Below are 132,839 nucleotides of genomic sequence, written 5' to 3'. Positions count from 1 at the left end.
AAATAAAATATGAATATATTTTGTTTTTATGTTCAAATAAATGTTCAAAAATAAATAAAAATATTGAATAAATAGAAAATAAATTGTGGTCACCCACAATATACAGTATATAGTTATAATTTCCCGTTCTGGGTTATGTGTGTTGTTGTAGCCGTTGGTAAGGTGTTGTTGTTTCCCTTGTTAAGTGGAGAGTAAAAGGAAAACGTATTTGTATTGGCAATTGATTTGTGAATTAATTGCGTAACTCATGCTTTGTCACAATCAACAGAGAGCCATGGCTGTTTGGTACAAACAGTATTTTCATATTATTAGATTTGTACCTCTGTAACATTGTCAATAACCACAGCATCTTATCTTCGTGAAGGCAGCATGTTTTTCCTGAAATGGTGGCCTCTGCTCCAACAGCAAGAGCCGCTTGGAGGAGGGTCAGTGGTCCCACTGACTCCAACCAGCCAGCTGGAACACAAAGCAACTGGACCTTAGAAATCCATGAAGCTGGAACTGGGGGTGTCTTGACCTCAGCCTGGTGTGGAACAGGAGCAGGACGCCTGTGAATATTTTCATTCACCCAAGTCATTGTATTCTCAGGGCAGTCTGACCAGACCTCTGACAAGAGCTGTCCTATCTAGTCAGACTAGACCGCTTCTAGTCTTTGAGCATGAACTGATGAAGCCTGCTTGGAAGAGAGGCGAAACTGTCAAATTAAATTCAGATGAGGACAGTAAGACCAACAAACAAGCATCAAGGAAGGTGGCTTCTCAGGTTAGCTTGGCAATACTGAAAAATTTTGATACTGATACATTAACAAATAATACAGCGCTATGCATCCATCTATTTTCTATGCCGCTTATCCTCACTAGGGTCGCGGGTATGCTGGAGCTTATCCCAGCTGACTTTGGGCGGGAGGCGGGCTACACCCTGGTTTGGTCGCCAGCCAATCTAATGCAGCACTAGTATTGCCAATTCCGATAATTTTGAAATGAAAGTTATTGATTTAATGTTTTTGTGATTCTGCTGTTGTTTGTTTATCATGGTTATAGTGAGAATGCAACACGAGACAAAGATTTTAGGCAAATAAATACATTTTAAAAAATTAAACATACTTATTTATTAACCATATCAATAAAATAATATAAACATTCCTTTTATTACATCCAGTTGTCTTGGCCTTCTTTCCCGTTTCAATATTTTCCTGTATTTTAACTTTTAACTTAAAAAAAAACAAAACTCGGCAGCCTGGGTAGCACAGCTTCCGGTCCGCTCGGCAACACTCGGGCAACATCGGCGCAGGTTAACAGGTAAAGTTTGGCTTTCAAAGTAAAAGACGCACGCCTGTAAAATAACATGGTTGCACCACAGTAGGGTCGCAGAAATGCTTGTGGAAGATCATTTATTTACCTTATTTTTCAAGACAATGTCCCCTTTTTTGTAAAGCAAATGTTGACAGGTATGACCAAGGCTCAGAAAGTCTACTTTAGCTATCGGTAATTATTATCTCTACCAATGTGCTTATTTTTCCTTGGAACAGTGAAGGCAACATGAAACGCGCCACACTCAACTTCCATTTAAAAAAAACGTTTGGGCGTTATTGACAGAACGATTAGAACTGGAATAACCCACCGTCACGTTGTTCTCCTGCTTTCTTGGGAAACTCTGAACCCGGCTCGAATTGTAAGCAAGTACGAACTATGTGGGGAAAAAGTGTGCTAGCTCAAATGCAGCACCATATTTATCAGTTTAACATCATCATGTGTTACCTTTAGCTTAAACTTGGCAATTGTGTGTGTGTTTGCTGACCCGCTGTTGACGGTAGGATATATAAGTGTCCAAATAATAAGTAATTATCTTGCATTAATCTTATATTTGACCATGTAAAAGTAGGTGTGTCCAAAGTGCGGCCCGTGGGCCATTTTCGGACAGCAGGTCGTTTTTAATTGGGCCTCAACATTTCTAAAAACAGATTGAATTTATGATTAGGATGGATTATGACACTAACTTGCTTTGTCTCCAATAACACAAAGGTAAAATGTGGGTGCTTTGTTCCAATAGCTTTAGATTAGTTTTATATGGCTTCATTTTAGTAGCAATGTTACAAAATTATGTAATATGTAAAACCAAGTCTGCGATGAAGCCTGAGATGAACTTTAATTTGATACCTCAGCCACTTCTCTGTCCCAAATATTAAAGAAGTTAGAGCAGATTTTATCCCGGCAAATAGTGCCTTTGGTCCCCATTGCTTTAACACTGAGTCAAGATCTTTTATTTATTTTTTTTTAATAATAAGATTTTGTTACAAACATGAATTTCTGGAATCGAATATGGTTATGAAAATATCTCTTCAAAGAATTAAAAATAATGCAACCAAAGTATTGCTGAATTGACTTTTTTATCAAACAGCATGACCAACAATATTGTTTGGCTTTTGTAACAAACCTCTGTGAGTCAGGTCCTTAATCCATTAAAAGAACAAATAATGTGCGAGTTTCTCGTGTGACGTAGACGCTGCATTGAGCGCTGAGTCATACGTCGATGTCACCGCCATATTGGATGTGGCAAGAGAGAATGGGGTAAATGCCTAATTAATGTTCTGCGTGGAATTGTACCAACCGGTTTACAGTCCAAACAAGATCACTTGGAATTACCTTTCACAGGTAGCTTCTGATAGTATTTGGCCATTACAACATCATTTTACGAACAGAATTTGTTGACTTTGTGGCATAATGCTGTGGCACAATACCGTGGATTCCTGCGGTGAAAGCAGCCTCCTTTGTAGAAAGGCGCTTTATTAACTTTGGTCCATTTTCTTGCATTTCTTGAAGGGGCAGATCTGCCATATCCAAACATATCACTGAGGTGTTTGCTTAGTGTGCATATATACAGGTATGTCTATGGGAGTCTCCGTGCGATTTATCTGTTTATTTTTGTTGTGCATGTGCGCTGTGACACCTGACTCACACCTGAATTGAGTACTCGATTCATTTCAGTGAGTGACACATAAAAACTTGTCAGTAAAAGGAGTCGAGTTTTCCATCAAGAGTCGCAGTGTTTGAGCAGCTCAGACCGGGCATGTAGCCAACATTGATCGGCGATTCTTCCCATTCTCCGCTTTTTTTCTTTTACAATGTCTAATTTCACTTCACTTTTTTTTGACACATTGCAATTAGAAGAGTACCTCACCGTTGGGAGACAAAATGAAGGGAAAAACTTAACTGAAAAGAACAAAAGTGATGTCCTTCCTCAGCGTAGCGACACTTGACTATGTCCGTATTCTTCCGCAGCTCGCACATATCTAGTGCTGTTTTTCTTTTTGCAAATGTTCTTTCCTGTATGCTGCCCTCAGTCGGAAAAAAATTGGACATCCCTGATCAAAACTAATAAATGCACTATGTTACTTTTATCACTTGCTGGTCTACTTACAAATCAAGATGATGGAATGTGGTTTAACTACCTGTCGATCGATGTGCTCAGTGTTTGCCTCAAGGAAGTCAATCCTGTATGTTTATTCTTCTTCATTTACAGTAACATTGTGCAACAATGCAGCACGTACCACTAAAGGCAACAAAAAACAATCCAGGACCCAAGCAGACAACATCCCTGGAGGTAGGAGGAGATGCTTGGGTGGATGATTGATGGATGTATTGAAGTCTTGTTTAAAAATCAGCCTTTGTTCTTACATCAATCAGATGGAAACTTGGGGAAACCAAGACAAATGTCCACCAAAAAAAAAGAAACATTTTCAAAAAAGATCAACTTCATTTGATTCATTGGAGACCACTACTGCAGGTAAGTAAGTGCATACAAAAGTGGTATTGGACCTGAGGACAATGACATTTTCTTTATATAGGAGCATAACATGTAAAACACTGCAATCATGTGACCCCCAATGTTATTTTGTTATGCGCTATTGAGTCTTAAATAATACTAATCACCAACAAAATGACAACAGAATGCAAAAATATGGTAGAGATAATAAGGACGCTAGCAAATTTATTCTTTTAAGTTCCTTTTAATGAACACTGTCCATTATTTCTAGAATGCACGGTTTCCGCCCACGAATGAATACATTTTATTGCATGTATATGAATTGCACATGACAGTTCAGCATGAGACTATAAACAACTACAGTTCAAGCAACATGTGTGTACAATACCATTTATTCTCTCACAAAATGCATTTATATTACTGTATATAAGTTAAAATGAATAAGATGTACCGGTATCTTCATATCTGAACTTGGGCTTTGGATATTAATGTGAGATCTTTATTGTTTTTGTTATTTTGCCGTTTTCAACGGTCAGAACATTTAGTTGGTGGTTTCACCTGGGCGAATTTCGGTGATTTCTCGTAATATGCTGTACACAGACTCAAAGCAGAAATTTAGTCAGATTGTCTCAGATAGAATGATGAATCGCACTTTTATCGTCTGGTCAGCGGTGGTTTTGTTTTTGTAGGTTCAAGTGCAGAGCTCAGCATGCTTTTTTCAAAGTTTGCCGATATGTTAAGGTAGGTCACATTTAAACTAGTCTTTTTTGACTGTCCCTTGGTGAATAATTGCTAGATCTACATTTAATAGCTCTATGGAAAAATGTAGGTGTCTACATTTTTTTTTAACAAGCCATTGTTTGTATGCACAGATTTGTTTATATGGTTTTTAAAACATTCAGTTGAACTCAAGTGTAGTCTGAGTGTTCTAATTCTTTTGTTCACATGTAAGTATGCTATACTCTACTGAACAAGAGCCAAAGACCGGAGGACAATATTCAGCTGTAAATATTATATATTATAATATATGTGAATACAAATATTCACATCTTGTGCCAGTGTATTGTAACAGAAACAGGCAATAGCATCAAGAGGCCTACAAATACAGAGTTGGCAATTGATTAAAAACCACATTTAAACTCAAACAGGCTGATCAAAAGTTTAGCCTTTTAAAATTGCCTGACCCCAGTGGAGGGGGTGAGGGTGGTTGCATGTGTGATACTCATGTCAGAGCTGCCAACTCTCCTGGATTCTGCGGGAGACTTCTGGAAAGTGCCCTTGTCTCCTGACATGCCGACTGAAGTTAAAAATCTCCTGGATTGTGATGTTTATATGTGGAAAGACCATACTTAAGTTTGTCAATCAAAAAAATTGTGAAAAGAAGAACAAAATATTGTGTGAATGTGTTCTGTTAATAGGCATGGGCAGATATGATATTCTGACGGTATGACAACCTTCGGCCAAAATAACATCTTCCCGGTATTATAATTAAAAAGACAGTTTCGAGTTCAGTCTGTACAGTACAGATAAATAAATAGATCTTCTCAGCTTCTCAATAGTATTTAAAATCGGGGGGGACACGAAAACATTTCTGTCCCCCAGTGGTGGCATGACAAAAAATAATTGACAGCCACTGCACTAACAGACCAGCAGAAGGCTGTCTATGCAGAGGTGACAAAAGCCTTCCACATATAGACAAAACACGTACATGAACGTGCCAAGTTTAATAGCAGACTGCAACAGCAAGGAGAGCTTGCAGAGAATTTTATTACACAGGTGTATAAACTGGCAGAACACTGCAAATTTGGTCCATTAACGGAAGAAATGATGAGACTGCATAGTGGTCGGCATAAGAGACTCCAGGCTGTATGAGAGGCTTCAGTTAGACCCTAACATGATGCTGGCTAAAACAGAAATGAAAGGTGTGGATGCCATAAACACAAATGCAATATAAACAAGTTGCCCGACTCCGGCTGGAGCAGTCAACATTCAAACCACCAGCAAACAAGACACCATGTGCTGAGAAATGCAAGAGGTGTGGTAAAATGCCACTGCCAAAGAGGCCAAGTGTCACAAATGTAAGAAAAAGGGGCATTTCGCTGCAGTTTGCAGATCGACCTCAAAGGCTTCATTGGGGCAGTAGACACAGAAGGAACACATGGTGTATGAGTAAAAGAAATCAGCATGAACAGATAAGATAAGATTTAAATTAGACTCAGGAGCCTCACTTACTGCCATTCTGGTCTCCATGCACTCCACAGCACGAGATGGGGTAATAATGAAACTACCTACCTAAACTGCTACTACCTAAGATTAAAGGCCAAGATAACAGTCCATTAACATTTTTGAGAATAGTGAGTGCACACATCAAAATTAAAAGGAAGAATACAAAACAGAATGTGTATGTGGTAGAAAACCTAGTGATACCACTAATGTGACTCCTGGCTTTAATAAAGCTGGACCTGATTCAATGGTTAGCATCAGTTCAAGAGGTAAAAAGTAAAAGAAAGAGTCAGAGTAAAAAGAGTCATCACTAGTCATCACACAGCTATGTTCCCAGAAGAGTTTTCAGGGCTTGGAGAGCTACAAGGGAACTACAAGATAATGCTGAAAGATGGAGCAGTTCCTTAAGCACTCTCAGCCCCACGCAGAGTCCCGTTACCCATGAAGACCAAGTTAAAGGACAGTTGGACAGGATGGAAGCGTTAGGAGTAATTAGAAGAATGATGGAGCCAACTGAATGGTGCGTTGGTGGTTCCCAAACCAAATTACAAAAAAAAAAACCCAACTCAAAGACAGTGTCAGAGAGACATACTACATACTATACATACTAGACATACTACAGGCAGTATACTGTATACCAGTGGTCCCCAACCCCTGGGCCATGGGTCATTTGATACCGGGCCGCACAGAAAGAAAAAATAATTTTCATTATTTCATTTTTTCATGTTTTATTTTGAAAAGTGGCCGGATTCTCTGTTACATCCGTCTCTCTTGACACATGTCCATTATGCGTGTGCTAACTTTATCTCATGCCGCACAGATAGGCTACTACTGTATTTTTACCATTTTTCTTTCACCTCATATTTGGTGTCAAATGCTGATACTATGTGGGAATGCATAAAGGTAAGTTTTGATGACTTATTGAGAGCTAATGTGCACATTTGTCTCAAGTTAATTCATGCTAGCACACTGCCTTTTCCCACACACGTCAAACAGCGATGTGATCATCTCTCTGGAAAAACTTGGCTGGAACTTGAACTGGTGGATGTTGGGTCGGCATTCATTTTGTGCTTTTAATTTGATGGTATTCATGTCTTAGTTATACACAATACATAATAAGTAAGATAAATTAGATCGCTATAATGTACGAACCCACTCCGGTCCGCGGGAGATTTGTGGGAACACAAGCCGGTCCGTGGGTCTAAAAAGGTTGGGGACCACTGCTGTATACTGCCTGTTGTTATATACAGTATACACGATGACACGCTGGCGCAGCTAGAGGGAGCCAAAGTCTTTTCCAAATTAGATGCGACGTCAGCGTTTTGGCAGGTTCCTCTTCATGAAGAAACACGACCCATTTGGAAGATATTGCTTTCAGAGAGTCTATTTTGTTATTCCATCTGCGTCAGCACATTTTCAGTTGAGACTCTCGTAAATTACTGCAGGGACCGAGGGCATGTAGCAACACATTATGTAATACATTTTCACCTCATTATGGTATAAAGCCACATTTTGTAATAATTGCCGTATTTTGTCATACAATTCTTGAACACATTTTGTCATAAGCTTGTCACATATTGCAAAAGTTATTACCGAATGCGGATGCTGCACATTTTGGAATAAAATGTAACAATTTGGTGCATTAGATAGAAATTGAAATGACATCCATCCACCCTTCCATCTTCTATGCCACTTATCCTCTTAGCCTTAAATAGAATAAACATCACAACAACATTGAGCATTTGAACTTAATTAGAATTCAAATAGTATAATTTTTCATTGATCAAACCTAAATGAAATGTGATTGCATTGATTATACTGTAATGTGTTTGCAAGCTAGAAACAAAAGCTACACTTATTAAGTATTATTCACATGAAAATGACCAGTGCACTGACATTTTGGAAGACATACAGCACATACGTGCAATATGGATTATGTTATGCAAACATTTATACATGATGTAAAGCACAAAAAACACAAATACAAATGACCAATTGCATATTGTTTTTGTTTTTCAACAATAAAATATAACCGTATCATGCATTATGTAATAAACAACTTTTGACCTTTATTTGTATAAATTGATTTATGTTTAATAATATAGAAAAAAATCAAATTCCTTACTTGGACTAGCATTATACACTCTAGATCAAAACTTTAAGATCAGTTGAAAAATTGTTGGATCATAAGGAGGGTCTCAGTAGAGCTTCAAAATAGAAAAATAATGCACAAATAACTATTCTGCAGCCAGCTTGACAGCTCAAGCTGCCACAATTCACACCTGTCATTGACAAAACAGTCGAAGAGATCATCTGCAGTCCATCAATGATGAGTTACCCACTAGATTTCTAAAGTCTGTGCTGAGCAGTTTGCTACCACAACTGACACATCTAGTTAATGTCTCACTTCAGACTAGAGCAGGGGTCTCAAACTCAGTTTACCTGGGGGCCACTGGAGGTAGAGTCTGGGTGAGGCTGGGCCTCATCAAGTATTTGAATAAGGCTCACGATAACGATAATATTTATAACGATATCGGATATGCTGCAGGAAACACGTCTAACATGTTAGCGAACTTAAAGCGGTATCATCCGGCAGTGAACGTTACATCTACAAGAAAGAAAACCAGCTTAGTGCAAACACCGATAACGTCAGCATATAAACAACCTCTAGCAAACAACTCAGTTGCAGTTTGCAGCGGGGTGAGATGAAACTCATCGGCTTTGACAAGCATAAGGACATCGGAAAAGCCTGAGGCGATATGAAGGGGAACTTTTCCAGGTACGTTCATGTACTAGAGCGTGCTATTCAATTGTCAGACTGCAGGCTAAATCCCTGAATGACATCAGACCACGAGTGTGGTTCAAAACTTACTAACATTTTTGGAGCAGATTCCTTTTTTTTTTTTTTTTTTTTTTTTTTTTGAAGTATCAGCATAGTGCTCCTGTCCCCCAGAGGATCTTTCAAGGTATCCGCAGGGTCTTAAAAGCCTAAAATACAATAATTTAAATTTAAGGCCTTAGAGAATTTGACATTTTAAAATCTAATGAAATGTTTTAAATACGATTTTGAAAGGTCTTAAAAATTGAATGTTACTTTTAAACAAATGCAAAAAGTTCAGTCTTGCTTTGAAATGTTTTGATTTTGGGGACGCTGTAACATAACTATCAACTGGATTGCAAACACCAAAAGTTGCCAGCTCTGTTGTATCAACAATAATATACATGCTCTACATCTATATAAGGGGAAGAATGGCAGCTAAAAGCTCAGCCAAACCAGAAACAGACGACAATTCAAACCACAAACACTAACATGGGCAAAGGTTTGGCGTGAGCCGGTGTGGATCCCAAAATGCAGAGACACAGGTTCCGTATAACAAAGTATTTATTAACAAAAGTCTCCTCCAGGAACGGAGGGAAAGGAGTACTAATACAAAAGTAGGCAGTACAAATGTCCAAAAAAGGCCTGAGCCGCAAAAAGGTGAAACACAAAGCCATTACTAAAAAAGGTTACGGGGGGAATTAAGGTGCAAGACTAGAAAATAAAGGCGCTGCTGGAAAAAGCCAAGCAGGAAATAGTTACCTGTACCTGAACTAAGGACGCCGCTGAAATACCATGCGGCAACAGGTACTCGCAATATATCACAGATAAAAGCCAGAAAGCAAGGGCATGAGGCGAAGGCAAAAAACACAAATCTGGGCTGTTCGGAGGACGTGGCAAGCATGAGGGTACAATCAGGCAAACGACCATAGCCTCGTAAGAGTCAAAACTGGTCTTTCATGTCATTTCATTTTCTGTCAGACAGTCACACTGCCATGACCTCCCAATGGCAAAAGCAAAAATGCTTTCTGTCTGTGACGACCTCCCGATGGCAAAGGCAAAAAAGCTTTCTGACATTGTGAATGTCTGACAGAAAATGCCACGAAAGAGATATTTTAGCACAGACTTGGACTTGGTTGTCTTAATTACAATCTGGTTACAGTCCACTGCCGCAAAATTGAAATAATTGTAATGTTGCCCAAGTCTTGAGGTTGTGTTCAGTATCTGATTCTTCATTATATTGAAATTTACTGTAGAAATTAAAACACAAGTGGAAACCTCAGGTGCACGTTATCAGATTAATACCAGCCCAGTTTTTACACAATGTACGAGGCCACCTGCGCTTTATTCCTTGTTCATGGCATGCTTGTCTATTTTAGGCTAAGAATGCTGCTGAATATTATTAGTATTATTATTATTATTTCTTTTTCACGATAACCTGCCTGCTGGCATTTTAACGTTACTCGAATAAACCATGAAACCCTTGTTTTTCATCATGTTATTTACGGCTTTAAAACTACATTATAGTCATTTTTATGGATTATTCCAGCGAGAGAGCAGCAGTGGATACATCTCAAAGGATGGATCTGGAGAGCCTTTTGGAAGAAGCTCAAAACATTGAATCCTTCCTAAAAGATAAGAAGAATCACTTGAAGCAAACATTGGAGCAGATTTCTGATAAACTGTCAGAATAATTTCACTGTATGGACTTTATTCTTGACATGTTTCTCATTTCACTGAGGAATATTCTCAGGTAAATCTAAGTTTGTGTTGTCTTGTGTTGAATTGTAAGCAGGATTTTAATGGAGTCTTGTAGTTCACATGTCATTATATTGTGTAAGATATTTGTGTGACTGTAGTTGAAACTAATACATCTTAACTATTTGTTGGTTGTGTTGCATTTATTTATTTCATTTGTTGGATAGTTCTCATAGAACAGGCTAGTTTACTTGCTTAAAATATTAGAAATAGCTAAAAAGTTCAAATTTGCACATGCTAGAGGACAATGGGACAAAATCCATATATTCATGTTTGAAGAGAATTCAATTATTTTTATCTTTGAATTTGCATGTGCAATATTGAACAATATAAAGTTGTAAACGTTTATTACAAGATATTACCTCAAGGTGGAGACTGTTTAAATTCGTATACATGTACCAAAGTTACCCCAACATCAGTACAGTACCCTTATGGTAATTTACTGTTTAAACCAGAAGTTTACATACACTGTGTAAAAAGACACTAACTTTGTTTTTCCTCACTATGTGAAATTAAATCAGACCAAACCTTTCCTGTTTTAGGTCGATAGGATTGCTAAATGCTACAATTTTGAGAGAGATAATATTTTAGAAAGTTTTTTTTAAGTTTACATACATTTCCTTTTTTGGTAGCATCGCCTTTAAACTGTTTGACTTGGGTCAAGCATTGTGGGTATCCTTGTGTAAGCTTCTCACAATAGTGTGCTGTAATTCTGGCCCATTCCTCCTGACAGAACTGGGAATTTAAGTAATATTTAATTTATAAGATAACATGTCACCCAATTTGCATGCTTAACAAATTTCAAATAAATACACAAAAATCTGAAAGGCAATATAAATACCCTTACCGCAAAACAAAAAAAACAATAAGTCAGTAAATAATAGTAAGTTATAGTAATCAATTATAAAGTTTATTCCCGAAGGGAATTTAAATTTACAGTCAAACTTGCGGCCACTATAGCGGCCATTAGAGGGAGACTGCAAAGGTGGCCGCTATAGACAGGTGGCCTCTATAGACAGGTTGGTGTCCAGTTTGAATGTTGACCAATAGAGGAAAAAAGGGGGGGGGGGGGGGGGGGGAATTAATGTTGACCAGTAGAGGGCACTATGGGACTGCGGATAAAAGTTGTAAAGCACTACTAGGCTTGTTATTATCCACGACCCACAGAACAAAGCTGTGCTTGTAATGTCTTACGCTTGTTTTTAATATTTTACTTTTTATACGGCAGAGTGTCATTACAGCTTTAGTTCATCAGGAAGTGACGGGAAGTGACGGTGGGCCTCCCGAGCAGGAGAGCTAGGCTCAGTGCTAGCTGTGAGTTTTGAGAGAGTTGGGAAGTGTGTTTATGTTGGCGTGGATGTAAAGTCCTGCAGTGTTCTCCGCTGTTATTAAAGCCATTAAAGTGCATCGGCGACGTGAGTCTCTCCTTCCCCACAACAAGCGGCATTACAGTATTGACCAGTGCACACCAGGAAATAAACGGTGTCATTTCTTACAGGCTGGCTGGACAGCTATGTAGTGGGGCTTATTTAACCTTTGCCTTGTGGGCAAGCAGGAAGGAGAGACGATGCTGAGAGATGTGTGTGTGTTCTGAGCTGCTGTCTGGTGGCCGTGTTCAATAAATAAAGTTGGCAGAAGCAACAGGAGAAGTTTCCTTCTTTGCTTCGGTTAACAGACTAGTAGCGAACGGAAAAGAAGACGGCTTTGTTTGTGTCGAATACAGAAGATGAGGACTTTGATGGATTTGTGGATGAGGATTGATGAAAAATAATGTGAGTACATTCTAAAATACTTCAATTAAGTACAACCGAACTCAGTTTTGCTCCCGCTGCCGCATGCATGCTCGCGTATGCCTTTTTTTATTGTAGCGTCGCTGGGAGCACGTCCTGTTCCCAGCCTACTTTGCGGTAATGTTTTGGTGCAAATGCTCTTAAAGTTACATGTTTGACCAGGAAATAGCAAATTCAAAAGAAGACGGCTTTTTTATGTGGAACAACTGAGAGTTTGTGTGGATCTTGTGAATGATTGTGACTGAGCTAGGACTCAGTAATTAAAGTCTACACACGACGGCTTCATTGATTGAAAAACTAAACTTTTTCGTGCATGAAGCTTCTACTTGAGTTGGTAATTTGGCCGCTATATGCAGTCAGATATTGACCAAGGGACACAAAATGGGTGGCCGCTGGCCGCGTTGGACAGGTGACTGCTATACACAGGGTCTATAACATGTAAATTTGCTGCGGGGGATTTTTCAGTGGCCGCTAAAGGCAGGTGGCCATTCTATAAAGGTGGCCGCTAAGACAGGTTTGACTGTATTTATTTATTTATTTATTTATTTATTGTATTTATTTATATACAATTTGTACACAACGCAATTCAAAGTGCTTTACAACAAGAGGGCAATTACAAACATGCCATAAAATAGTCATTCTAAAATCATTTCATCAAACAAAGTGATCATTAAATGAAAATGGAAGAGCGTAGATAAAATACTTCCAGTTGTTATTTGCACAGCTAAATAATTTCAATTATTTGCACAGCCAAATATCACACAATATCCTAATTACAAAATTAGAAAGATATGGAATCAGAGGATTAGCTTTGAACTGGGTTAAAACCTACTTAGCAGACAGGAGGCAATATGTGAAGCTAGGAGACTATACACTCAACAAAAATCTAAACGCAACACTTTTTTTTTGCTCCCATTTTTTATGAGATGAACTCAAAGATATAAAACTTTTTCCACATACACAATACCACCATTTCTCTCAAATATGGCTCACAAATCTGTCTAAATCTGTGATAGTGAGCACTTTTCCTTTGCTGAAATAATCCATCCCACCTCACAAGTGTGCCATATCAAGATGCTGATTAGTCACCATGATTAGTGCACAGGTGTGCCTTAGACTGCCCACAATAAAAAAGGGGGGGGGGGGGGGGGGGGGGCTATGGTCGGCTGTGTGTCCCCAGCTGCGCAGCTGCTTCTGGGACCGGCCGCAGCGACAACACTTCGCCCAACCGAGGTCAGGTCACCCCCGGCCACCGCTACCTGTCTAAGTTAGCTGCGGCTCCACCCACGGTCGAGAACAGGTCCGCACCTGCCGCAGTTCCACTCGTCGCAAAGGGCAAGTCTTCACCCAGACCGCCGCTCCAGGATGTGGCCAGGTCACCTCCTGCTCGGCGGTTCCGGCTCTACCATCTCTAGCTCCAGCTTTGTGGACCTGGCCGCTCCAGTCAACTCCCACTCCGCTGCCGCAAACCTGGCCGCGCCGGCCGTCCACGCCTCCTGCGGCAGAAGCGGCAATTCCTCTCCTGTCGCGGCCGCTGTGTGTGACTGGCCAATCACAGAGCGTGAAGAGTGAATAATAATGAGGATTTTCTTTCATCACGATTACGGATAATGACGAGATATACTCGTTTCATGATTATATTTGGCAAATATGCATTATCTGTAACGCATACTTGTTTATAACGAGTATCCGGCTCATTCCTAATAAAAAATATATTAATAAATGAAATGTAAAACAACAAGAAAATTGTTATTTATATATTTCATTTTTATATATGTAATTGTATAATACTATATACAGCATGTGTCCAGACTGTAGAAAAGAATAAAATAGAGATCAGTCCAGGGTGTGTCACACCTCTTGCCCAAAATCAGGTGGGACAAGTGGTATAGAAATGCATGGATAACATGATAGAATGGACTTATGCACTACCGGTCAAAATGTTTAAAACACCCTGATTTTTCCAGTTATTTATTGAAATTCAAGTCGTTGAAGTCCAATGAATAGCTTGAAATGGTGCAAAGGTAAGTGGTGAAGTGCCAGTGGTTTAAAAAAAAAAAAAAGTAAGGTTACCCAAAACTGAAAAATAATGTGTATTTCAGAATTATACAAAAAGAAAGTCCAGTGTCATGCAGGGATGTTGCTAGGATGTGGATCAGCCCCAAAGCACGTGAAGGAATGCGCATACCAGAAATTACATTCTTGAATGAATTCATTATTTTACAGCATTTATTGTGACTTGGGACTGTGGCTGGTTTGAAAATAACAGTGAATGACATTAGGTGACTGAATGATTTATTTGCCTATTTTCCCCCCATTTTTTGGTAATAATTAACAAATTAAAGGAAAAATCATTCATTGTCATCATCTGGAAAAAGTACTGGCCAGTATCGTTATACTGGTTGTGCATTTGTTGGCATTGCGATACCAAAATGTACATTATCGCCCACGTCAGTAAGAAGTATCCAGCAGCTCGGGTGCGGCCTCTTGTGGGAGAAAGCACAAAGCACTACTTTACCGTCAAGATAAAAAGGTACAAAAATATATATTTCAAAGTAAATGTATAACAACAAAAATAGAAATGACGGTACTGTAATACAAATACTGTCATGTAATGAGAGATGATACGAGTGGCTTTAATTCCTCGCAGACAAGTATAAATAATTAATATAATCGGAAGAATGAAAATCCTCTACTTCCGTGTAAAGCAACGCCGGGAAGCATTTCCTTCGACATCTTTCTCGACTTCACTTTCAGATTAGACAGAAGCAAGGTAAGGCCAAACGCTTCTCTAGTGTGTGTGTGTTTTGCAATCAAACGTGATTATTTTGTGTGCGTGTGTGTGTTTTGCAATCAAACGTGATTATTTTGTATGTTCTATTTTTGTCGTGTAGAAATCTGTGGCGAAAGAGGCGCCAAGACAAGCGTTAACAAGCATGGTATGCTAATTCTTCATCGTCTCCTCACTTCAAAGTAACAGACATTATTACACTTTATCATTACACACCTGAGACTTCACCTGTGGATTTACGTGCTTTCAAAACGCCCACAACAGCATAATAATGGATTTATGAGGTCAGTTTGAGGTTTCAGCCTTCGTTTTTTGTCTCCGCAGGTTCAAGTTGGTGTTCTTGTGTATTTGCGATTAGTTACAGCAGGGATTTTCACACCTAAGGGTCACATCTGTAAGATTAATTGACGCGAACCCCGTTTTGATATTTTGTAATTTTCTGAAATGTCCAGTGCAGCTATGCAAAAAAATTATGTATATAAAAAACAGCCTGCATCTCAGCTTTGTGGTACAGGTGACAAACCGTATTATTATCATGGTATAGTATGTGCAATGTAATTATGTAGTAGAATTATAATTCATGACATAAGCCTGTCGTTTTAGCCAAGATGTGAGATGATTATATAATATTCATAACATTACTGTCAAATTACATTACAATGTTTTGTTTATGTATTGCCAAGTCACAAGTAACCCCACAGGAGCAAGCACTTTGTCGACAGAGACGAGGAAAACCTCATGAGAAAACGTAACAATAACTTGATCAATAACAGAAATAGTGCTATGATGCAATGATGATGGAGGTTATTTGTAACATTACCAGTTATGGTATGACCAATAAGCTACTAAAAACAATTAGATGAAATTGAAGCAGGAGCAAATGACAAACAGGTGCTGCTTTGATCTGGATTTTTTTTTAAATAAACCCCCTACAACAAGTGTCATCCGTGTGCAGTGTTTCTTCACTTGTGAAGGCTTTCCTGCAAGCCTATTGACACTGCAAAAGTAGTCCATGCTTTTGTGACTTCTAGGTCAAGTCAAGGCAATTTTATTCATGCAAAACCAATTAACAAAAGTTATGTCAAGTCACTTTACACCTGGAGTAGGTCTCAAACCACGTTCCTCATATATCAAAGAAAACGGAACCACACATGAGCAAGCACTTGGCGATGGCGGCAAGGAAAAACTCTCTGAGGAAGAAGCTTTGAATGGAAAGCCAGGCTCCTTGGGGCAGCCATCTAGACTGATTATGGTAACTGTGAATAGGTTGCTCCAGCAAGTCTAACTATTGTGTTTTTATTTTATTTATTTATTTTTACTGGCCCTCTGCTTATTGTAAAAAAAAAAAAGAGATTTACACTCAACAAAAATATAAATGCAACACTTTTGTTTTTGCTCCCACCATTCATGAGCTGAATTCAAAGATGTAAAACTCTTTCTGTGTACACAAAAGGCCCATTTCTCTCGAATATTGTGCACAAATCACTTTCAGCCACCTCACAGCTGTGGCATATCAAGATACTGATTAGACAGCATGATTATTCCACAGGTGTGCCTTAGGCTGACAATAAAGGGCCACTTCAAAATTGACAGTTTACTGTATTGGGATAATAATCGTAACAAGTGGAGTGGGAGGCAGTGCTTCCACCCTACCAAGGGTAGACTTCCAAGGCGCTGTTCAGACCTGCTGTTTATAATCATCTAACTAAAGAGGAAACGTAGTGGTATCATAGGAGTTCAGACTCCCATTAGTTGCTATGTAAGAAACAACATTGATTAACTGATCCAGATCCAAATGCATTTCTGAGGATTCACCAGAATCACACACATATGGAACAAATCAGTAACTGCAATTAGATGAAAAATCCTGTGGTTGGTGGTTGGCTCTACAATCGTGTCACACCAGGGTCTCATGCAGGGAGTGGAGTAAACATGGAACCCAAAAGAACTAGAGCATGACAAAAAGATTGACAACAAAAATAACAGCAATTTTGCTAAAGGTATAATTATTTTTGTTTTTTTTGCCCACAGTTCAGCATGATGGATACCATTGGTTGTAGCCATGTTGAGTTCCTTGATCTAAATGATGGAGTCTTCTCCTTCCAAGGTGCCTTCCATTCTATATTTAGCCATTTGCTCATTCCTTTTCAGGTGTACAAAATATGAAAAGAACTGTGTGTTTACCTGCTGACATCTTTTTTCAAATCAAACATTTTATCCATTGTACAGCCCAATCCTTAACACACATACAGTATTATTGGTTAACAAAACTGCAAAAAGCCTGTATAGTAATAATCATAAATACATGACATACTAAGGCAGTCAAACGATGAAAAATTTACATTGTAATTAATCACAAGATTTTCATTATACTGTATATTTATGTACTGTTTCCTTAAAGATAGTCACATTATAATGATGAAAGAGCAGAAAATTCTGCTTGCTTGAAACAAATGTTTTTTGTATTATTTTTATTATTATTATTGTATTAAATGAAGCGGAGAAATAAAAAAAAAAAAATTCCCGGAATGTTCTCCACAAGACTTATTCCCAATCCTACTGCGGTAAACTATTGTTTAAAGATATCCCGACAGCCTAACAATGCAAACCTTGTCCCAACAAACAACTGATGTTGACCTGATTACAGGGTGATGAGCAAGTACACCACTATCTGTATATATTCACCCATCTAAATTATCTCTGTCCTTATTTGTACTCGGAGTGGGCAGGGCACAAACCAGAAGTGGGCGTGGTTTAACTGGAAATGGGTGAGACTTGCATCGGTACATTATTTTAAGTCTGAAATTGACATGGATTGATCAAAAGTTGCTGTATTTATTGTTTATTATTCGGCTGTATGTGTACTTTGTTTGTGTGTAAGTGATCTGTAAGTTAGTTTAATGATCTGTTTGAAGTTCGTGATTCATGCAAACATCCAGTGATGGCAAACATTGAAATAATCTGTCAGCCTTGTTCACTGTATTTTTCTCAAAAGCACCGCGTTCAGTACCAAGAGCAAAGTTTTCCGACTGACTTTATGTCACAAGCCAAATTAGCAAGCAGACGAAAAAAAAAAACACCGGAAGTGACTGCCGCACGAGCCTTATACCGCTGTCCTGTGAAATGCACCATATACGTTATGAAACAAGTTTAAGATTGCAATGTGCATATTGCAACATATTGAGAGGGGTGTAATATTTTACCACGCTTATGTATAAAATGTAGTATGATAGCCATACAGGCAGAATGTTTGATGCAGCTCTTGTATGGTGCAGGTGTACTAATGTTGTGACCAGTCAATGCAGGTTACTGTTACGACTGTCTGTGTACTGCCAACTGAAAATTCTTATATTGCAGGTAGCACGCCTGTTTTATGATGACTTCATGGATTAAGACAAAAATACATTTCAAGGAAAGCTACCCCAATTGAGTTATTGTATATGTGACTGACGCATCCCTAGTCCTCGGTCTGCATACGAGTTTTAGTGTAAGCCGGAATTTATGCCTAAATTTACACCTGAACACGGACGACGTACATAAAATACAGCAATAAAAATATTAAATACAGAAGTAATTCAAAAAAAGAGAACCATTCCTTACTTTTGTCCACACTGAAAGGGGTGTTGCAAGGGTGGGAGAGAGGCTTATTGGGAGGACAAAGACCACTATACTGCATAGTTCTCACTGTCCATTTCATAGGAGTAGATGCTTTCCTCACTGATACAGTATTTAAACAATTAGTAGTAGATCTGAAGTAAAGGAGATGTCACAAGTTTAGAACTTAGCCATAAATTAGCCGCAACGCTGTATAAACTGCAGGGTTTAAGCCAAAAGTAGCGGCTTACAGTATACATCGGAAATTACTGAACTTTTTCTTTTTGTACAGTATTTATGGGAGTGCGTTCATAACCACAAAATATCGTAACACGAAACATTGCAAAATGAGGGCCGCCAGTAATTCTAAAACAAATTATGTCCAAATAAGCATCCCCTGCAGCTCAACGCCAAACAATTGTACCGAAAGTGTCCCTCATCCTTCACACTTAATGCCAGAAATCTAAAAGTGGCATTTTGTCCAAGCTTGAGGGGGAAGAAAACATACTGTTGGCTGGGTTCACACTTGAAGTTCAGTCATCTGGTTTGGGCCAAAAATTAAAATGGAAAAAGATTTACCTTCAAAATAATTCATGATTCATTTTCTTTTGGTCAGACAGTGCTTAGCTTGTGTTTAAACTAATATTTTTAAATGAAATGTCTGAAATCGTGTCCTCTTGTGTTTGACTTTTTCTAGTTGACACCCATGAAACAGGTAAGGAAATTTATTAAGTGAAATAGATGCAGAGATTAATTCTTTTCATCCTTTTCTTTAATCATAGACTATGCAATGTTGCTCATGTTACTGGTGTTTACAATATAACATTTTCCTCTTTCAGATGGGCCAATGAGAGAGGATTCCTTCAGAAAGTCTTTACTGTGCTCAACCCATTTAATCCGAAATAAGGACAACAGATATTTGCTTTTAAGTGATGACAGCCAGTTTGAAGTCCTAAACTTAACTATCCAGCAGCTACGCCAGTCTGGTAAGATGTGTTGTTGCACTGTGAGTCTCTCATAACTGCCTTAAAGCTTGTACAATTTGGAATTCGGCCCAAAATTGGGAAGAATATGCCTTAATTGTTTTGGTTATCGCCAGTACTTGCCAGAGTTGAGATTGCGATTCTCTGGGACAATTTTATTCACACACGCAGACACACTATGTTCAAGGCCATGTGCCAAGAAATCACAGTTTTTTTTTTTAATTATTAGTCTCTTCATTGCCTTGTTCTGCCTGAAATTAATTGTGCAATAATAAATATTGTTTTGTAAAAATAACACAATTAACAGAATGAAATAACAGTTTAAATATCATAGAGATCTGGCCTGCTAAACAGTATAAAACAGTATAAACCGAGATTCCAGGTTTATGATAGCGCAGGTGTATCCAACTTCCAGCACTATTAAAGCTACTTTGACAAAAAGAAAGGAGAGGTGAGCTATTTGTATTTTATGTTACTGGCAACATTTCAATTGTACTTTATTGACAAAGCACATCTCCGCTCAAACAGTGTGCTCGTTCACTTTATGCTATTTTGTGGTCATTTGTCATTAAATACAGTTATCATGTCTGAATTGAAGAGTTATAAAAATACTAAGAGTTGAAGCCAGGGATACGCTGTACACGCATTATTGTGCCGGAGAGACAGAAGAAAGTAAGAGCCAGGCAAAATGTGTAAACAAAGATGGTAGAAAAGTTGATCGAATGCGATTGAAACCTGAGCCCTCACGCACGCAGACATCGATAGGCTTAGACTGTGACAAGCTGTCGTCAATTGACAGCACATTTTATAGACAAATTTTTATTCTCACGGAAATAAGGGGCAAAGTGTGTCCCTTGTCAACAGGCGTATTTTTATCTGGTCGATGAAAAATGTACTTGTGATGTCTCATATTTTAGTCGCAAAATGCGATCATTTAGTCGCAGTCTGTAGCCCTGTTGCAGCAGTTGAGCTAATAAGACCAACAGTGCTGCCAATATTGGTTGGTGTTTCTACTCTCTCAGGAGCTTTTGATGTTCATTTTCACTTGTTCCATGATGGCGTTTGTTTTCCTTGGCGGGCTTCCACTAGTAGAGCCTGCCTTACGCTTGGGAGACATTATACAGTATGTGTGCACAAGGTGTGACAGTGACGAAACGGATGTGAGGGGATACCCGGTTTGACAAGTGAGCAATGGGATTGCATCGGTAGCAGCCTCCTGAATCAATAAGAATCAGCCATAAATCCTTAGATTAATAAATTATAGAGACATGCACAGGGTATTGCATGCTCCATAGCTTAGCATGACTGAAGACAGAATGGATGTCAATAGCATAAGCAGCGCACTAGCTAGTCACTGGGAAAGATTTTCCCAACACTTACATACATTATAGCCATCTAATTTATCTTATTTATTATGTATTGTGTAAAACTAAGACAGGAACAACATCTAATTAAAAGCGCTAACCGAATACAGACTCACCATCCACCAGTACGAGCCTGGAGTTTGTTTTTCAGAGAGGTGCTTGGAACAAATATGCACACAGGAACAAGGTTGAGGTGAAAGGAAAAAGGAGAAAAATACAACATAGTAGTCTATTTGTGCAGCATGAGAAAATTACATGGTGCGTTCAAGGACCATCAAACAAAGTAGACAAGTCGCTGCTCGCATTAAAAATGCAAAAAATGTGAGCTTTCTAACTGTATATTATTTTTGATATAGATTATATTATAATCGATACCCCTTTGATGTAGTTATTTACAAATTATATATTTATTTATTTTTAAGTGTTTTGTTGTTGTTGTTGTTTTTTTATCATTGCGCCTGAATGTTTCTCGCGGCCCAGTGGTTGGGGATATGATGTGCTCTTTTACACATTTTCAAATACGGTAAGAATGTCACTTTTATAGAATTGGCTTATTTATTTTATAGTGTCAAATTAATCTGTACATCAACAAATGTAACCATCGAATCAAATCGTATCGTTTGTGCACCGTATCGAATCGCGTCGAATCGTTCTGTTTTTAAAATATAGCGTTATTTAATCGTATCGTAGCCCGTATATATAGCTGCATATCGAATCGTCTCTCACAAAGAGATTTACCTGTACATCCCTAGTGTGTGCAGTATTTCACAAAGGGTGTACACCCCTCACATTTCAGCAATCATTTTTATGACAGTATCACTTCACATGGGACAATCCTGCAGAAATGAAACTTTGCCATGCCTGAGAGCAGGGGTCCCCAACCACCGGGCCATGCGTGATCAAACATTCAGATGTAATAGAATAATCAGTAGACACACATGTTTTTTAATTGCATTATTTAAAAAAATTCTATTAATGAACTACATCAGATAGATAGATAGATAGATAGATACTTTATTCATCTCCATGAGAAATTCACATAAATGTACTGTAACTGTATAGTATATTTGAAAATAGTGTTGTCAGTTTACTTTACGCTGATGTCACCTTAGGGTCAAAGTTGGGAGTGCATGTGATCACTGCTTGTCAGTGCGTACAACTACGTTAACAATCTTTCTCACTGGGGCTGCTGAAAAAACTTCCCAGGTCTATGTGGATAATAGAGAGACAAGAAAGGATGAGAGCAGCTACCTAAAATACAGTATGGTTTAGTCACTTCCATGCGAATGCACCAAACCACTTGTGCATGGGGAGAAGATTGTCGGAACTATCCACAAGGCATTGTTGTCATTCCCATTTAATTACTTGTGTAAAACAGGATTTTCAGGACAAGACGGTAAAAATACGCTATGCCTATGCCTTTCACTCACACACTATAATCATTTCTCCGCAAAACCAACCCCCAGGCTTGTACCGATGGTGGGTCAGTACATTTTTTTGTACAGTGTTTTAATTTAGTATTGTGCTTTTCTTTGTATATACACTGGTACATGGCAGTAGCATTCGACTACTGCCAGAGGTTTGACGGAAACAAACTGGTCTGTGGGTGCAAAATGGTTGGGGAGTTGCTTTAGAGTAGTCAGTGCACAGCTACTGTATATACTGTATCAGTATACATTTACAGTGGCACCTCGTTTTCCGTTATGAATCTAAGATTGGTGCATAAACAAGGAATGCTATCAGCGCACCAGAGGGTAAAATATAACCAGTGGTTCCATACCTCATTGCATGGTAATCGAGACAGTGTACGAGAACCAAGGCAAAATCGAATAATCAGTCATCATCGAAAAATCGGGCGTTCGAAAACCGAGGTTTGACTTTACTATGCACCAGAGGTGTGGACTCGAGTCAGTCTCGAGTCACAATTTTGATGACTTTGGACTCAACTTGACGATATCACCCATGAGTTGCAACTCGACTTGGATTTTGACTTCAATGACTTGACTCAGACTTTAGTCTGATTACTTGAAATTTTAATTTGTATTCGGAAATTACAAGGTGTTGGTATTTTATTTTGTAAACGCTTAACAGTGCTCATAACTTGTGAGAACTGGAAAATTTCAAGCTTATGACTTCTGACCTGACTTGTCTTGGACTAGCACATTTTTACTTAAGATGTGACTTAAGACTTAGAATTAAAGACTGACATTCTCCCACCTCTGCTATACGCTAAAAAGCACTCAACACATGGCCATTGTTGTTTAAATTGTGTCCTTGGTATCATTATTTAGTATGACCACCATTGTTATCTAGCACCTTAATCCTCTTGGACATGGAATTGAGCAGAGCCGCACAGGTTGTTAATGGAATCCTCTTCCACTCCTCCATACTGACATCATGGAGGCTTTTAGTTTTGTTGGAGGAATTATATTTTGTTTGACCACTGGTGGCAGTATGGAGGCACACTATTTAAGTGCGGAAGTGACAGGGCACGGGTGGGGGTGACGGGAGGTCACACGGTTATTACCACTCGTACCATACAGACTCACCTGGACAATCAGCTCCACCCATGCTCGCTGCACCAGACCTCCACATTCGCCATACATACTCCCTGATGACATACACCACCACTGTACAAGCAACTGATTCATTCATTCATCATTGTGCAGTAAACAGGACTATACCTAATCATCTGTCCGGACTTTATTTGGAGCGTGTTATGACCTGGATCCCCCGCACCCAGGAGCGACTAGGACAAGGTAGTCGTATTATCTCCAAGGTTGTCACACAGGTGTGAACCATTAATGTGTAATAAACCATTCAGCCCTTGATAACAATCATCATGCATTTAGCATCTAGACAACCTACGCATAGCTAACTAGCAGCGAGCAGGTAATATTACAGGTGACCACACCGATCTAGACTCTCACAATTTCTTCAGCCACACAAACTTCACTCTTCTGTCTTTCGACTCCCAGCTCAACATTGCATCATCTCCGTCTGTCAGCGCACTGAGAAGTCTGGACACTCCCTTGAAACAATGTAACTTTCAGTGTAAATTCCTAACACCTACTTGTGCAGGCTGGCCTTTGCTTCCTCTGGATTAAATGTTAAAGTGGCAATAAACACACAATAAAGAAAGCAATAAACACACACACACAGGTAATGGTTTGGTGCGGGTTGACTGTCACATATGATAATGGACCTCCAAGTGACTTATGAGGCATACTTTTCCTAAATTTGTTGGTGGAATACCAAATTTATTTGGTGAAGTACCATTGTACTTTGATGTCTTTAGCGTTTCAAAGAATCATTAGTAATTGTCTTGCGTTTACTTTTTACACCAGGTGCCCTTTCTGACACTTTCTAGTGTTCAGGCACTGATCAGGAATCAGTATATCAGCAATATATGCGCCATCAGTGAGTCATCCACAGACTATGTGAAAATACGCCCAGCCCACTTCTGAATTGGTAAAACTATTCAAAGCCACGTCAATGACCACCAAGTATTACAGAAAATACCCTAACCAAAAACAGTGGATGAACTGTGATGTAAGGGCTAAGCTACGTGCTCGTTCGACTGCATTTGTCATGGGCACCGCTGATGACTACAAAAAGGCCAGATATGACCTGAGGAGGTCCATACAGGAGGCCAAAAGACAGTACAGACAGAAGCTGGAGGGCTACTATTCCACCTCAGACCCTCGGCGCATGTGGGCGGGGCTCCAGCACATCACAGACTATCGACAGCAGAGTAGCGTAGCCACGTCCAGCCAAACCACACTTCCAGATGAGCTGAACGAGTTCTATGCCCGCTTTGACACCCAAACTCCTGATGAGCAGAGAGGGTGGCTGAACCTGGGGAGCACACAGGACGCACCTCTCATGGTGACATCAGCTGATGTGCGCAGGGTTCTAAACAAAACAAACCCACAAAAAGCAGCAGGCCCAGACAACATCTCAGGACGTGCACTTCGGGTTTGCTCATCAGAGCTAGCTGATGTGCTTGCTGACATATTTAACCTGTCGCTTGCACAAGCATCTGTACCGACCTGCTTTAAGTCCACCACCATAGTGCCCGTACCCAAGAAGAGCAACGTGACCTGCTTGAATGACTATCGCCCTATAGCACTCACTCCTATTGTTATGAAGTGCTTTGAAAGAATAGTCATGACCCACATCAAAAAGAGCATCCCGGCGGCAACTGTGGACCCTCTACAGTTTGCATATCGCCAGAACCGGTCCACGGATGATGCAGTCAACACTGCCATCCACACAGCCCTTTCTCACCTACAGGGCCAGGACACATACGTCAGAATGCTATTTATAGACTATAGCTCTGCTTTAAATACAGTCTGCCCCCACAAACTCACAAATAAGCTCCTCACACTTGGCCTGTCTCCCTCCCTCTGTAACTGGGTGTTTAACTTTCTCACGGGCAGACCCCAGTCAGTCAGAGTCCACAACCGCACATCCAGCTCAAGAATTGTGAGCACTGGGACCCCACAGGGGTGTGTGCTGAGTCCACTCCTCTACACGCTCTTCACCTACGATTGCGTGGCCTCCCAGAACAACACCAGCATCATTAAATTTGCGGATGACACTACAGTCATCGGACTGATCACTGGTGGTGTTGAAACATCATACAGAAGAGAGGTGGCGGACCTCATAGCTTGGTGTCGTGATAACAATCTCCTTCTCAATACAGATAAGACTAAAGAGATGATCATCAACCCAAGAACAAGGGAAAAGGAGCCACATAGACCCCTGTTTATTGGTGAGACTGAGGTGGAGAGGGTGAAAACCTTCAAGTTCCTTGGCACACACATCAGCGAGGACCTCACCTGGTCTCACAACACCCAACAAATTCTGAAGAAGTCCCAAAGGAGACTGTACTTCCTGAGAAGACTGAGGAAATTTGGCATGTCCACCACAATCCTGAGTTGCTTCTACAGATGCATTATCGAAAGTGTTCTTACCGCCTCCATCACTGTTTGGTACGGTAACTGTACAACACGTGATAGGGAGGCACTCCAGCGGGTGATCAAGACCTCACAGAACATTGTTGGGGCAGCCCTCCCCTCACTGCAAGACATTTATAAATCTAGAGTCCTACGCAGAACACACAACCTCATCAAGGACAGCACACATCCACAACACTCATTATTCACACTCCTACCGTCAGGCAGACGCTACAGGAGTTTGAAGTCCAGGACCACAAGGCTGGCAAACAGCTTTTACCCACAGGCCATCAGGCTTCTCAATGAAGCACTCACACACGCCACACACACTCATAGCACTTTATTTATTTGTTTGTTTGTTTGTTTGTTTGTATTATTTACTTGTATTAATGTCTCTTCTGTTGTTGTTGCTTAATTTATTGGTATATATGTTTATGTGTTTATGTTTCTTATGTTCTTATTCTTTCTTGTGTTTTCTTTCTTTTCTTGGGAGAATGAACAGAATAAGATTTTCATTGCATGGTATAACTGCTGTTTTACCATGCACATGACAATAAAACTCTCTTGAATCTTGAATCTTGAAAGACCGCCAAAGGACTCCCTTGGCAGGAGTCATGCATACTTTGTCGAAAAGCAAATAAAAATGATTTCACTCTCCTAGAAATCAGGACAAGGGTGAGACAGTTTTAAGATGTAGACGAATATGACCTACCATGGTGTGGTTTAATTTATTTCGAACAGGCATAGAGTATACATTGAATGCTCCATCTTACAAGTCACAGTTCCACAAGTCCAAAAAGGAGGAGGAAGAAGCAGAGCTTATTTAATCCTGCCCCCTCTTCGTATCGTACCAATTGCTCATACATACATATGTATACATACAAACACACACACACACACATATACATACATATATACACACATTCACGTACATACATATATATTTATACATACACATATATACGTACATACTGTATATGTACTGTGTGTGTGTGTGTGTAAATATATTTATATTTATATTTTTATATATATATATATATATATATATATACACACACACACACATGTACAAACACACACTTCCACATACAGGTATACTGTGAAAGAGTGATTTTTGAAAATAACATTTACTTTTTCTGTAACACACCTTTCTACTATTATTTGTGTTTGTAGATTGCAAATTCAACATTCAACTTTACAATGAATCAGGCCAAAAGGCCAGGAACGGCTCTGCTGTCATGCTGTATGCCAACAAAAATGGTAATAAATTTGTGGTTTGCTGCAGTGACGAGCATGAAATTTACCCTGAGGCAATGGTGAGTGTTAACTTCTTTTTTTTTAGTCTTTGCAACAGAAATGACTTTCATGGATCCATTGAGCCAATCTGTTTTACTCTGTTTTCTTTTTCAGGATCCTCCAGAGAATATTAAGTCAACTCAACACAAGGCCGTGTTCTACATGACAAAACTCCCACAATCCAACAAATACATGTTAGAGTCCTCCTTGCACAGGTGTCAGTTTTTGGGTTTCGAGCCTGACAAGGATAATCCTCGTCAGGTCAACTTGGTCTTACATCATCGAGTTGATGAAGTGGATGAATGCTGCGAGATAACGTTGTTGTAAATATTTCACAACCTTATTTAGAAGTGGCCTCTGAAGGCTGCAACTCATCTGACATACTTGGCAGGCAGTGTGAGTTCAGCGTGGGTGTGAGTGTGAATGGTTGTTTGTCTCCATACATGCCCTGGCACGGACTGGTCCAGAGGGTAATCTGTCTTTTGTCACAAGAAATGGATGATGGTTTTTATCGAAATAAACTAAGCTTTTTTAAAAATATTTATGAAATGTACAGTGGAACCTGTTTAAGACCCTTGGATTGGCTGAGTCACGTCGGCATAAGTGGACATAGCCTTTGCTTGCACATGTACTTGTGACTTTTGCCAGAGACTTATGGAGAATGGTTGAGAAAGGATTTTTGAACCTACATACATCTTACAGTCTTTCCTTGTTTATTGCGGTTAATTGGTTCCAGACCCGACTGCGATAAGTGAATTTCTGCAAAGTAGGATTCGATAGTAATAAATGGAATATTGTCCTAGTTAGTGCTAGGGCAGGGTGATATGGACCAAAACTCATATCCTGATATATTTAGGTTGAATGTCAATATACGATATATACAATGTTCCCTTGTTTATCGCAGGGGATAGGTTCCCAAAATAGCCCTCAATAAGTGAAATCTGCAAATGTAAAACCCCGCACCATAATCAACACAAGACATTTTTAAGTCACTCACACGTATTGAGACTGAGCAGTGCACTGTTGCCAACTCTTCGGTAAGAAAAGTAGCTATTGGCTGTCAGAGAAGGTGCAAATAATATTTCCTAATTATTTGCATACGATGTTGTAAGAGATGCTGTAGGAAAAAAGCGTAACCTCATAGGAGAGACAAAAGTGACTAAAAACACCTTTGTTATGTGTAGCACTACGAGTAAACTTGATTCTTAGTTTGTTCATTTAAAATTGACCATCTCTTCATAAAAATAAAATAATAATTTAAATATTTTATCCCGGCCAGCGGCTCTCAAAATCTTGACAGCGTAATAATTACATCTAGACTCACCTCCAGCCTCCACCTCTTGTAGTTAAGGACTACTTGTTTAACTTATCACGCATTGTTCTTCCATCACACTTTATGAAACACTGACAGGTTAATGAACGAGTCAGAATGAGGCTTGAGTGTAATGATTAGTAATTTCATGAAGATTAACAAATATTTAAGTTTTGAATCCCGCTCTGTAAAACAGGGCGACATCCATCCTTGTGGCATCGTACCTCGTGCATGGGGGATTCACGGATGCGTAGAGCTCCACTATGCTCTCAGTGTGCGGTGGGAGCTGACAGTGCACTGACGGCTTGTGACTGCACCCTCTGCTGTTCAGAGAAAACAGAAAATGCAGATCAATATGTGCAATATGTGATCTATAGTCACCTTTTCACTTGTATTACCCAACATAGAAGACATAGTAACAGAAAATAAGCCATTTTAGACATTAATAAGAAGTGCTTGTGTGTGTTGCTGTAAATGTGCTACTGAGTGGGGGGAGGACAGGAAGTGATGGTGGGGGTTCAGAGTTGAATTTTAGCATACCGGCATATCAAGTCTGGTGAGATTTATTAGAAGCATAATACCTGAAATTAAGTTATAAAAATATCAGGGGTTTACAGATGGCAGACCAAATCCATTATTTTTACTAAGCTAATATTCTACTGGTTGGAGACCCCTGGTTTCGAGACGTTTCCCAACAGTTGTGAAGCTGAGGCACATGAGAAAAGTCTCAACAGGTGGATACACAATTTAATGGTGTGCCTTCTGCCATCTAGTGGAAGAGCTTGTAATTGTTCTGCCTGCCATTAAGTGACTGGCATAGATAGATAAAACAAAGGGAATGAATACAAATTTTCAGACCAATTAAGTGAAATTGGATAATTTCCTGTAGCACGCCTGACAATCTTCAAGACACACTCGTGCCACGACACAATGGTTGGGTGTCACTGGTTTAGAAAACATTTTGTGAAATTGTGACAAATGCTAGGAAACATATGGTTTGTGCGCTGATATTTGGCACCTCGACAAACTTCATGAACTGAGTAGCGGTGATAAGAACAAGGCTCCAAACAAACAGCAAGTGGTGAAAATAAAATGTTTATTTTCCAAAGCTTTGATGTTTGCTGACTTACAATGATTGAGTGACACACAGGCTCATTTGTTGGCAGAAGGCAGTATTCAACTTTCGTCAAACTGGACCCATCAGCATCACATGGACGTTCAGAGTTTCCCTACTTTACATTTGGGGTGCACTCATGCACGTGGGTTGGGTTGGTAATCAACACGCCGACACACATACATACATACATATGCGCGTTGTCGCCGACTGTATTGCAGTCAATTCTGCACAGTTACATTTCACAAACTTTCAGAATAGAAAGACTGCATGCAAATTAGTCCACAAAGTCAAAATAAAGACGTGACATTTATTTCATGTGATCACTCCTACCTTCATGGGGAGCCAGAGTGCCTCCCATTTATAATTGTAGGGGTAACACTGACGTTAAAATGTTACCTTGGATGGGTCAGGAAGCAAACATATGTACAAATTATAGTAAACCAGCAATACATTTGGAAAACAATGATTCAACAAATAGAACCCTAATGACAGAAATTATGAACTCGATGTCAGACAGGACTACTGTGACATAAGTTTTGTTGAAAATATGTCAGGATAGTCATATGGCATGGTACATAGTATAGAACTAGACAGTGACAGTAAAGAAGATACCTGCGCACAGGTAAAAAAATTGGCTGAACTTTGTAAGAAAACAGAGCAGAGATGAATATGACTTGCAATACACTTTGTCAAAATTATATATTCATTAGAATTTATATTAAATATGTTTGGGTCATTCTTCCAGAGCTTCCCAGTCCACAAACACTTTCATTTGCTCCAAAGCAGGGCGATGGCTTTGCAGATGCCCACGTCGTTGTAGTTGAAGTAACAAAGGCCAGCAAAAGTGACTGTGGACAGGAGGAAGAGACCCGCATGGGCGACCTTGACTTTGGTGTCTCCGTGGACATAATCTGTCAACACCTGCCCAAGACCCCTACAAGACAGAAGTGTGTGAAAAGGTAAAACTTCACCAGTTATATACAATTCATTGACATGGAATTGATTCATTGTTGTTAATCAATGGGTTGTAAATGTATTACCCTTTTGAACGCGTATTGTTTTGAGAAGCCAAACTCTTCAAGAGTTACTTAGTCGTGAAAAACCGCAAGTAATTGATATGTCCATAAACATGTCTATTTTTGACACTCTGTTCAGCTTGGCTCGGCTCACCAAATCTCCCGTTGGAGCAGTTACTTTTAATGTTTTGGTACATATCATAATGTATCAAAACAACTCAAGTGTCCAACTGCTTTCCACCTCCACCATCCACATTGACAAGCTTCACTGCATTCAAAAATATTTAATGCTTTTTAATCCTATCAGGCACAGACTCCATGCAAGAAATTTCCCAGTCGTCCAATGTTAACAGTTCATTGCACCACTGCCGCCACCATACTGCATTAAGCTAATTTGCTGACTGGCGCTGGTCAAAAGCGGACAAATCCGGTCTTCTAAAGACACCCACCTGGCCTGGAAGCCCTAGTTTCGGAGGACTTACCACTACTCATGACTGGGATTTGTGGCCTGCACCTGCCAGGTTGTCTAGTTCATGCTCTAAGTGACAGACGGGCACATTGTTCCGACACCAAGCTCAACCCTGCCTTCATGGGTCTGCGAGCAGACGAACTAGCTAAGACTTAGCTGATATCTGCTGACGGCAGTGGAGGGGGCCACCGGGTTTTCCATTCGTTTATGGAATACTTAGCAGCGCAGCCCAGAGGGTGCTGTCATCTCATTTTGTTTGCTGGCTGAAGAAGCAGAGACTTCAAACAAACACGAAAGGCTGTAGACACCCAAACAACTGCTATGGCAGTATTGCTGAAGAAGGCCCATCTAAAGTTTGCCAAGGCTTGGGAAAACGCGATGTGGTCACATGAGAGCAAAACTGAACTCTTTAGCATCAAATTGACTTCAAGTGTTTGGAGGCTGACAAAAATCACAGATGCACGTTGCAATCTCTTTCCATCATGGAAAAAGAAATGTTTAAATTCATTAAGGTCCAAGACTAATTAGTAGAGGTGTCACGAGATCTTGCGAGATTAAAACGTGACGATATTTCTCATTTAGAGAAAAGCTATGTTGCGGGAAGAGGGCAGCCAGAAGTCACATTAAATGTCTTACGCACACTATAATTTTTGCAATTCGACTTGCACTCAGCGTTCCCGGCGTCACTCTCTCGCGATGTGACTTTTTTTTTCTCCCCCCATCAGAGTGCAACAGCTGCCGGTGTCTTAATAATGTCCAAATGTAACCTGCCCTGTTTCGCACCGTCTGCACCGGGGCGGACCTTCGGAATGGGAGGCGAGAGCGCTGACCACACGGTCAAAAGCCTGGACTGTCGACCGCGTGTTCAGCGCAGCTCTTAAGGCAGAGGGAGTGAGGTCTTACCAACGTACACTTGCACAGCCTCACAGGCTGGCATCCGTTACACAAGCAGAAGCTGTAGTAACAGTACATGTGATCCAAGTTACTTAAAATTTCTAATTTGGACCTACTTCAGCACATCATGGGAACCGTAGTTCTTTCAGCATAAACATAAAGCTAACCGACTGCAATTTGCAATCTACTTTACAACTACACATCAACATAAATGATGAGTAGTCGCAGCTGCAACTGCTGTCATTATTTTAACTAATGTTTAGTTTTTGTTTCAATTTGTGGAAAGCAGTTCATCATGCTTATGTCATGCATGCAAAATTACAAAACATTTCAAAATATACCTGCATCAGCTGAGTGTATCATGACACCCCTAATATACAGTAGATATGCAATTATTATGATGATACCTTATCATAATTCGTGGTTAATTTGGTCTCAAATAATGTTGACAGTAATAGTTTATATACTAATTTGGGGGACAATAAAGATTTCAAAATTAACCTGCATTGTTTGGTGACGCAGTTCAACTAAAAAGTCTGTCCAGTCATATATTTTTTGTGGTATTTTTCTTCAAGGTAATGTTAGAAGCTCATCTTGTCCTTGTAGACCGAATCTTGTGTATCGTCTCGTCAGAGTGTCTCGTGACACCCCTACTAAAAAGACATTCAAACCCAAACAATGAGTGTACAGGGCATCTGATAAGTATTTTTAGTGCGTCACTTTTTCCCACATTTCGTTATGTGATAGCCTTTTTCCAAAATGTATTTTTTCCCTCAAAAGTCTACACACAACACCCGATAATGACAACATGAAAAACATTTCTGGAATGTTTGCAAATGTACTAAAAACAAATAACTATGAACTCACGTGTACAACGTATTCAAGCCTTTGCTCAATACTTCGTTGATGCACCTTTGGCAGCACTTAGTCTCAAGTCTTTTTGATTATGATGCCACAAGCTTGGAACACTTTATCTTTGGACAGTTTCATCCATTCTTCTTTGCAGCACCTCTCGAGCTCCATCGGGTTGGATGGGAAGCGTCACTCTCCAGGGATGTTCATTGTGATTCAAGTCTGGGGTGTCCTGAAGCCACTCCATTGATATCTTGCCTGTGTGCTCAGGATTGGAACCATTTCCCCAGTCTAAGGTCAAGAGCGCTCTGGAGCAGGTTTTCATCCAGGATGTGTCTGTACATTGCTGCATTCTTCTTACCCTCTATCCTGACTTCTAGTTCCCGTCGCTGAGAATTATCCCCACATTGTGACGCGGCCACCAGCATGCTTCACTGTAGGGGTGCTATTGGTCTGGTGAGGAGCTGTGCATGGTTTCCTCCAAACAGGACACCAGAGTTCAAGCTTTGTCTTATCAGATCAGAGAATTTAGTTTCTCATAGGTGCCTTTTGGCAAACTCCAGGTGGGTTGCCATGTGTCTTTTACTAAAGGAGTGCCTTCTGTCTGGACACTTTATCATAGGCCTAATTGATGGGTTCCTGCACAGAAGACTGTCCTTCTGACTCTCCTGGAAAGGCTCATGGTGGTTCAAAACCTTTTCCATTTATGGATAATAGAGGCCACTTTCAATGCAGCATCATTTTTTTGTACTTCTGTATTTGCTCAAATTTTTCCCTGGAGACAATCCTGCCTCTGAGGTCTACAGACAATTCCTTTGACTTTATGCCTGCTTGTGTACTGTCCTGCTTTTGTGTCCTTTCCAAATCATGTCCAATCAACTGAATTTAAAAGAGGTAGTCTCCAATGAAGCTGTAGAAAAATCTAAAAAATGATCAGTGGAAACAGGATGTACCTGAGCTCAATTTTCAGCTACATGGCAATACTTACGTACATTCTATTTCTTAGTATTTTATTTTTAATACATTTGCAAACATTTCCCCCCCAGAATTCATGTCATTATGGGGCGAAGTATGAAGAGAAAATTAATTTATTCTATTCTAGAATAAGGCTGTAACATAAAATGTGAAAAAAGGTGAAGCGTTGAGAACACTTTCCGGATGTACTGTACGTGAACTTCTGACCAAACCGTCTCATTGCTGTTTACTTCATGGGACATCTACTGGAGTTGTAACATTTTACCTAATGCTCAGTACTGACTGACACTCAGTTTTCTTCTCCATATTTAATTACACTTTTTATTTGTTTTACAAAACCTGATGTGTCATATCACTTTTATCCATGTAGTATATGCAAGTATGCAAGACGGAAAGATATTGCCTCTTGGCTTCCAACATAACTGTAATAAATGTGACCCAAACACATCTCTTAGACAAAAATAAGAGCTTTCATGAAAGGTGTATATAAAGTGACGGTGTTTCAGCCTAGGTAGAACACACTCTACTTTCCACTTCCTGTGGTGAATGTGTAGTCATATTTGTGGTATGCAATTGCAGAGTACAGGAAGTCAAATTCTTATTGAAAATCAGTGGGTTTGAGATCATGGGTAAAGGGATTTTTTTCATAATGTTGTACAATTTAAGACTGACATTAAGTGGCGGGGAAGGGGGGTATCTAGATGACATCATTGTTTAATTTGCAGAACTTGACATGACGCAGGCGCATGTCATTTTTTTAGACTACGTATATTTAAAGACATTTTTTGTGTTATTAGTATCAGCATTTCAGCAAAAAAAAAAAAGAGCAGTGGGCTACAGATGGCCCCGGATTGCACTTTGGACACCCCTTGTTTATGTATTTCACCTTCCCGGTGAGGGAAAAGTGAAGCGTTACCACACGATGGAAAGGCCCATCTCCTTCGCTAGTCATGACTCCTGCTTGACAAAGGCTGGGCTGCACGCTTGTGGAGGTCTTCCGCACGCTTTCACACCTCGCCTCACCATTGTGGTGGTGATGATGTGCACACACACACACATCAAGCTTGTGGAGGTGTGCTCCCGCAGCAAATACTTTGCCTTTTGTGACCACTTGTATTTGATTACAGAGTAAATCCATGACGCAAAAAACACTTCCTGTTTTTCACATTTAACGCGTAACTCGTGGGATTTCGGAGCGGACGTATGAAGGATATAGCCACCTAACCGGTTCCACCAAATCCATTTGTTGTGGCTCAAATTAATTAGTGGCATGTCGCCACAAATAAATGACTGTATGGGAAACACTGAGGTTCGATTGTCCACGCTTATTTGATACATATACTATTATTGCAATTTCAATGTACTACCCAAGGTCTATTACACAGAAATAAAAATTTACGTTAGGTAATACGAGAGTAAAGCCATTTAAAGCCGCCATTAATACATTGATGAGACAATAGCCACTGCAGGAAGTACGCTGTCCAGAAAAAAACAAGGAACTGCTAACGTGTGAGTCTATGTTATCTTATTCATGTCTGTCTCATTTTCTGTGATTATATCTACTATATTAGGTAATACAAATATAAAGGTGGCTATATGGGTGTTTGATACATTTCTACACACTAGGATGCATCCAGGCGTCATGTCCCATATTAAAAGTGTCTTCTTCAAGAACATTCTGACATTTATTAAACAATTAAGTATTTATTGTATCCATATACTTGAATAAATTGACTAATTTCAGCTTCTGTAGCTTTAGGTTGTGTGCTTGGTGTAAACGTTGCCCCCTCCCTCTGGCTTAGTCTTCTTTTCTTGTGAATTTAATGTTGTGAGGAACGGTGCCGTGACACTCCTTAAAAAAAGCTTGCTCTGACAATAACTCCATAAATACCTCTAAATGCCACTTATAGTCCAGTGAAACTTCTGTTTTTTTTTCTCTTCATGCATTTTTTGACTGATGCGACTTAAACTGAAAACACTGTCTTGGTCTCTAACCCGGCCAATGTTTTCTACAAAGTGTTGAAAGTGACTGATGTGATGATTTCTGCTACTTCTTATCAATGTTGAGCTGCCTCGGACTTTGTATATTCACCATGAGCTAGGTGTGTTTGCCATGGAGAAACCTTCTCCCATGCGCTATCACAGCAGAGATAACACAGAAATGTGATGGTGGGTGAGATAACGATATGCAAATAAACAAATCAACTTCCGATAATACTGTATTATTGCACCATTCAACGATCACGTACTCTTTTGATACTTTCTCCCCAGTTACTGCCCTTTGATTGCATAGTTAGTTGCATCTTACCAGTGTCCATGCAGGGTGAGTGCAGCAGCCAGAGAATAATCTATAGCAGGGCCAGGGTGAAAATAAGCCGCAGGCCCCATAGCCAGCAGCAGGATGCTCAACACCCGCTCAGCTGTCCAGTGCCGAGAGGCGGCTTGAGAGCCAGAACTCGCTGTAAAATATAAGAAACAATTATTATGTAGCAAAGGTGCCACAATACACTCAGTTCTTAAGAGTGCTCTACCAGGAAGTAGTGAAATAGATGCTACTATCACCTATGATATATGATAGAAGCAGTTAAATATGAAAAAATGCAGCTACTACTAAAATTTGACTTCATCCTACAAGGTTCAGTGCAAAAAGATCTCTGTGAATTAGGGGTGAAGAGATCTCGTCACAATATCTTGCGAGATTAAAACGTGACAAGATTTCTCTCTTTCAGACAAAAAAAACCAACAACTTGCGGCCACTAAGCCGGGGGACGATAATAAATAAATTAATCACACAGTGAATGAAAATGAACTGAATAATTTTTCCAAACAGGCAGGAAGAGAGTTCACTCTGTGCGTTGGTTTCAGCACCTTGGCGCATTTGTTCCACAGAACAAGCCGCATGAACGGAGTGGGCCCTTTCGTCAGCCATACAGTCTGTTTGTCTCCTTGGGTGGAGGCGGGGCCGGTTGCATACACACAGTGCACAAGAGTGTGGCCTCGTGTGAAGCAATGCAAGGTAATGTAGTAGAAATTAAATTAGTACATTGCAATATATTGTCTTTTTTTCAGTGTACTTTTCTTAAAAGTAATGTTTAAATCTCATCCTTGTATACCCAATCTCATGTATCGTCTAGACTTGTGACACCCCAACTGAAAATACAGCCAACAAAGTCATGCACAAGTTCATTTTCAACTTTTTTTTTTTTTTACACAATAAAAGGTCATTCTCGTACCATCTGCACAGGTACCACCGACCAAAATACACTGAGCAACCTTGAGCACGTATTGTACACTGACCATTTAAGGTCTGGGATGCATGAATCCTTGCAGTGAGCAGGTAAGTCTGCTCTTGTTGTTTGTGTGATGCAACCAAAGGCCTTGCCAGCAAGGTACTGCGGTAGAAGAGAGCTGTTGGAGAAAAAACATCGAAAATCCAGGTTAAAAATGGAGATTAAAATATTTGTGGTTACCAGTATTAACATGTAACACCAGTCATAATAATATCAGCAAACGCTGTTGAAAATTGTGGTGGAAAGACCAGAATTTCCCTTATTTTCAAATGGTGACATGTATGCTCCGGGGATGACATTTTCCTCTACAGGGCGGATGTATTATCATTTCTATAACATTAATTACTTATAAAAAGAAACCAACTATTTGGGAGGCAATTCATATTTCACCAAACAAGCTAGCTACACTTAATTCATGAACTTGAAACAGCGTCACCATTCTCCAATACGTAAGGTGTCTACGGTATAACGCAAACACTCAACCCGCCCTCCTTCAGTGCATTGCTTCATAAAAACATTTGTTTAAATCGTGAGAAGATTCCGACCATAATTAATGGTTGAAAAAGCATCGTATTCTTACGTGGAACTCCTTTTCGACAAACAGAAGTTAGCCTGCAGAGCGCCGCCATGATGATCAGCCGACCAAGGTCACCACAGCTAAGCTTACCCGGAAGTAATTGCTGGGTCTTCCCGGAGAAAAGATGGTGTATGTGTCTTAAGATAGGTATTGCTAAATGTCATGTCAACTGACTCTATCCAAACGAGATTTGGAGGACGGTAGTTAGTATTTATAATAAACATATATGTATATACATATCGAAAAAACGTCAGTGCAGTTAGTTGATTGCTCTTCTTAAAATATTTTTTCTCAGACAACCGACAGTCGATTTGGTTTTTTTCAGTTTAGGGTCGTCTTGACACATGGAACATCTTTGATTGCGTCACGTCCGACATCATTCAGAAAAAACAGATTTACAAATTGAATGGTAGCCTGCAGGCGTTCTAAACAGTACAGTCCATTGTTTGTAGATTAGCACTTGTCGATGCGCAGTAGTAGCTCGCCCAGGTTCGCGGTATTAAGGAAGGTCATCAGACTCGGTGGCTCAACGTTATAAAGAATTCCGGTCTAAAGATCCGTTTAAGAAACCCAATGGACAATTTTGATAACCTCAGTGCGTCGGAGAAGGCGGAAGCGACAGAACTCCAGCGACTGATCGCTGTAGAACAACAAAAGGCTCAATTTCAGGCTCAGGTTTGTATCCCAACGTGGCCCCAATCTGGCTATAAAGCCGACTGCTACCACATGGACTGCTCTGTGGGAACACACGTAAATTGAGGGTTTTAGAGTCAAAAATTACGATCGTAAAATAAGTGCATGGTTGTGTATCAATTCGTAAAGCCACCGGAAAAGCTTACTGTCAATGTAGTCAATCAATTACAGCAGCAGCTCTGTTTAGTATACAAAATGTTAAGTGTCCAAAATATCATATGAAAACACAAGAATCCAAATAAAAATATGCACAAATGGAGAAAAACCAAAGTCACAAGTAAATGTGCTAGGAAGGACTAGCTTTGGTTGTGTCGACAACCGCTTATGTCGACTTCGGTCCGAGGGGTGTCATCTTAAACGGCTTTTACAGTAATTGGCATCGTGTGGTGATGCTATCTTATTGTGATCTATGATGTTTTTCTGTTTGTTTTAGGTACACACCTTCACAGATGTCTGCTGGGACAAGTGCATGGACAGTCCCGGATCCAAGTTGGATCACCGGACAGAGATGTGCCTGGTGAACTGTGTGGAGCGATTCATCGACACCACCTTGAGCATCACCAACCGCTTCAGTCAGATGGTGCAGAAAGGCACTCATTAATGATGGACCACATACCTTTTAATGGACTGTACTAGGATATGAATCCGGTGTGTGTTGTTGGCTAAGGATGTGAAGACAACATCGGTGTATGTGACCTGCTGTCAGGCGAGTGTGTGTCTGCATGTGGCAGATTTGTGTGTGAACTGACAGGTTAATAATTTGGACGTCCGTAAACTGGATGAAAGTAAACGTGGGCAGAGAAAACCTCGTCAGAATGCTTATTAATGAATGTGATTCTCAGTCCTCAAGTGCACAACATATAGAGAAAGTCAGTGGAAAAGTTTTGAGAGCATTTTAACAAGCTCATTTCAACTGTTTCAACATTTCAACCATACATTATAGCGATCTAATTTATCTTATTTATTATGTATTGTGTAAAACTAAGACATGAAGAACATCAAATTAAAAGCACAAAATGAATGCCGACCCACCATCCACCAGTTCAAGCCTGGAGTTTTTCCAGAGAGATGATTACGTCACTGTTTGACGTGTGTGGTAAAAGGCAGTGTGCTAGCATGAATTAACTTGAGACAAATGTGCACATTAGCACTCAATAAGTCATCAAAACTTACCTTTATGCATTCCCACATAGTATCAGCATTTGACACCAAATATGAGGTGTAAGAAAAATGATAAAAATTCAGTAGTATATCTGTGCGGCATGAGACAAAGTTAGCACACGCAGAGTGGACATGCGTCAAGTGAGACAGATGTAACAGAGAGAATCCGGCGCACTTTTCAAAATAAAACATTAAAAAAAAGGAAATTATTTGTTCGGGGGTTGGGGATCACTGACCTAACCCACCATAAAAAAAAAAACTGGAACGTTTGAACCATGTGGAAGGTCATTATAACATTTCCGAACTTCAAGTTTTGTGTATCTTCAAAAACAGCTTCGCTTAAAATCCTTCGCAATTTGTCATCAGCCGTCTGTAGATCTGCTTCGAAATTGTGCTCATTTGGGCAAACTGCCTATGAGTAGTTCATTCAAGTACGACCCTTGAAATTTGCTTCACATGAAAATAACCGACCTCCTGTTGGATTTCAGGCATGGGTAATGAAGACTCCTTTGAGCATCCCGGCATGATACATACAGTGGTGTGAAAAAGTGTTTGCCCCTTTCCTGATTTCTTTTTTTTTTTTGCATGTTTGTCACACTTAAATGTTTCAGATCATCAAAAAAAAATTGAAAATATTAGCCAATGACTGCACAACTGAACACCAAATGCAGTTTTTATATGAAACCTTTTATTAGTAAGGGAGAAAAAAAATCCAAACTTACTGTCTACTTACTATGAGTCGTTCTGGAGAATAAAGTCGCACCAGGCAAAAATGCCCAATGAAGAAGAAAAAAATCCCTGTAAATCGCACTGGACTATAAATTGCATTTTTGGGGGGGGGATTTATTTTCTAAAATCAGAGACCAAGAAGAGACATTTCATCTTAAAAGGCAAGTTATAGTAATAACAATAAAATAGAGAAAACAGGCTAAATCGGCGTCTGTTAATGTAACGTGAAAGGGTGGTATGTTAACGTAACATTAACAGTAATTCAGATAACTATAGCCTAAGCAACCCGCATAGTCATCTGCATTCATCGCCTTGGCACCTACTTGGGCGTGGAGACGTAACTGCACTGTTGACAAGCCATTTGTGGCTGTCATGCGCATTGCAAAAGTAAGGGGGCGCTGCAGCCACAGACTTAACGCAATTGTATCATTGGTGTATCATTCACAATTGGTGTATCATAACAAACGTGGCGATGTACAGTACAAGCGACATGTGGACTGCTAGCGAAGTAGTTACTTTTCTGTACGTTATTTAACATTTGTCAGGAACTGAAAATGGATGTTCTTTATTAAAATGTAGCAGGTGTTGATTATGACTACAATGGTGTGAAATGTAGTTCAAGAACTCCATCGGCTTTGACGCTTAAATAATTGTGTATGGCAAATTGTCCTTGTTTAATCGCTTCCACGACAGTAGTTATGTGGAACAAGGCAGGCATATAAGACAGGGAAGCTTTCAGCGCGCGGGCGAAGCAGCTCAGTCCAACTCAATCACAATGTCCTTGCCATGCGAACATTCCCACGTCATTCTTCCAAAATAACGACATGCTTGTGAAAGTTGTCCCAACAGCTAGAAGTCCAATCGGGTCTTGTCCCAAATTGCCATGGTTGGCGGGGATCTTCGTTGTCTTAGGCATTCAAATGGATCAATAAACTGCAGAAACAAGGGTGTATGTTATAATAATGAGCTGTGGGGTGCGATTTTGGACACGAGCGACATGCAGAGTAATATTTTTGCCAATTTTGTGGGATAATCACCACTTTAAATCCTATCCTATAGCTACAAAATGTACTATATCAATAAATAAAAAGCAAATACATTATATAATGAACTTAATCCATACTGTAAATTGAGAAACTTGTTAAAATTGGGTTATTTTTAAGAATAAATGGTGAGGTTATTGATATTTTTTGCGGCTCTGAGAGCAGATTTCATGGACGTTTCTATCCAACCATGAGGTAAGCCTGTGTGTTCTCCTGCAAAGTGCACACGTCCCTCACTCTCAAAGAGTTGTTTGGCAAAGTGGCCCTGGTAAGGCGTGAACATGGTAAACGCTCCGAGGCTGTAGGGATCTAATCCCCAGTGTTTCACCAGTCCTCCTGTGAACAGCGGCCTGATGTCCTCTCCGTGGATCTTCACCAAGTCCTTCAGCATGACAGCCATCAGCTCCTCGTCGCTCATACCTTGGAAGTGGGTGGAGTCATCAGAGCAGGTGTAAGATGCCAGCAGGGCACCTGCATCTGTTCCGGGGAAACTGTGGCTGGGGTAATAAATGAAGCGAGAGGGCCTGTCTGTGATGGTCTTGCCTCCCATGATGCCTTCTTTCTCCCAAAAGCGCATACTGAAGCTGAGTATGACTTTGGTGGCGCTGGTGTAGTGAACCGACCGTAAGGCTTCCATCTTGTCACTGGAGAGGGGAGGGTGGAATTCAATGAAGAGGGTAGCCTTGGCTGTGGCTGTGACCAGGACGGAGTCCACCGTCAGGCTGGCCAGCGATCCCGGATTACGCCGGTCCTGGAATGTGACTGTCACATTGCTGCCTCCTGTTTGGTTGATGATTTTGACTTTGGAGTTGAGAAGAGTGGTGGCATTTAACATCTTGTAGAACGCACTGGTGAGTTGGTCAAAGCCACCTGTCACTTCATAGTACCTGGAAAGCATCCAGAAGAAAATCTTAGAATGGGGATGTTAACAATGGTACAACACATGTCGACATAAATGCGAAAAATACAGGAAACTATTAAAACGGGACGGGACGACGGGATAGAAGGGCAAAATCCAGTAGTTTCCCGGCATGTAACATAGCAACACAGACACAACCCAGCAGCCACAGTCCAGACGCTTTAAAAAGGTCAATGTGCAGAAGTGTTGTCATTCCAACAGAAGATACGCATGTTCCAAAATACACAATATGCCAACACCCAACTCAGCCGCAAAAATATGAATAAAATCATCCTTTCTTACTCGATGTTGTCATTGATGTCCATCTGTATGTACAACATCTCAATAAGGGACGTATAGAACAGACCGCCTTCATTCAGGATGTCTCCAATCATTCGTAAGGCACCTCTACTGAGATTGCCCTCATTTACCAAGTATTCCTGTTGAAAACAGCACGGATACAAATGTTCAGAATTTTACTCTATTCTTTGCAAAGACAGACTTCAACTTTGTTGACATGAATATTTCTTACTATGACCGTGTAGGAATCATATTTGTTGAACATGGCAGTGCAGCCAATTTCCTGAAGGTCATTCCTCACCTGTGTTAAGACATAAAAGCACGTGAATAAAACAATATTTGGAACCAAACAATGCAATTTATGTCGACATTATGTGTGAATGTTGGAAGCTAGAGCTGAAATGCTGTATGGAAAATGTGGAATTAGGGAAAAAACAGGAATTTTTGGACGAGCTGATTGTTTTGAGAATGGTTTGAATCTGTTGAGAAATGTGGACGAATTCCAATCTCTTCAGCGGGAACTTTTTGGCCAGAAAATGTGGAATTCCAGGAGAACCGGACTCAATTGTGGGAAAAGTGGGAATTTTGGGGGTTCTGTAAAATGGTTAGTCTGAATGTCCTGAATGAGCTGAAGGCTTTCATGTTGCAATGGTTTGAACTGATTGAGAAATGTGGGAAAATTCCATTCATTTCAGTAGGAATTTTTTGACTGGAAAATGCGTAATTCCTGAAAAAACCTGAATTATTCTATGCTGGAATGGTTTGAATTGGTTGAGAAATGTGGAAAAATTCCATCTCCTCAGCGGGAATTTTTCAGCCAGAAAATGTGGAATTCCAGGAGAACCGGACTCAATTGTGGGAAAAGTGGGAATTTTGGGGGTTCTGAAAAATGGTTAGTCTGAATGTCCTGAATGAGCTGAAGGCTTTCATGTTGCAATGGTTTGAACTGATTGAGAAATGTGGGAAAATTCCATTCATTTCAGTAGGAATTTTTTGACTGGAAAATGCGGAATTCCTGAAAAAAATTGAATTTCTGGAATGTAACAAATAGATAGCGTGAATGTTTTGACGTTTGAATTGTTTGAGAAATGTGTAAGTAGTAACAATTTCTAAAATCAATGGTGTTACAGAAAACATGGAATGATGGGAAAAGTGGAATGTGGAAATTTGTGCTGGAATTGTTGGAATTGGTTGAGAAATGTGGAAAAATTCCATCTCCTCAGCGGGAATTTTTCAGCCAGAAAATGTGGAATTGAGAACTGGACTGAATTGTGGGAAAAATGGGAATTTTGGGGGATGTGTAAAATTGTTAGTCCAAACGTGGGAAGAAATGTGAGAATATTCCATTCGTTTCGGTGCAAATTTTTGAGCAGGAAAATGTGGAGTTCCAGAAAAAATATGAATTTATGTAAAGTAAATAGATAACGTGAATGATGAGTTGACTGTTCCGACGTTGTGAAAGTAGTAAGAATTCTCAAGACCAAAGGGAATATGTGTTACGGAAAATGTGGAAATATAGGAAAAGTGGGAATTTTTTTAATGTGAAAAACTGTCATCCTGAATGTTTTAACACTGGAATGGTTTAAATCAGTTGTAAAAATGTGAACAAATTCCATTCGTTTCATTGGGAATATTTCAGCCCGAAAATGTGGAGATTGAGAATCTGACTGACTTGCAGGAAAGGTTTCTGGAATTTTAAAAAACTGTTTGTTTGAATGTCCTGAATGAGCTAAATGTTTTCAGGTTGGAATTATTTTAATTTGTTGAGGAATGTGTGGAAGTTCTATTCATTTCTGTGGGAATTTTTGGCCTTGGAAAGGTAAAAAGAAAAAAAATAATTTTTGGAATGTAAAAAATAGATAGTGTGAATGATTAATTGAATGTTTTGATGTTTGAATGGTTGAGAAATGTGGAAGTAGTAAGAATTGTCAAGATCAAGGGAATATGTCCATCCAAACATCTTCTTCCGCTTATCCAAGGTCGGATTGAGGGGGCAGCAGCCTAAGCGGGGAAGCCTAGACTTCCCTCTCCCCTGCTACTTCGTCCAGCTCCTCCCGATGGATCCTGAGCTGTTCCCAGGCCAGTTGAGAGGCATAATCTCCAGTGTGTCCTGTGTCTTTCCTGAGGCCTCCTACCATTCGGACGTACACTGAACACCTCCCCAGGCAGGCGTCCTGGAGGCATCTTGACCAGATGCCCGAGACACCTCATCTGGCTCCTCTCAATGCAGTCAGACTCATTTCCAGTAAGGGTTGGACTCCGCCAGCGCTGCCCTTTGTCACTGAATCTGTTCATTACTTTTATGGACAGAATTTCAAGGTGCAGCCAGGGCGTTGAGGGAATCCAGTTCAGTGGCTGCAGGATCGGGTCTCTGCTTTTTACAGATGATGTGGTCCTGCTGGCTTCATTGGGCCGGGATTTTCAACTCTCACTGGATCGGTTTGCCCCGAGTGGAGGAGTTTAAGGAGCTCGGGGTCTTGTTCACAAGTAAGGGAAGGATGGAACGTGAGATCAATAGACGAATTGTGGCGTCTGCAGTGATGCAGTCGTGGTGAAGAGGGAGCTGAGCTGAAAGGCAAAGCTCTCAATTTATCGGTCAGTCTACATTCCTACCCTCGTCAGTCTACATTCCTACCCTCGCCTGTGGTCATAAAATTTGGGTACTGACTGAAAGGACAAGATTGTGGGTACAAGCGTCCGAAATGAGTTTTCCCCCGTAGGGTGGCTGGGCTGTCCCTTAGAGACGAGCTGAGCAGCACTGTCATCTTGGAGAAACTCTGAATGAAAAAGGAATATGTGTGATGGAAAATGTTGAATTAAAGGAAAGGTGAGAATTTTTTAACTTGGAAATAAAAAATGATTTTGCCTGAAATTCAGGGAAAATTTCACTCATTTGAGTGGGATTTTTTTGGCCAGAAAATTTAATTCCAGGAGAGCTCGTGAAAAGTGGGAATTTTTGGGAAAAAATTGGTAGTCTGGGCTAAGTTCTTTCACGTTGGTTTGTGTCGACAGAGAAACGTGGAACTTGTAAAACTTGTTCTTTCGTTTTCAATGGGAATTATTTAGTGGAAAATGTGGAATGACCAAAAATGTGTGAATTTTTGAGAATGTGTCCTGAATTAGCTAAACACTCTTGGGCCGGAAAAGATGGAATTTTGGGAAAAAACAGGAATTTTGGGGGGGAATGTCTCAAATACCAGAGGTGCCACACTTCAGTCACAATTTTGATGATTTTGGACTTGACTCTGTGACTCGGGGCTTGACTCGGACTGTGGTCTGATGACTTGAAAATGCTTGAGATTTTCAGTAAATGTGTTGAGTAAAATGTGTCTCCATTCAATGTATTCCACTAAGAGTAAATGGTCTTTCACTTGTATTGCACTTTTCCACCTCCAAGGCACTCGAAGCGCCTTGACGCTGTTTACTTCCTGATGACGCAGTAGCAACTGGGGGTTCAGTATCTTACCCAAGGATACTGAACCCCCAGTTGATCACGGGAGGTCGGTGGATCAAACCCGCAACCTTCAGGCTGGGTGACGACCACTTTAACACCTGAGCCATGCCGCCATACTCATATAATCATGATTATGTAATTTCCAGCAACATATTTCCCTATGAATCTGACTCATTGAATGCATCTATTAACGTCCAATCGGGTTTAACTCGATTTGACTCGACCTCTCTTGTCTTGACATGAGACTTGACTTGACTCGAGACTTCAGATTAAAGACTTGAGACATACTTGGGACTCGCAAAGCACTGACCTGCTCCCACCTCTGACAAATAGCCGGACTGTTTTGAATGAGTGGAATGCGTTTGGATCGTTTGAGAAATGTGGACGTAAGCTGAGGCGGAATCAAAACACCACATAGAAAACTGTGGTGTAGAATAACTTGTGTGTGCTCATGCTCTGCAGCTGTCACGCCATTAGCTGCCACATTTCACAACAATGCTCAGTGAATTGAACGGCCTGCAAAGGATCAGCAGCAAAGACATCTGATGGATGGACACGGATGCGGGACATGTACAAACCTTCCACAGAGTGTCAGTGAAGAGCTGGGCCGCTGTCTTCCCCCTCTCTTTTTCATGCAACGTGTAGTTCAGCACATCGGGGTTCTTTTGCGCCTCTTGGGTTTTGTGCAGTATTTCATTCACCAAAATGTATGTGTTCAGGTCTTCTTGGATAAAAGGGTTCAGGGGAATTTGTAATTTGGAGATAAAGGACAGCAGAATCCTGTGGACATACAATATGCTACTGCAAAAACACTGACTGGAATGGAAAAGTATTTAACAGTACTGCGAAAACAAAACTTGTTTCCGCATGCACACAAAAATTGTTTTAGTTTTCATTTTCGGTTTTGGGCGGACCCTTTGGAACAGATTAATCAAGAAGACTGAGGTTCCATTGTACAGTATATATTAAATCCATATTTAATGTTTAGACGCATCGTTTATATCCTAAAATTGGAGACCCCTGGGGAAAGACGCATGCTGCCAGTTAACGCATATGAAAACCTAGAATTATTAAAAGGGTTTAAAATGACCTTTAATGGCAAAGAATAATCTTAAGAACATCTTACATCTTAAGCTATTTTACCTGACACACTCAAAATTGGGGGTTGCCGTAGCCTGGGCTGGTCACATGACAGGTCACTTGACAACCACTGCAAAATGCTTCCTATACGTCACTTGTACTTAATAGACAGATACAGATCAAAAGTGTCCCAGTAAACGAAATCACTTAAAAATAAAACACAACAAGAGATGTGTTCCTGTGTTGTAATACAGTGATCCCAAACCCCCGGGCCGTGGGTCATTTGGTACCGGGCCGAACAGAAAGAACAAATAATTTCCTTTTTTTGATGTTTTATTTTGAAAAGTGGCCGGATTCTCTCTGTTACATCCGTCGTACTTGACGCGTGTCATTGCGCGTGTGCTAACTTTATCTCATGCCGCGCAGATAGGCTACTACTGTATTTTTACCATTTTTCTTTCACCTCATATTTGGTGTCAAATGCTGATACTATGTGGGAATGCATAAAGGTAAGTTTTGATGACTTATTGAGTGCTAATGTGCACATTTGTCTCAAGTTAATTCATGCTAGCGCACTGCCTCTTAACAAACACGTCAAACAGCGATGTAATCATCTCTCTGGAAAAACTCCAGGTGTGAACTGGTGGATGGCGGGTCGGCATTCATTTTGTGCTTTTAATTTGATGTTATTCATGTCTTAGTTTTACACAATACATAATAAATAAGATAAATTAGATCGCTATAATGTTTTCATTTTTGTGTAATGGACCCTTCTTAATGAGTTAGAATGCAAATAGAAAACGTTTGCCCAAATTTAGCCAAAATAAAAAGGAGTCAAATAGTTATTGTAATAACGGTTTACTTTGAAAGGTAGGCGAGGCCCCCTGCCGTTACAATTTACCATGCAACAAATAATGTGTCCCATTCCAAATTGTGTTTTTTTTTATCCACGTCAAGAAAGCTGAATAAAGGTACATTTGTTTGGACAAATATGATGATGATAGCAAATGTAGCTCATGAGAGTTTCATTTAAGAGCTGATATCTCACAACCTTCCATGCTTTTAATCATTTTTTCCATAGCTAGCTCAAAAGAAACAATGGAAATAACAATTCAATGTACATTTTCAGTTCCAGAGCCCAATTAAAAAGGCATGCATAGCGCAGTGACAGAGCACATCTGGAATTGAAACGTAAATGGAATGTTTGATGAAACAAAAGACATTTAGCGTGTTGAATGCATTCGCAGCAGAAACGTAAAACGATGACAAAAGCGACATACTCACTTGTGAAAGCTGGGGATCCGCATGGCGCCCATCTCTGCATACCAGCCTTCTTTTGTGTTCCTGAAAGTCTCCACGCGTCCTCCGATTTGGTGGCTGGCTTCTATGATGGTCACCTTGGTGCATCAGGGCACAATATCAGTCATGTGACATTTTGACTGAGGTAAGCGACTTTACCTTGTGTCCGGCGTCTTCCAAAAGCTTGGCTGCGGTTAGACCGGCGATGCCCCCGCCAACAATTGCTACATGTTGAGGGGTGTTTGTGGCGGGAAGACCTTTGTCCACCATATCTAGAAGCTGACTGTAATCTGTGTCTTGGAGACATTCATTCAGAGGGTCTCGGGTGAGCTCACTCACTGCCAACACTACGACACCCACTAGGACCAAAGAAACTGATAGAGGTAGACAAAATATACACTTGATCAGTTGATATCATGACACAAGATGCTGTGTTTATATATGTATCGGTGGTCCTCGTTTTATAGGACATTTCCTGGTTACGATGCACTCGCATGCTGCGCTACAAAAATACGTTGCCGGAGTAATACGTAGTCGTGCTATAGCGACACTGAGGAGGGACAACATCCCTTTTGCTCTTTTGCTCTTTTTTGGTTAACTTTTTGCCTTTCATTATGTTTCTCAAGCATAAGACATTGCGAAACGATCAGCGAGGGTGAATTGCTTAGCAACATTTGCCGCGTACACGGTTGACTGTCGAAGCAAGCGTAAAGTGGTAAAGTAAATAAATAAATGAATACTTTAAAAAAAAGTTATTTATATTATATATATAAAAAATAAAAAACCTAAAATTGTATATATATGTATGTATGTTTTAAATAATTGTAGTGCATATCCATTTTTGTGTGTCCTGACTTTAGCGACACCCTGTGTAATATTCATACATCATACCAGCTAAAATTTTGGTGAAAAATGGGAAAAATAAATAATACTTCAAAATATGTACAACTAAAACATATTACAAATAAGAAAATATGTACTGTAGTAGATCATTTGTATTCGATGTACAGTATATATGTATTACATGAAAATGTATTTTTATAGTTAATACATCTCTCTGGAATAGGTGCAGAATTACAGGTACAAGATACAGGTACTTACAAAATTTGCACAGCGACATGTGAGTGATCATCTTGCCAAATAAACGCCACAGACAGGATCTTTGTCTCACTCTGTTGATACTGTCTGAGTTAAATGAGGCCTGAAGACAAGATTATTGTGGATTTAGCCCTCATCAAGAAACGTTCTCAAGGACAGTAAACAGAAAAACAACATACCTCCAGTGACAAAGGGTCTTAGATTTTGATTTTACTCACCTTTAACAAAGGTAATGTTTCATCATTTGTCTTCCGCCTATTCATGACTGAGGAGTCATGAAGCAGCTAGACCCTCGGAGCTAAAACCTCAACAAACAGGTACGGTATTTATCGGCCCAAAAACAGCCTGGAAAAGCTGTTTGGTATGTGCATTTGCACACAACTTAATTCCATGTGGGACTGTGCGGCTCCTCGGGTCTTCCACAAAGACTTTCCCACACTGGCTCAAGAGTCAACCACACTGAACAAATAAGATTAGTGCACAGCCCATTTCCGCCATCTGAAATCATGTCAGTACTTATAACTGCCAATATGGCACTATCCTACTTGCTAGAGAGTCAATGCGCGGCTTTGTCTCGAACATATAAACCACAATGAACAATTATAAGTTAGCATTACAGCTAACTTCCCGTTTTAATGAGTGTAGTTTTAAGTATAGAGAGGCAAAAGTCAAGAAATGATCCTTATCCTTGCACAGTTACAGAGTCACACCATTCCTTATACAATACAATATTGAAAAAAATGCATTCTCCTTACTTTGCATGAAGAAGGAAGACCTCACAAAGAGAATTGCTTCCGAAGAGGCACCTGCTTACGGCAGCACAGGTGAACAGGTTATGAAACAGTCTTGTAATATAAAGTGGATCCAGTGCTGATCACAGCATTGCTTGAGGTCAAAGGCAGGCTGTACTTTACAATTTTGCAGAAAAATGCAGAACACATATGTCAGTAGACATATGCTTTGTTAATGTGTAATGTGCAGACTCTGCGTCGAGTACAAAGCGAATGGCAAAACCCAGAACCACTTGGCTGTGAGGCAGACGTGCGAACCACTCCTCTTTAAATACCTCATCCGCTTTTAAATATTTGAAACTGTTTATTAATTTTGGGAAAGCCGCACAGTGAGTTCTTATCGCTGATTGGGCATCTTTGTGTTAGTTTGCATGTTCTCCCTGTACGTGTGTGGGTTTTTCTTTTCATCCTCCCACATTCCGAAAATAATCATGTTAGGTTAATTGGAGACGCTAAATTGTCCATAGGTATGGATGTGAGTGTGAATGGTTGTTTGTTTATATGTGCCCTGCGATTGGCTGGCAACCAGTCCAGGGTGTACCCCGCCTCTCGCCGAAAAGTCAGCTGGGACAGGCTCCCTAGTGAAGACATGCGGCATAGAAAATGCCACGGCTTTTATCACGGTTTTTCAAAATATATTAATAAATAAGCGGTGGTTCATGGTTGACTATGGCCTATTATTAGTCCAAAAATGCATATTTAAACAAACTGGCTTAAATTAAGCATTTTCAAGCATAAAGATGGCTAAATGAACAAAATAAGGCATTCAGAAGATGCATTCAAATACATGCTGTTGGTATGTAGTATTCTACACTGGTCTTTAGGACACTAGGACTGGACACTCAATAAAGTTACAATGATGAGACAGCAGCCACCGCAGCAAGTACAGGAAGTATCATGCGACCCAATGCTAACATGTTACAGTATGTCTTCAATCCAATCCAATCCACTTTATTTATATAGCACATTTTATAAACACTGTTTCCAAAGTGCTGCACAGACTAGCAAAACCATATACCACCTGTCTTATATACAGTCTGTTTTAAACTGTCTCTACTATGAAAATAGTCCTACTTTGTGGAAAATTACTTATCGCGGTTGGGAGTGGAACCAATTAACCGTGATAAACAAGGAATGACTGTACAGTGGATCCCCGGTTTTTGTCAATAATACCTTTCAAAAGGTCCGATGAAGCAAGGCAATTTTTTACATAAATCTGTTCCAGACACCAAAAATATGAGCAAATAATACATTTTTATTCAGGATAAATATAGTTTATATCACCTTTTTTTAATCAAATTGTTGGCCCTTGCAACTTTCTTTGGCACCATGGCGGGTTATTTATTTAACACACTAAAAAAGTGCACCGACAGTGACAGAGCAAAAGGACTAGTTGTCACGTGCAATATTGTAAGAAGTATAGAAAAATAACTACATTTTGGTGAAATTTTTCCACAAAAACTGGATCCGAGGTGCACAAAAACTGATGTTTAACCATCCTGTCTACACTCCTGATCAAAATCTTCAGACCAGTTGAAAAATTGCTAGAATTTGCATTTTGTACATTTGGATCTTCTGAGGTTTTAAGTAGAGCTACAATATGCAAAAACAAGAAGGGGGAGTGAGATAAAAAGCATTTTGAAAAACGAATTTATTGAAAACAACAATTAAACTGAAATCAGCTGTTTAAAAGTTTAAGACCACAGGCTATAAAAGCCAAAATCTGCTCCAAATTGTCATTTTCTGTCAGGGATTCACACTGTCATGCCCTCCTGATGGCTAAAGCTAATAAGCTTTCTCTTTTTGAACGTGGTCGTATTGTCGAGCTGCATAAGCAAGGCCTCTCGCAGCGTGCCATTGCTGCTAAGGTTGGGTGCAGTAAATCCGTCATTCAAAATTTTTTTAAAGAACTTAATGGAACAAAAAAGTCAAGTGGTAGACCCACAAAAATCACACCTGCGCTGAACCGGAGTATCTGATTGGCTGTCCATCAAGACACAGGGCGGTCTTCCACCTACATTAAGGCCCTTATTGGTGCCGACTGGTGGTGCAGGGTCGTCAAACGGATGCAGATGTTGCAGCGGGCATCCCTCATGACTAAGGGCCCTCGTCTGTGTGGTAACAGCTGGGTTTTTCAACAGGACAACAGTTCACAATGCTCGCTTGACCAAGAACTTCTTCAGGGAGAAGAACATCACTCTTTTGGACCATCTTGCATTTCCCCCTCATTTAAATCCCATAGAGAACATTTGGGGATGGATGGCAAGGGAAGTTTATAAAAATGGCCATCAGTTCCACACAGTCGATGCCCTTCGTGAAGCCATCTTCACCACCTGGAGCAATGTTCCCACTAGCCTCCTGGAAACAGCTACTCATTACTAAGTCCTACTGACAACAAACCAGTTCTGGTTTGGAGAGTTTTTTGTTATTTTTTGAGCGATGGGCTTAATCTTTTGATCAGCTGATAAACAGCCTAGTTCAGTTTCATTGTTGTTTTCAATAAATTTGTTTTTCAAAGTGCTTTTTGCCTTGCTTTTGCATATTGCATAAACTGAACAAGCAAAAGCAAATTTGGAATTTTCTGAACGTGATAGTGTGTTCCAACTGGGTGTATTTTATGTGAAGAACTGTTTGTACAACTTGTGTAAATATGAAAATTGAGGTGAGATCTTTATTTTATTTCAATCCTGTTTCTCCTGTTTTCTGTAGCTGGTTTCCTTGTTTTGTACGTTAATATCTGATTTACTTTCCTAGGTTAGAAGTTTTTGGTTACTATTTTTAGGACTCACCCTGAAGCATGGCAATCTCCATTTATATTTATTAATTTATTCTTGTAAATAAATATAGCTTTTGAGCATCAAAGCAAAACAAAGCAAAAAGTGAGGAGCAGGAAGTGTGCTTTGCGTCAACAAATAAAGTGCAGCTCCCGCCTTTGGCTAGTGAGTCATGGTGAGCGATACTGCCGGGTTAAAGTCGTTAAAGTCTCCTGTTTGGGAAAACTAGGAGGATATTCTGCAAAGCGAGTTTAGTGGGTTAGTGAGCTGTGTTGAGTGGAAAGCCGGACTTGCCTATTCAGCGAAGGTAGCTCTCTTTTAAAGCAGCTCGATCACCATGGTAACTTTTAGGCTGGTCGCGACCAGGTTATGTCCAGGTTATGTCCAGGTTATGTCCAGGTTATGTCCAGGTTTACATCTTAAATAAGCTCTGAAAGTGCCACTGCTTTGGATTTGGAGATGGCGTCACCATTTATTGAGAACCTACGAGGTTCCCGAGGGGACATGGAGAAAAAAAAAAAGCATTCCCTGATGATGATATTCATTTATAAGCGAGATCGATTTTCAGCAGAGGGAATGCTCACTTTCTGAGGCGAGCGCCACGAATAAAATGCAATATAAAATAATAATTAGGTCAATGTTAGCAGAAGTAAATGTCATAGGAGTCAGCTCGTCAGCCTTCTTAAATTACAATATTTGCTGGAGGAATAAACACTCAGAGGCATCGATCAACTGCAATAAAACACTTGTTTTATTCTAATAAAGAAAAAATTAAAAAGGTCGCCACAAAACAGGTCGTACGCAAAACACTGCCACCTGGTGGTCCCAATGAGATACAGCATTTAAAAATATTTCATGAAAATATAGCATGAAAACAGAAAATTGTTGCGCCAATGTATTTATTTTTTAAAAGGATAAGTGTTAATATGTGCAATCTTGAGTGTTAAATGAAAAGACTAATAGGGTTTAGTTAGCATAATAATCAGTGTTAACTTGCACATTCACATGCTGCACGCTGGCATGCCAGCGGTCCTCCCTCGCTCTACTGTTGCTTATATATCATCTTTTGGGAACGCCTCATAAGGCTCAATAGTAATTACTTACTCATTTTTTGTAAAATACACTGTCCGGGATGGCTACATTTTTGAGTGGAAGTAGAATAATATGACGTCAAACGCCCCCTTTCATGTGAACGCGCACTTAGCACAAAGCCGAAAACCGGACTTGACAAAGTAAGTTGATGACCACTGTCTATTTTGTTTGGAGAATTTAGGTTTTGCTGAGTTGCATTTGATTGTAAATAGTTAGAAATCTGCATGCATAGATTTGACCATGTCTGTTGAGACGGGTCTTTTTCTATTTTATAATATATTATTATATTTTTTGTAGCTGTTCATTGAGGATCTCAATAAATCAATTTAAATGGTAACCATTTGATATCATGTATTTTTACATTAGTAATTCATTTTACACAATACAAATAATTTTGTAATGAATGAAGACAAAAAAAATCTGAGGTGCCACTTGGGAGCCGAAAGAACTCTCTCTTAAGTGATCCGAGCCAAAAGAACCGTCTCTTTAAAAGAGACAGAATTTCCATCACTTATCTGGACCCTGCCTACTATCATGGCGACCAAATCCGCCCATGGTGTACTACGGAAGTTGTAATGAAGTCATCTGTGTTACGCATTACGCTGTACCGTCTTTGGTTATGAGTGCGGTACTGACAGAGCACTGCATTTGCCGGACTGTACTTCTCAGTATGAACGCACTTCCACTGTCAAACAAGTTAAGTGTAAGTAAGTACATAAGTACGCGAATTGAGACACAGCTTCATAAACAGGAAATACGGAACGGAAGAGAGAAATGTGGAAGTAGCGAGTAGCCAAATAAGAACAAGAATAATAAAGACAAAAATGTAGCCCTTCCACACAATAACACAAGTCGTATTTGTGAAGGGGACAAATAAACACCGTTCACGACAATGGCGCTTTTTGTATGAGGTCACGAAGGGCGTGTCGTCTATCGAATACGTCACACTACAGGAAGTAAACATTCCCCATAGACATGTTGATAAAAATAGCTTCGACATTTTCATCGTTTTACTTAGGTAAGACTCAATCTCTTTTGTTAATCTGTTTAACATAGAAACCAGGTTATTATTGTATTTTTGTACACCAACTATGTCGTAGTTTCGCCTCGCCGTGGAGACGACGTTGGGGTGAAAATTCACCCAGCATTTATGTACATTTCAGAAAAATTGACTGAATATTAAGACGTGTGTGATACGAATGGTGCGTTTCTCAAAACAACTTAACTTGCACAAATGATCTTGTTCGTTGGCATTGTTATTTGGTTTGGTGCCACCTTTATAGTCGCTAACGCAATTGGACATTTTGACATTCAAACGTTGACGATTGGGAACATTTTTGGTTATTAATCCCATCTAAGCAACGTAGAGGTTAGCTCAGACATGCAATCGTTTTGCTTTTAGAGGCATTTGGAGTTATAAGAAATTATTTCGATGAACTGGAACACTTTGAAAGTCAGTTCGTTACAGCAGGTGTGTTCAAAGTGCGGCCCGGGGGCAGTTCTGTGGGAGTCAAATGGATCAATATTTTATTAGATATTACAAGATTTTGCTTTGTCACGAGTAACACAGTTAACGTGTTGGTGTTATATTCAGATAGCTTTGTGTATATTGACCTACATTGCATTGTTTTTAGCATCTTTAACCCTTTGGAGTCCTTGGAGGTATACAGCGAAAGTGGCTCAACAAACCCAGGCTTTGTGCTCAAGATGCAGCTCAACAAAACCTAAATTCCACAAACAAAGTCAAACTATACCGCGACAGTGGTTATGCTTTGTCAAGTCCGGTTCTCGGCTTTGTGCTCAGTGCGTGTTCACATAAAAGGGGACAGTTGGCGTTGTACTATTCAACTTCTGTGCAAAAACGACGTGATCCCAGCCGGTGTATTCTAGACAAGAAGAGCAAGTAATTATTACGGAGTGTTATGAGGAGTTTAAAAAGATTATCACTGCCAAAAACAACACTGTCGCTGCCAATAGAGCGAGGAAAGGCCGCTGTAGAATGATGCTTAGCTTGTAAATGTTATGAACGTGCAGCATTGTGCAACGTCGACTTATGCACTCTTATCCATTAAAAAATGAAATAAACTAACAAAATAAATAAACGGCATTCCTTAAGTTTTTCTGTATGCAGCTCAACAAACAGGAAAAAGTTTGGACACCCCTGCATTACGGCACACCTAAGCAGTAATTTGTATGTGTGCTGTGCATGTAAGCGCTTATGCTCTAATTCATTCATGATCTATGATATACGTAACCCATAGTCTTGGTTATTTTCTAGATCTGATGCTGATGCACGCGTGAGCTGCACCTCTCAGCTTGACAGTGTCAAGCCAAAGACCCTCACAGCATGTCGGAGGTGCTGGGACAGAGGTGTTTGGTGGTCTTGGGTGTGCTCTTGGCTTGGCTGGTGCTTTTTCATCTGCTTGTTAATATCTGGCTGCTCTGCATGTTCACGAGCCTGCTGGTGGTACTCGGGGGGTGGCTCGGCTCCCAGGCGGTCTTGGAATCCAACAGTGTGATTCACCTGGAGAGGTTCATCACACTGCACCAGGTAAATCACTGTGCACCTTTCACTTTAATAGGTATTGCAGTTGTGGCGTCCAAAGTCCGGCACGTGCCATGGCAGGTAAAAAAAAAAAAAAAAAAGCATTATAAATAGGGCCGAGTGGTTAGCATGTTGGCCACACAGTCAAGAGATCGGGAAGACCTGTGTTCGAATCTCCGCTTGGGCATCTCTGTGTGGAGTTGTACTCCGGTTTCCTCCCACATTACAGAAACATGCAAGTTAGGTTAATTGATGACTCTAAATTGTCCATAGGTATGAATGTGAGTGTGAATGATTTTTTTGTCTATATGTGCCTTGCTATTGGCTGGCTCTCGCCCGAAGTCAGCTGGGATAGGCTCCAGCATACCCTCTGCGACCCTAATGAGGATAAGCGACATAGAAAATAGATGGATGGGCATTAAACATAGCATGCATCAGGGCCACACTGAACAGTGTTTCACACAGGACTGCAATCTGTGATGGTGGGTTGACTAATTTGCATAATTGACTCTGTTTTTTGGTCAAAATCAGGTGTTTTTGCTGAAACTACCCTATGTTCTACCGCCAATATCTAAAGACCCAAAAAGTCTAGAAACAAACTTTCCTAGAACAACTATATAGAATAGAACAACTATTCTGTGGGTCAGCAAAAATGCCCCAAAACTCTGGCAGTATGGAGCGCTCTGCTCTGAACATGGCTGGCAGTCAGTGGGTTAAAAATGTTTGTGATTGTGTTACACATTTGAATAAGGACTCTCTCCTTGAAAGAACAAACTGACCAAGGAGTGCATTATTTTCAGTACCACACACAGTGTTGAGGCTAAAGAAATTATCTTACAAAATTGGGGTAAAATTGAGAGAAACTATTTCCAGAGGCCCCACTTGTCAGTTTCAAAAGGTGTCTGACTTTGAAAGATAAACTGGTTCATAGCTACCAACCACCAGCTTCCAAAAAGACCTGGCTAAGATCTAGACTGGTTGGTTCCTATAAATTGAATAATTGTAAATCAAGGAACTAAACAATTTTATCAATTGCAAGACTGCATTCGTTATTCATAGACTGGAATGTCACATTTGCAAAATATTCTACATTGGAATGAAAAATTCGCACAGGAAACACTAACTGCCTTACGGCCAGACACTTTTTGGATTTCCATAATAGTACCGGTCTAAGAGCGCATGGAATAGACCATATAGCGGACACCATACGAAAAGGAAACAGGGTGAAAGATTTGAAACAATGTGAGACCGTTGCTATTTATGAACTTCAAGCCATAAAATACCCAGGATTGAACGAGGACATTGATTTCACTGTGTTTTCATAGACCACTTAACTCGTTTTTTTTTGTTTTTTTTAAAAATGTGTTTGGGGTTAACACTGCCATCTGGTGGTGGTATTCCCACACAGGTGTGCTTTCCGCTATGACATGCCCTCTTGCAGGTGGAGAAGCCCTGTTGGTGGAACATCTGATTTAAACTCAAATGGTGTATTTTGACGTTTGTTTGTCCCCTGATGAAGGCCAAATGTCTGAAAGGTGTTGAGGCTCAATAAGGTCCTTCAGACATGCCATAAAAAATAAAGCCGTTTTAACAGCGGTAGAGAGTGCCTTGAATTTTTGCAGTTTGTGGTGTGTTTCTGTCCGTATTCCGAAGACCACCTCAACTTTGTGACTTCTACACGTTCTGGAGGTCATATTTGGGGAAACATGAATGGAAAATGAATAGAAAACAACTAAAAAAGTTTGCTGTGTTATTAATAAGAGAGTATTCTGATTTGATTCGTATAGTCAACAATAATTTCAATGACTTAAAATTAAACAGCATTCCATCACCTACAATCCCAATTGCCTTTAATTGACTATAAAAAAAATATATTAATCACAAATTTTTTCGTAATTCATAAGAATTGTAGATGAGAAAACTTTAAAAAAAGTAATATATTGTCTATTATATTTGCTAAAAAAAAAATCCCAATAAAATGTATTATGTATTTGCCAAAATAGGATTTGGATTATCAGGAATAGTTTTACCTACATGCATACATAATTGTAAATAATTTTTTCATACAATAACTTTAAAACAGAAAGCCAATGTCTACAGATATTTTTATATTTTTTAATTTTAAAATATCAAAAAATGACAGTTAATTTTTTGAATGATTTTTAGTGCGACTACATTTGGTACACCTACACAATTTAATGAGAACTGTCAAAAAAAAAATACTGGGTATACAAGATGACTATAATATATTAGTTTTATATGACTCACCTGCCATTTTATGCATTTCCTTATGAATATATTCCTGATCAAAACTTTAAAGGGATAGTTTGGATTTTTTGACATGAAGTTGTATGACATCCCCATCAGCAGTGTGGTGCATCAACGGTGACTTACCCCCCCACACTTCGTCCTGTGAGCCGAGTAGTGGTTGGATTTCGGTGATGAGGAATAAAGTTCCGCTTAGTTGCTGGGGCCACTTAAGTAAAGAGTTTGGCTTCTCAAAACAGGATGCGTTCACAAAAATGCCTCCTCTTCATTCGTGAGAAATTTGCATGAAGACATTAGACCTAATTTGACTATTGAGATGGGGCTTTGTTTTTGTATTTTCTATTATAACATTATATGATCATCTTTTTTTAGCTGTTCATTGACCTCCTAAAGAGAACCTCCTAAAGATTCAACAGTGCAAAATGTAAATTCCTACAATTTTTCAATTGGACTTAAAATTTTAATCAGAAGTGTATATTGAAAAACTTCATATGCTTGATATCAGTCATAATATACAGTATATGTTTCTCCAATTTCACTTCCCTGACTGCTACTTTTCAGATTCCTTCCTCTCTGGAGGATGAGCATGACTTGGATCAGGAAATCCACAATACTGTGAGGAAAATCATCAGGGACTTTGTTACCTCCTGGTACTCGACTGTGTCCTCTGAGAGGGCCTTTCAAAAGGAGGTTCAGGAGGCCATGATGTCCATGGGCATGGAGCTGAAGATGCGTGCAAAGCAGGTGGACAGACAGGTAGCTATTCTTTTAATCCTATTCAGTATTACTATACTGGATATACTGGGTTTGCGGCCACATTTTGTTATGTTATAGTCTTATTCCAAAATGGAATAAATTCACTTTTCCCCTCAAAATTCTACACACAACACCCCATAATGACAACATGAATTTTTTTTAATGTTTGCAAATATATTAGAAATAAAACAACTAAGAAATCACATGTCTGTAAGTAATCACTGTCCTGTTGAAATTGATTAAATGCCTAAAGAAGGCTCTTCAGTGTTTCCCGCAGGACTACGATGTATTTATGGGGGGTGGTGCAGTAGCTGACCAATCAATCAACCAATTTGAATGCCTGGTGATGATGCATGTGCTTTATGGACGCTGTGGGTTTTGAAATACTAATGAACTTTCTTCTTGCTTGGGTTGGTTGTTTTTGTTGGTCACAAACAAGATTTTAGATGGGGCAGCGGCAGGTCCCGCTGCTCAGTGAGACTAGCGTACGTGCTTTTACTGTATGTCAGTCTCAGTCCATGTGTCCTATAAAACCAGAAAAAGTCGCTACATTTCTCGCTAATTGCCTTTTTGAAAATGAGAATTTAGAGGGGTCTGACTACTGGCTAAAAGGGGTGTCACGAGACACAAGGCGAGACGATACACGAGGTTGGCTCTACGAGAACGAGATGAGATGAGATTTTCACATTACTTTTATGAAAAGTTCAGTGAAAGAACTAAAAAAAATTGAATTCTCTTCCTGTTTGTTTGGAGGCGAGAGACGAGGAAAACAGACACTATACACATGGCAATATATTAAGGCAGGCAAAATAATTGAGTTAATTTTAATTTATTGCGTGATTGATTCATTTATTATCGTGCCAGGCCTAGTGCCTACGAGGCAGTTTTTTTCTAAATGAGAAATCTTGACACGTTTTAATCTTGTGACATCCCTACTCGCTCAGTATAGTGTAGTGTGTTTGAGGGAAAAAAAGTCCTCGGTTTACCCAGCATGCATTGTGTCAATTTTGCATGTTAGTGCGTAGGAGTTTATTTCTGGTGTTATTGTTGTTCTCACCATGTGTGAGGTGAGTGTTTGGGATGGTAACCTCCTGCGTATTTTCTATGCTGATAGCTGCAAATGAAGACTCCCTCCTTAAGACAGCCAAAGTTTGCTTTTGACTAACTAACACCTGTGCCACTTGCCACAATAGTGACGAAGTTGGCAACACCAATCACTCCTGCTGTGGCATCTGATTCTTTGGCAGAGATGAGTTGTTTCAAGAAGGAGAGTTACCATCCATACCACCACCTACTGTACCCACTTGTCACAGACATTCCCATTATAATGAGTACATGAGCAAGGCTGAACAGGTACCGGGTTGGGGGTCTTTTAAAAATCTAAAAATAGAAAAGGCGGAGCTGGGGTAGGAGAGAAACAATGTGCCCAGTCCGGTCCCCGTCATCAACCTGTGTGTAGCATGATTAATTTACCACCAACATTTTTTGGCCTCTTGTTTTGCTGCAGAGACTGACCCAGAGGATCTTGGAGCTGTTTGGTTGTCATCTGCAGGACTACCTCAGAGCCAAGGAGCTGGTTGTCCAGCAGCAGGTGTCTCCCAAAAGGAGCCATGAGAGCAAGAAATTGTGGCTGGCGTACTCTGGGGTTACCACACCTCACTTTGTCATGACCGGTGAGACGGCAGAAGTCAATTACACAAGAGCACTGGTGGACTTACTGCTGCATGTTTTAGTGCCTCGGCCTTACTTGGAAACACGCACTGGACAATTTGTTGTTGGAGAGCTCATCACCTGCAACGTCCTGCTCCCTCTTTTTGATAAGTTGTCTGACCCTGACTGGCTAAATCTTTTCATGATAGAAATATTTGGCAAAAGAAAGACGATTGGAGAAAAGGTCCTGAATTCATCTTCACCCCCACTCCCTGCGGAATTAGAGATCACTCAGCGACAAGAGGCCACGTTGGCTCTTCAAAACAATACTGATGTCCCTCTGCCAAAAGCTCAAACAGAAACTGGAAATTATGCAGAGATGGCCATGCCTGAACTCAATGTGTATCATCGGGATGAGTTAGAGACTGCGGACTGTAAGGAGACTCAATTTGAAAATGAGACAACTCAGCTGTTCGCACGAAATTTGAGGAGAGGAAGCAAATCAAACCCCTTTTACCAAGAAAATGATTCGGATTTGGACTCTCCATTAGGTGACTACACACAGAGTTCCATAGACTTGCTGGTCATGATTGGACAAGAGGAGGGCTTGTATGACCAACAGAAAGAATATGGCACATCTGTTGATAGTAACAATAGTAATGACTTGGATGATCTTTGTTCCACTCAGGAAAATGGCTCCTGTCCCCAAGGGGCGAATTCAGAGACATTAGAGCATCCATATGACTCACTGGAAAAGAACGCAGACAGCCCTCTCATCAGCAGCCTTCAGAACTTGGAAAGTGAAGGTAGCTTAGCTAGGGAGCTTCCTCTGGTTGTAGAACCAACTGGGAATGCCAATGAAGGGACTGTCATGATGAGCCCCATACAAGGTTCCTCACCCTTGCCTTCATTTAGTTTTGAGCCCCTAAGCAGCCCCGATGGACCAATCATTATCCAAAACCTTCGAATCACTGGCACCATCACAGCTAAGGAACACCGTGGCACCGGCTCACACCCTTACACTCTTTACACCATCAAGGTAAGAACTGTACAGTGCTAATCATGTACTGTACAGTGGAACCCATTTATGTCGACCTACTCATCAAGTCTTAGTCCATTGACTTCTTAATACTAAAAAGTACCGGCTTAAGCTGACTTACATCGACCGCTTTTGTCAACATCAAATGTGAGACCCAAAGGGGTTATTTTCATGACAAAGTGGTGCATTACTGTTGGCATGTGTGACATGTGTTGTAGTATTGTGAACTTAATCATTATTGTTCAATGTTTTTGCAAAAGCAGGTTAGTGGTTGTGTCAAAATTGATAAAAACAAAGAATGGAAGGGCAACAGCAAAGGAACTGCCACATACTGCCACATACCTTCAAGGTTTTGGCATAGGACCGAATGGCCTTTCCTCTTTTGCGGTAGATTTCGGTAGATTTCTGAGACGTTTTGTCGTCCCTCGTTCTGCAACAAAATGTACCCATTTACGTTTTGTACAAATGGAGGGAAAAATGTCTAAAAACTGTCGTAGGTTTAAAAAATTATTTTCCGTCATTGTCCTTATGCAATGCTAGCTTTGATTATGTCAACAACCGCTTATGCTGAAAAAAAAAGAAAGTAAAAAAAAAAAAAGATTAGCTAAAAAGTTTTACAAAGATAGGAAATTCAAAAAAAGACATAAAAGTAAGTGTTTTAGTGCTGCAATTGATGATTAATCCAATTTGTGGACAACTATTTTGGTAATCAATTAATTGTTTTTTGATTAAAAAAATTAAATATCCTCTGATTTCAGCCTCTCAAATGTGAATATTTAGAAATTTCCTCAGTCATCCATGAAAGCAGACCTATTTCCTTGTGTTTTTGGCAAAACCAGATATTCACACACATCAGCTTTGACTTTGGAAAACAGTGATTGACATTTTTTCCTCTTCTCTGCTATGTTGCATAGCAAACCACTAACTGTTTGTGTTTGGTTCATATTTATTTGGTCCGTCGAGGGCCTAACCGATTACTCAATTAATCAAAACAACAAGCTTCAGATTAATTGAGAAAATAATAAAATAATCGTCAGTAGCAGCCCAAAATAATGCATTTTATAAATGAAGTAAAAGTAGTTATAAATGAATAAATTGGATAAAGTTTTCTAGTTTTGCTAATAATATCGAAAGTAGATAAGTTAAAATGTGCTGTAATAACTAAAGAGGTTAATGATGGGACTTTTTCAAAGCACCTGCTCTTTTAACAGCCCTCTGGTCTTCAAGTAGCCTGTTCCACAAACACTGTAAGACAAATTGTTTCACTATGAACGTTGCGCTAACTTCCATGGTACATGTTCATGTCATAAATAATTGGAGCATGTTCAGGAGAAATGTTAATTTGCACACTTCTTATTTTATATTGCCATTTTTTTGGTTGTGATGACTTTCAGTATGAGACGGCGATGAGTTGTGAAAACCCAGTGCACATCCAACCATGCTCTGAAGATGGCAACACGTTGCACATAGGTTTCGAAGGTTCTTCTTCCATTCACCCAGTGGCCTATCACATGGTCAACAGGCGATACAGCGAATTTCTTAACCTACAAACACGAGTGGAAGAGAGAACAGACCTCAAGAAGCTCATCAAAGGTAAGTTTGGAGCTATTAATGTGCTCAAACGTGGGGTTATTCCAGAAAGAAGCTTCAACAAACTTGTCGCTTAACTCTGAGCTCTGAGTTGACTTACCCTGACATTGGAACTGAGTGTTTTCAGTTCCAGAACAGCTGATCTGAGTTACTTCAATCCACTCTGAGTCTTTGTCCATAAGGGGTCTTCTGAAGCATCCTTAGTCTGGTCGGTCACCTAAGACCAATTTACCTTGGGAGACCTAGATTCTAGATTGCCCATTAAACTATGTTAATAATACATGTTTGCTTCATGTTTAGCATTTGAAGCAACATTCAAGGTTTTTACAAATTATGTTTTGTTTTGAAGGTGTCAAAGGGCCGAAGAAAATATTTCCAGACATGCCATTTGGAAACATGGACAGTGACAAGATCGAGGCTCGGAAAGGAATGCTTGAGACCTATCTAAAGGTGCGTAGTTCATTTACATTTGATGAAATCACTAAAATACTTAATTCAATGAAGCATTTACTTGTTCTGAGTAAGACATTTTGACATTATTTTTTTCAGCATCTCTGTGCTATTCCCGAAATAGCCAACAGTGAACAGATGCAAGAGTTTCTGGCTCTGAATACAGATGCCCGGATTGCCTTTGTCAAGAAGCCTTTTATTGTCTCACGCATCGACAAGGTTTGTTGCTGGTCGTGGTTTCATTACAGTCAAGCATAAGTCAAACAAAAAATGTTGACTATTGCTATATTTGACAATATCATCAATTGCATTTTATATCTGAAGACAGTGTAACCTTCGGTTCCGGATTCCATTTTATTAGCAAGCTAATAGGATGTTAACAGGGACTTTTTGTGATAAAATATACATTATGAACTCACGCAGTGTATTAGCAACACGACAAGACGGGCCATATTATATGCTAACCAGAAAATGTACACAAACCGAGGCCAAATTTTGCCTTTCATTTTTTAACTAAACTGCAAAACACACTAATGAATGCAATGAACTGTACCGTTTCCTGTATCTTTAATAAAAATACTTTTTTACTTTCTAATTTATTGCATATTTATGCAGATTGTGATGAATGCAATAGTGGACACCCTGAAGACCGCTTTTCCTCATTCAGAGCCCCAGAGCCCGACCGAAGAAATTGAAGGCGAGGTGATGACTGACAAAAAGAGCAAGTATGTCATTTTCACTTTGAGTGAATGCTCAAGGGTGGGGGTTTTCTAAGTGTGGCACGGGGAGCCACACAATATGAGGTTTGACCCTGCCCTGGAGGTCCCCCGGGGTCTCTGTCACTCTTCACACTTAGAAAAACTCTACCCTCGGATTTTATGTTGAATGATTTTTCCAACTCTGGAGGATCAAATGCGACAGAATTCAATAAATGATTACTAAAATGTGTCATGAATAAATAAAACTGGAATGATTAGTTTCATGGGCGTGTGTTGCAGCCACCACATGAGTTATTTTAACTGTCAAACTGACCCATCCAAGTCAGTGGGGGGATTCTAACACCTGATTGGTTACCCACATAACAAGTCAAGATAGGTTGATTCCAGATAATGGAATGAAGCAGAAAAAGTGAACATATTTTGATACACTGAATGGCACTATTTACCTTTAATACCTTACCTTTACTATTAATTTATCGGAGTCCTTCGCAACCACAAGCCGTCCTAACACAAGGACCGCCTGAAAATATATTTTTCAGTGTATATTTTTTCCTCTACCTACCATAAAAAAGCAAAAATGATTTTCTCCTTCACTTTCTCAAGGTCACGCCTGAAATTCTCCACTAAAAGCGCCCCATTTATGAATGGCTCGGATATTAGACCACCTGTTTTGTTTAGCCTGGAACAGACTCACACAGTAAGTTATTGAATTCATTTTCACTGGTTCAGTCATCTTTTTTTTATTTATTTTTTTTACATTTTATACCGATGTTAGGCTCCTTTTTAGAAGTTTTGACATTCTTTGCTTTTTATTCACAGATGTTTAACGGGATGTCTTTGGGGGACCTGCAAAGTTTTATCTCGAAACAAGAGAAACTGTCCATGTCGCCCATGCCAAACTGGGGGGATAGTCCACTGGTTACACAAACGGGACATTGCCGACATAAATGCTCCACTGAAAGTCAAGGTCATGGTAAGACAGGAGTCGGGCTATATTATACAACTATACACACACACACACACACACACACACACATAATATCTATGCGGTGGTGTGAAAAAGTGTTTGCCCCCTTTCTGATTTATTAATTTTTTTTACATTTGTCACACTTAAAATGTTCAGATGGTCAAACTAATTTTAATATTAGTCAATGACAACACAATTGAACACAAAATTCAGTTTTTAAAGTTTTTTAAAAACTTTTTATTATTAAGGGATAAAAAAAAAAATACAAACATACATGGCCCTGTGTGAAAAATTGCCACCCCTGTTAAAACATAACTTAGATTAATAGAGATCTATCAATCTGGAGAATGTCATCAAGCCATTTCTCAAGTTTCGGACTCCAGCAAACTACAGTAAGAGCCTTTGTCCACAAATGGCGAAAACATGGAGCAGTGGTGAACCTTCCCAGGAGTGGCCGACCAACCAAAATTACTGCAAGAGAGCAGTAACGAGTCAGAGGTCACAAAAGACGCCACGACAACATCCAAACCACTACACGCCTCACTTGCCTCAGTTAAGGTCAGTGTTCATGACTCCACCATAAGAAAGACGGCCTGCATGGCAGAGTTCCAAGACGAAAACTACTGCTGAACAAAAAAGAACATTAAGGCTCGTCTCAATTTTGCCAGAAAACATCTTAATGATCCCCAAGGTTTTTGGGAAAATACTCTGTGGTCTGACAAGACAAAAGTTGAACATTTTGGAAGGCGTGTGTCCCATTACATCTGGCGTAAAAAGTAATGCCGCATTTCAGGAAAAGAACATCATACCAACAGTAAAATATGGTGGTGGTAGTGTGATGGTCTGGGGCTGTTTTGCTGCTTCAGAACCTGGAAGACCTGCTGTGATAAACGGAACCATAAATTCTGCTGTCTTCCAAAAAATCCAAAAGGAGAATGTCCGGCCATCTGTTTGTGACCTCAAACTGAAACCAACTTGGGTTCTGCAGCAGGACAATGATCCAAAACACACCAGCAAAGCCTCCTCCGAATGGCTGAAGAAAAACAAAATGAAGACTTTGGAGTGGCCTAGCTATTGAGATGCTGTGGCGTGACTTTGAAGAGGCGGTACATGCTCAAAAGCCCTCCAATGTGGCTGAATTACAACAACTCTGCAAAGATGAGTGGGCCAAAATTCCTCCACAGTGCTGTAAGAGACTTATTGCAAGTTATCGCAAAGGCTTGATTGCAGTTGTTGCTGCTAAGGGTGGCCCAACCGGTTATTAGGTTTAGGAGGCAATTACTTTTTCACACAGGGTCTGTGTAGGCTCTCAGTCGTACAGGAGTTGTCCATCGAGGAAAAGGCTTCTTGAGATGTCATCTGTACTTCTGTGAAGAAGGTGTCGGACGTTTCGCTCCTCATCCGAAGAGCTTCGTCAGCGAACTAATAAGTGCTGGTAGCTTAGGCCTTAAATACAGTAAGAGTGGGCGGAATTGGTGTGCCAACACCCTTCTCCTATTGGTTCCTTACACTAAGCCTGGGCGGAGTAGTGGTATAATCCTATCCTGTTATTAACACCTCCGATAAAAGGTGGTCATAGTGGCGAATCTGTACATGGAAGAGATGGAGAAACAGGCTCTCACATCCTTCTCAGGGACAAAACCAAGGCACTGGTTTAGATACATGGATGACACCTTTGTCATAATCAAAAAACAAGAAATTCAGTCTTTCACAGATCACATCAATGCGGTGGACACCAATATCAAATTTACTCGCGAGGACACTAAAGAAAACCAACTAGCCTTCTTAGACTGCAAGGTAATTATAGGAAAGGACAGACAGCTACTTACAGAGGTCTTTAGAAAGGCCACACACACTGACCAATACCTGCTTTTTGAATCAAACCATCCACTACAACATAAACTAGGGGTTATTAGGACCCTCCAACATAGAGCGGAACAAATACCAACTAGTGCTGAGGGAAAGAAAAAGGAGACACAACATGTCCAGAGAGCGCTCTCAACCTGTGGGTACCCACGGTTGGCTTTTAACAAATGTCAAAAGAAGAGAGTAGGGAAAGAAACCCAGAAGCCCACAGAAGCAGAAAGGAGAGGAGTGGTAGTCCCTTATGTAGCGGGGGTCTCCGAAAAACTCCAGAGGATCTTATGGCAACACAAAATTCCTACCTATTTCAAACCAGTAAATACCCTGAGACAAAAATTAGTGCATCCTAAAGACAAGGCTCCAAACCAGAAACAAAGCAATGTGGTCTATTTCATCCACTGTAAAGATGAGGAATGCAAAGAGCACTACATTGGGGAAACTAAGCAAATGCTCCAAAAAAGGCTTTATCAACATCGCAGGGACAATTCTAGTGGTCCTCAATCAGCAGTACATCTACACCTGAAAGCTACCAATCACTCTTTTCAGGACAGCGAGGTAAAGATTTTGGCCAAAGAAAACAGATGGTTTGAAAGAGGAGTAAAGGAAGCTATTTTTGTCAAACAACAGAACCCATCATTGAATCGGAATGGTGGTTTGAGGTTTAATTTGGACCCTGTGTTCAGCAGGTTACTGAGACCAAAACCCACAGCTCTTAGTCTTGCAAATGAGGTGAAGCCAGGGCCGAGCCAGAACAATAGATGCTAACAAGCCAGTATCAGAGTCGTTCATACCCAATTCAGGGAGCGACACTTCCCCTTTTATCGGAGGTGTTAATAACAGGATAGGATTATACCACTACTCCGCCCAGGCTTAGTGTAAGGAACCAATAGGAGAAGGGTGTTGGCACACCAATTCCGCCCACTCTTACTGTATTTAAGGCCTAAGCTACCAGCACTTATTAGTTCGCTGACGAAGCTCTTCGGATGAGGAGCGAAACGTCCGACACCTTCTTCACAGAAGTACAGATGACATCTCAAGAAGCCTTTTCCTCGTTTTTCACACAGGGACATGTAGGTTTGGATTTTTTTTCTCCCTTAATCATAAAAATTTAATATAAAAACTGCATTTTGTGTTCAGTTGTGTTGTCATTGACTAATATTTAAATGTGTTTGATCATCTGAAACATTTATAGTAAGTGTGACAAACATGAAAAAAAAAAAAAATCAGGAAGGGGGCAAACACTTTTTCACACCACTGTTTCATCTGATACGGGTGCCAATTGTTACGTTTGAAATGAGACCGGCGCTTAAACAGTACTGAAATGGTATTTTAAAAAAGGAAAATACAAATTTTGTCCAATAACAATGGCTTTTTATTTTTACAAAATACTGTGACATGCAAGTTGAACAGAATGGTATTTTTAAATACCTTAATGTAATGTAAATAAAATTATAAGTAATAAATTCACCGATATGAAAAAAAATCCCAAACAAATTGCCATAATTATCACACAGCAAAAGCTGGAACAATACAGAACAAAAACATTTAAGACCTTCCAGTACTTTACAGTTCACAGGAAACTAATATGTCCAGTCCTGTGTGTGTTTTACCACTCCCCCTCTGTTGTGTTGAAAAGTTGCATGGCGTGGGGGAGGAATGGTCCGCCCGTTCTATCAGTGGATCAGGGCAGTGATAGTAATCTGCCACTGAAACCGCTCTTCTGTCGGGAGATGATGTTGTGCATTGGATGATGCTGGTTGTCCATGATGGAAAGGAGCCTCCTCAGTGTCCTTTGCTCTGCCACAGATGTCAGGCTAATTACATGTGTCCAAAGTGCATTTTAGAGGAATTTATTAAGGCATATTATTAAGGAAATGAGGAGGAAAATAACTGCCTGTGTTCAAAATATGCATACATTAAAATGACAGTAAATATCAACATTTAACGAACTAAGACCACAAAACCAGACATTTCACTTAAAACTGAAATATTGCTCAATTGTACTTAAAAATTAAAAAAACAGGTCAGACATTAATTGTATTGCATATTTTAATGTAATTTTTGACTAGTTGAGAATTATTTCAGCTCTCGACTCCAACAGATTTTGTCGGCAAAAGATGCAGGATTATAGCCTATCCACTTGAGGGCGCTGTTGGTTAATGAATGAGGTGGTGATTTCAGCAGGTGCATCCACTGTTGCTTGAAAGGTTCAGTGACTGTACTATTCACAAAAATATTGTATGAACGTTTGACTTTCAAACGTCTTCGGTGCACAATTACAAGCCATTAATTGTTTATCATACATGTCGTACTAAATATCTGCAGTATATTTCCAATCGGAAGGATTTATTTATAAAATGTAGTGACTTTAAATCACTAGTTTATAATGCGTTGAGCTGATGTTTTGTTTTTATTGCAAACTGTTTATAAATTTTACATGAGCTTTTCAAGTGCGACTGTAGTGCTATATTTGACTTGCATGACTTATGTGTTTTCCATGAAGCTGAGATGGCATTGGCTGACGTAGCTTTGAACATCCTGTGTCTACTCATGAGAGAGCAGTGGAGCTGGCTTTGCACTGAGAATATTCAAAGGACCATCAGGCTGCTTTTTGGGACCCTTATTAACAGGTGACACACTACATTCATGTAACAGTGGTGATCTCAAACTGGGATCTCACAATTTTTATTTTTATTTTTTGCAGTAAATTAATGAAGTTATGCCATATGGTTAAAAAGTACATAACATAAACAGGAATCACTAGGCCAACAAAACAAACATTCTGAGCCAACCACTGTCACATACATTACGGTTAGTGAATACATTACTGTGACGCACCAGGTAAATTGCTCACTTTGCTCGAGACACACTAAGTGCCTGATGTAATATTTAATTACATATTCAGTTGGACCAGATTTGTAAGACAACTCTGGCTGGGCCGGACATTTCCAGCGGTCAGTAATCAGGACGTAATGATAAATAATAATCGTATAACGTCATGACAAAGCAAAAGCAAAGTTGTATTCATTTTTTCGCCTTTAAATCTGATTATATCTGACAAATGTGTTCAAATACTTGCCAGTTGTATGGCTTTTTAAAGCCAGTAAGGAGAGCAATCCCTCTGTGAAACTTTTCCTGAGAAATAACTGACGTATATGCATAATTGTGCAGTATCAGCTCTGTCTGTGGATTCATCCCATGCATCATCAGCCTTCTTCAAGTCGTCTTCTTCAATGTGAGAGGTGTCTGACAATGGTATGCTTTTAAGTGCCAAAGTGCCATCTATGCCGGCCAGCATACGTTCTCTTAACGGTTTCAGAGTCTGTAAAGGGCCATTTTTTTCCATGACAAAATCCATAAAATACGAAGAGATGTTGCTGTTGCTCTCTTTTAAGCTGTGCATGTCACACCATTGTGCTACAGCTCCGGTTGGTAGATGCAATCAAACTCTGCACTTTTGCTTCTCTTTCCCGGGGTCCCTCAGAAAAGTACGGCGAAAACATATTTGTCAGTCCGTGCAGGTTTCAGCCAACGTTTTTCATCATCTATTTTGCGCTTTAGGATTGAGGAAGAACTGGTTTTGAGTTAATCTCACATTACTGCTGCTACCGGTATGGCACCACTCACATTCACAGCAAAGCATTGCATTGTGGGTTTCGAAGAGTGTTGCATTCAGAGTCTATACTATGGTAGGAATTTTTGCAGAAATGTGCTCAGGGCTCACGAAATGTATTGTCCGGTTATTTTTTTTTTGCTTCTCCGAATGACCCACAAGCTGGTCCACTTGGGAATTGCGCTGTCAATTGGATAATTTACACTTAATGATTTACACAATTTGCACTTACAGCATGGCACACAGCATACAGCACGAACAACATGTTCGATAAGGAGTAAGTAGAAGCAGAGTTCATGTAATCACACCCCTTTTCCATGTCCCAGCAGTTATTGATAATTTGTTCACTTCCTGTGTTTAACATGTTGCCACTTTCAATAATTCCCGTTTACATTTTGTCAGGTTTGATCACTATCTGTTTTTAGACGTGACAATGTGAAATTGGACAAATACACACTGGAATTCCCCTTTAAAAAGCCTACAATCCCTCCCAAGACAGTCTTCTACTTTCTACTTCTGATCTTCTCGTCTAGTGCTGTGACCTCATGCTCCCTGGGGCGTCTGTACGAGAATATTGTTGCTTCATTTTGATACAGACTCTGCTATTTTAAGATGTTCCACTGGCCAACTATGATAGGCCTCGTGCTTTTGTTTGGCCTCGTCTATATTAGGCAGCAGTCTGTCAGCATCGCAGTGACAACTCTGTGTGGCAGGTATCTGCTCTCATTTGTCATATCTTTGGACAGAGCATCTTTTCCCCTCGAGTTAATAAGGAATAGAAATGTTTTTCTGAGACCGCAGTCTGGAAGGAACTGAAACTGGTTTTAGATTGTTGTCACGACAATGGAGCCAAGTTAGACAGCCATTTGAAGATATACCAAGAAATGTGAGGGTTTCTTCCCATCCAACAGTGCAAATAACTTGGAGAGGATCGGGTTGGTGATGGTTATGTTCACGATGACACAATATGACAGTAATTCATCAATCTTGTTGGACTATGGTCTCTTGTTTATGGAGGCTGCTTTACATTTTTTTTTTACCAAAGCGCCACACCTAATCTAGTCTGACTCCAATGGTTCCCAACCTCCAGACCCCGACAACACTAGTTTTTGCACCCTTACAAAAGAAATGTCTGATTTTAAAAATGCAGATGGCAAATTTTGAGGAAATTTAAACTGAATTGGAAAATTCCCCCCTCTTTACTATATTTATGTCCAGTGTTTAATTCTAACCATGTATGGTGGAACCTGTTTAAGTCGACCAACTCATCAAGTCCTGGTCAATTGAGTTCTTCTTATGACTAAAACAGACCAAAATGTGTGCGTTTTTCATACACTACATGCATTTTGACCCTCGAATATGCTGCGCTGTTCTCCAGGTACGCATTTGACCAGTTTCTGCATGTAGCGTGACATGCACCCTCCCCAAAAAAAATCCTCCAGCTGCGGCAACACTGACTGTTTAGGCTGTGATTGGTCAGCTTGAGGTAAATTATTTCCTGTGTGTATACAACGCCTTCTCCTTTTATTTTTAAATTTGGATTCTCTCTTTAATTATCACTGTTTGCCCACAACGGGACGCTAAGGAACTAAATAGTCAACAAGAGCTGTGGTTGGTCACAGAGATGACACGTAGGGGTGTCCAAGGGGCATGGACATAACATAACATCATAACATAACAAGAAAAAGCTTAAATGTTGATATTATGAAGTAGTAATAACACAAAGCTTGCTCTTTAAATTTGTATCATTTTTTTGTAGCTTTTTTCAAAATATATAGATATATAAAATACAATTTCTTCAAGGTCGGCGGGTGTGTTTAAAAAAAAGTGTCCACTTGACATCGACATATGTAATCAATCGCTTTTGTCGACATAAAAGGGGTCATTTATATGAAGTATCATAATCGCTTGCGTGTTTTTGCAAAAGAAAATTTGTGCTTATGTTAAAATCAATAAAAACAAAGGAAGAAGGGTGGGAGGCGCATCAGGAAAGGAACTGCCATTACCTTCAAAACTTTGATATAGGAACAAAGATCCACAAAAATAATAATGAGAATGTCAACAAACTGTTGTAGGTTCAATCAATCAATCAATTGCCCATTCTTCATGTCTCTGGCCAAAGTCACATGTAAATGTGCAAACAATGGCTATTTTTGGTTATACCAACAATCGCTTATGTCTATGTGAGCGGGCCAATCCGAGGGTGTCACTGCTGCGCTAGTGTGTTCTTTTGGGATATATATTGGCTTCCTTTACTGTGCAGCATAATTCGCATATCCAAAGTCCAAATGGCGCAACAACTCCCCCAGTCCTCTGCTGCACCTGTCGCACAATGACTGATTGATTCTTTATTTTTACTTCCTAAAATAGGATATTAACGCTCACATAAACAAAAGCTGATGGCACCGCGAGTCTGTAATGACAGCTTGATGTTCGAGGTGAGGACGAGGGTAGGAACGGATGATTCAAAGCCTGTCAGCAGCTTTCTTAGGGAATGACCTCGGTCTTTTCATGTTTCTTTCACTCTCTCTGTTGCTTCACTGTTCCAAGGATCTTTATCTGGCAGTTAGTGGTTGGCTTGAGTTTCAGTAGTAGTGACTTATTGCTGCATAATACTTTTTTTGGAAAGCATTTTTTAGGATTTGGTTAAAACTCCAAATTTTAATAATTAGGCAGCGCAATTCTCTCAGAAATGTGTATGCTTCGTGAGTGGAAAGGTACGTTGGTTATAAATGCTGTTAAAATTAGAGCTTTTTAAGAGGCTTGGTGATGAGTCTAGACCAGGGTTTGCCAACCTTTACAATCAAAAGATTTTTTCCCCCTCGCCCACTACAGAAAAATTGTCTGGGGCTGCAAAACATAACCCCTTTTAAACTCTTTACGGAATACAACAAACACAAGTACAGCGAGCATGTGTAACGGATGCCAACTAGTGTGGTTGTGATAGTACGTTGGTTAAAACCTCACTACCTGATACCTTCAGAAATGTGCAACACAGTGAATTCACAGCCTGCTTTTTTCAGCTCGCTGGCTAACGCTGCTCGACTTAATTATCAATCAGTGGCCAATCAGCCTGCAGGAATGACCACTGTTACATGTGTAGGTCTACTTTCCGATAAATTACTACTTTTGAGAAAATGGGTGCTTGGAAAATGTCTTTTGACGTTTTTTAGTGTCTCTCGCCACATATCAAGCATATATGCCAGCATCGTTGGCAGAGAAGACAAAGGAATCTGTCCCTGCAGAATTAAAAGTGTTTTTTTTTCTCCTGAGATGTTTCTTTTTTGGGGGGGGAGGGATATATTAATGCTTAGCTTACCACAGAGTGAAAAGACATCTGTGTCACGTCTAAACGAACTCAGGCAGGCAGGCAAACACCGTCTGCCCCGCCCTTCCTCACGCTCCTCCAATCACCAGCCCGAACTCAGCCATGATGCATTCATGGTCTTACAGAAAGTCGGATATGTTTAACTCTTTTCAAAAATGTGCATTTTCCCCACTCGGGTGTTAAAAAGAATATTGAAGCATTGCGAAGGGAGCCACAACACCGAGGCCGAAGGTGCCGACCCCTGGTCTAGACACCGGCCCTGTGCTTTTAGGAGAGCTGGTTTGTAAGACTTGGCTAACTAAAAAGAGCCAGCTCTCTTGGCTCTTAAAAGTCTCCTCTGATTTTTTGGTTCGTTAAATAAATTTACGACCAAAATAATCCAAAACGTTATTAGCTAAAATAATATGAAGTTAAATGTAAAATTAATATACAAAGCGCATTATTGCAATGGTTTATTATTTTTGTATGTTAGTGCTACAAAAATTTGAGTAAAAAAAAAAGCAAATACTCCTCTCGATATGACTGTAGTCCGGAGCCGACTGCGATCATTTACCTCAAAGATCCGACCAACACATTACACTACCCTGTGCTTGCTTTGTAGCCAGTTGCAGACGTGCCACCGTATTTGGAGAAAGTGAGGAAAAACCTTGGTTTTCCTAATTTACCACATCGAGAAAAACATTTATTACTGGGCATCTGCTTTGCGATATTAGCAGTATTGAGAGAGTAACCATTTTCTCAGGGGATTTTCTTCCAGATGGGATTCGAACAGCAGTAGTTCCTACAGTTTATTATTTTGGACACAGTTTTAACTGGCAGTTTTTCCTGACAGATTTTTCTTTATCGTGTGCTAACACAACATCTGACCACATGCTTCGTTATGTCAAAAGCAGATGATTCTTCTTGACAGAAATGTGGTATATTAGCTATTTTTCCTCCTAATCCTTTCAACCGGTGTTTATTATAATATTATTTTTACTGTAAAGATTTGATATTATTTTTCATGTTCGGCCACTGACTTCACATATTGGTCTTGCGTAAGGTATGGAGACACTTTTGGAAGCACAGCTCTGCTGTCAGCCTGAATTCACGTCCTGGCAGCACGTGGTCTGAACAGCGGGCAATACGTGACCGATTGGTATTGATGAGAAGAAGAGGGGAGAGAGTTGGGTAAAAAAGACGCTTGTTACATAATGGGACATGTGCTCTATCCGCATGGCTGGAGTGGAGGAGTTGTGACACCTCCGCACAGAATGTTCCTGGGACAAAAGCAGACTTCTCAAAGTGGAAGGAAGCTGTCTGAGTGGTTTGTGTCTAACCAATTAAGGTCAACAGCAAAATACTTCAAATAACATGCCGAGCTGAGCTTCCCAATTGTAGTCACATTGCTGAGGTGCTTTTTTTAACCTGCGCTGGCTGCTTAGTTTTTACTGTCGCTTTCGTAGGAGCAGATCGTTAAACAGGCTCAAGCATGCGATCTTTATCTTTAATGATGTGCGCAAAAGTTGAAAGGTTAGGACCAAAAGTGCGGTCAATATGATGGGTGTTTATCCTCTCTCGGGAGCATTTATCATTCTTGTTTTCACTTCCATTTTCTTTTCCGTGGCACTTTTCCACCAGGAGAGTCTGCCTTACGCTTGGGAGACAAAAAGTTAAGAAATAAGCGATGTCATTCCACGCCGTGTAGCTGCGAATGATGCACACACTGCGTTCATCCGCAGCACACAAGGCGAGGCATACACCGCATCCTTGCAGCATGCAGCACGTATTCATCCGCTGTGTGTGCTGTAACCAGCTCTCCAGCGAGCCGAGTTCACGGGCCAAAACTGAGTTTTTCATTCATTTATGGGAGTGCGTTTGTAATGACGGAACCTCATAATACGAACACCGTAACCGGAGGACCACCTGTAATTGTAGTTGGCTGTTGGACCTACAGTCCTGGAATTATTACATAATAAAAATATACCATATGTTGAAGTGTTGCTGGGCGTGCCTAGCTAACATTGCGTGTTTAGCGTTAATGCAGTTTTTGTTTTTTATTCCCCATAGTAGTAGTACTTACGCTATGTGTGTTTACTTACCTGTTTCATGTTGCCATTTTGGTGTTCACAACGTTATTTGTAGTCTCTAGTAACCCCTCATTTATTTCCCTGTGTGTCCTGGCAGTTGGAGGAACCTGCTGCATATACTGGAGTCCCCTTTAAATACTGGACCTCAAAAAATGGTCTGGCCACGGGCCGCAAGTTTGACACCCCTGATGTAAACAACTCAGCATTATCGTGATTTAGTGTTAGTCTGTTAGTCCACATGTAAGATAATATGGCACCTAATTATCGACACTCTTGAGTTACACTGAGAACAAGTAGGACATACTGAAACACCACTGGGATGTTTGCAAAATGATCTTGATGAGGGATAAACACTGTGTTGTAAATAAAGTCAGTAGCCGGATGAAGTCATGTGGAAACCCTTTTAGCTTCTTCACAACACTGCCGTCTGTTTTCACCTCTCACCTGAGTCTGGGGCCTGAGATGTGCCTGGTTCATCCTCCGTCTCCAGAGGCATACTTGTGCCATGACTTTGTGTCTGTTGAAAAACATGCAGGTTTATTTTAGCTCAAAATCGGAGTGGGTTTTACTCATCTGTGTTTACCATATATGGCAACAGAAATAAACATCAGCTGTAGCTAACACAAGTCCAGCTGCTGGACCGCTCAACAGATTGTTTCAATGCATAATTCATCATCCTTGCAAAACAAGTTGTCCAAACATTTGTTGTGATGGCAGTATATGGGCAGTGATTCTCAGTATTGATTGGAGTATGGAATGGTTGTGCCCTCTTTTGGCTTATTGTCATTTACTGTTTCTTGCCAAACCCCTCGATATGTTTTTATAATTATTACTTATTATTTAGCTGTAGCGTAAAAAATAAATAAATGCAGGACAGACAAATTGAAGTTTGATATCAATTGAAGGAAAACATCAATGAAAACAAAATGTATTAAATAATTTATTCATTCAGTTATGAATACAATTCATTAATTAAATGGTTATAACTTACATTTGAAATAATTAATTAATTAATTAAATGATGAATTCTAAAATAGTTGTTTCTTGAATTCAATGAAAATATAAAATTATTGACTTTAATGGTTTAAAAAAATACTTATGTATTTATTATCAGTCTAATTAAAATTTATTTTTTATTAAATGTTTTAATATTAATTACACTTTAAATGATTACTTAAATAATTCAAAACCACTTAATTAAATAATTCAATTTAAATCAAATTATTCATTAAATGTAAATGAAATTATATAATTACTGGTAAGTAACTGATAAAAAAACAGAATTACTTTTATTAAATTCAAATGTAAAATTATTTAATGTCCCAGTCCCAAAGTCTTTTTGATTCAAAATTTTGTGGAGAAAACAATTTACAAAAAAAATGTTTGTTTTTTTTTAAAGTGGCAGTCCTACAAAGGTTTCTAGGGTAGGTTAAAGAAAAAATACCAGGCAGGGAAGAATAACGCACTGATAGGTCAAAGGAAAACTAATGAATAATTAATGAAGTATTTAATTCCAGGAATAACACAAAACAATCCCCTATAAAAACAATCCTCAAATCCAGGACGTGAAAAAAAAATCATCAAGCAAAGTGCACAAAAATACAAAAAGTGAAAGACAAAGACTCACCAGTAAACAGTCAGAGTGAGTACACCTCTCTAAGAAAACTAAACATGCCACATTAGGGAAAAACCCCACACAATTATGAATAAAATGGCTGAGCACACAGCAAACAGCACAAATATAGCAGGGAGCACTCCTGGCTTGGTCACACACAGAGATGATCTTTTATGCCAGCTCCACCTGACTGCCAATCACCTGGGGTGCACCTTCCAGTCGTGTCACTACTCTGCAAAAGGGAGAAAAAACACAGACACACACATGCAAGCAGCCACACCCACTACGAGACGTAACATACGACAATAAAGTCCTGTTTCTTTCAAGGAAGTCTTCTGTTGTGCATTATTTGCTACATGTTGTGTTAAATGAGTCTGTCTTGGAGTATTTGAGTCCAGATATGGTTAACAAATATGATGGCGCGTAAGCTCAGGTTGATTGACAAGACTCGTAACACACAGTGGTATTTTCCCCTTCATTTTCCCAGCTTAAAAACAGTAGAGCTGGAAAACCACTGTGGTTTTTGTAGTAGCAGTACCGCAGTACAGACTTAAGACTCTACCAGACCGCAACCTCTACTATAGAATTACTTGGCATTTGTTTTCTTTAATTGGCTGAAAACTGTGTGTGGGTTTGCTTGGGCCAATAGGAAATGAATCATTACAGTGATTGTCATCAGACTGTAGTGGTGATGACAGCAGAAACCTAATTGGATGAATGTTATTGTAAAAGTAGGGATCTGGTTGAGACTCGATAAAGTATCGGTGTCGCATGCACTGAAGCAAGACTGTCGATACAAACGTCTGTGTGCCATATGTGATATTCCAGGCTGAAGCTTGGACGTCTCATGTCTAGGTTTTTACCTTCATGCAAATCATAGTGACACGGCAGTTGCAATAAAACCGTGTGTCCACATTCAAACTACACGTGGAAACAGAGCTAAGGTTTATGAACGTCAGACTGCACTGTGGCTTGATTTGGAGGTGGTGATGTGATGATCCTGAGCCGCCTAGACTGGGCTTTATGCGTCACTGGCAGCAGACATTACAACAGCGAGATCAAAACAGCTTTGCTTCACTAGTAGTGCTTAGAATTGCCTGTCAGTCAACTGCAATGGCATTGCTTTGCTTAAGCATCTCCATGCATGATGCAGTGCACTTTATTACAGTATATCTTCACACGGGGCAATACCAATATAATTGTGTCTTGCTTACAGTCAAACATGGTGGTGGTAGCATCATGTGGGGCGACATGAGCGCTGTCGATGCTGGGGAGCTATGGTTCATTGAGGGAAACATGAATAGAATGTGTAATGTGACATTCTGAAGCAGAGCATAATTCCAATAACAACCTGCTCAGAATATTCCACTCATAACAGTATGATAGTGTAAATTTGTTGTCTACTTTCTGGTTCACAAGCAAGATAACTTTGCCTCTTGCTGGTGCCGGTGGACTAAATCCTATTTAAGCTGGACTTCCCTCCAGTGCCCTCCACAACCTGTGCTGGAACCAGGCATTTTCATTTAGTAGTCTTACTCTTCACTACGACCGTAGCCAGCCTGTGTGGTGTCTGAGGTGTGCTCGAATAAAGAAACTTAGCGGTGTTCTTCTACCCTGGAATTCTTTGGTTACTGTGCTGCCACGTCCCCCTAATGGCTGCTGATTTCTTCCTTATTGCTCACAGTCTGCAGATGAATGATGTCATTTGTGGGAATGTCAACTGTTTTTTGGGATGTTCCTGCTCTGCTGCTGTTCTTTCAAGCATCTGTGTGTGTGTGTGTGTGCGTGTGTGTGTGTATAAATATATATTTATCCGTGCATTATCTCCTTCAAGCTCAGGTCCTGAGAGCTCGAGGGTTCTGTGCAGGATCTTAGCTGTTCCCAGTTCCTGCCCCCAGTGCCCCGATCAATACAGGCACCACTGATGCCTTCGCACCCCACATTTTCTATAGCTCTTCCTTCAGGCCATTAGTTTTATCCAGCTTTTTGTCTTCCTTTGTCCTGAAGATGCTATCTCCATCGTTGTCTCGTGGCCCTTTAGATGTTGGCTTGCTGTGACGGTGAACTGTTATGTTTATGATAGTTTGTGCCAGGAGTTGTGACCGGATCAGCATTTTTGTGGTTTCTGGGTGTTTTCTCAGCTATACCCAAAAATATAAAATTGTTGCTGTAAGTTCTGTGTATTAGTTATGAGCTCACGTTTTATCACAATACTCTAATGCGCCAATTCCATGATATTGCTATTATCAGTATCCTATTTATTATTGTGTTATCATCTTTGATATATTGTTCGTTACAACGTTAGTGTTAACTATATTATACTTTTTATATCTATTCATTATACAATGTCTGTCAGTTTTACTCCTGTACTTATATGTTTTCTTTATTATTTTATTCTTTTTATCGTATATCGTGCACTTACTTGTTACTGCACAATGTTTCTGTGAATTTTCATTAATTAATTAATTAATTTGTTAACGTATTCTTTTGTCCCTGAATAGGCTATATCTACAAAGCCTTTGTGTTAACTTTATGATTATATAGGTGTGAACTACAACTACAAGGTATTGGTATGAATGTGAGTGTGAATGGTTGTTTGTCTATATGTGCCCTGCGATTGGCTGGCGACCAGTCCAGGGTGTACCCCGCCTGTCGCCTAAAGTCAGCTGGGATAGGCTCCAGCATGCCCCGCGACCCTAATGAGGAGAAGCGGCATAGAAAATGGATGGATGGAATAGGCTATAGTCAACCACAAAACAGCAATCATTTACTAATTAATACATTTTTGAAAAACCACGATGGAATGAGAGAGCGATGTTCGAACCGCAAAGTTGCGAGGGACAACTGTACTCTGCTTCTTCCTACTCATTTATGGACATGTGAAATTGTGCCTACGTGATGGGGGGACACGATGCCAACAAAAAAGTTCTTCCTTTGTCATATGGCAAAAGTCCCAAGTAAATGTGCGAGTAATGGCTATGTTCGATTATGTCGACAACGGCTTATGTCAACGTGAGTGAGCCAATCTGAGGGGTGTCACCTTAAACGGGTTCCACTGTGGTATGAAAGCAAATCAAATGAGCAAATGCTTTGTCGATCGATATCGCTGAGTCCCAAAAACACTGGTTAGCATTGTGAAGTCCTTTCTGCTTGTCATGATTGTAATATTTCATCCATTCCTAGTCGTTTAAATATTGTGTCCAGATTTGAAACTACTGGTATATTATATAAATGTCACACGTTGATTTAGGTTTTTTTAATTTTTTGTCAACTAACTTTTTTACAAACTACCAGCTGGGTAGTATCTTTCTGTTTTTAGTGTTTTCCAAGCTTAACCAATACTGTTCCTGAATGCCTTTTTTTAGCTTTTACCCGGTGCTTTAAATAACTCTGTCCTAGTCTGGGTGGCGACTGTCTGTGTTTCCACCGCTCGGATGGTAAATGTGGGTGTGACAGAGGTCAGGACAGAGTGAAATAGTCAAGGTGCCCGCGCAGCACCCGGCCTATTGAATGTACTCATCACGAGACCTTAAATCTGACACTAATGCAGAAGGCTTTGGGGAACCATACTGTGATTGCTGCTGAGACCATGCCAAGTGACGACCCCATTGCTGCACTTGAAGTTTCAAATCCGTGTGGGAATGCAATGCATGGTCGTTCTTTTTTTAATGGATTACTTGGTCTGACAGCATTGTAATTCAGTGTTGGTCAAGGTCACAATGCATTGAAATGCACGGCCACCTTGTAGACCAATAATGATGGGAGGTCATCAGACTGTTGCCAGTGTTATTGGGCGCTGACAGCACACTACATGTGTAACGGATGTCTGCTTGTACCATAGTACATTGTGTAAACCTCACTCCCTGATACCTTAAGAGCTGCGTTGGAAATGAGATGACAGCCCAGGGCTTTTAGCTCATTGGTCCCCACATCTTTATGTTCAAAGACGACAATGAATGAAAAATATGTCACATTATTATCACAGATTAACCATAACCGATGAACAAAACCCCAGTTTCATTCCATTGCCCACATGTCAACAGTTCTTGTCTGTTTGCACATTTCAGATGGCTGGATGTGTGTGTGGCCAACCTGACGTGTATCAGATACTGGGTACATTACCTTCAGGTCATCCAGGAGTCTGTGTGGCCAGGAGGAGTTCTGCCCACCTCCTTTGAAACAGAACGAAGTCAGAGGCAGAAGGACGACACCAAGGAGCAAGCCCTGCATTGTCTAATGAGTCTTATGCCAGGTACACAAGTAGGGTGACAATATGCTGCATGCTGGAACCTCGAGGCTCCAACACAATCCATTCCAGGCCGACTTTTTGCTTGGATTTAGAACCACTTTTCCCATAGTAAACAATGGTATTGTAATAAATGTATTGACCCGGTTATCACACGCCACTCAAGCACTCCAATAAGCTTTACAGTACTAGCTTGCATCAAATAACTTATGCACAGAACCATTTTTCCTTTGCTCACGTTCACATTTCTGTATGTACATGAATCTCAGCAGCATATTTTTTTGCAGGACCAATGTTTATGGATTCCATGCTTTTGTGTCCCCAGATTTGATCTCAGATTTGCTTGACTCAAACAAATACAAACTCAGTTGGCAGACTGTTCTTGACTCCTTCCAGGATGCCAACATTAACAGGTGAGCATTACACAAATGTCCAACTCTGCTCATTAGTGTTACATACTGTCTAGTCGACACTGTCAAAGCCGATGATGTGATCTACATCCCACCCACTCCCCAAAAGAGCTGCTTTCCCATCTAATTTACATTCAGTAATCCCTTATTTATTGTGGCTAATTGATGATAAGTGAATTTCTGCAAAGTAGGATTCTTTCATTATAAGTGGAATATTTTCATAGTTAGAGTACAGAAAATCTGTGATCTTCTCAATACGGTTTTTAACATTATTAGAGCCCTCTAGACATTAAATAACACCCCTATAGTCACCTTTACACTTGTATTACCCAATTTAGTCGACACATTAAGAGAAAATAAGACATAAGACATAAATAAGACATAATATAGATTCACAAGTAAGCATTGGGAGAGTTCCTTGTTGTTGTTCTTTCTTTTTTTTTTAACTTCCTGTTCTGCACAGTACTTCCTGCAGTGACTATGGTCTCATAAATGTAACATTACTGACTCCTTGTGACCAGTGTAGAACACTACATATCATCGCAACGTCTTTGAATTCACCTTCTGAATGCCTTATATTTGCATTTTAGTTCATTTAACCATTTTTATGCTTCAAAATGCTTAATTTAGGCAAAAAAAATGTAAAATGTGCTTTATATGCATATTTTTGGACTAATAACACACTGTATTTAACCACGAAACAGCATGTTTTATTAGTTATTATATTTATGAAAAACTGTGATCAAGTGAAGCGGTGAAATTCAAAGTGCAAAATAGTGAGGGATTACTGTATAAGTCGCACCTGACTATAAGGACCAGCCAAACTATGAAAAAAGTGCCACTTATAGTCCGGAAGATAGGTGTGTATATTTGTCTATGTACTTTCATGCCCATTTAATTCCCATGTCCTGTTTTTTAGACACCTGGTTTACTGCCTTTGTGACATTTTATTGGAGTGCCTAGTCCCTGAACTACCAGAGCAAAGTTTTCAGAGGAGTTTTCTGCAGAGTCCCTCCAAGAACCCAGAGAAGCTCCTGGCATGAGACTGGTGCCTGATCGGATTCTCACCAAGGGTGCTTCTACTGGTGGGACTGAACTCAAATGTTACTGGTGGCTGTTGCCAAAGTGTTCAAACTAACTGTTCCACATGCATGTGTTAATTCACCTTTGAATAATATGACTTTGACCTTCTGATGATTGTGTCCTGACCTCTTGTCACACCTCCCAATTATACTGTAGGGAAAAAAAATGTTGATACCTTGCTGATTTTGCAGGTTTACGCCCTTACAAAGACTTAAACAGTCCAGGTTTATTTGAACTGATAGACAGACTGTTAAAAGATAATCCTGCAAAAAAACCCTAATAAATAAAGGTTATGTACCCATGAAGCACACAAATTAGCCCCGTCCCTTTAGGAAAGTACTCCTAATCTCAACTCATTATGTGGATAAAAGACACCTGTCACAGGAACAGTCTCTTCCACCACCATGGGCAAGACCAAAGAGCTGTCAAAGGATCTCAGGACTGTAGACCTGCTCAAGGCTGGAATGGGCTCCAAGACCATCATGAGACCATGGTGAGAAAAAAAAACAGCATTAAAGCATTAATTTGTAAATGCAAGATAAGACTCGACAAAGTTATGCTTTGCTTGGGGATCAAATACTTATTTTCCTAATTGTAATACAAATCCATTTATAACCTTTTACTTAATGCTACTTTTTTTTTTTTTTTTTACATTTTTACTTTTTTTTTTTTTTTTACATTCCGCCCGCTTTCTGTTCATATAAACCTACCATAAAAATGTATGGTTATCCTCTTTATACCTGTTAGAGATCCTGTGAAGAGTGTTTGTCCATGATATGTGGTGAGGTGCATGGCTGGTGAGGCACTGGCTGCTGAGTGTTTTATGTTAATACAGGTTACAAAGAAAAAGAAGAGAATTCACCTTGGTTCAAAAAACCCCACAGTCACTTTGTTGAATGTATTTGCACTTTAAAAATGAAATGAGCATCTCTTTGCCTGTTTGTCTATTTCTACAATGCAAATGAATGAAAAACCATGCTAGTAACTCGGATCTCTTTTATTCCTTACAAAAGCCAGCTTGCTTACTTACAGTACATGACTTTAGATGCCGAACTCCACATTTTCACTTCTTGTAGAAACAGCATATGGCAACATACTTTTGTCTGAAGAGTGCATTTAAACGCGTACCGTAAATACAAACGTTTTGCATGGTTGTCATACATGTCTGTGGTGTCTATATCTGGATTTAACTTAGAGTGGATAATATTCTTTCCTTGTTGATTTTATTGATTGGTTGTGATGTGAAGAACTCAATGGTAATAATGCATAAAACATGCTTCACATTTTTGGGTGTTGTATACCCTCTATAACATGTGGAGTGAATTAATGTGTTCTATGTATCGCCATGTAAACTCAAATCCAATATTACTCTTGTTGTAACAAGTAAAATATTCACCATAAAGCAAATACATCACCTTAATACACTTGACATATTGTGCAAACATTGCTGAGCTTTGTTACAAAGCGCACAGAGTGGGCTAAAAAGAGCACCAGTGCCAGTAAAGACCCTCAGTAATAGTGGGCGTGATGAGCCCCAATCCTTCCAGGAAGACTATTTATGGACTTTGTTAGTTCGCAGCGATCCACTGGGAAATACCGTTTTCTCTCAGAGCTGCAAGCAGTTATGGTTATGAATGATGTCAGTGCATATTCAGAAGATTGGTTCAGTTGGTTCTCTGGAATGTATGAGAGAGGCTCTAGACCTGTTCCATGTGGAAAGTGTCTTGAAGTCATTGTTGTGAATTGGCGCTATAACAATAAAATCGACTTGACTCATGTCTTAAATGATCTGATACAGAAAACTTAACACCAAATTTGGGCGATCGTGATTGTCTGTCTTTCCAATTGTGTGTTTGTCGTATGCGTTTGTGTTATGTGTTATTAACCTTTTTTGTAATACAAGTAATAATGTGCTGGGATATGTACTGTAAATAGCTGTACATATCCGTAGAAACTGCATGTAAATGCTAAAGTGAAGCTGTATGAAAAGTGTGGAATTACAGGCAAACTTGTTTGCCAGCATGTTTTGATGCTGGCTGAGAATTGTAGGAACATGGCTTTCATTTCTGTGAATATTGTCATTCATCCGGGGCAATGAAGGGATAGCTGGACAATTCAGGTTGCCTTAGAAGTTTTTGCCTCTCACCCGAGCAAGCACTAAATAGGACAGCCCTAGTGTGAGGAACTGGTGCAGGAGCCCAAGTATTTATCCTCCAGAGGTAGACGCACGTCCAGACAACGACCGTTTCACTCTTTTCTGTGTCAAACGACAGTCATTAAGATACAATGGAGCGGGGGCCTCTGCCAGCCAACGAGAGTTGTTAGCGTGATATCGCCCTCGTTAGCATTCCAATCAGATGTAATGATGGTCATGAACCCACCTGAAGCCAAGGCGGTTGTGCCTTGTTTATGTGTTAGAAGCTAAATGATTGAATCTTTTAAGAAGGGGTGAAAAGACAGCATTGTATGTGGGGGAGAGATGGTTTCTCAGCTTTGGCGTAAAGGGCCTCCTTCACCCCCCTTTCAACCTCCCCAGGATTTCATCACACTGGTGTCAGTCTGATACTGATGCTACTCTTTGTATTGATGCTATCGATATTTAGATGGATCCATCTACCCCTAGTTTGTACAAGGTTGAAAGCGTCCTAATGGTTTTGGTAAGAATATTGAGTGGATGCTTTAGTCGGTATCGTGTATGATATAACTCCCCAGACAGATCAGCCAGGTCATTAGCGCTAGTGTAGTAAATACTTTCAAAGTCTTGTTGTTTTTTTTTTTTTCAATCAGTCTGCACAGGATGATTTATATGGAAACCACATGTTCGTCATCCTCAGTCGGTTACACAATCTCCTCTTTCAGCTCCCCTCCTGCACACATGCTGTCTGACAAGCTTTTGCTGTCTGGTTGTTTTCTGAAGGCGCTCCACCTTCTCGCTGTCAAACTCATGTTTTCCTGTCTTTCTTACATAATAAGATGATGACACAAACACACACAGCTGGCCTGCGGCTCGGACGACGCGCATGTTTGAGCGCACTGGCCTTGTGAGGACAAAACCTTGACTTGAAACCCCTTCAAAAAGTGCCACCAAAGTGTTCCCTGACGTGTGCAGGCAGTGAATAGAAATGAAGGGTGAATGCTGACTCGGTTCCACATGGTGAGCTGCCTCTTTTTAGTTTGCAAATTGGTGCACACTGTATGTTAACAAGTGAATGACTTAAACTGGTCTTCTGTAGACCTGCATGCACGACCTAATAGAGCGTGTGTCTGGTTAACAAATATGCAATAACTTGCGTGAGTAAACCTTTTTAAAAAAGCCGACCAACGCTCAGAACAGCCCGACAGGGCCCTCTAGTGGCTACAAGTGAAGGGAATGGTCCCGATTATCGTTTTCCCCCTCTTTAATTTATTGTGGTTGTCGTTTGCTGCAGTGGAGAACTGCGTTGCATCATTTCTGATGTTTATTTGAATTGAACTCTTGTGTATCTAACTGTCCTAATAGTTTTGAATAAACCAATACGTAATGAACCAATAAAAACAATGCAGTTGTGGGCTACTTTATGTAGCGGTTGGTTAGTATATTTTGTGGTATATTTTATAAACAATGAAAAAATTCAGTTTGGCTTTTTTTGGTGTAAAAAACCCCCACATAAACACGAGTACACTGTACAGTACAGCATCCATGTACACGTTGCTCCTAAAGTGTGGACAAATGCATATATTTAACAATTATAAAAAAAAACAAACCATAATGTATACAAATAATATAATTTGCTTTATTTTAATTTGATGCATTCATTTTCATACACTTATGTTTGTGTTATTATATAACGTCTTGTTTTAAGTTTGAATTTTTTAAATATTGTAAAAAATATATTTTAAACATTAATTATTAAAGTTAATTTTATTTTTTGGACAAGTTATGGATGTATGTGTATTATACAGTACATTATTATAATTATTTAAACACATTGTTTGCTTTACAATACAAATAAATCATAAATATAAAAACATATTTTCTTCTCTTTGGTTACATGCATATTTACATATTTTTTTATTTTTTTATTTCTATTTACATATTTATACTGACATGTAAGACATTTTTATTTATTCATCATTTTAATTAGTACAATTGTTGAATGTGTTATATATTTTATGTTTATTGATTGATGAGCAACTGAATTAAATGGGGTTTTTTGTATAATGTATGGATTTTATATGTCCAGACTTGAGGGACTGCCTGTACAGTTCTTGGTAGTGTTTTAGGGCATTCAGATGGTTGATGAATCGTTCCACCTGCAGATGGCAACAAGACCCAAGTGTGTAGTTCGTGCTGCTCTCACAGACCTCATAGGGGATGTTCACGTTCCACTTCTCTCTCTCCTGTTGTACTTTAATCCAACCCTCGGCCGCGGCCCGGTACCGGGCCGTGGGTCATTTGGTACCGGGCCGCGCAAAAAGAAAAAATAATTTCAATTGTGTTTTATTTTGAAAAGTGACCGGATTCTCTCTGTTACATCCGTCTCACTTGACGCATGTCCATTGTGCGTGTGCTAACTTTCTCTCATGCCTCACAGATAGAGTACTACTGTATTTTTACTATTTTTCTTTCACCTCATATTTGGTGTCAAATGCTGATACTATGTGGGAATGCATAAAGGTAAGTTTTGATGACTTATTGGGTGCTAATGTGCACATTTGTCTCAAGTTAATTCATGCTAGCACACTGCCTTGTACCACACACGTCAAACAGCATGTAATCATCTCTCTGGAAAAACTCCAGGCTTGAACTGGCGGATGGTGGGTCGGCATTGTTCATGTCTTAGTTTTACACAATACATAATAAATAAGATAAATTAGATCGCTATAATATACGAACCACCCCCCGGTCCGCAGGAGATTTGTGGGAACACAAGCCGGTCCGTGGGTCAAAAAAGGTTGGGGACCACTGTCATACAGAATAAGTCGGTAATTATAAATGCATGTATAAATACAGGTCATTTCTTTTTTTACATGTTTATGTCTTTATACTTCACTGAAAATGTTTTTTCGTCAAGCATTGAGATTTCGTACTTTGTTCTTCAGTGCTTGAACACACCATAATGGTGTGCTGTGACACTTGATAGGTTGTTTGGCTGCAGAAGCACTAGCTTCGACAGTCATGGACCATCTTACATGATCAATTCATTAGCGGTGAGTTCCTGTACATCTTATACTTTAAATAGGTTTAATAAGTATGTGAGGCATATTTCGGGCTTAAACCTAGATTGGGACACGAGTGAACAATGGCAATTGAAGAGAGAAGGGGAGGGTTCTGGAGCTGAATCAAATCTAACAGTCACTTTTGTTGTAAATGTTGATCCAAAATCGGAAGTGAATGTCAACATCAAGTGAGCAGGTGGGTGTGTTAAAAATAAACACTTTATGAGCATATCAATTACAACAACATGACAAAGCACGCATAGGATTGATATAACAAGCCTTTGGAGTCAAGTCTACATGTGGGCGCCCTTTGCGCATAGAACAGAGAGGAACAATTCATCTAACAGTATATTCCTCATGAGATATCAGCAGAAGAGAGGGACTCTGAAACTTGTTTGCTCTTGTTGCTTCACACACACACACACACACACACACACACACACACACATACCTCCAAGAGTGTTGTTTTGTTTTCAAAAGCCCTAACGTGTAATTGCTGGGGAAGGTTCACAGAGAAGGTGAGCAGGCGGTGAACTGATAGTCATCCAGGGTCAGGGCTGTGAAGATCTCTGACTTGATGCTGCTCCAGCCTCAGACGAGCTGTCTGTCCACCTGATCTGAGGTCAGAACAATGTTTTTTCTTATGATATTATCCAATTATCCATCCATCCATTTTTGTTATGGATTTGTTCCAAAAGGTCAGACAAAAACCAAAACATTCAAGAACCAAAGCAATTTTTCGGCAATAATCGGAATTATGTAAATCCAATTCATTCATTCCAGACATTCAAAAATATTACCACATTTCATAGGAATTATTTCTAGTTTTACACGCAGAAAACAATGTGCAATGGAGGGCAAACTGACTAGTTTGTTACGTGCGATGTCACACTTACAACCGAGGCAAAATTTTCTGAAAACTGAATAATACAAAAATTGGGGCTTTCAAAAACCAAGGTGTAACTGTACAGCCAAATAAAGCAACATTTAAAACAACGGGTCACGGTTCTAAATCTTGCGCTTTTATTCTGAAGGAGATTTTTAATGAAGTGGTGTTGTTTATTCATACTCCTACAGGTGGCAAGAATGCTCTGTAGTGCCATTTGAAACCTGCTGCCACAGAAGATGTTTTTTAGTAGTTTACTGCCATTAAGATGTTAAATGTGTCAAGCCTATCTCTTGTTGAGCCTTAGAAAGTGTTTTGACTGTAAGTATTTTATGCTTATTATCCTGTATATCAGCTGTTTGAGTGGAATATGCATCTTCGTTATTTATTTGTCATATATGGAGGTGTTCTAAATCTCCATGTGAGATCGCTAATGCTAATCTCTAACACATATATCTGATTTTCAATGTAAATTAGCATGGAGCTAGATTGTACTTGTTGAAATGTGTTTTGTTTCTGTTGAATGTCACAGAGAAATGATTTTGTATACTATATTCCCTAGTTTATCACGGGGGATAAGTTCGCAAAATAGCCCGCAATAAGTGAAGTCCGCGAAGCAGCCGACTGTATTTTTGTTCAATTATTATATATGTTTTAAGGCTGTAACCCCTCACCATACACTTTATACAGTTTTCTCGGACAGGCATTAACATTTGATCACATTTCTCTCTTGTTTAAACACTCACGTTAAACACTCACGTTCACGTTTTGTTTGAATTTTAATGATTAACATACAAGATTGGACACAAGAAATTAAGTGACTCACACGTATTCACTCCTCTGATCGTGGCTTGTCCTGGCGGCGTTAGGCTGTAGTGCGTTTGTATCCTTGTTAAAACATATTCCTCCTCCTCGTCCTCCATAAACAGAAGATTAATTTACAGTATTCGAGGCGCCCGACAGCAGCGTAACTCCTGCCTTCATTCAGCATGTATGTTCCCTAGCAGCTAGCGATGGGCGGGTTCTCCCTTAGCCAATCAGGACTGTTTACATTTTACTGACACGTCTTAAAGTCTCACATGAGTATACAACATCCTCTACTGGTCGCTTCAGTAAATACAATAACAGACACGTGCAACAGAGCACCGATAGATCACTTTAATACACCACAAGGACGCAGAACACAATGCGCGTTCATACGCTCGCAAAAAAAGGTATAAAATTGCACTTTAAAAAATCCCCGAAATAGCGAATCCGCGAAAGTTGAACCGTGATGTAGCGAGGGAACACTGTATTATGTAAGTTAGAATTGACATACTGTATTTCCGAATGTTCAGCTTCAAAAATGCCTACTCGGAAAAAAACAGACCTCACAAATCACTCTGTGTTATATTTGTCTCCCGCCGTATCCCTGCGCGCTGTCGCCTCTTTATTCTTGAAGACGCTCACATCTACTTCCGTGACGGAGGGCTGCGGCCATCGTCTTCTACGTGTGTGTTCCGCAGCGGAAGAAGACGCGAGCGTCTTCGTCACAGACACGAGAACGGAGAGGCGACGGTGCGCAGGGATACAAATATAACCCAGAGCGATTTGCGAGGTCTGATTTTTTTCGAGAGGGCATTTTTATGATGCAAATGTATCACTCTTTTGAACGCATATTGTTTTCAAAAGCCAAACTCTTTACTCGTGAAACCCCAGAGACTACCTGGAACTACAGTACGTTCTTCATCACCGAACTGGACTTAGAAGACCAAGTGGGGCGTGAGTCACTGTTTATGGACGACACCGCTGATGCGGGCGTCATAGAACTTCATGTAAAAAAAAATCCGAACTATCCCTTCAATGTAAAGACGATCACAAAAATGATAGTGGCTAATATTGCACATACCACAGCTCTGTTTGTCTGCTCTGATGCAATATACCAACTAATTATCTCCTTTCCTTGTCTCATCCATTAGTGGATGCTGTAAACTTTCTGCAGGCCTCAGCAGGTCTTTTAGACACATTCATTCAAGGAGGAATGGAAGGAGCATGTTAGACAGTGCAGATAAGATAATGAAGAGCAGATTGGAAAAATGCCAGGTCGCCCATCCAACCACCTATACATACTGTACATACATATACTACATACATGCATGCATACAGTACATACATACTGTACATACATATACTACATACATGCATGCATACAGTACATACATACTGTACATACATTCATGGCCATAAGTGAGTGACTTAAATTAATTGTTTCAATAACTGCTGGCTCAATATCACATCTACTGCGCATAGAGTTGATCAGTTGATCAGAGCATCCCAAACATGCCCAATGGGTGACATGTCGGGTGGCTATGCTGGCCATGCAAGTACTGGGATGTTTTCAGCTTCCAGGAATTGTGTAGACCCTTGCAACATGAGGCCATGTATTATCATGCTGCAACATGAGGCCATGCTTGTGGATGAATGACACAACAATGGGCCTCAGGCTCTCGTCACGGTATCTCTGTGCATCCGAAATGAGACGTCACACCTGTGAGGTGGACAGATTATGAACCATGAATGACAAATTTGTCAACAATTTTTGGGAGAGGTAGGAATTTTGTATGTCTAGAAAAAGTTTTCGATCTTTGAGTTCAGCTCATGAAAAGTGCCAGTAAAAACAAAAGTGTTGAATTTATATTTTTGTTGTGTGCAGTTTGAAATGGAGTAAACAGCAAACCACTAACCGGGAAACACGCTAACCGGGGTGTACGCTAACCGAGGTGTACGCTAACCGAGGTTCCACTGTAATGCAAAGGCTTGCAGTATTGTGCACCGGACATGTTTTGTTCAGCTGCACTTCATCAAAACTTTGCAGATAGTCTGCTGTGGAGATTTTTTGGAATCCAATCATTTTCGTGCAAGACTGATATGAATGCTGAAGCTCGGAAGACATCACGTATTATGTTACCATTTAGGAAGGCAGTACGAGCCACAGCTGGTTTCAGGCATTTCATCACAACGTGTAACAGCTATGAAGGGGAGTGAAGAAAAAGAGGGGGTGATGAGAAGACACACATGCAACACTCCCCCATCCTCCATGATGAATCACAGGGATGAAGGTTAATTTAACCGCCATTTGTATGTGCAGACACCCTGCTTGTCTAGTCGTTCCCAGACACGTGCTTATCAGCCGTCATTTGCCTCCAGTTCCGTAACGTATTATCTATGGAATGTCGTACTGTAATATCTTTCAGGAAGATTTACTGCTCGTTGCCATGCACACAATGCTGTTTTCTGAGGGCAGAATATCATTCAATTTTATACAGTTTCCTCTTCTCCTTTACGACAGATCTTGGCCTAGGCCTTTTGAAAATAACTGACCATCGATGCTATAGACTTGCAGTAGGAGGAAAGGAGTTGTTAAAGATGTAATTGGCAATTCCATTCCGAGCTGAAGTGTCTTCTTCTTCTTGGTTCATTTTAACCGTCAGTAGCAGTAACTTAGTGCAGCTCAATCAAGAATGTTGCTTCTGCAACGTCATCAGCCTGATTTCCATAATATTGTGCGGACCCAGACTGCTGTGCAAGCGGCCACAGGAACGAGTTACCAAAAACAAGTAGTTCCTGGACATTGGGTGGGAAAGAGGCTAGAGACTTTGCTTATCACCAAAGTACAAAACATAGCTCGCGCAGAGTCGGCAGGGGACGTCTGTCTGACTCATTAACAAATATGGCACAAGCAGGCAACATAAAAGTATGCCCACATCTGCCCAATTAAACCTGCTGCACAATTTAAATTTGTCCATTTTGCTATTCAAACAGCTAAGAAGTGTACTGCCAAAAAAGAAAAGACCCTCGGTCCTATGTTGAAGCTTTGAAGGTAAGTGGCAGTTCCTTTCCTGTTGCTGCTCCCACCCTTTTTTGTTCATTTTTATTGATTTTGACACAACCACAAAGTTAACAAAGTTAATACTACAACACATGTCGACAGATTTTTCACGGACATGACCCTTTTGGCTGTTAAATTTTCCGTAGACAAAAGCAGTTGACCATGTATGCCAACATTGCCTTAAAGGAAAACTGCACTTTTTTTGGAATTTTGCCCATCATCCACAATCCTTATGTGAGACGTGAACATACATGTTGTTCTCTTTTCTGTGCGTTCTAAAAGAGGCCGCTGAGAATGGACGTATGTAACTTTTCCACCTATAAAGCCTCCAATTCTCCATTTACATAATCTGACCTGCATATTAACCAAGCTACAGCGACATTGTTATTATTACAGTTATTAACTGTTATGTTCTGTGTGCTGCGATGCTGCCCTCTCTCTGTTCCTTGTTGCAGTGCACCTTGTCCTTGCACCTTGCCTCGTGGAGGACTAATTGGCACACCTGCAGCTCATCCGGAGCAAACCTTTTAGGCAGCAAGCTCACCTTCACGCAGTTGCCAGATTGTTGTCATCAATTCGCCGACTCAGGCCCTCTCTGCAGTAGCTAGCCGCCTCTTATTAGCGTCTGTAGTTGCTACTTTCTACTTTCCCTGCCAGGCTACTCCAGCAGCGTGAGTACTCTTTTGTGATTTTGTGCCTACTTAAGTTTTCAGCAGAGCCCTTTGTGTTTTTCAGTACCTTACTACTGTTCCTCTACCACGTTTCGGTAGCTCCTTTTGTTCTTCTGTGTATTTTTCCCCACGATTATTCAGGGTGATTTTGTGTTTAATCTCTACTCCTTTGTTGTACTTCGTGCCTATTTTGTACTGCCTTTTGTACACCTTTTTAGTAATAAATATTTTTTCCCTCATCTCTCTCGAACTCACGCACGTTGGGATCCAAGTTCCAGCACACGCCAAGTTTAACAAGTAACATTGTTATGCCAAAGAACTACTTTTCTCGCGTAGTGACACCTCGCCACGTCACACCGGCTATCTACTAAACCAGCTAGCGCCTAGTTTCACCACACACACTCTCACAGCCCCTCAGGCCAATACCGAAAGGTAACACTACATATTGGAGCTGCCGCCACTGCTGCTGGGTTTGGAGAAGTTAATACTGGGTGTAGCGTTAGTTGTTATGTTGCTATGTGAAATAAATGCGACCAGGAAGGAAGTTTCGGTAATGCTTAAAATGACCAAAGTATGACTTTGACAAACAATAATACTAATACAAATATAAATACTGTAAGTATTACATGTTATCGTGAATGTGCCTGTTTCTACATGGTTACAGCATGTATCTCAAACCATAAAACCTTTTTGGAGGTGTTTTAACAGCATGCTGTGTAGGTGGAATAGGTGTGTCCGATTACATGCATAAATTAACTGCCTCCTTTTTAGCTGTTTTATATCTTTAGAACGCACAGAAAAGAGAAAAGTTCACGTCTCACATAAGGATTGCAGATGATGGGCAAAGCTCTCAAGAAAGTGCAGTTTTCCTTTAAGCGGGCACGGTCAGACTCAAGTCACATTTTAGATGACCTCAGACTGGACTTGACAATATGATCAAAGACTTGGACTCGACTTGGATTTAGACCTTACTGACTCGGAAATTTACTTGGACTTTAGTCTGATGACTTCAAAATACCTGAGATTTTAAGTGAGCGTGTTGAGTAAAATGTGTCCCCATTCTAAGTATTCAACTAACATGACCATTATTATGCCGTTTCCAGCAAGACGAGATGTTTTCCCGAAGAATCTGCCTCATTGAATGCCTCTGTTAACGTCCAGTCAGGTTTAAGAAGAAACAACAAGGGTGAGGGTTACATTACTGGGAGCGCCAGACTGCTGGAAAGTGTCAGTGATTTAACACCGGAACGAATAACAGACGGAGAAGCGACAACTTTGTTCAGCACCTAAAGTTGCACACAGACCGGTAGGTTGGACTGATAACTGTCCTGAGCTAACGCTTTGGGTAACTCTGGCTTAGTATCCATTTTATGCGACAGTACATGTTCCCTTGTAAAATAGCTGTGGCTAGAAACTGTGACACTGAAATTAAGTTAGCTGAAGTGGATAAGCAGAAGAAGACGGCTGGGTGGTGAATAATGTCGTAAGTGTGTGTCAGGTGTGTTTATTTGGGTTTCTGAACAAACTAAATAATATGCGTGCTTGTGTGTGTTACTATAAATGTCTTCCCTACAAAACCTGAAAGAGAGACGAGAGAATTCTGGAAATTCAGAGTTGAGTTGAGTGGGTAACGGCAGCAAAAGTAGCCCATGTTGTTGTTGTTGTTGTTGTTGTTGTTGTTATTAAGGGATTAATAACAACAACAACAACAACAATAATAGAGATAATTCAAACCTGCTATAAAAGCCTGTTGTTCGGGCGATCAGGTCTGGTGTTTGGTCTAGGAGATACTGTTTGTAACCGGTGTCCATTCATGCATTCATTTGCTACACTCGGTTCAGCGTGTAATCTGACAGTTTAAGTGTATCTTGGATGACACTGAACAAGAGACCCGGACAGATGGCCTGCCATCGTCTTGATTTAAGTTCACATTTCCGGGGATATTAAACAACACGGTTTTGTTGAAAATATTAGTGAAGAACGCAAATAAATCCATTTAAGAGTCGAACTGTTTGAACATGGCTTTCGGGGACCTGATTGATGAGACTTGTGCACACGGAGAACAACTGAGATCTCTCTATTCTATCTGGGCTGTTGCCAAATGGACAGAAAACAAATGTTCCCACTGGGAGGAGAGCGGAGTGGAGGTTTTCCCCTCACAAAATTCCTCGAGGAGAGGGGCATTAGTTAATCAGCTGCACCTGTTGCTGACTCTGGGACCGCTCGGTGGGAACACATTCAAGTAGGCATTTGCGCACACACACAAAAGCATAAAAATGCAAGCACAACACACACGAGTGGGTGGTGGGAACATGCCTTTATGTTTGGTGAGCCCCTCTTGAGGTGGTCGAGGTCAGAAGTGAGCCTCTTGTGGAGCGTTGTTGTTATTTCTTTTCTTACTAGAAACGGAGGGACTTTCCACTGCAGAGGGCTCCAACGCAAAATGGTTTATTCATTGATGATGTCATCTTCCACTGTGTCACTGCACATTTGGAAGAAGTTAGTGCTTAATCTGTGCCACAGCCCAGTTTCAACACATGCTTACCGTCGTCTAAGTGGATTTTCTAAAGTCCTATGTATGTATTTTTCTTAGTTGCGGAAAAGATCTTCACAAGGCAGACATTAAAGATCGGGCCCATGCTTTATTAAGGCTCAAGACAAATTGAGGAAGCGTATGATTTTGATGTTAACATCTCCAAACAGTCGTGTATTTGTTCATGCTCAAAGTGACATGGCTCATGCAGGGCAACAGTCTCCTGCCCCCTATTAATCTGATTATCTGATTGGTCATTGCAGTATTACTCCCATGAGATTAACATTCCTTTTCTCTTTCACTTCATTGTCACCACTGATTCTGGTCTACAGACTGTCTACAGAGCTAGGAATACAACAAACTACTCATCCTTTGTGAATAAACATGAATATTATTCCTGATCAATTAGTAAACACAGGAGTAAATAGCAGTAAATACATGCTTTTGCGGCTTCACTCACTTTTTTTTCTGTATATATTCATTTAAAAATCATATTGCAGTTCCTACGGCCTATTCATTGTAAAATAATATGCGTAATTGAACACAGTTATGTTTTTGGCCTAAATTAAGCATTTTCAAGCATAAAAATGTCTAAGTATAAGGCATTTAAACGACATACTGCACTCACCTTCTCAAAGACACGTCTGTAATGTAGCATCATCATTATTCAACAAGTTGCAGTACTTTCACAGGTTAGTGGTTGTGTGTAAGGTGTGTGTGTGTGTGTGTGTGTGTGTAATTCTAATGTACAAGCAGGTATGTATTACTCTGAAAATGTGTAGTCAGCATTACGTGTCAGTGATGCCAGGTCTTGCAAGAGAAACAAGCGACTAGTCCTCTGAAAACAAGCCCAACACAACACGGAACTTGGGAATTTGCAAGCGACTTTACAAAAAACAAACCCAAAGTTGCTTATACAAGTAATAACCTGGTAACACTGATGTGTGTGTCTGAGTCTATATCATGTCTTATTTATGTCTTATTTTCCCTTACTATGTCTACTATATTGGCTAATATAAGTGTAAAGTTGATGATAGGGGTGTTACTTCATGTCTTGAGGGCTCTAATAATGTTAATAACCAAATTTAGAAGGTTGTAAACAGGTTTTCTATCCTGTAAGTACCAAAATATGTGATTTATAAAACAGGAATCCTATTTTGCGGAAATTCACTGGACTGTATATAAATTAGGGATGCTCCGATCAGGGTTTTATGCTGCCGATTCTGACACCAATCACACAGGACTGAAATTGGCTGATACAGATACCGGTCACATGGATTATCCAGCCATCCTTTTTCTATACTGCTTCTCCTCATTAGGGTTGCGGGGGTATGCTGGAGCCTATCCCAGCTGACTTCGGGCGACCGGCGGGGTACACCCTGGACTGGTCGCCAGCCAATCGCGGTGGATTAATTATACATTTTAAAAAGTATTTATGTTGAGTGCTATTGACCAGGGGTGCTGTACAGTATAAAGGGGACAAGTCAGGACAATTCCAAGGTCCCTTGACTGCCAGGGGTCTCAAAAAATAGGTGATTACTAATAAAATTAGTAACTATTTAAGGGTGGGTGCAACGTGATTGTTTTATGGGACCAACAAATCCTGGCTGCACACCTGCTACTGGCTATATGATATGAAAAAGGAACCATAAAATCACCTTAATTTAGACCAAAACATACTTTTTCCAGAGAACATCTCTGACTCGCGAAATTTACAGCGGATGAGATGCCTTTTTTAAGTAGACTGCGTTATGGCTGCGTTAGCTATCATTTGACTGATGGTCACACCGTGAAAACTCACCGCCAAGTGTTTGTTTTTCAAATGCCGTATTAAATTAAAGCTTTTTAATGTTCTATCCCTGCAAGACAGTTTTTGTGGCATGTGTTGGCAGTTAAGTTCCACACGGCAGACATGATTGTTTTTGTTTTGGCACGCCTGCGCACTGTGAAGGAAAGTGGGAGGAGGATGCTGCCCAAGACGTCAGTTAGGGCAAGCCACTACACTACACGCAGGGATTGCTGCGTCCTGGAAGAGTGCTAGCCACAGGTGACCAGCTGTGATCGTCCTTTGAAGGCATTTACATGATTTTTCATGGAAATCGACCAGTACTTATCAGGGGCCGATCTATCCGAACATCCCTAATATAAATACATCAATATATGACAATCAACAAAATAATACAGTTATTCCCTTTTTATTACGTACAATTATTTGGGCAAAAAAATGTCAAAATAAGTGATCAAAAACTACTACCGGCTTTCATTCAAATCCCTTGGCTATTTGCCGCCAAAGCCCTCCTGCGTGCAATAACTTCATCCCCGAGTTTGTGAACAACATAATACGTGAATATAACAATATCAACAACACAACAAAAAACACAGATATTTGTGAAAATGAACATAGAAGATACCATACCATGGGGGATTGATTCCCCCCATCCATAACCGTTCATATTCAGCCTGAAGATTTAGTGAAGATCACACAAATAACTAAATCGGCGTCATTTCTACTGTTATGTAACAGTACATGACATTATAGTTACACGCAATGAGCAATGTCAGCTTTCATTGGCACGGTGTAACCACCCATGCTTACTTAGCTGTAGTAGTGCTCTTGTTCTGGCCGTGCACTCAGCTCACAATATAGTGGAAAACAACATTGTGGAGTAATTGGCTTCAGGAAAAGAAAAGCGTGCATGTGAGTATAGCATCTATATCTGGAGGTCCTGGCTGTCATGGTAATTGAGTATGATGTTGTTAGTGCTCAGTGACAAGGCAGCAGCATGAACACGTGGGCCTCAGTCCATGTGGGTCTTCTTAGTGTTGTGTTACCTAGAACGTGCTGGAACCAAAACAGCCCCAGAGCATGACGATACAGTGTTCTTCCGTGACCTTGACTAGGGTTGGGCATCGAGTCTTGAGCATCGAATCTCCAGGGATTGTTCACACTTTTTTTTTATTGCGATTTCTAGTTTCGATGCTCAATTCACAAATAGCGCACCAACGAAGAAGAAGTGGCTAAAAGTTTGGTTTACCATCATAAAAAAAGCAGTCAGCTCAGTGCAACATTTGCAACAAAATAGCATGCAAACGAGAGTTAACGTGACTAAACACCTCTGGATTGAAGGTGCGGAAATAACAAGAATACCGATATTTATGCAGTATTTCATGCTGTATTTACTTTATTATTTAATAAGCTATCAATTTGTTATTTTTCTTTCCTTCTTTGAGAGTTATTGTAAAAACATGTTAAACACAGTAAGTAAGCAGACTGTCATTCATTATTATATATTCTGTTTTTATAAATTAATTATACAATATTTCTGCTAGTATTGATTTTGTTTCATTATTTATTTATACTAGCAGTAATTATGACATTCTTTATGAATTAATAATAGAGTATTTCGTGCTGAATTTATATTTATTTTTATTATTTAATAAGCTACCTATTATCCTTCTTTAAGTGTCCTTATATGTCAAACATGTGAAACACAGCAAGTGAACTGTAATGATCAGTAATTATTGTATATTCTGTATTGATAAATTAGCTATGCAATGTTTCTGGAGAGCAGCCAAAACAGCATCCACTCTTCTGGCAAGAGTTTGCATAAAATGTTGGAGTGCATCTGTGGGAATTCGTGTCTGTTCATCCATAAGAACATTTGTGAGTTCAGATGTCACTGATGTTGGACCTGAGAGCACCTGCTGTTCCCGTTCATCTCATAAAGCATGCCTTCAGTTGTTTGTGCACTGAGAAATGTGTACATGCTAGAACAGAAAGGAAACTTCCGAAGAGTTCCTACATTGTTGGAAGCATGGAACCTAAGGGTTCTCGCCAAACTCTGAGCGATGTATCAATTCATGAATACGCAGGCATGTCCTCACACTTGTGTCATATGGTTGACTATACTGCGTCTGGTCTGTCATTTATAGCATTTATAAGGTGCTGGCGACACTCGATGACAGCAGCAGTGACCTCAGACCGGGTGACGTTGCAGCAAAGACAGCTGGTTGATGCTGCCAGATATGAGGTTTGCACAGCTGGACTTGCAAGGAGACATGGACAACATCCAGTAACAACCTTCTTCAGTCCCATACGTACTTAGACGTTAACGACCTTGTGAGGATTCATTCCTACAAGTGCTACAATTGAATGGAGCAACTGTTTTATGTTCTGTTTTGTAGGTTTACTCCCTTAGAACTTTTATGGTAGGTTTTTGTTGTATCCGAGAGACGGATTTTTGTTTTGCAAGGTTATACATTTGTATTTGATTGTGGGAAACAAGCCGCACGGTGGATGAGTGGTTAGCATGTTGGCCAACACAGTAACAGTCTGGAGATCGGGAAGACCTGGGTTCAATTCTCTTGGGCATTTCTGTGTGGAGTTTGCATGTTCTGCCCGTGCGTGCGTGGGTTTTCTCCGGGGACTCCGGTTTCCTCCCACATTGCAAAACCATGCATGTTTGGTTAATTGGAGACTCTAAATTGTCCATCAGTATGAATGTGAGTGTAAATGGCTGTTTGTCTATATGTGCCCTGCGATTGGCTGACGACCAGTCCAGGGTGTACCCTGCCTGTCACCCGAAGTCAGCTGGGATAGGCTCCAGCATGCCCCCGCGACCCTAAAGAGGAGAAGCGGTATAGAAAATCGATGATTCCCTAGCAACCAGCAAGCAACTTGACCCGCAACAGACCGGTTATGTGCCCATGAAGCACTCAAAGTAGTCCTGTTCCCTGTTTTTTGTTCTTCTGGAGGACTACTTCATTTTTATTTCCAAAAACTAAATAGTCATACAACATAAGGAAAACCGAGGAAAAGGCTTCTTGAGACGTCATCTGTACTTCTGTGTAGAAGGTGTCGGACGTTTCGCTCCTCATCCGCAGAGCTTCGTCAGCAAACTAATAAGTGCTGGTAGCTTAGGCCTTAAATACAGTAAGAGTGGGCGGAATTGGTGTGCCAACACCCTCCTCCTATTGGTTCGTTACACTAAGCCTGCATTCCTCATCTTTACAGTGGTATAATCCTATCCTGTTATTCACACCTACGATAAAAGGGAAGTGTCGCTCCCTGAATTGGGTATGAACGACTCTGATACTGGCTTGTTAGCATCTATTGTTCTGGCTCGGCCCTGCCTTCACCTCATTTGCAAGACTAAGAGCTGTGGGTTTTGGTCTCAGTAACCTGCTGAACACAGGGTCCAAATTGAACCTCAAACCACCATTCCGATTCAATGATGGGTTCTGTTGTTTGACAAAAATAGCTTCCTTTACTCCTCTTTCAAACCATCTGTTTTCTTTGGCCAAAATCTTTACCTCGCTGTCCTGAAAAGAGTGATTGGTAGCTTTCAGGTGTAGATGTACTGCTGATTGAGGACCACTAGCATTGTCCCTGCGATGTTGATAAAGCCTTTTTTGGAGCATTTGCTTAGTTTCCCCAATGTAGTGCTCTTTGCATTCCTCATCTTTACAGTGGATGGAATAGACCACATTGCTCTGTTTCTGGTTTGGAGCCTTGTCTTTAGGATGCACTAATTTTTGTCTCAGGGTATTTACTGGTTTGAAATAGGTAGGAATTTTGTGTTGCCATAAGATCCTCTGGAGTTTTTCGGAGACCCCCGCTACATAAGGGACTACCACTCCTCTCCTTTTAGCTTCTGTGGGCTTTTGGGTTTCTTTCCCTACTCTCTTCTTTTGACATTTGTTAAAAGCCCACCGTGGGTACCCACAGGTTGAGAGCGCTCTCTGGACATGTTGTGTCTCCTTTTTCTTTCCCTCAGCACTAGTTGGTATTTGTTCCGCTCTATGTTGGAGGGTCCTAATAACCCCTAGTTTATGTTGTAGTGGATGGTTTGATTCAAAAAGCAGGTATTGGTCAGTGTGTGTGGCCTTTCTAAAGACCTCTGTAAGTAGCTGTCTGTCCTTTCCTATAATTACCTTGCAGTCTAAGAAGGCTAGTTGGTTTTCTTTAGTGTCCTCGCGAGTAAATTTGATATTGGTGTCCACCGCATTGATGTGATCTGTGAAAGACTGAATTTCTTGTTTTTTGATTATAACATAATCAAAGGAAAAAATAATCTAATAGAAGGTAAATATTTACATGATATACCAGGTGTTGTTAACATTGATCTTTGATAGTAGACAAGTAAGGGGAGGCTTATTGTATGGGCATACATACTGTATAACAACCACTTGACAGACATATGAAGAGGTAGTTTGTGTGTGTGTGTGTGTGTGCGCGCGTGTGTATATGTGCTCTGTATTTATAGGTGCTTGTGTATACTGTATGTGTAGGTATTACATTGCTAATGACAATAGCAGTAACAAAGAGGAAGGACAGTTATAATTGAGGAATAAATGAACAAATAAAATGAAGTGAAAGGAGAGTAATAATAATAATTTTGCAAATTCTGTGGAATGGAGATCAGGCATTTGCAGACGATGTGGACCATATTTTGTTGAAGCAGGGTGTGCTGTGATTAATTGATGCTGACATTTTTTCTATTGAAAGTTGATCTGTTCCCAGATTCTACCAATGTGAGATGGTCAGTTGATTTCTTGTTTTCCAGTTCAGGAGGACTCTTTTCTTGGCGACAGCTAGGGCTGCAAACAGTGTAGTTATAGTGTGATTATGTAATTGTACAGATGACATGTCTACTAAGATGCAGAGTTGAGGAGATAGAGGGATGCGACAGCCTAATATACAGTATGTGACAGGTGGTCTGTGACTTGTGTCCGAAATTGTATCCAAAATTGTCTAATTGGTGTACAGTGTCAGAAATCATGCATGTCTGTGGTGTGCTGTGAGCAATAAGTGCATTGATCTGATGTAGTGAAACCCATTTTATATATTCTTTGTGCAGTGCATTCTGTGGATAATCTTGAATTGAATTAGTTGTAAATGTGTTTTTTGCAGGGAATGAAGTCGTTTTACCAAATGTGAGGCAAGAAATCTGTATTTGGGTTGATGGAAAGTGCCCATTCCCACTTTGAAGTTGGGAGAGAAATTAGAAGGTCGGTAGTTTATAGAAATGTGTATATCCTTGAGAGTAGTTTAGCAGTGTTGGAAATCTTTAAACGGTCGTCTTGGATAATTGTTTGGTTTTGTCTGTTAAGTGTGTTGTTAATTTGGGGTTGGATGGTTGATTTAAGCTGTAAATATTGAAGATATTGACTGTTACTAATGTGAAATTTCTGAGTTAATTCTTGAAAACGGATGATTTTGGAGTGTTGTAGAGAATGGTAGAGATATGTGATGCCTTTGTGTTTCCATGATATGAAGTGTAATGGTTTCCTATTTATTGTGATGTTCCAAATTGGTGAATGTGTGCATAGTGCGACCGTGGAGCCTTTGATACGAAATGTTTTCCATTAAGCTGTCAGAGCTGAGGCTATGGAGACATTCTGAAGGCAGGTGTCCTTTTTGATTGTTTGGTTGATGAATGGGAGGTCTGAAAGGTTTATATTGCTGCATAGCGCCTGTTCAGTTTCTAACCAGTGTGAGCGATCACGTGAAGGGGTGAGCCATTGTTTTAAAGTATTGCAGCTGACTTGACAGGTGATATAGTTTGAAGTGAAGTATCTAATCCTCCTAGAGCCTTGGGTTTTTGTAATGTTGATAGTTTTATAAGTGGTGTTTTATTTTTCCAGCAGAATTGAGATATTGCTGTGTTGAGGGAGTTGAGCCAGGGTACATTTGCAGGCGAAGGGATCATGGTAAATAAATAATTGTGGTAATGGTGAACATAAGTCTCAAACAACACACAGTAATGCAACGTTCATCTTTATAAACAAGCTCAGCGGTACGATGCCTATAGCTATAAAAAAAAGTTATCCGTTTACTTATAGCGGCTAGTTATGTACAAAAAAGGGAAGTGTTTGAGGGCTTTGCATGAACTCCACTATAGAAATTCTACTGTTCTCTTTCTAAAGCTATTATTTCGTGATGAATTGGTCATTTTAAAAGTAGCTCACGGGTTGAAAAAGTGTGACCACCCCCTCCTCTAAACCACCATAGGCAAGACCAAAAAGCTGTCAAAAGACCTCAGGGATTGTAGACCTGCACAAGACTGGAATGGACTACAAGACCATCAGCAAGAAGCTGATGGCACAATAATTCGTAACTGGGAGAAATACAAGTATCCAAGATACTGACATTGGCGGTAGCTCTTCCCTCAACCTGATGTCATCTAATGAACAAATTCTAATTCTTTTACTGTGATGCCACTGGATGCATTTCACAAATAAACACTGTTTGCGGTAAATAAGACAAATACTGCACTGCAATAAGCAAGAAAAAGTGCTGTATTTATTTTAAACATTTTGTCTCAACAAAAAAAAAACCATGACCAGTAATCAACGATTATAACAGGTGATCTGTGGTTATGACGCCGGTTGGATTCAGGCCTAGGGAGACAGCTTATGTAAAAAAAACAAAAAAACATTTAATTTATGGGCAACGGCTCTGGTGGACATTCCTGTAGTCAGCATGCCGATTGCATACTCCCTCAACCTTTAGGAGGCATTGTGCTGTGTGATAAAGCTGCACATTTTGGAGTGGCCTTTATTGTGGCCAGACTAAGGCACACCTGTGCAATAATCATGCTCTCTAATCAGCATCGTGATATGCCAAACCTGTCAAATATAGAAAGATTTGTGAACAATATTCAAGAGAAATTGGCCTTTTGTGTCCATAGAATAAGTTCAGGTCATGAAAGATGCACAAACAAGTGTTGTGTATATTTGTTGAGAAATAAAATACTCTCTAAACTGTTCTTTCCCTATTTAGAAAATGGAAAAACACTTAAAAGCACAAAGTGAACAAACCACGTGGATGAGACATGAGCCACACTAGTCACTTGTATTTTGACAGCTGACTGCATTCAGATACCCGTTCTGTTGTATAAAAGGTGTCGCTGACCTTCCCGTCATAACTGTATAAACCTCAAATAAATTTTGCCTCATTAGAGCGTGTTCGTCAATATCATTGCTCCCTGGGAGATATTTTAACAAAGTGCATGTGTTCCCAGCACACTGTACAGAAAAACGATGTTTTTCCAAGGCTAACATGATTTGAATGACATAATCTCTTCATTCATCAGTTGGACAAATTACTGTCTGAAAAAAGCAAGTCGATGAGAGATGATGTTGTTTCTGTGTTACTTCACCATAAATGAGTATGTATGTTTTTATTCTGTTTATTTTCAGGAATATTGGTGGGTTTTTTTGTGTGTTTTTTGTTACGTTGTTGATTTTGTTATAGCGTATATACACAGTGGTGTGAAATGTTTGTCCCCTTCCTGATTTCTTATTTTTTGCACGTTTGTCACATTAAATGTTTGTGATCATCAAACAAATTTAAACATTAGTCACTGACAACACAACTGAAAACAAAATGCAGTTTTTAAATGAAACTTTTTATCATTAAGGGAGACAAAAATCCACACCCACATGTCCCTGTGTGAAAAAGTGATTGCCCCCTAAACCTAATAACTGGTTGGGCCACGCTTAGCAGCAACAACTGCAATCAAGCATTTGCGATACCTTGCAATGAGTCTCTTACAGGGCTGTGGAGGAATTTTGCCCCACTCATCTTTGCAGAATTGTTGTAATTCAGCCACATTGCAGGGTTTTCCAGCATGAACCGCCTTTTTAACGTCACAGCATCTCAACAGTTTTCAGGTCACAATTTAGACTAGGCCATTCCAAAGTCTTCATTTTGTTTTTCTTCAGCCTTTTCACAGGTGGACTTGCTGGTGTGTTTTGGAGAATTGTCCTGCTGCAGAACCCAAGTTGGTTTCAGTTTGAGGTCACAAACAGATGGCCGGACATTCTCCTTCAGGATTTTTTGGTAGACAGCAGAATTCATAGTTCCGTTTATCACAGCAAGTCTTTCACGTCCTGAAGCAACAAAACAGCCCCCAGACCATCACACTACTACCACCACCATATTTTACTGTTGGTATGATGTTTTTGTCTGAAATGCAGTGTTACCTTTACGCCAGATGTAATGGGACACACACCTTCCAAAAGGTTCAGGTTTTGTCTCGTCAGACCACAGAGTATTTTCCCAAAGGTGATGTTTTGAAAATTGAGCCGAGCCTTAATGTTCTTTTTGTTCAGCAGTGGTTTTTGTCTTGGAACTCTGCCATGCAGGCTGTTTTTGCCCAGTGTCTTTCTTATGGTGGAATCATTAACACTTACCTTAACTGAGGCAAGTGAGTCCTGCAGTTCTTTGGATATTGTTATGGGGTCTTTTGTGACCTCTTGGATGAGTCGTCACTGCAATGTTGGAGTCATTTTGGTTTGCCGGCCACTCCTGGGAAGATTCACTACTGTTCCGTGTTTTCGCCATTTGTGGATAATGGCTCTCACTGTGGTTGCTGGAGTCCCAAAGCTTTAGGAATGGCTTCATAACCTTTTCCAGACTGATAGATCTCTATTCATCTCAGTTAAGTTATGTTTTAACAGGGGTGGCAATCACTTTTTCACACAGGGCCATGTAGGTTTGCCTTTTTTTCTCCCTTAATAATAAAAAGTTTAATTTTAAAAACTGTACTTTTGTTTTCAGTTGTGTTGTTGTTGACTAATATTTGAATTTGTTTGTTTGATGATCCAAAACATTTACATTTAAGTGTGACAAACATGCAAAAAAAATTTAAAAAATCAGGACGGTGGCGAACACTTTTTTTCACACCACTGTATATTGTTATATCTTTCAGGGAATAAGCCAGGGAATAATTTTTTGGACACAGAAGGGCTTTTGGGGCAAAAAGCCAAATGATTTGAGGATTTTTTTTTTTTTTAAACATTTTTAGAGATGCTCAATATAGGCTTTCATAACCGATACCAATATCACTCAAACGAATATGTAATGAATACATGCTTTTTTTTGCTGTGAGGCCGCTGGATGCATTTCACAAATAAACACTGCGCAAAATAAGACAAATACGGCAATATGCAATGTAAGTTATAACAAAAAGTGCAGTATTTATTTTAAATATCTTGTTTCAACAAGTCATTAAAAACTCATGACCACTAGCCAACTAAAGTGACATGTTCTCCTATCAACAAGTACGACGGGTTATTCTCATTCTTAATAAATTCACAAATAAGTATCCAATGAAACAATGCTGGCAATTATACAGTTTGGAATGTTGCACATTTGTATGTGGCACAAACATCCATGTAAGAACAGCATAAAGTGAAAACTGTGAAACTAACGCAATAAGTGAAATTATAAACTGGTCTCATTCAGCACCAGTCACTTTTTATTTTGCTGCAAGTTTTGACTCCAAGTTATTCTTCCCGAGGTGTGATATCTGATTAGAAGTATTAAATGAAGACGCCTTACGCCCTCTTTGCAACGTTACACAATCATTGCAGATTGCATATTGACAAAACTGAAGGCAAATCATGTTACTGTGCACGTATCGTGTTGTGAACTGTAGTGTGAAGTTGCTACAAACAGTACAATTATAACTGAGTTCTATTTGTTTGAGTAATAATGAGTGTAACATTTCACACTGTATGGCACATTCTGTTCTAACATTGTCCCATCTTTCATGCATTCTATGACATAACGCTATTAGTGTTCTATTGTGTCCTCCTGGAACATGCTTGCCCTCTGGCTCACATTTATGCAAAACATTTACACGGTGTTTCACGGGGTATGAAGAGCAAATTTCAGCCATATGTTGAACCGAGGTGGCCTCTAAAGTGGCGCATCTCATTAAAAACACGCCAGATGGGTGACGTCAGCCTGACAGAAACAATGCTTGAGGCTATGCTTTGTTCATCATATCTCTGAGAAAACAGAGTTTGGTTTGAAGTCACTCCATTAAGTCACTCCAATGACAAATGAAATGACTATCTGAGGACACTCGTCCAAGACCCCATTTGGACAACACTAACACCATTGTATGATTGATTATCTACACATTTTCTTGGCTGTAAAAATGTTGTCGTGTCATGTTTTTACATACAGGTGGTCCTTGTTTCATGGCATTTCGTGTTGCGGCGTTTTGTGGCTACGATAGATGCGCTCCCATAAATTATGAATAAAAAATATATTGTGTGTGTATGTATGTATGTACGCACGCACGCACGCACGCACGCACACACACTATTTGGGCAAATAAAACATAGTCGCGCTACACTGAGGAAGGACAATGTCACTTTTGTTCTTTGTCGTTAACATTTGAACTTTAACCTCCACCATGTCTCCCAAGCGTGATGCCTACTTTTCTGTGCGCCAAAGAAAAGGAAAGTGAAAAGTCAAGCGAAATCACACTTTGTAAAAGTGGAGAAACGTCAAACAACATTGGCCGCAATACTTGGCCTAAGCTGTTTGTCACGACCATCATGGAGGATAAAGATGGTACCTTTTGAACATGTGATAGGATCTGCTCCTATGAAATGGACAGTGATAACTAAGCAGCGTAGTGGTCTCATAATTGAGTATGCGGGTCTCTCCCTCCCTTGCAACGCCCATTCCAGTGTGCCAGACAACCACAGGGATGAAAGTTAGGAGTCGTTCCCTTTTTTTTTAATGACTGTTTCATTTAATTCTTGTACTTACTCTTTTTATAACTGTAACATATATGTCCTTTGTGTGTTCTGTGTACAGTGTGATTGACTTAGGTGTTAATTTAGGTATCATTTAGGTATAAGTTAGGACTTACACTTAAACTTCTACAGGTGATAATCAGGGATTTAATTTAGAAATGGCTTCGTATGAACAAAATGGGGCATCGAAGTTGTGTATGCTAGTTTTCACGCCAACGCTGTGATTTAAAAAATAATTAAAAAATAGCAAATGCCGGGACCCTGCCAAACACTATTTTGGAGGCAGTGTGACAACTCCGGACTGATGAAATGAAGCCAGATGACTCATACACTTATTTCCACTTTGTATGAAAGCTAAATTATTGATCTGCTTCATCACAAAACCACTGTGCTCTGAAAAACCAATCAAACGGTTTGGATGTGATGTCATGGCAGGTTGGCCCAAATGCAGGACAGCAAGGACAGACGAGGGTGGAAGCAGTTCGAACAAAAAGGGTTTAATCACCGACAAACTTAAGTCTCTGGCGAACACCTAGGATAAAAATTACAAAGTGAAAAAGCAATGTCTGAGAATTTCCATAACACACAAAAAAAACTGAGTACTTGCAAGAAGAAATAGGGTAGAATCACCACATGAAACGATGATGACCAGAAAAAGACTTCACAGAAAACTAAAACTGAAAGACTGAATCGCCAACAAGGTACACTGGACTGGACACGACAGGAGTGGAAAGACAGAACTGATTGGAGGCGACAAAAGGATCCAGGCAAGACACAGGTGTACTAATGGCGGGACACACAGAAGACACAAGGAGCACAGCTGAAAAAACTCTGAAAAATAAGGTCCAAACCAAAGTAACAGTCCCCAAGGGCCTGTGACATGGTCCCCCTTCAATGGGCAGATTGTAGTTCCAGACGTCCCAAAACTAGACAGGACGGATGGAAGGAGATCTGGAGGAGGGCCTTCAGTCCTACAGGAACCGTCTGACAGCCAGCAAGAAACAGAAGGAGCAGAACATCTGGGGGGCAACCAGAAGGGCAGGCGGGATGCCAGGAGAAAGAGGCTAGGCGGCGCCACTCAGACGTCGTCATGGTCAGAGCAGCTCTGGGTGCTTTACTGACGAAGGGTTAGAGTCGCAGGGTGGTCGTATTGCGTGCCGGTGTGCACATGCTCGAATTGAGACACAGCCCTGGTGTCTCAACTTCAGTTTCACTTTATGGGAACAGGTCCTTTTGTGTTCCCTAACTCTGCCCTGTGCACAAAGCAATGTCCATAAAGGCATGTTTGGTGTAGAAAAACATGAGGGCCCTGACCTCAACCCCATTGTGTTGATCAGAGGCATCAAACTGGTTTTCATCGTGGGTCACATCGCAATTATGGTTATCCTCAAAGGGCCACTTTTTATAATTCTATTTTAGAATTTCATTAATTATTACATTCATTTTTTATTAATAACTAATAAAAAAATCAAGTCATTTTAAATTGGATTTGACAACAACAAAAAAAGGTTTTCTGTCAATATTGACAACAAATACATTTAGCAAGAAAGATTGTCTTTGATAAAAAATAATTAATTTGTTTTCGTTTTGTTTTTACTTTAATATGATTTTATTATTTATTGTAAATGGAAAAATAATGTTTATTAAATTATTGTAAAATATGTTTTAAATACTAAATTTTTTTTATATTGTAAAATTATTTTTTATTAAAATTGTTACTTATTTAAATATATTTATGTAAAGTAAAAAAAAATAATTTACAGCATACAGCAAACATATAAAAATACAATAATATAAATAGAATTTTACAATAGTATAAAAGTAAAATAATGAAAAATAAGTCTTAATGACAAAATTAATATTATTAACAAAATTACTATATATATATATATATATATATATATATATATATATATATATATATATATATATATATACACACATACACACACACACACACACACACACAAATACGGCAAATAGGCTTTCACGGGCCACATAAAATGATATGGTGGGCCAAATCCGGCCCCGGCCCTCGAGTTTGACACATGTGGTGTAGATGATCTGGCATGAAATGTCCTATTTAACAGTCTGCTGAATGAACTGCACAACAGTCAACAAAAAGGTCATAAAGATGAGCTCATCTTAAAAGGGAGACCAAGAAAAAAAAAGTCCTTGTTGATGTCATCATCAGCCACCGTATTGTTTTTCTTTAGAAGCAGTAAGTGGGCAGGTGCATGCATGCATACGTATGAAAGGCTGATGTCTATTCCCCCCCACCGTTCACCTTTGCCAGACAGTATCTGTCAGCAAGGCTGCGGGCGTCTTTCCCACATGGTGGGGAGTTACCATGGTACTGAGATACACTGGAGAAACAGTGTTGTTGTCTCCACAGTCTCGTGTTTGCACATTCCACGTAGCACTTTGTCTCAAGCAGGGAATTAACTGAGTCAACACTGAGGAGAGGATAAAGCAAATCTCTTGCTCTCACTGAGCTTTATTTGGTTTAGGTCTCAGTCATGTAGGTCTGTAGTGACCACGGGCTGTGGATTGGGCAGGGATATAACTTGGCGTGTATTAGCATGAAAGTGAGGATCCTGGAATTTTGTATTATTTGTGTAATTAGCATTGTGCAGGACAAATGAACACTTGGAGGTTTATTTTTAGGGAGGGACGGCATATCAACAAAAAACATTAAAATAAATTAATTGGTATTTGATACCCTACCAACCGGGCCATCATGAAGCACACAAATTAGTCCTTGAGTAAGAAGCTTGGTGAGCTGGAGACCAGTGGTAACAAGATCATTTGAAATACAAGATAACAGTCAGTCACCTTCGCTCTGGAGCTCCATGCAAGACCTCACCTCATTGGGTAAGGCAAGGGACCAGCGGAGAATTACACAGAATTAGCTGGTTAGTGTCAAGGGAGTTGGGAGCACAGTCACCAAGAAAAGCATTAGTAACACACTTTCCTGTAATAGATTGAGATCCTGCAGTGTCTGCAGTTTGACAATGACCACCTGAATGATTCAGACAAGGTTTGGGAGAATGTGATGTGCTCACATGAGACCAAAATTGAGCTCTTTGGCATCAACTCCACTCACCGTGTTTGGAGGCAGAGAGATGCTGAATATGACCCATCATTCCCACTGTCAAACATGGAGGTGGAAACATTCTGCTTTGTGGTTGTTCCTCGCAGGGTACAGAAAATTCACCACACAGAGGGGCCGAGGAACAGGGCCATGTTCTGTAGAATCTTGGATGAGAACTTTCAGGCCTCAGCCAGACCGAGTCTTCCAGCACGACAATGACCCAAAGCACATGGGCAAGGTAACAAATGATTGGCTCAAGAAGAAGCTCATTAAAATGCTGGGGTGGCCTAGCCAGCCTATGGCCATTAATCCCATCGAAAATCTCTGGAGGGAGCTGCAACTCTTGAGTTGCCAAGGGTTAGCTTTGGAACTCCGGATTTGGAGTGTATCTGTAAAGAGGAGCGGACCGAAATTCCTCCTGAGATGTGTTGACCCTGGTGGCCCACCACAAGAAATGTCTGATATTCACAATGAGGTGCACTTGTTTTCTTCTGGGTTGCACAGCACTGACAGCTTGTATTGAGATTGATGGTCAGTGCTCAAAGTTTTTGTGGATACCGTGTTTATTCCCGCGCTTGTCTTTCACACTGGAAGGGGCGTTGCAAGGGAGAGAAAGACAGGCTTATTGGGAGGAGGAAGTCTCAATAATGAGACTACGACAGTACTTAGTTATCACTGTCCATTACGTAGTAGAAGATACTTTCACATGTTCAACAATGCCATCTTTCACTTTGATGATGTTTGCGGCATTTGAGCGGTTTGTACCAGTGTTGACTGACGTTTCTCCACTTTCACAGCATTTTACGTTGTTTCATTTCACTTCACTTTTCACGTTCCTTTTCTTTCACGCCATGCGATCAGAAGAGTCTGCCTCAAACTTGGGAGACATCATGAAGGGAGAAAAGTTAATTTAAAAACAAGTGCTTCCTCGGTGTAGCGACACATGACTACATATTTTTTTCGTTGCGTGCACACATACCTAGTATTCTATTTCTTTTTGTCCAGTATTAATAATTTAAGTGAGTGCATGGTAACCACAAAAAGCCGTAACACAAAACGTCTGACCACACATAACGGCGTACCACAAAACGTTGTATCGCAAAACGTAGTATAATGTGAAATGTCGTAACATGAGGCCCGTTTTACTGCGATTTGCTGCACAACAGTGAACAAACATCAGGGACACACATGTTTGTGAGTGGTGAGAACATCATGTACTGACATGCTAGGTCAGGGGTCGACAACCCGTGGCTCCGGAGCCGCGTGTGGCCGCGTCAGCCTCCTTGTTGCGGCTCCCTTCGCCAAACACGATGATTTTTTTAAACCGAAGTAGGGGACATGCATTTTCAAAAAAAAAGTTAAATCGACTCACCGCAAATCCTAGACGAAATCTAGACTGCGTTCTGCATCAAGGACAGGACCAATAAAATGGTTCATGATGACAATTCAGCGCAGGCGTACACGGTGTTGAGCAAACAATGATATGTAAACTTTGATGGACTTTTTTTCGTTAAAGTTGGCTACATTTTGTTTTAATGTGACACTAATATGGGAACCACTCAGACAGACTTACAGACTTAATTTGGCCATTTTTGTAATTGAAAATGTTTAATTTCGGCAAAAAAAAATCTAAAATTTGCTTAAATATGCATCATTTTTTACTAGTAAAAGGCTGTATTCAACCACCAAAGAAAGTGCAAAGTGGCGAGGGACAACTGTACTCATTTGGTATCAGATTGATACCAAAATTTGCAGTATCGCCCACCCCTAGTGTTGATGACGCTTCCCTTGCGACTGCATAGCACTTTTGGGGAAAAAAAGCGCTTTTGAACGCTTTTGAACATCCACACGCTGGATACGAAATCCTAATCTGATTTACTGAAGCCACGTCGTGCATATGGTTTGACTTTCAAAGCCGTACTTATGCAAGAGCTGTTTCTCTGACTCATTGAGCTGGCAGGATTATATACTGCGAATTTCTTGGAAAGAACACCGGCCCGCAAAACACCAGTTAAATCTATGGCTTACATTTACCCCCTGACTCATGGCCAACATTATGACTTGCACAACCTGATGACATTCAATACAAGCAGAGCTAAACATAACAATGCTTAGTTTTGACTGGCGCTGTTCAAAATCATGTGCATTACTGTGGTTTTAGTGTGCATCATCTTGTCATCCTGAAATCTGCGTTGGATATTGTGACTCTTATTTGGTTAAATGAGGTTTAACCAATCGGGTATTATTTGAATCAGCCTTGAAAATCTCCAGATGCGTCATCAAGTGCAGTCTATGTACGGAACGCAGACTATATAGGTAGTATGCATAGGCGCTATGTAAACCTGTTTGCACATAACGAGAACATTCATGTCAATGTAAACGCACGACACTGCATGAGACTGCATACTACCTCATTTCTCCCTTTTATGGAGTACGGTAATATCAAGTGCCTTCCTTGGCAGCGCTCAGGCACCATGTACTGCAGCTGTGGAAATCTTTGCCAATTGCTCTGCAAGCCATCCATCATGCAGCCCAAGCAAGCCAGCAGCTGACCACGCACAAAGCAGCACCATGGAACGTGTGCTCAGTTACACACACACTCGTTCAAAACTGTCAAAACAGTGATGTCATTGAATTTGATGGCAGAATTGGCCTGGTGCACTTCTGTGGTTGATGTCAAGACCGCAGGTTCTTCTGCACATGCAAAGTGATGAGGAGGAAACTTGTCTGTCTAAGACAAACCGAAACAGATTGGCTAACCTTAAGATCTGCTTCCAAAGCATAAAAGTGGATTAAGTACATGATGTTTTTTGCGTTTTTCTCGCCCCAAAACAGGCCTTTTGTCAACCAAGAATAACCACAAAAAAGACCCAACATGTACAAAATAAAAACATTCATTCATTCAGTTGGCTTAACAATCACTGTTCATTCTTTTATGGCCATTCCCTCACAGAATGTTTATATGTCCATAAAACACACAGATTAGTCCTGTCCCTTTTTAAGAAAGTTATCCTAATCTCTGCTCATTATGTGGATATAAGATCAAAGAAACAGTCCCTTCCATTCAAACCTCTCCAGCGGCATGGGCAAGACCAAAGAGCTGTCAAAAGACCTCAGGGACAAACCTGTAGACATGCACAAGGCTGGAATGGACTACAAGACTATCAACAAGAAGCTTGGCGAGAAAGAGACCACCATTGGCACAATCATAAAAAAAAATGGAAGAAATACAAAATAAAACATTTGCTGTCACTCAAGAGCTCAATGCAACATTTCACTTGGTGGGGTGAATTAGCCAGAATTAGCACAGTAGGAGTTGTTTAATGATGTCAAGGGAGTTGGGAGCACAGTCAGCAAGAATTGCATTAATAAGACACTTTGCCATCTTAGACTGAGATCCTGCAGTTACCTACCTGCAAGGTCCCCCTGCTCGACAAGACACGTGTACAGACGAGGGCTGTATCTTTGTGACAAACGATTCGATTCGCATCTACATTCGATACGCTTCAACAACAATATCTTTTTAAATAGAACAACTCCATACAGTGTTCAAACAATCAAATTTGATGCAATTCGATATGATTAAATTAGATCCGAATTTGTTGATGTAGACATTATAATGTCACAGTTACATTGCCATGTTTACCGCACTCCCTCCCCAAAAAACAATTTTAAATATTAATGTTTATCATCTTGTAACAAGTGTGAATATGAGAAAATTCTCCTATTTCCTGAGCTGGGTAAAGTCCTTAAAATCCTGCCTGGGGGGTTATTATTACCTAACAGGTAATTGATGATAACATTAAGCAACATTTAATATAGTTTACTGCTTTTAATGCTCACATTTTTGTGATGAAAAGCGTCACTGTAAGCTTCATCCCTAAAACTATGCATTCTTCTCGGCTGTGCTGCTGTCAAGAGCCTCTGGCTGTCAACCTTTGGTAGCTTTGATAAGAAAGACTGTTTTCCTCTTGCCTTTTACTCTTCATCACTCCACCGGGGTAACTCTGCATTAGTTTTCTCCAAACTGCGCCAACAAGTTTGTTTCGCTCCCGTCTTCCGGAATCAATCTGCACATGCGCAGTAACATGGGATAGTCCATTGCATGAGAACGGAGAGGGGAGCAGTCGAAACGCTCAAGATGGATTACGCATTTTGATGTAGCGTTAAGCATGTGAATTAAGACAAACAGTAATATGTACTTAAAATTGAAGATTTTTTTTTTTTTATGAGACATAAAATATTGGGGTTCCAGGTAATTGCGTGTGTTTGCCTAATGATAAGTCCGCCCCTGATTCAGGATAGCAATAAACACATCAACGTTGGGCTGTTTTGCTCAAAGTGCAATGACCTCATTTCCTGTCTCCTTACCCGCTTCCAAAAAACATGTCTCCTGCTTGTGCCTCAAAGACATCATTGATCAAGCTGCCCTATCATTTACAGTTAGGGTAGTTGCAAGTGACAGAGTGAAATAGTGCACTGTGGTTTTGACAGTACCTTCCATCTCAGCTGAGGAATAGGCTCGTTCTTGCCACAGGCCTTAGTTGAAGGGTATTTGCTGCTGTCAACTAACTGAATTTATCTTTTCTTTTTTCACAAAGGCTCTGTGTCGCTGTCTTACATGCGTGTGTGTGTGTGTGTGTGTGTGTGTGTGTGTGTGTGTGTGTGTGTGCACATGACTTCTCATCATTTTCACCAGGATTCGCATTTTTCAAATGCACACAGACCGTGTGAAATGATAAGGCATGTTCATAATAAATATAAAATTAAATCTCATTTTGCATTTTCAACCAGTAGGAAAGTAATTACAAATTGCATGGCTGGTTCATACAATTACAGCCAAACCTCGGTTTTCAATGGACATTTTCACAAAAATTTTACCTCCATTCTCGCACACTGTCTTGGTTATCATACAATATTGTGTGTAGCAAACTGTTTTATTTCACTAGGGGTGTCTTGTAATTGTCAACTATTCAACAATTAGATTTGGAGGAGTCTGATTCGACCATCGAACTCACAGTCAAATCATAGAACATTTTTTGGACGTGTGGAATTGTAACATGAAGTATTCAAATGTAACCTGTATGCATGTTCGAAATAAATTAAACCATAATTGTTGACGAAAATTCCAATGTGGCAGTGAGATCAACATGGACTCATGTTTTTGCCATGAGTTATTTCTTGAATTCAATAGTGTTTCTCACCTCAACTCTTCGCTTTTTTTTTTTTTTTTTTAATCACGGCTGCAAAATAGCCCAAAATGGAGCCAAAGAAAGTTACAAGTGCCAGCATTGTGATAAAGAAGGTGAGAAAGACTATTGAATTCAAGCAATAACTCATGGCAAACTCGAAGGTTGTGTCCGTGTTGGCATCGCTGCCACATTGCTGTCTTTGTCAACGATCACACTTTCAGTCAAGGCAAGAGTACCCTAAAATGTTAATGTATACCTTTCATCAGCATTAATATGTATTTTGTTTTCTGCATGTAAAGCTATAAAAACATGTTTTCTGTTAATATTTTTTTAGACGTGTGGCGTAACTGTGTTAGTTAGCAAAGAACTACAGCGTCAGCCGTTGATGACATCATAGATGAGCAACAGAGCTGACCACCGGTTGGAGTTTCCACATATTAGCAAGCCGTACGGCAAATTGTATGCTAACTGGAAAATGTACACAAACCTCAAAGATTTTGCAGTGAATTTTCTACGTAAACCGAAAAACAGGATAAGTAGGGTGTACGCTAACTGAGGCTCCTGTAACTGTATTATAACAAGATGTATGAAGAATGCAGGGTTCATGCAGGGCCGCGAGTGAGCCGTCCCTCTTCAGGTTCATGGCATGCTTGTTGATAGGTTTAACTCTGGCCCATAAGGAGCAGGTGTGAGTTGTAAAACTCCATCACAAAGCTCCGCTCTGCAGTTTATTAGCGCAGCACGTCAGGCCAGACGTGAGCCACACATTAATTGGACATCAATGTTTCGACCCTCCAAGTAATCTTTCCCAGGTGCTGTGACTAATTTACACGACTGCACGAGAGTATGTACAGTATAGCCACTATGAATTGAACTTGAAGCATTCCAGACATAAACATGAGTGCACGCTGTGTCCGCCTGGATCAAATCTGTTATTTTTTTTGTGTTTTTTTTAGTAGGAAGCAATCCAAGAGACTCACTGGATTTAACAGTGTGAATGGCGATTTTTCAGCAACAGTCTACTTCAACAACAGTACTGGTATTTGTAATAATATTCTAATTATGCAACCTGATGATCAAATCATCAACAACACTACAACACAAAGGACTGCTGAAGAAGATACACTCAGGTTTTCGGGCGTCACAAATTTCGTATGATTCGGTTTTCGACCAAAAAATTATCCTACATCGTCTCAGTTATCGTAAAATATTGCGCATAACAAACGGTTGTATTTTATTCTTTAGAACGTTGATATGAATTATTATTAATTCATATTAATAAAATGCTTGTTAGGGCCACACAGTGGCCGAGTGGTTAGCATATTGGCCACACAGTCAGGAGATCGGGAAGACCTGGGTTCGAATCTCCACTGGGCCTCTCTCTGTGTGGTGTTTGCATGTTCTCTCCATGTGCGTGGGTTTTCTCCGGGTAGTCCGGTTTCCTCCCACATTCCAAAAACATGCATGTTAGGTTAATTAGTGACTCTAAATTGTCCATAGGTATGAATGGGAGTGTGAATGCTTGCTTGTCTATATGTGCCCTGCAATTGGCTGGCGACCAGTCCAGGGTGTACCCCGCCTCTTGCCCAAAGTTAGCTGGGATAGGCTCCAGTGTACCCGTGACCCTAGTGAGGATAAGATGGATGGATGGACGGATGCATAGTCATTTATCCGTTTTTTTATCTTTTTGTTTTACACTCTTTGTTTTCCTTCAACACTGCACAAGCTATAGTCGTTGTTTTCCTCCTACTGTATTTACTTTTTTATTCACGTATCACTCATCTCTTTATTAATTTTTAATGTAGTTCATTTATTTCTTTATGGATTCATTTCTTTCATTTTATTATTTCATGTACTTTTATTATTGACATCCATGTTTTCCACTTTTGCAAGAGTCTTTTTCATTTTCGGTGCCCCTCTCACCTTCCTTATCATAATGTTGACAATTACAACTTTCTTTGGCACCGTTGTGGGTTATTTTGCAGTTATAGTCAATAAGAAATGCAGAGACTTGTGGCGTAATTGTGTTAATTAGCAAAGAATTACTGAGTCAAGTGGTGATGACGTCATAGAGGGGTAACGGAGCTGGGGGAGAATGGCTTCCGGGTGGGAGTTGAGCGCATACTAACAGGCACGTTTTGTAATAGTAAAAGTTGAACTCAGGCAGTGGATCAACAACGCCACACAAGAACAAGACTGTGTACGAAAACTGACCATTTTTGTCGAACACGGCATTCAACGAAAACCGAGGTATTGTACCACTGTGTTTTGTTCGGTAATGAATGGTCAGACATAGCGTAATAAATGATGCCTTTTTCTGCTGTGTAAATGGTGCATTTTCATGGATTTTTAGGGAATTCTTTGGCTTTATCGCTGTGATTAGATACAGGATTAAGGCTGATTGATTGCTTAAATCTGTGCTTGTCATTCTTTGTGTTGGTTGTGCAATGTGAAAACTATATGGGTTATGTGTCCAATCAAGCCTGAGCAAACACGCTGATAAGCATTCAAATAGCGTGAATGTTTGTTCAGCGCTCTACTCAAGTCGAGTTCAAAGGGGTCCTGTCAGACAAAACTATTTGAAACAAGGCTGCATTCACTTTGACAGTGATGTATTACAGAATACGAAGGAATGATGAAGGGGAAACCTTAGACTTCTCGCATGGATTTAGGCTCACATGCTTTCATGTGCTTTTGTTGCTCGTAAATATGCAGGACTCCTCCATGGTACTTTGAGTCGTGCGGTACTTGTTCTTCCATCACTCATAGAGAAGTGATACCAATATCCAACCTGTGCAAGATTCTGCTAATCAATGATTTATTTGAGGACTTTCTTACTGATATCCGATATAGTGACATTGTCCAGCACTTAATTACAGAAACCGATATCACATGATACCGATATAAGCAGCTGCTCATGCCTATGGTATGTGGTGGGCTCCCTTGGGGGGGACCTGCGGTGAACTGTCAAGGAGCAGGGAGTACTTTCAATGTTACTGCAGACCTGCCAACATGTACAAACTCACCGTAGTCAACATGCAATTTGACTCTTGAATATGTATGCTTCACAGCTCTCCATTTTGTTGTATTTTCCTGGTTTCAGTTTCAAATTCAGTCTGTACAGTACAGATAAATATAGATATTCTCAGTTTCTCAATAATATTTCAAATCAGGGTGTTTGTGAAAACATTTCTGTCTCCTGGGGGGGCATGACAGAAAATAATTGAGAACCACTGCCCTACAGTGATCCTGCCGCTTACGCATTAGCAATGTGGTGTAAACAAAGAATAATAGGAGTGTAAAGGTGGCTATAGGGGTGTTAGTTCATGTCTACAGGGCTCCAATAATGGTAAAAACCGTATTAAGAAAGTCAAACAGATATTCTATGCAGTAACTACGAAAATATTCCATTTATTAATACTGTGTCCTACTTCACGGAAATTCACCTATGGCGGTACAACTGTACAGTCGGCCCTTGCTATATCGCGGTTCGAATATCACGGTTTTTCTCAATTAATGAATTAATTAATTGATTATGGCTGTTTCAGGGTTGATTATGGTCTATTATTAATCCTAAAATCTTGAAAGATAAGGTATATGTCATATTCTGGCCACTAGGCATCATTAGTGTTCCATTGAGGAGACATGATATTAGATTACATCGCCTCACACTGCATGGAGACTGGCTGCTGAGCCAGCCGAGCCGACATGCCATACCATTTATGAGACGCATGATTTAGTGGGGAAAAAAGTCTTATCCTCTCATTACGTGTGGAAGTGGTAAGGTTTTGGCTTTGTCCTTCTTCCCCTCTCCGTTTGAAACAATTTCTTAAGGTTAGAATTTGTAAATTGGATAGGTTAATTAGTTAGCTTGGTAGCTTGCTGTGCTCGCGCCAGCCGTCTTTTGTCCCTGCACTGATCCCTTAGCCTGCGCAATGTGATGTAAACAAAGAATAATAGTGTGTACGTGTCAATAGGGTGTTATTTAATGTCTAGAGGGCTCTAATAATGTTCAAAAACCTTATTTAGAAAGTTATAAACAGGTTTTCTATGCTCTAACTCCGAAAATATTGAATATATTAATATTAATTCCTACTTTACTTATCGTGGTCGGGTCTGGAAAAACTGGTTGTGATTTTGATGTTGTCGGCAGATGCTGAATGTAACTAATTGAGTAATTTGTAGTCTAACTTTGTTGCTTTAAAAATAATATAATCAGTAAAGTAACAAAGTTACTTTTTAAAGGAGTAATCAGTAGTCAGATTACTTTCTCAAGGTCGCTGTGGCAAGACTTATCACCTGCCAGTTTGTCAGCATGTCGCCAATAATACAACGCTGCAGAAACATTTATTATGCACATGACTTTCTACAGCCTGTGTAGTGTCTTTAAAGTAAGTGTGATTTCTCATAAAACAAGGGAAATGTCATACATGGAGGTGCTTGCAGTACTCTCTCTTGCAGTTCTCTATTCATCCTGAAGGGGTGAGGTCGTGCGTGAGCTGGAAGGTGCTTGTTTCCATACACTGTATGTACAACTGCCCTTTTATGACCAGAGTGATTTTAGTAGTTTAGCAGGGAGCAATTTTCTTGGTTTTCAGATTTTGCAAGACCACATTAAATGTATTGAAATGTAAATGTATTTCCTACAGGACAGCTACAGACTTACCAGATTTGGTTAACAGACATATTGCCAACTGAAGCATATTAGCCAGCGCAGTGATTGTCTACTGCATTTCCTTGAGTAACTCCAAGTGATGACCATTTTGGCCAAATACCACACAACCCAGCCTGTTTTCTTGATCAAAAATAAGAATCCTAATAGAGTGCTAGCGTCAGACAGATTGTTTATGAACTTTATTCTCAGCCTCCACCTATTATAAATCAACATTTTCCAATACAATTATATGACAGCACACATTTTTGTATCAATCCTAATTACATGTTAGCAAAAGTATTAATTAGCCTAAAATGAATAGCAAGATGGTTTTATAACAGTCAGGTCCTAACTGTAAGTATAAGCAATTATTTTGTTGTTGTGGTTTTCTTCATTTCATTTCTTTAATTTCATTCAGATTCAAGTATTATGGTGTGACGTCTAAAACTCCATTAGGTATGCTTGGGCTTTCATGAGGCGTTTGTGGCAACTCTGCAAAGTGGACCTTTTCTGTTCAATGTCGATATCCTCCTTCAGCAAGAAGTCAATGTATTCCTTGTCCTGTAGCATAAGCAGCATCTCCCTCTGCAGATGTACAGCAAACTCCTGCAACATCTGGTAGCGAATCACCAAAGGGATCTGGTCAGCCAGACGCTGGCTGGCAATCTGAGGTAGGAAAAACATTGACAAAGATACAGTGGAACCTTGGTTACCGTCATTAATTCATTCCAGAAGGTCTGACTCTAACCAAAACAAACGTTAACCAAATAAATTTTTCTCATAAGAAATAATGTAAATCCATTTAATTTGTTCCAGAAAGCCAAAACACGTTTTAAAGTTTTGCAATTATAGTTTCACATGCATAAAACAATTCAAAATGCATATAAATACATACAAATGATGAATGAAGGGGATAAATGAACATTTAAGGTTACTTTAACCTTCATTGAAGACGTGATTCTTGACGTGACTGACACCACCTTCCCGTTTTGCGAGTCATTTCTTGAATTCAACGGTGTATCTCACCTCAGTAACCCACAATTGAGCCCAATAAAGGCTAGCATTTTGATTAAAAAAAAAAGGTGCAAAACACTATTCAATTTAATTTAAAAAACTCTTGACAACACAGGCTTGTGGTGTCCGTGTTGAACAGTCACGTCTTCAATGAAGGTAAAAGTAACCTCAAATGTTCATTTATCCCTTACATTCACCACTTATATGCATTTAATTTCTTATATGCTTATAAAACTGGAATTGTAGAACTATAAAAACGTGTTTGGTGTTAATATTTTAGAGAGTCAACCACTGATGACATCATAGACGGGTGACGCAGCTGACTTCCGGTTCCTGTTTCCATGTAGTGGCAAGATAATAGGATGCTAACAAGGATGTTTTGTTTGTTTTGCATTAAGAACACAACACAACAAAATTGTACGCAAATCGAGACAAAATTAATGCATAAATGTGACGTTAATGGAAAAACACACTAACCGAAGTGTACGTTAATGGAGGTTCCACTGTAGTCAGTGATGAAGGTGCCACATGGACAATTCCTAGAGAACTAACACTGGTTGTATGTCTCATCTGGGAGTAAATACTAACAATTGGCATTACTCAGTCTTTATATATTCCTCACCAATGTCTCCTCCTATTATCCAGTCAAAAATGTTGATTTTCTCTTAACTTAAAATGTTTTTTTAAACAAAGCAGCCTGCTATTACAGTGGCTATACAGTATAGTGGTCACACCCTCTTAAAAATAAATCCCTTTCAATTAATTTTGTGAATTATAATCTGTACATTCCGATGGTAAAAGGAGCAAGGGGGTAACATGGCTTCAGAAGGGTATGTGACTATAAAAAGTTTGGGAACCACTGGCCTAGTCAAAGTCCTGCCCTGAATCCTATTGAGATGCTGTGGCATGACCTTTAAAAAGGCGGCACATGCTCGAAAATCCTCCAGTGTGGCTGAATGACAACAATTCTGCAAAGATGACTTTGACTTTGATCACTAACACTTGATTGCAGTTGTTGGGTGGGTAAGGGTGGCCCAACCAGTTATTAGGTTTAGGGGGCAATCACTTTTTCACACAGGACTATGTAGGTTTGGACTTTTTTTTTCTCCCTTAATAATAAAAACGTTTCTTTTAAAAAGTCCATTTTGTGCTCAGTTGTGTTGTCATTGACTAATAGTTAAATTAGTGTGATGATCTGAAACATTGAAGTGTGACAAACCTGGTATGTTTTAATATGTCATGTGTCTGTTATGGCTGGCTTATGCTATAATGCGCACTCAAAGCAAATTCTTAAGACTTACTTTATAATAGATCCTCAGAGGTAACTTCCATTGATGCAGCGTAACATGACAGGCCACTGGATCACGATCATCGTCGTCGTCATCATCATCATCATCATCATCACCGTCACTATCACTATCACTATCCACCTCACGCAGTTTGTGCTTGTTCTTACTGTCCTTCACCCCCTCCTCACACTTCCTGTAAGTGTTAATGTAGATCCTGTCCTGAGTGTAAACCATCAGCTCCATTTTGAACTGATTTCTCAGCATGGTCTCTGCAGCTGACTCCATTTCTTGCTTAATGGCTTCAATCTTTGACTAGAAAATCACAACAGAAACAAATAACCCTGAAGCTGGAAAGTGGAATCAGCATTGCATGTGTTTGTAGATATAGTTGGCAACCTTTGTTGTGTTCAGGAGGTGAGGAAATCCGCTGAAGCTACTTTGGGCCAACTGAATGAACACTTTCTTTATAGCATCTGCAAAAACAATTAACAGTTAACCATTAAGTTAAACCAGGGGTGTCCAAACCTTTCCCACCGAGGACCACATACTGAAAAATGAAAGGATGCAACTGCAACTTTGATATTTTGCAATTTTTTTCAAGAAAAAAAACTGCATCATAGCTTTGTAATTAAATTGTTCCTCTGTTAATTGGTCCCAGACCCGACCGCGATAGGAGAATGTCCGCATAGTAGGATTCAATATTATTAATAAATGGAATATTTTCGTACTTGGAGCATAGAAAACCTGTTAATGACTTTCTAAATACATTTTTTTTTTACCATTATTTGAGCCCTATAGACATTAAATAACACCTTTGCACTCCTATTCTTTTGTTTACACCACGTTGCTGAACTGTAATAAGCAGGCTATGGGATCACTGCAGGGACACGAGACTGCCACGGCTTTAAGCCTGGCGTGCTACCGAGCTAACTAGTTAGCCTCAATTTATTTATTCTAAACTTAAAGGGTTTCAAACGGAGTGGGAAAGAAGGACAAAGAAGGTGAGGGAGTTTGGAGTTGAGTCTGAAGCAAGTTACTTTGCAGTAAAATAAAACAACGTAGTTAACGGGAGCATAGCAATATGTTTTATAACGAGAAGCGCGCTGTAGCTATGTGCTGACGCCGAGATGGTGACTCCAAGAGAGGCAGATACCGTATATGTGCCGCAGCAGCTGACTGTACAGTCTCCACTCAGAATAATGTGTGCTTTCACTTCTCACGTCTCCAAACACCAGAAAATGTTGCCAATGACGTCAGGAAAAGTCTTTACATTTGTCGCACGTCGCTTTTGAGAAAATAAGTACCCAAGAGGGTTTGGAAAGTCGCCAGATTTAGCGAGAAACTCGCCAAGTTGGCAACCCTGGGCTGCCATTTGATGGGATGGGAAGCCATTCACAAAAAATAAATAAACAGGAAATGATTCAGAAAATGAAAGATTGTCTCTCTTTGCAAAGAGTCAAGGACAGGACCAATAGAATAGTTATTGATGACTATTCAGCGCAGGCATAAACGGTATTGAACAAACAGCATTGATGTGCAGATATGTGAACTCTGAACTTTTGAACTTTTTTTTATCTTAGAGTTGGCTACAGTTTGTTTTAATTTTACTCAAACATGGGAATCACTCAGTAAGGCTCACAGAGTTAAGTGTTTAAATTATTTCAGAGTAGGTCTACACATGGAGGCGCACAGGTAACAGGTAACATTTTAAAAAGATTACAATTTTTACAAGTTTATAAGCAGCATAATGTTTTGCGGCTCCCGTCCTTTTTTTTTTTACTGGAAGAGGAGGCAAAATGGCTCTTTTGATGGTAAAGATATACCCCTGGTATAGTTGAAAAAGTGCATTATTAGTGGAAACATCTTTGCATCAGCCCCCCCCCAATTTTTTGCTGCTGTTTTTTTAATTTCCTAAATATTTAAACTTTCTTCATCAATAATCTTTGTTAATTTTCTTCTCGTAATATTACGACTTTTATTCTCATAATTTGACTTTATGCTATTTCAACTTTCATCTTGTAAATTTTCTTCTCATAACATTATGATGGTATTCCCATAATATTTTGATGTTATGCCTGTGATATTATAACTTTTTCTGCAACCTAATTTTCCAAGAATGACAATTTTGTTTTGTTTTGTTTGTTACTCATAATATTATGCCTTTAAAAAACCCCATCTTTTTCTTTATTTAAACTTTATGCTACTACAATGATATTTAAATATAAACATATTTTTTCTCACAATATTACAAGGTTATTCTCCTAAAATTATGACTTTTCTCATCAGATTGCACCTTTTTTGTCTTAAGATTTTTATTTTATTCTTGTAAAATTTCTCCAGATTTTTGCTTGTTTTTTAAAATTTTTTATTTTCTTGTTAAATTACCGTAAAGCACCGTGTATAAACCGCACCCGTGTACTAACCGCACCCCCATTTTCAGGCTCATGGCAGGGAAAAAAAATGTTTAGTTCATAAATGCTTGCCAACTCTTTCATGTCAAATCAACATGCGTAAAGGTACTAAGCAATTTCAAAAAGAAGAATAAAGGAGAAATCTGAACTTCGGCATCTAGATCTTTAATATTATGGCTAAGCACAGATTAATAATAATAATAAAAAATCTAAATAAAGAAATTTGCGATGTTCAGAGATGTTTTGATATATCTTATCTTTCACTGCTTCTCTTTTTCTCTTATTTTATTGCATTGCTTCAGTGTGAATTTGAATAAACTCCAACGTTGTATTGTATTTTACATTGGAAGCTTAGGTTAGCTCCAGTGTATATAGAGATCGTTTCACTGTGTGAAATTACAGACAGCTGTCAGATAAGTTAGTTGCATACACAAGCATTTTCAGCAACTGCACAGCAGAGGGCGCTAAAGTCAAAGCAACTGTCTGACCCACAGACGACTATTCCAAAATGGGCTTCTCGTCAATTTCTGCGTCTGGTCACAGACCTGTCATCGTGTATAAACCGCACCTCGATTTTGTGCTTCTTACCAGTGGAAAAAAAAGTGCGGTTTATACACGGTGCTTTACGGTATATTTTTAGAATTTGCTGCAGGCCAATAAAAAAACACCCCTGATCAAAATGCCCACCGGGCTGCACTTGGTAACACCACTGAGTTAAACACAGGACTGGGTTATATCTGTTATTAATTCAAGCAAGTACCTCCTATGTCTTTGAGTTTCTTGAGAGCTGGTTCCTCCAACTGCTTGATCCGATCCTTAACCATAACCTCAAAAGTCTGGTAATTGGTGAAACCGGGAAGTTCTCTCCCGCGGTACTTTTTTTCATGGTCCTCCACCTCTCTTTCCATCTTTTCATTAACTAGAAAAAACAAACGTAAAAGAGGGAGCACAACCAAAGGCCATCGAACACCATGGTACACTCACATTTCTTTCCTGCGAAGTCCAGATGGGAGTACCACTCCCCAAACTCTCTCCTGAGCATTAAAAACACATTCAGACTTTGTCCACACTTCAGCTCCTCTCCTTTTGAGAGGCTGATGGCATCTTGCAAGAATGGTGTCACTTTCTACATACGACAAAGGAGAAAAATGTATTTAGTTGTTGGTGAATGAAACACGTGGTATTGTCCATGAATGAATAATGCAACACTAAGCTTTAAAGAAAGAGAGTGACAACGGGCGTTCAGAGTTGAGTTTCATCTGGCCGTGGGTCACAGCCGCAACAGTAGCCCGTGTTTTACTAGGGATGATCTGTTTCTCTGTTCGTGTTCAAAATAACTTGAAAAATTCTGAATGGATTTGGGTGATATTTTTAGGAATTGTCGAAAATGGGTTATGGAAGAACTGATTAAATTTTGGGGTGATCCAAAATTAAATATTTTCCCAAAATTCACCCTTTTCCCGACAACTAATTATTATTACCTGGTACAACCGCCACATTTCTCAAGTGATTCAAGCCATTCCAACATAAACTATTCAACACGTTCAGGAATGTGTAGTGAGGGTGTGCTGGGAACGTTTGGCAGAGTCTCCTGTTCATTGAGTCTTCAACTCTCACCTCCAGCAGAGCTTCGCCTGCATCCCGGGGGAGGACGTGGATATTGAGTCCGAATGGGCTCTATTCCGTGCCTCCATTGCTGAGGCAGCCAGTCGGAGCTGCGGCCGCAAGGTGGTCGGTGCCAGTGGTGGCGGCAAGCCCCGAACCTGATGGTGGACACCAGAGGTTAGGGCTGCCTATCAAGAATGGATGGCTTGTGGGACTCCTGAAGCAGCTGATAGGTATCGGCAGGCCAAGCAGCACGCAGCTTCGGTGGTGGTGGAGACAAAAACTCGGGTGTGGGAGGACTTTGGTAAGGCCATGGAGCACGACTTTCGGTCGGCCTCAAAGAGGTTCTGTCAAACTGTCCGGCGCCTCAGAAAGGGGAAGCAGTGCCCGGTCCACACTGTTTACAGCGGGGAAGGGGTCCTGCTGACCTCGACTGAGGATATAGTCAGACAATGGAAGGAATACTTTGGGGCCCTTCTCAATCCCACTGACATACCTTCCATGGAGGAAGCAGAGTCTGAGGACACAAACGCGGACAGTTCCATCACCGTGGCTGGGGTAGTCAAAACGTTCCCCAGTTGCAAAGCTCCGGGAGTGGACGAGTTTCGGCCTGAATTTTCAAGGCTCTGGATGTTGAGGGACTGTCTTGGCTTAGTTAGCCTGAGTTAGCAGTCTCTGATAGACTGCTTTGAGACCATTGACTGGGATGCATTGCAGGGCCCCCACAGTGACAATATGGATGAAATGGTTGCCTGCACCACTGACTACATCAACTTCTGCATGAATGTTGTTGTGCCAGTAAGGACTGTACGCTGCTTTACTAACAACAAGCCCTGGACAACAAGTGTCATCAAAGACCTGCTCAACCTGAAGCAGAAGACCTTCAAAGACTGTGACACACAAGAACTTAAGCGGGTACTGAAGGAACTAAGAGTCCAGCCAAGGGCAGCAAAGGAGCAGAACAGAAGGAGAATAGAAGAGAGGATACAGAACAAAGACATGAAGGACGTGTGGCAGGGAATGAAGACCATCATGGGCTGCAGCTCAAAGAGAGGTGCCCACATTGATGGGGATGTGAGAAGGGCAAACCAGTTTTTAACAGGTTTGACCAGCCCATCCACACACAGCAGCCCCCACACAAGTCATCAGCATGGAAGAAAACATCTCTCCTCACCCTCCTCGCCTCACACAACCCACAATAAGAGCAGCTCAAGTAATTGCGGAGCTAACGAGGCTGCGCCCCAGCAAAGCAGCAGGACCGGATGGATTGTCACCTCGACTGAAATCCTATGCATGGGAGCTGGTAGACCCTCTACAGAGCATCTTGAACCTGAGCTTGGGGTTGGGGAGGGTTCTACAGCTGTAGAAGACGTCCTGCATCGTTCCAGTCCAAAAGAGACCACATCCTGGTGAGCTGAATGACTTAAGGCCGGTAGCCCTGACTTTGCATGTGAGGAAGACCATGGAATGGCTGCTGCTTTATCATCTAAGGCCACAGACACACCACGCACTCCACCCTCTGCAGTTTGCATACTGGGATAAAGTGGGAGTTGAGGACGCCATCATCTTCTTGCTCCACCGATCTCTCACTCACCTGGACAGAGGCAGTGGTACTGTGAGGATTACATTTTTGGATTTCTACAGCGACTTTAATACCATCCAGCCTCAGCTCCTTGGGGACAAACTGACACAGATGGGGGTATTATCACATCTGGTGCCATGGATCACAGACTCCCTGACTGGCAGACCTCAGTACGTGCGACTGGGGAACTGCAGGTTTGACACTGTGACCAGCAGCACGGGAGCACCACAGGGAACTATGATGTCTCCTGTTCTGTTTACCCTGTACACGTGCGACTTTCAGTACAACTCTGAGCTCTGCCATGTACCGAAGTATGCAGACGACACAGCTATCGTGAGATGTATCAGGAATGGACAGGAGGATGAGTACAGAAAACAGATCCAGGACTTCGTCAACTGGTGCAACGCAAACCACCTGCACCTCAACACCACCAAGACTGGTGAATTGGTGGTGGTCTTCGGGAACAACAGGACACACCCAGAACCTGTTCTCATTAAATGTGACCGTGTGGAGGTGGTTCACACCTACAAATACCTGGGAGTGCATCTGGGTGATAAACTGAACTGGACTACCAACATAGATTCTCTCTGCAGGAAAGGGCAGAGCCGTCTGTACTTCCTCAGAAAGGTTGGCGTCCTTCAACGTATACAAGAAGCTGCTACAGACCTTTTACCAGACTGGTAGCTAGTGTCTCCTGTATGCAGTAGTGTGCTGGGGGAACAGCCTCAAGAAGAAGGACGCCACACACCTGGAAAAACTGGTGAGGAAGGCAGGCTCTGTCATTGGCACTGAGCTGGAAAGCCTGACATCTGTGGCAAAGCAAAGGTCACTGAGGAGGCTCCTTTCCATCATGGACATCCAGCATCATCCAATGCACAGCACCATCTCCCAACAGAAGAGCAGTCTCAGTGACATATTACCGTCATTGCCCTGCTCCACCGAAAGACTGACCAGACCATTCCTCCCCAACGCCATACGGCTTTTCAACACAATAGAGGAGGAGAGATAAAAACACACACACAGGACTGGACTTATCAAATTATTATGTATGACTGTTATTATTATTATTGTTATTATTTATTAATATTATTTATGTATTATTGCACTACAAATTTGACATGATCTGTTCCGTACTTATTTGTTTAATTATTCTTATTCTTTGTTCTTATTTTTCTTGTCTTGCCTTGGTTGTTTTATTTTATTTTGTGATTAAAGGGGACCTATTATGCTTTTCCTCTTTTCTGACCTATAAATGTTGTTACAATGTTGTATTCTCATGTTAAACTACGCCAACGCATCAGATAATGAGGTTTGCGCATTTGGAAGTGAGCCCTGAAAGCAGTTTTGGACGGCTCTGAACGCTATGTTTTGCAGAGCTTTTTTGAACACTGAGTGCAACCCGTTGTTGGTTGTAGGTGTTTAAGGCCCAGAGAATTAAAGCAGTCACATCAGTGAAGAAAGGAAGTCTCTCTGATGGGTCACATGGAGGCCCAGGGCCACATTTCTCCAGCTCTGCCTGAGTCTGTGCTAGCTTCTCCTCTATCTGCTCTTCGAGCCGAGGCAGAGACCTCTGCAAATCACATGTCAAGAGACAAGAACTTTTAATGTCATCGTTTTATAGAATCAGTTGCTAAGATCCATCAGTGTCAACCTGAATATGATGCACCAGCTCCACTGTGAGTTTCTCAGCCAGCTTAGGAACCGTGGCATTGCCCTCACCATAAAGCGTGCTACAGCAAATACAAATAAAACGCACTGTCAGTCATAATGGTACATCAATATCAGCTGGAATGATAAAAGAGGCAACATACT

The 132,839-nt window shown here is 40.1% G+C and overlaps 5 protein-coding genes, 1 long non-coding RNA gene and 1 pseudogene across 9 annotated transcripts; 4 read left to right on the top strand and 3 right to left on the bottom strand.

The window, feature by feature from the left end:
- The first annotated feature begins 14,955 nt into the window (after positions 1 to 14,955).
- LOC129190933 (uncharacterized) lies at positions 14,956 to 36,167 on the top strand. 3 transcript variants are annotated; one of them, XR_008573112.1, is made up of 8 exons: positions 14,966 to 15,124; positions 15,246 to 15,290; positions 17,174 to 17,249; positions 19,434 to 19,451; positions 19,576 to 19,722; positions 27,218 to 27,360; positions 27,455 to 30,728; positions 33,155 to 36,167. XR_008573112.1 is itself a non-coding variant. In XM_054793743.1 (7 exons), exons 2-7 carry the CDS (start codon positions 15,288 to 15,290, stop codon positions 27,665 to 27,667), a joined length of 600 nt encoding a protein of 199 aa, XP_054649718.1. In that variant the 5' UTR covers positions 14,966 to 15,124; positions 15,246 to 15,287; the 3' UTR covers positions 27,668 to 32,338. The 3 variants fall into 3 exon arrangements, 2 of the variants coding, with proteins under 2 accessions (XP_054649717.1, XP_054649718.1); XM_054793743.1 differs by lacking the exon at positions 33,155 to 36,167 and having other exon boundaries at positions 27,455 to 32,338; XM_054793742.1 differs by lacking the exons at positions 27,218 to 27,360; positions 27,455 to 30,728; positions 33,155 to 36,167 and adding an exon at positions 25,792 to 26,983 and having other exon boundaries at positions 14,956 to 15,124.
- On the bottom strand, positions 29,732 to 37,926 carry LOC129190934 (succinate dehydrogenase [ubiquinone] cytochrome b small subunit B, mitochondrial-like). The gene is made up of 4 exons (XM_054793745.1): positions 37,846 to 37,926; positions 37,273 to 37,383; positions 36,284 to 36,434; positions 29,732 to 30,703 (listed from the first exon to the last, which is right to left on the bottom strand). The coding sequence occupies exons 1-4, from the start codon at positions 37,892 to 37,894 to the stop codon at positions 30,538 to 30,540; spliced, it is 477 nt and encodes a 158-aa protein (XP_054649720.1). The 5' UTR covers positions 37,895 to 37,926; the 3' UTR covers positions 29,732 to 30,537.
- A 369-nt stretch (positions 37,927 to 38,295) lies between these two features.
- timm8b (translocase of inner mitochondrial membrane 8 homolog B (yeast)) lies at positions 38,296 to 41,255 on the top strand. Its single transcript, XM_054793746.1, has 2 exons — positions 38,296 to 38,517; positions 38,969 to 41,255. The coding sequence occupies exons 1-2, from the start codon at positions 38,416 to 38,418 to the stop codon at positions 39,134 to 39,136; spliced, it is 270 nt and encodes an 89-aa protein (XP_054649721.1). The 5' UTR covers positions 38,296 to 38,415; the 3' UTR covers positions 39,137 to 41,255.
- il4i1 (interleukin 4 induced 1) lies at positions 40,431 to 49,696 on the bottom strand. Its single transcript, XM_054793741.1, has 7 exons — positions 49,601 to 49,696; positions 48,659 to 48,873; positions 48,485 to 48,597; positions 46,699 to 46,900; positions 42,899 to 42,967; positions 42,670 to 42,806; positions 40,431 to 42,355 (listed from the first exon to the last, which is right to left on the bottom strand). The coding sequence occupies exons 1-7, from the start codon at positions 49,629 to 49,631 to the stop codon at positions 41,584 to 41,586; spliced, it is 1,539 nt and encodes a 512-aa protein (XP_054649716.1). The 5' UTR covers positions 49,632 to 49,696; the 3' UTR covers positions 40,431 to 41,583.
- On the top strand, positions 47,590 to 84,573 carry LOC129190930 (sorting nexin-19-like). 2 transcript variants are annotated; one of them, XM_054793740.1, is made up of 14 exons: positions 47,590 to 47,709; positions 56,533 to 56,805; positions 59,629 to 59,823; positions 61,331 to 62,512; positions 63,907 to 64,105; positions 64,452 to 64,552; positions 64,652 to 64,771; positions 65,168 to 65,277; positions 65,875 to 65,968; positions 66,091 to 66,244; positions 70,605 to 70,731; positions 82,794 to 82,978; positions 83,298 to 83,385; positions 84,302 to 84,573. In XM_054793740.1, exons 2-14 carry the CDS (start codon positions 56,602 to 56,604, stop codon positions 84,423 to 84,425), a joined length of 2,883 nt encoding a protein of 960 aa, XP_054649715.1. In that variant the 5' UTR covers positions 47,590 to 47,709; positions 56,533 to 56,601; the 3' UTR covers positions 84,426 to 84,573. The 2 variants fall into 2 exon arrangements, with proteins under 2 accessions (XP_054649715.1, XP_054649714.1); XM_054793739.1 differs by lacking the exon at positions 47,590 to 47,709 and adding an exon at positions 55,189 to 55,272.
- Positions 84,574 to 88,998: 4,425 nt separating this feature from the next.
- On the top strand, positions 88,999 to 94,474 carry LOC129191402 (uncharacterized). Its single transcript, XR_008573206.1, has 3 exons — positions 88,999 to 89,122; positions 90,170 to 90,286; positions 94,352 to 94,474. It is a non-coding gene; the product is annotated as an uncharacterized LOC129191402 (long non-coding RNA).
- Positions 94,475 to 123,484: 29,010 nt separating this feature from the next.
- LOC129190998 (interferon-induced GTP-binding protein Mx-like) overlaps positions 123,485 to 132,839 on the bottom strand; it is a 14,367-nt pseudogene continuing 5,012 nt past the window's right edge.

The sequence above is a fragment of the Dunckerocampus dactyliophorus genome, chromosome 12 (assembly GCF_027744805.1).
Source record: "Dunckerocampus dactyliophorus isolate RoL2022-P2 chromosome 12, RoL_Ddac_1.1, whole genome shotgun sequence".
NCBI lineage: Eukaryota > Metazoa > Chordata > Actinopteri > Syngnathiformes > Syngnathidae > Dunckerocampus > Dunckerocampus dactyliophorus.
The sequence above is the reverse complement of the archived record's forward strand: the minus strand, read 5'-3'. Positions and strand labels throughout refer to the sequence as shown.

Bases quoted from the DNA above. Each gene is read 5' to 3' on its own strand.
- LOC129190934 (XM_054793745.1), bottom strand. From the start codon at position 37,894: ATGGCGGCGCTCTGCAGGCTAACTTCTGTTTGTCGAAAAGGAGTTCCA. The intron at 37,384-37,845 runs GTAAGAATACGA...TTTCTCCAACAG, and splicing joins TTGTCGAAAAGGAGTTCCAC to CTCTCTTCTACCGCAGTACC. The intron at 30,704-36,283 runs GTAAGATGCAAC...TCTGTCTTGTAG, and splicing joins CTCACCCTGCATGGACACTG to GGGTCTTGGGCAGGTGTTGA.
- LOC129190933 (XM_054793742.1), top strand. The intron at 19,723-25,791 runs GTAAGATGTGTT...TTCTCAATACAG, and splicing joins CCAGCAGCTACGCCAGTCTG to ATAAGACTAAAGAGATGATC.
- il4i1 (XM_054793741.1), bottom strand. From the start codon at position 49,631: ATGATCACTCACATGTCGCTGTGCAAATTTT. The intron at 42,807-42,898 runs GTAAGAAATATT...TGTTTTCAACAG, and splicing joins ATGATTCCTACACGGTCATA to GAATACTTGGTAAATGAGGG. The intron at 42,356-42,669 runs GTAAGAAAGGAT...GATGCTTTCCAG, and splicing joins GACATCAATGACAACATCGA to GTACTATGAAGTGACAGGTG.
- timm8b (XM_054793746.1), top strand. From the start codon at position 38,416: ATGGACAATTTTGATAACCTCAGTGCGTCGGAGAAGGCGGAAGCGACA. The intron at 38,518-38,968 runs GTTTGTATCCCA...TGTTTGTTTTAG, and splicing joins AGGCTCAATTTCAGGCTCAG to GTACACACCTTCACAGATGT.
- LOC129190930 (XM_054793740.1), top strand. From the start codon at position 56,602: ATGTCGGAGGTGCTGGGACAGAGGTGTTTGGTGGTCTTGGGTGTGCTC. The intron at 64,106-64,451 runs GTAAGTTTGGAG...TTTGTTTTGAAG, and splicing joins CCTCAAGAAGCTCATCAAAG to GTGTCAAAGGGCCGAAGAAA. The intron at 66,245-70,604 runs GTAAGACAGGAG...TTTTCCATGAAG, and splicing joins CACTGAAAGTCAAGGTCATG to CTGAGATGGCATTGGCTGAC.